Source organism: Meleagris gallopavo, chromosome 2 (assembly GCF_905368555.1).
Source record: "Meleagris gallopavo chromosome 2, MGAL_WU_HG_1.1, whole genome shotgun sequence".
Classification (NCBI taxonomy): Eukaryota; Metazoa; Chordata; class Aves; order Galliformes; family Phasianidae; genus Meleagris; species Meleagris gallopavo.
This window is the reverse complement of record NC_139405.1, coordinates 81,481,886-81,626,064: the sequence shown is the minus strand read 5'-3', so window position 1 is coordinate 81,626,064 and position 144,179 is coordinate 81,481,886. Positions and strand designations below refer to the sequence as shown.

General features: G+C 41.5%; 2 protein-coding genes and 2 long non-coding RNA genes across 11 annotated transcripts; 1 reads left to right on the top strand and 3 right to left on the bottom strand.

The window, feature by feature from the left end:
• Window positions 1-16,935: 16,935 nt before the first annotated feature.
• OGFRL1 (opioid growth factor receptor like 1) lies at window positions 16,936-32,510 on the bottom strand. 2 transcript variants are annotated; one of them, XM_085217813.1, is made up of 7 exons: window positions 32,084-32,510; window positions 30,373-30,459; window positions 29,739-29,817; window positions 26,583-26,661; window positions 26,404-26,470; window positions 26,119-26,264; window positions 16,936-24,413 (listed from the first exon to the last, which is right to left on the bottom strand). In XM_085217813.1, the coding sequence occupies exons 1-7, from the start codon at window positions 32,348-32,350 to the stop codon at window positions 23,660-23,662; spliced, it is 1,479 nt and encodes a 492-aa protein (XP_085073939.1). In that variant the 5' UTR covers window positions 32,351-32,510; the 3' UTR covers window positions 16,936-23,659. The 2 variants fall into 2 exon arrangements, with proteins under 2 accessions (XP_085073939.1, XP_085073938.1); XM_085217812.1 differs by having other exon boundaries at window positions 29,739-29,820; window positions 32,084-32,509.
• Window positions 32,511-36,072: 3,562 nt separating this feature from the next.
• Window positions 36,073-106,421, bottom strand: LOC104909928 (uncharacterized). 2 transcript variants are annotated; one of them, XR_014881550.1, is made up of 6 exons: window positions 106,180-106,417; window positions 92,033-92,143; window positions 51,646-62,464; window positions 49,681-49,760; window positions 46,832-47,415; window positions 36,073-38,203 (listed from the first exon to the last, which is right to left on the bottom strand). It is a non-coding gene; the product is annotated as an uncharacterized LOC104909928 (long non-coding RNA). The 2 variants fall into 2 exon arrangements; XR_014881549.1 differs by having other exon boundaries at window positions 46,832-49,760; window positions 106,180-106,421.
• On the top strand, window positions 106,263-122,494 carry LOC146545066 (uncharacterized). The gene is made up of 2 exons (XR_014881551.1): window positions 106,263-115,591; window positions 117,943-122,494. It is a non-coding gene; the product is annotated as an uncharacterized LOC146545066 (long non-coding RNA).
• Window positions 121,598-143,747, bottom strand: ASRGL1 (asparaginase and isoaspartyl peptidase 1). 6 transcript variants are annotated; one of them, XM_085217814.1, is made up of 7 exons: window positions 143,538-143,747; window positions 142,322-142,554; window positions 138,139-138,281; window positions 134,306-134,460; window positions 127,033-127,151; window positions 125,044-125,154; window positions 121,598-122,535 (listed from the first exon to the last, which is right to left on the bottom strand). In XM_085217814.1, exons 2-7 carry the CDS (start codon window positions 142,506-142,508, stop codon window positions 122,300-122,302), a joined length of 951 nt encoding a protein of 316 aa, XP_085073940.1. In that variant the 5' UTR covers window positions 142,509-142,554; window positions 143,538-143,747; the 3' UTR covers window positions 121,598-122,299. The 6 variants fall into 6 exon arrangements, with proteins under 6 accessions (XP_085073940.1, XP_085073942.1, XP_085073941.1 ...); XM_085217816.1 differs by having other exon boundaries at window positions 121,800-122,535; window positions 143,437-143,569; XM_085217815.1 differs by lacking the exon at window positions 143,538-143,747 and adding an exon at window positions 143,358-143,531 and having other exon boundaries at window positions 121,800-122,535.
• Window positions 143,748-144,179: the final 432 nt, after the last annotated feature.

Below are 144,179 nucleotides of genomic sequence, written 5' to 3'. Positions count from 1 at the left end.
TAGCCTGTGATTTAATCTGTGAACAGACGGGTTAGAATAAAAGAAAGCTTTGAGAGGGACCAAATGAGCCAGCTTTCTGTCACTCTTTTCAGGCTGATTACAAGTCTCACACTGTGCTGTACCCCTTTGGAGTATTTTACAAAAGACTTAAAATCTGTTGAAAAGGTAAATGAAATTCATCTAGGAAAAAATGAAAAGGTTTTTCTTTCTTTTGTTCTACCCAGATAAGGGCTGCTTCTGTATTATTTACAGTCTTTATGCACAGCAAAGCCTGTTGACATTCAGAGTGCTGTAACAGTGTCACTGTACTTGGGAGACATCCCAGCCTGCTCTACGCTCTTGTCATAACCAAGTTGCCCTCCTCTCCAAATGAATGTTTAGTGAAAAGAAAATGCATTTTTACAGCCTTTCCACAAACCATGTACATTATTTTCTGAGCAGTCTCATTAAAATAGGAATGTAACCATCTTTTACTTGCTAGAATTTCTGACTAGGAAATAACAGGAGTGATACAAACTGTGTTAATATTATTTTAATCACTCACATCTTTTAATCTTCCACCCATAAGAGGTGGAATGACTTTTCTTGAAGAGAAAAGCATTCAAATACATATTTTGTATTTTCCCCCACTGCGTTAATGACATCAGGCAGGTTTGAGGGAAATCAAATCAGTTTCTCCTTTAAATATTCATTAATTTTAACAGGATGGCTGGAAAATTGGTCACTAGCTATTTGGTAAATAGCACTCACAAATTGGCTATGTTCTTATGATTGCTATGATCTTTTTTAAATACATCGATTTATTTATGTAGTGAAACATCACGTTGCTACAGTCACACTTGGGGCCATTAGTACAGTCATTGTTCAGCTGTTTTCTGCAGGGCTCCAGCTTAAAAACTGATACTTTGGTATGACCTTGTACGTGCTTTGTGAAGGCAGTATGTTATATCACACCAATGACTGTGCTCAGGAAGCACAGTCATAAACACTGTAAAAACCACAGAACAACAACAACAAAAAATGTAAGCGCTTTGGAAAATGTGTGCCAAATCCCATTTTTGATAAAACAGACTCCTGAATGCGTGAGTCCTCAACAGGGGTTTTTACACTGTTATTTAGTTGCTTTTGACATTTACTTTGTGTATACCTATATTATAAGCTTGCCATACTTCTGTTCCAGATTTCAGAGTTAAAGGTTCATGAAGAATCCCAGCAAGCTGGCCACAGCTTGGTCTGCTGCACATCTGTTGCTCAAGTGACAGATACTTGTTGAGTGAACCAGAAGTGTCTTACATGAGATGGACTTGCTGAGGAAGCAATGATTCTCTGCCTCAAGCACAGGCTGATATATCCTATAAGTGTGCTCATCAGACCTGAGCTGTGCATCTGTAAATGATGTTGATCAGGGCTTCAGACAGGTTCTGTCTTTAGCTGACCACTAAAGAGCTGGAAATCTAGGACTGGTGTCTCTCTTCCCATCCATACAAAATTTTCTGGTTGGCAAAAGCAAGCATTGTGGAGAACCTTGATTACAGCACTTTTACATGTTGTAGATAAATTCAAAGGGACATTTGTGCTTAGAATGCAGGATAAACACACGTACATACTATGAAGTCCTATAGTTATAGCTCAGGATGATATTTTGAAGTCTTATTTACAAACTAATTCTTGATGTAGATGTGTACAGCAAGGCCCATCTGACTGTGGTGTCCACAGCAATTAGAGTGAGTGGGAAGGCAAGGGCAGAAACAAGAAATGGGAAACAGAAAATGTAAAACCCAAATTCCCCACAAACTACAAATCAACAGCATGTTGTATAATCAGAGAATGTTTCCCAGAGTATTATGTGGTCATGTAGGGTTTCTCTGAATCATTTCCAGTTTTTCAACATCCCGTAAGAAGAGTTTCTACAAGGTTTGCTGCTGATTTAAGTGTTTCAGTTAGGCTATGGGTTTCCCAGTCACCTATAAACAGATGTTATCTGTTCTGGGATTGCTGCTTCCTTCAGCTACATTTCATAAAAACTCAGGATGGCTGAGATTGTCAGGGACCTCTGGAGGTCATCTGGTCCAACTCGATGGTCAAACAGGACCCCTAGAGTAGGTTGCCCTGTACTATGTGTCCTCTTAGCGCATGTAGAAATATTTCATGAACTATCTTATTATTCTGTCCCAAAACTGAGTTTAAATTAGCTTTTACTTGGATTCTAAAAATCCTTTCAAACTTGCACTGTCTCAAATACAGCTCCTCCACCCTTTCACTGCGGCAGAAATCATACATTTTCACCCTCATGTCATAGAGAGACCAGACAGGGAAGATGCTGAGAAATAGCAGGAATCCCATTCTCAATTTGCAATTACTTTGTGCAATTTATCACTTAGCCATTTCTTCATTTGGTCAGTGGCTGCTTTTGTGTGATGATGAATGCAACTGCCAGTATATTAAAAGGAAATTTCAAAGTACAAGAGAGAAACACAGACATAAATCACAGAAATAATTCTACTTTCTACTCTTTACAGGAAAACAATTATTTACTAGTAAAAAGAAAGGAAATGATCATAGAATCATAGAACCCTTAGAGTTGGAAGAGACCTTTAGAGGTCACCTAATCCAACACCCCTGCAATGAACAGAGATATCCACAACTACATCAGGATGTCCAGGACCTGGTCCAGCCTCAACTTGAAAGTCTTCAGAGATGGGGAATCCACATCTCTGGGCAAAATCTTCCAGTGCCTCGCCACCCTCACCTGTAAAAGACTTTTTCCTTGTATCTAAACTAAATCAATCAGCTTTAACCTTGAAACCATTTCCCCTCTTTCTATCACCAGAGACCCTGCTAAAGAGTCTGTCCCCTTCTTTCCTTTAGCTCCCCTCCTCAAAGGCTTCTATGAGGTCATCAAGGAGTGTTCTCTTCTCCATGCTGAACAGCCCCAGCTCTCAGCCTGTCCTTGTAGAAGAGGTGCCCCATCCCTTGGATCATTTTTGTGGCCCTCTTCTTGGCACACTCCAACAGGTCCACATCTCTCCTGTACTGAGGAGACCACATCTGGATGCAGTACTCCAGGTGAGAGCTCACCAGCACAGAGAAGAGGGGCAGGATCACCTCCTTCAACCTACTGGCCATGCTTCTTTTGATACAATTGGCTTTCTAGGTTGTGAGGACACACTGCTGGCTCATGCCCAACTTCCCATCCACCAGTACCCCAACATCCTTTTTGGCAGGGCTGTGCTGAATCCTGTCATCCCTTAGCTCATACTGGTAGTGAATGTTACCTGGGCCCAGGTGCAAGACCTTGCACTTGGATTTGTTGAACCTTGTGAGGTTCACCTGGGCCCACAGCTCAAGCCTGTCTAGGGCCTTCTGTATGGCATCTCATCCTACTGGTGTGTTGGTTGCACCCCACAGCTTGGTGTCATCAGCAGATTTGCTGAGGGTACACTCAAACCCACTGTCAATGTCATTGATGGATATTTTAAGGAGTATTGGTTCCCAGCGTTGACCTTTGAGGGATACCACATCACTGATCTCCATCCAGACATTGAGCCATTGACTGATACTCTCTGAACTTGATCCTGCAGCTGTTCTTCATTCATTGAACAATCCATCCATCAAATCCATATCCCTCCAACATGGAGAGGATGTTGTGGGATATTGTGCCAAAGGCCTTACAGAAGTTGAGATAGATGACATTAGTGGCTCTTCCCTTGTCCACTGATGCAGAGACACCATCATAGAAGGCCACTAGTTTGGTCAAGCAGGACTTGTCCTCAGTAAAGGCATGCTGGCTCTCCTGTTTCACCTCCCTGTCTTCAGTGTGCCTAAGCATAGCTTCCAGGAGGGTCTGCACAATTGAGAGTGGCTTGGCAACTGCAACGCTAAAATGTAATGGAAAACACAGCAATGACAGTGGGGTAGCTGTAGTAAATAAGGATAAGCCCAAGTGCAACAGCCACAGATGCAGAAACAAAAAGCAACTCACCTTCAGAAGACCTCAGATAGGCAAAGATTTGCCAACCCTCAAATGATGTCTGGGAAGGGGTGGATCCTGGCTCCATTCCTTCCAGTCACTCAGGTGCATTGCATGCACCTGAGCTCCTTTGAGTTGGCCCTGCCTTCCCACCAGGTGCTCAATCACTGTTTCAGGCCATGACTTCACATTTCCCTACAGCAACTATACCAGTTAATTCCCTCAGGACTCTGCGATGGATCTCATCAGGACCCATAGACTTGTGGATGTTCAGGTTCCTCAGGTGGTCATGAACTTCACTTACAGTGGGAGATACGTTGTTTCTCCAGTCTCTTGCTACTGAACCAAACATTTGAGGGCTATGTGATGAGCAGTTATTAGAGAAGACAGAGGCAAAAAAGTTGTTAAGTACCTCAGCCTTCTCCTTGTCTGTTGTTACAAGCTTGCCTGTGCCACACAGTTGGGGTATGCCCTCCTGAACTTTTCTTTTCTGGTTGAGGTATCTGTAGAAGCCTTTCTGTTCTTCCTGGCATCCCTTGCCAAGTTCAGTTCAAGCTGGGCTTTGGCTTTTCTGATCCCATCCGTACGCAGCCTTGCAGCTTCATTATACTCTTCCCATAGTACCTATCCCCCTTTCCAGTGCCTGTGCATTTTTTTCTTGCCCTTTGGTTTGACCAGCAGATCCCAGTTCAGCCATGCCAGTCTCATGCTTTTATTTCCTGGATTGCTATGCGTGGCAATGGAGAGCTCTTGCTCCCTGAGGAAATCTTCCTTAAAGATCTGCCAGTTTTACTCTGCAGCCTTGCCCATGAGGGCAGCTCCCCAGGGTATAAATATATCAGAAATTATGTATACGATGCATCAGAAATAATATATATGATAGAAATATATCACTTCCATTATGACAATGTTTTCCATTCAGTTTAGTGTACATGTTATAGTCAATTGCATCAAAGGTACAAAGGTACATCTGCTTTCTGGAGCCTAATGCATAGGAATTCAAAATTTCTTCAACGACTTTCAACTTTGAAAAAAAAATTGTGCTCCTAAAAGTCAAAAATACTGATAAAATAATAAAATTATTCTTCCTCAAGTTGAGCCTGTTTTGCTCAAGACAGTAATTGGTGAGCGATCTTCCTGTCCTTGTCTTGACCCGTGAGGTTTTTCATCCTATTTTCTTCCCATCTTCTTGAGAAAGGGGAGTGAGAGAGCAGGGGTCTGGGCATCTGACAGCCAGCCAAGGTCAGCCTACCAGAGGGGAATGTAGAAAAAATACAGCATCTTTCACTCAACCGAGTGTTTACTCCAAGAAAAAAATAAAATATACACTTCTTTGAATCTAATGCTACTAATCCTTTGCTTTACATTTTCTACATGATTTTTAGAGAGGCAGTGGGTCTATGCATATTAATTTTCTTCCTCCCTAATGTTATTTGTGCTTACAGCTTTATTGTTGAACATCCAGAGCCTTGATCCTCTGCCCCAGACAAAGACTACTGTGGCAAAGTGATGGGGAACTTGAAAGGAAATGAAAGCTTCCCAGGGATCTGTGGAAACAGGCAAACCAGGTGGACACTTCCTTGCCACAAGCAAAAAGCAATTATCCAGGCTGGAATTCAGGTCAGTGTAGCAGGTTATGGCATTTTTGTTCATTTTGCTTCAGCAAATAGAAACACAATAAAAAATCTCTTCTTTGTACAAGGGGTTTTCCATGTGTCAGGCTGTAGATAATATTCTGATTCCTTAGGAGTTTATGGAGATTTTGGATGTTGTATTGCTGCCAGACCCAACACAAACATAATCTAGGTGACTTCTTTCCTTTGTTCAATATTTTTCACAGGTCATACATTTAAGCCATCTTAACACTCTTGTTGCTCTGTACCTTCTGTAAAGTATGAGGATTGAGACCTCTAAGTTACACTTTATAATGCCGAATTAACATAGCTGTACAAATCTAGTCATGCTAACTATCACCATGACTGGATTATCTGTGTTGAGTTTCCTTCATGCTCCCACTAAAGAAGATCTGCTTACGTTTATTTGTCCTCATATCACAGAACCATAGAATAATTCTTTCACATAAAGGTCAACTCAATTGAGCTCATTTCACAAAAATGGAACAAGAACTTCTCCCATCATGCTGTCATGTTGGGTCTCCCTTATACGTTCATATCCTTAGGATGGATGCTTTTCTGCCTTGTTATGTAGATCATGAGGTCTCTTTATGTAGGTTGTGAGATCTCTTGTTGACACCATCTCATACCCTTTACTTGCAACTACTTCCTCAGCTGATTGTATGTCATCATCACTGTCTCCTATGAGTCCAAATTTAAAACTTCTCCTTGCTGGGTTGACCAGTATTGGCAAAAGCATTTTTGCCCCACTTGAGCTTGTGGATCCCATCTCTTCCAAGGAATTGTTGATTCCCAGAGAGACTACCAAGGTCTTGAAGCTGAATCCTGTTGTTGGTAACAGTTATGCAAACTGTCATTGACCTGAAGGATCCATCCACTCTGCCTGAAGTCTCTCCCCTCACTAATAGGACTGAGGAGACATCACCTGTATGCCAAGACCTTGGTCAGCACCCTTGGAGTCATTAAGTCAGTCTTGATATGTTTCATGTTACCTCTGGCACCAGCAGTGCACCTGTGGAAGGGCAGCAGGGTGTCACAGCCCCAGAGCTGCCAGGCCTTGCAGCTTCTCCACTGCACCTAGTTCTTAGTCTCCAGCAGGCATCAAGCCCCAAAGCAAACCTACTTGCCTAAAGAGAAAAGATACACTGAGGGGGACAGAAGCAGCTTCAATGACAAGCTCAAGCATCATCACACTCAGCATGGATCTTCATCTTGTCCAAATGTTGGTAAGAAGATGTTGCCTTTGAAGTCTGATTGAAATCAGACAAGAAAACCAACAAACTGTGAGAATTGTGACCTTTCTCCATGACAGAATTGAAAGGACAGTAGGAAAAACAAACAAAAGAAAAAAAAAACACACAGAGAATAGTTCAGAGTTCTGAAAAGAAGGAAACGAATCAGAATAGTGTGGAGGAGAAAGTTCTGGACTCACAGCACTTAAGTACAGGCTCAATTTTGTATGTGTCAGTATCCTGCTGATCTCAGATGGTCTTATTTGTGAGCTGAAATGCATGCATTCAAGGGCTTGGCATAGCCTGTGTGCTTCTCAAAACAACAGGAGACATCTCAAGCAAACAGAAATTTACTCAGTGGCGTTCTTACAGCCCATACCAGGGTTTTTAAAAGGTAATGATTTTGAAAGTCTAGATGCAGAAGGCCCCAGGCTGATAGAGAAGAGTGAATTGCTGTTTTGTGAATGAGGTATCGTGGTGTCTCATGATTCAGACATAAGCAGCTGAAGAGATGACCTTATTTTTATGTTGAAGAAACGTTATCAGATGTGACTAATTGGAGGCTGGTGGCAGGGGAAAGCTTCGATGCACAATAATTGCTTTTGTCTGATCTGAAGGATCAAGAGAGAATCCCTTAGAGAGCCAAATTCAAAAATGAGATTTCTGTGGTATGTAGATCATAAGATTGATTTTTTCTGGACATGCCTGGACAAGGAGAAAAGAGCTGAATATGAATAAATGCAATCTTGCTGCCAAGGAGCTGAAGAAGTTGTTCTCATTATATGCTTTGTTCTATATAGTGCTCACATTTCCATTTGTCTTCTTTACAGTTACACCTTGAAAAGATACGACTCTTCTGCAGAAATGGAGAGCATCCTAGCTGGCAGTGAATTTTCTGTATGTCAAGAATTTCAGTGTTAGGGGCATATGTGAATGATTTCTAACAATGATTTTCAGCCAAAGAATTTTGTTTCAAGGTCATGCTGACCCTTTGTCTCATGGCATAAAGATCATTCACTTAAATGAGAGCCTCCTGTGGCACTCTGGCACCCATGCAGCATGCCCAGGGTACTAATGTTGGAGAGCAGGAGACCTGCTGGGAAGCCTGCCACAGCCAGTGCCACCTCCAGCCTGTCCCTGTGTCCTCTGATGCCTGTCATCAGCCTGGCTGTGAGCCAGGGCATGGCTGAGCTGCTGCAACAGTCATCACCTGGGTGAGCACTTCTGACTGGGAGCAGACAGAGGATGCTGCTGTTCCTGTTCTTGTTATGCTCACTCCTGACTGCACACACTGGCATTTCCAAAGTAGTACTTTTTTTTTTTTTTCTGAATAGTTCAAATCATAATGTCACCAAAGTCAATACAAAGTAAGGGAATTTACAGTTTTGTGATGCACCACTGTACAAGTTGCCCTTGAGAAACTCACTGTAAGGAAGCTTCTTTAGTATTATATTGACTCATGGAGGAAAAGGGCCAGGGAGGACAGATCCTGGTGCACATACATGGGGCACTCAGCACAATGCCCAGCAAGCACAGCTGAGATTCACATCCTTATGTTGTTTTTCAGGGTCTCCTATTTTTTTCCCACCAGAGTGAGGTCCCACCAGGCAGGGAAAAAACAGGCAAAATGGGTGAAGCCAATGTTGGGCTGAGAAAATGCTGATCCTCTCTCTTGAACACTAATATCATTCGATAATGAAGAACAGAGATCTGAAAGGGCCTTACTAGGTTCTCCCCCAGTGTCCCTGCACTACCAGCTTTCTTCCCTCACTTTGGGAAAGGCATGCTGAACGCATACCTGCATGGAACGCATATTCAACAGAGCATATTTGAAACCTACTAACATGAGGGCAGTTGCTCTAAGCAGCTGAACCCCCATGAACCTCACTCAGGACTTCACAAGGGCACAGACCCTCTGCAGCTTATCTGGGATGCACCATCCCAAGTACATGTGTGCTTTGCTCTTGATCTGTTTGCAGAAATGAGCATGCTTCTCACAGGCTATTTCATTTGTCCAGCTGTTGTTTCTCTATTTGAATCCTTCCCTTTCAGTGGGTGCATAATCAGCTCACAACATACTACTGAAAGGAAATGCTGATCTTCTGTCATTATTTCTTACTTATCTCCAGCACAGAATATGATACACGTCTATCTACATAAGAAAGTCTCCTTCTCAATAAGCTGAACTCCTCTTGGCATGCTATTTACAGGGATAGACTTCAATGTCTGAGGTATTTCCATCATCATTGCAGGCCTTCTTCAGGGATATCTTATTAATGCCAGTGCCACACCTTTGCATTCTTCTCTGCTGCTGCTTTTATTATCCATTTCTGCCAGCAAAGAACAGAAGAGCCAGAACCATTCTCTCAGCTGCCCTTTCCTTTTTGAGACACTGTGCACTGCACAAGCCTGACATAAGATGCATTTTTGTGTGCTGCTTAGCCAGGCACTTTATCTTCTCTGGCACTCAATGCCTTGCTGCATTTTTCTTCAGCTGAACTAACAGGTTTTGTAAATTGATGAACTACAAATGCTGTTTTTTTCAGCTGTGGATTGAATCCCAGAATATAGAACTGGTATTTTTCCATTTAAAAATAAATAATTAAAACCTGAATCTCAAAGATGAATAAAAGATTTAGAAAATATAGTGATTTGTTAGAATAAAATGCTAGGGTTTTTTTTTTCATATCCTATGGCATGTGGTTCTCTGTTTCAATCAATGGCCAAAAATTGATCAGGTTCCAAACCACATAAGGCTTTGAAATAAGAAAGAAAGAGGGAGGGAAGGGAAAGGGAAAGGAGTTTGTCTTCCTTATTAAGTTTATTGTTTGTCTTCCTTATTAAGTCTGTTTTGACTAAATTCAGACTAAAAGGTTTAAGTGTTCCTAATGCTCCAGAGGCTGAACTTTATACAATTACCAGGTCACAGGAGCCATTAAATCAGAAGGTGAAGAATCTATCCTTCAGTTGACCTGCAGGAAGGAAGAAGAGGTTATCCCGTTTCACAGATGAAGAACAGAAATGCAGTAGCCTAAACTTTGCCTCATCTCATGGCAAGCCTCCAACCATGACAGCAGTGCTAGGCACAGCACTATTCCTTTTAGCATTAGCAGAAAGGACATCTCCAGAGAACAGCTTCCTAAGCAGAAATCACACTACATACATGAATACGCTCAGCACTAACAACTCCAGTTCTTCCACAATTACCTATGGAAAAAGACCCATAAAATGACTTAAGTCAGAAGATTTAAAAGAATGAACTCAGGAGCTGTTCTGTTTTCTGTTGTTAGGTGGAGGTGGGTCGCATAAGTTTCTGAACCATTGGACACCAATAGACTTGTTTTAGCACAATTTTAATATCCTTGAGTAGTCTCACATCCCTTCATGCTTTTGTTTTGTTTTTTTTTAAAGGAAAAGGCACTGCTCACAAGACTCAGGCCTAAAGACAGGGAGTTGGCAAATGCAGATGGAGAACTGGCAACCCTGTACCTCTGCTCTCCAAGTGATAGATCTGAAATGCCACTCTCTGCAGCAGGGCTTTCCTTGCCTGACTGAAACATTTCCTGTTGTTGTTTCATGTGCTCAGCCCGACCAGTGAAGTGGTAATTCACAGCTGGTATCAGATGCTCGCCCTGCCACATCTCCCTGCCAAAGCTCCTCACACAATTCGCTCCATTGAAAAGCCAGCTCATTTCCACTTGCAGCCAGTTCTATTCATATTCCCCCCAGAGTTAGTGACAATAAATATTATAAAATCACACAAATCCAGATGGCGTGGGTTGGAGTTGCCAGCTGTTCTAGCACTTGTGAATTGCCTCTCTTGTCCTGTCGCTTGGCTTTCACAGAAAGCATATCATCAGTTTCCTATGGTCTCACCGCATTTCTTTACAACCCATCCATCACCCACTCATCCTCAGTTATTTTCAACTATTACTGTAGATATATAAGACAGAGGAAAAGCAAATTGGGGGCAGAAAATCAAAGGATTTTTTTGTCACAGAAAATGAGAAGTATTTTTCAAATAGTGTCCTCTCATCAGCTGGGAGCATTGCAGTTTTCACCTGTGAAAAGAGGTGAACCCCCAGGGGTTCAGCTGATTTTTACTAACTGTCTTTTAAAGGAGACACAGCTTAAAGAGAAGCAAAGGTTCTCTAATCTTTCTGGTACTTACCACTGCAAAGTCAGAATCATAGAATCGTAGAATGGCCTGACTTGAAGATCAGACATGTACAAGATCATGTAGTTTCAACCCCCTGTCACGAGCAGAATCGCCAACCACCAGACCAGGCTGCCCGGAGCCACATCCAGCATGGCCTTGTGTGCCTCCAGGGATGGGGAATCCATAACCTCTTTGGGCAACCTGTTCCAGTGTGTCACCGCCCTCTGTGTGGAAAAACTTCCTCCTAATAACTAACCTAAACTTCCTCTGTCTTAGTCTAAAACCTTTCCCCCTGGTCCTATCACTATCCACCCTTGTAAACAGCTGTTCCCCCTCCTGTTTATATGCTCTGAGTACTGGAAGGCCACAGTGAAGTCTCTCTGGAGCCTTCTCCAAGCTAAACAAGCCCAGTTCCCCCAACCTTTCTTCATAGGAGAGGTGGTCCAGCCCTCTGATCATCTTAGTGGTCAAGAAGGGTCAAATTAACACAGAAACTGAAATAACACCATGATTTGTGCAAATAGCATTGTGTAAATCCCAAGCATTCTGGTGATTATATTGCTTTAGATTTCAGTGTTTTCTATATACCTGAGCCTGGCGTGGTACGTGCAGGCTGGGGGCAGCTTCAAACCCACTGAGGTTACCCTCCAGAGAAAGGCAACAACCTCACTATGGTTGGCAGTGCTGTCATTAACACAAATGTGAACATGGATACAATTAATAAACATGTAACTGCCATTGGTTTTGGTCCTGAGTTTTCTTATTGAAAAGTGATGCAAACAATGACTAGTGGGAAGAGGTAAGATGGGAAATGGCACCATGCCAAAGTCAGGACCAGTGGGAGGGTGGTGAGGAGAAAGTCTGAGCCCACAAATGCCGGTAAAGCCACCAGCTATGGGAGATACGGACAGCTAGCAGGCCCTGGAGCTGTGGCACCACCGGGATCAGACAACAGCAGCACTGCAATGCTCACAGCTGCTGCTAGTTGAAAAATAACAATGGTGTTTTTTATTGCAAGGCTGGCCAAACCGTATGAGACAGGTCACCCAGCTCAGCCAGGAACAAGGCCATTTCTTTATTATGAGAGTGGTGAGGTGCTGGAACAGGCTGCCCAGAGAGGTTGTGGATGCCCCGTCCCTGGAGGTGTTCAAGTCCAGGTTGGATGGGGCCCTGGGCAGCCTGGTCCAGTATTAAATAGGGAGGTTGGTGGCCCTGCATGTGGTAGGGGGGTTGGAGATTCATGATCTTTGAGGTCCCTTTCAACCTGGGACATTCTGTGATTCTGTGTGATTCTCTGTAGGCATGGCTGCAGCAGAACTCAGGCAAGGACCAGTTGAGCATAACCACAGCTCCTGAGTGAAGCAGGAGGAGCCCAAAGAGGCACCTCACAGCTTTTTCTCCCATTGCTCTTTTCATAGCAGTCTGATCCCAGGATACAGAGCTGCCATATATTGGAGCTGCCCTTGAGCACAGGCACCTATCGATCTGGTGCAAAACCTGTTGGTGTGTCCAGGATCCTGTGCTCAGACGAAAAATTCAACAACTGTGAGTAGCAGCAGTAGCTCCACTGGAATTTACAGGAGGAAATACCATTCAAGATAGGCATAGCTATTTAATAAAGATTTTAGCTCCCATTACTGGAAAGTGAAATTAGATTCACAGAGCCGTAAATGTATCAGGATTTGGAATGTAACATAAGCCTCTCCTGAAACATTCATCATTTCTACTCATCTTCAAGTCAATGACATTCAGTTTGGCAGAAGAAGAAGAGTAGAGTGGGCAGAAGAGAGCAGAGCATTTTTTCTAGTCTGGAGGAAGTCTTCCACCGTGGCCTGAAAGCTCCTTTTTTCATCTCTAAGTCATCTGAGCAGCATCGTTGGGTCAGAACCCTCATACTCAACAGACTCCTTCCTGTGCCTTTTCTCTTAGCATCAACCCATGCAGATCACTGTAACATTTCACTAGTTTTCATCTGCCTCCTGACACTGAAATTTTACCACCGAAGACCCAGAAATGGAGCATCAGGCATACAGAAGATATTTGACCTAAGTGGTAAGACTATAAGGGTTAGACAGATCCAGGACTGGAGTTATCTTCATCTCAGATTTTGCTCTTGTCACAACATTTTTTTTTTTATTTAATATTTTTGATTTCATAGCAAAACAGCGAGGTAGCATTCAGACACCAAAGTCCTACCTTTACTTTTGTTCTTAGACTTCAGTCTTTCAAGACTGATTTATATAAGCTCCCAAATTATTTCTGACAAAGTGAATGATGGTCACTGGGACTTATTCAGGTGTGAACGTAAGAGTCTCTGGCATAGCATTTGCCCCTTTTCTGATTTCAGCAAAGAGTTCCCAGAGGATTCAGCTTCTTCCCAGCAATATTCCTGAACTACAGTGTGACTTTTATTATATAAACTTATCACCATCCCGACTTTATAAGAAAAGCTCTTTGCAAAGTCCTGGCCAAACTCTGCCCTGAATTTACTTGGTAGGATGCCTGTTATCTCAGTAGCAGTGCAGCAAATGAGTCAGCAGAGAATGTGCCACTGGGCATGTTACTTAATCATTCACATCTGCTGCATTTGGGGACACATCCGAAATAGGCACTGGTGTTCCCAGCCATGCCCCCAGGGGGCATTTACCCTCCACAAATGTGACTCAGCAACATTTCTTCGTTATCTCATAGTTGCAGGAGATTTCAAGATTGAAATTTTGTCAGCGGCATTTCATCCAAAGTGGTGAAAAGCTTCTAAAAAGCACTACTGGGACATATTGCTGCTAGCTTTATGGCACTGGGTCTTATTATTGCAAACAAACTCTGATACCTGTATAATCTTCTGGAGAACTACATGTAAAGCCAAGGGAGTGCTCACTGCAATCACCTACCTGTGTCCTTAAAGCAAAGGCACTTCCCACATAGTCTTGATCTGAGCTGGGCTCTGTGTGTCCCAAGAGAGGATAGCCCTTCCCTGTTGCTCCTCACTGCCAGAGAGACTGTATGGCCTTATTGTGGAGGTCACAGGTTTGTCAACAGTTCAGTGGGGGAGAATAGCTTGGTGCCAGGTGTCTGCACAGTTTAAGGGTGGGATAACAACAAAAGGCTTGAAAATATTGGTGCCAGTTCAGGACAGAGGCCCCAGGACAGGTAACAATGCACCAATGGGCCATTAGCCATCACTGAAAAAGTGCAGCCTAGAGAGCTGGGAAAAGTCTGCTTTTGCTTTTAGGAAAGGCAGTAGCAACTGAGCAAGAAAAGAAATTGTGAGCAACAGGGTGAGGTCCCTTATGTAGCCTGTAGAATTAATGTCCCCCTTTCCCTCTCAGTGTCTAGATCTAGATGGAGATTGGGGGCTGAAAAATGTCTCAACATTTCTACTATATATTCTGCATTTTTAGTTAACTAAGTAAGACATATTTGCCTCAAAGTAATTGAGGGTCCATGCAGGATTGAAGGTCTCCAGGCCTAGTTCTCAGGAATAATTTAAGGCTCTAATTTCAGATGCCAGTTTTGAAGCTGAAAGTCTGAAGCTTCCTTGTTTAGGCTTTCAAAAGAAACTGGAGGAAGGAAAGTGTGAGGGTTGGCGGATTTTTTTGTGTTTTTTTTTTTTTTTTCTCCCCTATTTCTATTCTGAAATTTGAAACAGCTGCCACAAAACGATTATAACCATACATACTGTTCAATAAATGTCTAAACCTGGAAGGAGCTATGCATGAATTATGTCTGATTTATACATTAAATAAAAATAGAACGAACCAGTTGAATTTTAAATGCTCTTCTTACTCAGTAAGTCTTGAAATTATGATGTCTATAGAATATTGCCTGCAAAAATGTCCAGTGTTTGCATACACTATATCAACCTTTTTGAAAGCATTCCAAGGGTTTATCAGATAAGGCAAATGGGTGGGTGTAATTAAACCTTCATAAATTGGCTTTTCATAGGGAGAACTCTTGGAAAATCATCCTGTTTTTAAATTCCTCCCATTGCAATGTGGATGAAGATTAACCTTAAAGAAAGTTCTGAGCTGCAAGTAATTGCTGCAGGTCATTGCACTTGTGGAGGCAGCCACACTCCGTGAGGACACAGAGCATAACTGAGCCCACAGGCACCAGGTCTCTGCCTAGTCCTAACCTTGGCTGCTGAAGATGCCATGATAGTGCAGAGAAGGCCAATATCTGCAGGCCCTCTCCCCAAGTGAAAATGAAACATGATTGATTACAGTGCCATTGGAGAGGTGGGAGCAGAGGCCTTGCTTGCTGGCCTTTCAACACGGGGATGACGCTAGGGACTACTTGTAATCATCCCTCAGTGGAGCGAAAGTACAACTTTCGTATAGGATGCAAGTAAGTCAACAAAGTCATACCAAAGCTTTGATTTCTACCACTAATTAGAATACTTATGTGAAGCTTGTGTTCAAAAAGCTGTGTCATTATATATCTTTATAGCCACAAAACACTCTGGTAAATATTTCTGCTGCATCTTTGGAGGATTAACTTCAAACTGCAGCTGCTTTCCCATCACTCCCACTGGTTTCACTTGGAAATGATAATGCTTGGCCTGTGTGATCTCAGGGAATGAAGACATTTAATACTTTGTCTTCCAGTTTATCACTCAGCCCAGATAAACAAAGTGTAATAAATTCATTAAAATGTAATTCTGAGAACTCCCTGGTTTTGTTAGCTAAATCACATTTTTGCAATGAACGTGATCATTATAAACACTTTAGGCCTTGCTTTAGCCCGTCTGCATTCACAAAAATAAACTAACCTCATCTCCATTTTATGGCACAGCTCTGCCAGACAAAAAAGAATCCCAACAAAACAACAAAAGCAGAACAGAGCCCTGTCGCTTCGCTCTCTGCCCAACAGATGCAGCTCTCCAGAGGCACTGAAGGCATGGTTTGGGTGCGTGTCCCTGGGCCTGGGCAGGTAGCAGGGAAGGTGCAGGCCCAGCTCCCACTTTGCTACCCCTTCCAGAACTGGTCTGTCTGAATTTACCTATTCAGGACCAGGCAGCTGTGACATATTAGTCTATGCTCTCACCCTTGTAACATCCTCCAAAAAACTTCCCAGAAGTAGCTCTGGCATCTGGGAGGGTCAGTGCTCACGTAGGACCGATCTTTATGCTGCAGATGTGCTCAGAAGCCCAAGTTGCTGGTAAAACAAGCAGCAATGTAATAGCAGTGTCCACACACAGATCATAAGCCTTGGTTGTAAAGTTTATGTTTCAAGGTTAGAGAAGGTAACTGCCTGCTGTCTTTGCAAAGGAGCAATGAACCATCCAAGTTACCTCGACCTTTCAGCCTGCTTTCAGGGAACTGTGACTGAATTTCCTATGGAAACCAACACACCAGCACATGGTGGTATTGCCTTCCTACTCCTTCACTGGGTGACACGTCAACACAGAAGTCAGTCAGCATATCTATCCATCTTGACTCCAAGCTTCATTAGCGAGACAGACCACACACAAAACACTCCTTCCACACAAGGAGCACTTGCCCTCTTTTTGCAAGATGAGAATCTTGGTCTCCAACATCTGGGGATTCAGAGCACCCACAGAATCCCCCTCCAGCAGGAAAAAGGCTCCCGAAGGACAACCCGTGTATGAGCTGGTCCCAACGCAATTTTGTGTTGGGGTGAAGCCGGGATGAAGCTGCCACACAAAAGGGCAGCAATTTGGAGGTAAGTTGAAAGCTCCCTGCTCTGTAGGGTTTCTGTGTATTTTACCTTTTAACCTTGCGATAACGCATATCTCATAAGGTTGTCTGAGCACGTCTGTTTCTTTTGTATTGTCCTTCTCCCTCCCCTCCCTCCTCTTCCAGTTAAACAAAAGACATATCAAAACCCCTCAACACATTTTAGTAAAGCACACTCTGCACCTTTTCTCAATGCTCTGCTGTCCATGGTGGTTTTACCGCTGACAAAAAAAAAAAAAAAAAAGGAGGACCAGAGCCTTTAATTCCCTACTTTCAGGTGTTGGTACATTTATACAAGACTATACAAACAAGCGCTGAACAGCAGTTACACAGTATTAGATGTACACAGTATTGGTACATGTTGTTAAAACAATGCTGCTAAATGAAGAAGCTTTATTAATTTAGAGATTTTTGGCTGCTGTTATTAAAAATATATTTACCTGAAAGGAAATCCAAGTATTTCATTTTACAAACAAATGACTGAAAATACAGCAGTAAGCAACGTAAACTATTGCTTTTTATGTTTGTACAATTTTTTGGCATAACACTGCCATACAGTTACAGAATTATAAAATATATCTTTAGAGTGCGTTACAAACCCAGAAACTGGTTACCACTCCTACCACATACATATGGTATTGGTGCTACCAAGCATGCACAGCATTCTGTAATTAAACACTGCAAAGGAACACAGAAGAGAGCAGAATAGTTCATAAAAATGGACATGTAGCTGTTTCAGTTCTCAAGGAAAAATCGTTGGGTCTCCTTTCTCTTTCCTTTTTTTTTTTACAGTTACCACACCTTCTTTTATTAGAGTAAGTTTTAACAGTGAAGTGTACAATAGGTCCAATTTGGATCAGTGCAAAACTATACCTCATTATCTGTCACTCAACTCAAACTGCTTAAAGGGCAAACAACAAAGGAATAGGTTAAGACAGAAAAGGAGCAACTAATAACCAGCAAGCATGCTTCAGCAGGTCCCAAAAATATAAATGCCATAACCCATTTTACTGCAAACAATAAATTTCACGCTGCTAGCCACAGTAGTAAATACATTCAGTATATTTCACAATAAACCTTAGCTGATGAATATACCACTAGACTTGTAAGCAAGGTAGAACTAAGAAGTGCCAAGTTCCTAAGAAGAAAGAGTCTTCTTTCAGAACAATTTGCCAATTCTCACATTTGTCATTTTATAGCAAACAGCTTTATGCTTTCGAAAACAAATATAAAAGTGATTAGAAGTGCAAAGCCACAGGAGGTCTCCCTTCACTTGATCTCCATAGCTCCTGAACTATCTTTTAAGAGCCCACTACACGTGGCACGTATTAAATATATTCTTTAAAATAAACTTTCAATTTCAATTATAGTCTTAAGAGTAAGTATATTAAAAATGTGGGCTATAAGAGGAATAGATTTCAGGAAAATAAATGGCTCACAGATGTTACAGACAATTTACATTCCCCTTGGAGGACTGCATTTAAATACTTCTGAGCAGTGACTCTACTATTATGGTCCAAATTGCAACATGAAAGGCGAGGAGAGAGTCCATCTGTAGGCCTTTTTGACTCTTCCGTTTTCAAGTTCCCTTTGACAATGAGAATACTATTTGAGCAGTAACTATATTTAAATCACAATTGGAAACGGAGACATGCATCAAAGTTAGTTTTTGAAATACGGAATGATGAGTATGGTTCTCAGCACATCCCAGACAGGATTTTTGTCTTCTACATAATCACACTACACCATTTATGCTCACCCAAATACATGCTTTTATTACTTGCGTTCAGATCCAGCACCACCTTGCTCAGACATCGGCTAGGAAAAGATTTCTCCACTGACTGATCTTGCTTTCACACCAGTAGGAACGCAATTCACTTCTGCATTTGGAATCTGACTTCTAGTACTTTATACAGGAGGATTTATATGTAAACATTTATTCTGGAGGGACAAGTAAGATAATATCATCAGTAGCGTTGGATAAGTGACATCTTCTGCCTAAACAGGTATCTTATTATAATTTCCAAAGGCTTTTAGAAACAGCAGGAAATGTACTACTGTTCATCTTACAGTACTCTCAGTAATTGTGTTCAAACATGCTAGCAACTCCTGAATAAACAGATTTGAGACGAACAATAGATTACTTTTGCCAAACAAAACAAAATTAAAATATGGAGCTCAATGCCAAAAGGGATTGTCAAGGCTGAAAGAATCACGGGAGGATAAAATTAAAATGTATGGAGGAAAAGAAAAAAAAACCCTTTATCTTTTCTTTCACACCACAAACTGTTGGTGGCCATCGCTGCTCACAGGATACAAGGCTCAATATATCTTTGCTTATAATCTAATGTACATCATTAACATGATTTTGTCAATTTTGTTATTGGATAAATTTCATTCACACTTTTGCATCCTACCCATGGGTATGGGTATCCTACCCTACTACTTTTGTCACAAATACGTGATGTATATTTTACCATAATTTGTGATTAGTTTTGCATTAACATATTTATGATCACTTGCTTTTTAATAAGAATGAGCAATACTGCATCTCCTAAAAGGAAAATACTTTCCAGTTCTATGAAATTATTTTTTCCTAAATACCGCAGTATCTCCTTGGGCGAAATCACATCTAAAAAGACTTGCCTCTTAGCCATGATCAGCCATAAGCATAGTTAGAAACCATCTACAGCAATTCAGTTTGCATCACAAATACTATCACAAAAGACTGTTACCAAGCAGCCTCTTCACAACAGGTGAACCAGTATCTTTTTATTCTCCTGCTTGCTCCTCAGGCACTAGACAAATCATTACTCTCATAACTTTCAGGCAAAGAAAGGGGCACAAAATAATTCAATTAAACAGGCATAAATAAATTTTATTTTTAAAAAAGGGAAAAAAAAAAAAAAAAAAAAAGCTGTTTTCAATTTAAAACTCCCTTGACTTACCTTACAGGTAATTTTGACGCCCATCAAAATTATAAAAAGCTTATAAGGTCTGTAAACTTTTTGAGTTTAGTAGATATATGCAGATATATGTAACTGCAGATTGTTAGTATTTTCCTGGAACAATTTGCAGAGGTTTACACAGAATCACACAGAATTGTAGGGGTTGGAAGGGACCTCTAGAGATCATCGAGACCAACCCCCCTGCCAAAGCAGGTTCCCTACACCAGGTCGCACAGGTAGGCGTCCAGGCGAGACCCTATATTGGGTTACTAACTGTCTATACTAACTATCGTTATACAAATACTTAATACGTTAGACTGCTGTTAACTTAGAGCAGGAAACTGAGGAGCTGAGCAATCCACAGAACAGCTCTCAAAGGCTTACCGCAAATATATTTCCTATCCTTCAGGATCATACCTTTAAATACAGGCAGTAGACACCAATAACTCAGTCCTGCCCCTGGACATGCACAAGTGTGTGAGTGCTCTTCTTATTTGAATGGCTGGTGGTGCATGCCTTGTGAATGCAAGCTTTCAGCCTGTATGCTACACCACCCTCAGGTACTGAGATACAGTCATGTACCAGCAAGTAGGGAACAGAGATGGAACTAATCTTAAAGTGCTGTATTTTTGCATGCTTTGTACGATTGCCTTCACTCACATGTATGCACTCCTTAGCATTTTGTCAAGTCATACATTCATGTACCCTCACCAGAGGATACACAGAATCAAATTCACAGACCTCACACACTTCTCCCTCAGAAGCAAAGGCTGCTCAGATGTAAGAAGCCCTATATGGGCGGTTCCATTCAATTAATATGTGAATAGTTCAGATCCTAATAAAACACTGGGCCAACACATTATGATAGAAGTACATAGAAATCCCTGAATATTTAAGTGCACAGCAAGATTAAAAAAAATAATAATAATAATAATCAGTTTAATAGTGAGCAAGTGTCCTGACTTTGTTTGCACATACTCAGTGGCTGGAGTAATAGTTAAATAATGAAGTATTGGCATTTATGTGAATTCTTGAAAACCTTACAAACAAGCACAGGGTGCTTCTAGCTGCCAAGGACACAAGTTTGTAATAAAATGCATCGCACCCATTTAGTCCTCAAAAATCTCAGTGGGATGCTACACATTGCTCTGCAATGAATCCCTTATTCAAGCACTTGCAAAATCAGAAGAAACAACTCCTCTATGAAAATAATGATACACCATCACATTTTACACAGAGCAAATTTGTCACTTAAAGTTGAAGAGTCTCATGGGAGACACTTCAGTCTGCTGACACGGATATAAGACACAGTTTACAGAATGAAGGAGGCCATCTGACATAGAAAACTTCTCATGTTAAAGTTCTTCACAGTTAGTTGACATGTCACTACTCTTCTCACTTCTCTCTTTAATAACAATGATAGAAATATACTGAGACGGGGATTTAAAAAAAAAAAGTTAATATGGGTACAAGTTGCAAAGTTCTCAATTCTATTTTCAGACACCCTGGGTCCTTAATGCAACAACTGCCAATTAAAAAAAAAAAAAAAAAAAAATCAACTTTTACAGTAAGTACTTAATTAAGAGTGGACAACCAGCAAGCACATGCAGGGTAGCTGCAAGTCACGTTGCAATAACAGAATAACATATTGTAGTGAAGTTTTTTGGGTGTGCATCCCACAGAAAGCTACAACCAGCTTTCTGGTTAAGAGCTAGATTTCTTTCTATTGTTGTTCAGAAGTCAAATGAAGGAAAATCTCCTGAGATCATGTACAATCAAATTACAATATAAATATAATAAGACCCCTACTGATTCTTATCCTACTTGAACACTATGCAATTAAAAAAAAAATGTTTAACATCAATACTGAAGTCTAGAACTGAAGGTTCTGTGTAACTAGCTTATACTTCTGTTCTTCATACACAGTGTAAATTTTCCCTATGCCATTCAAGTAATAACTATGTTAAAACAACGCTATTAAGTTGGCATGGTTAGGCACTCAAGATTTAAAAAGTCAGAGGCAGAACACAGAACTGTCCTCTCTGAGTGTATGCGTAAGGTTGGAGTCTTTAACTATATGGACTAATTTTATCTAAGCATTTCCTGCCTTCTGCTCAGAAGGTCAGTGACAAACATGAAAAAGGGGACTCTGGTTCAAGACCAGGGCAATTGGAAGGTCATTCTCAGCACCAGCTGAGTAGTCATCTTTCATGAAGCATTGACTGTGAGGGAATTCTCTTGCACATTTCCATTCAGACAGACTCAATGCCTGTTGAGCAACCTGGGCTACCCTTGAAAAAAAAAAAAACAAACAAACAACCACAACTGAAAACAAAGATTTACATACAATCCTTTCCTTACAAAAAAGCACAGAAAAAGTAGAAATATAGCTTCCCTCTGTTTCTTTTGGATGGAAAGAGCTTAATCTTTCTCCATAGGTGCCAAGATCTCTAATCACAACTCTGTTTGATCCCAAGAAAAAAAGCTACCTGGAGAAAGAAAGAGATGATGCACTGCCATAAAGGAAATTAGAGAAAAATACAAGACATTTTGTCTATGTTTTTAAACCCGTGAAGACCATCATTTTAAGTTACAAGACTCGAATGAAGTCTTGCAGCACTCTGACACTCAAACCATAGTCAGGTACTTGCTTTATAATATTTCATCAAAAATACATCAAAGGCAGTGGATAATATATACATTTTAAAATAGAAAATACATATAGTAGACTATTTTAGGACTGTAGAAAGCATGAGTTCTACCTACACTACATTTTAATCCATATGGTATACAATTAACTTGCTGGGTAGCATCTTGCTTGACTGAATGGCATGAAGTTAGAAAAAGATGCTCAGGAAAATCACGTGGTCATTAAGTAAACAAAACCAAAATTCCTATCTGCTCTAGTCAGGCTGGCAGACAGGCTTCTTTCAGTTCTCAGCCTACTGAATAACATGAAAAAGTGAAAAACCTCTGACAGAGAGAAAAGATTTGAAACTCCTTTCACTCATAGACCAGCAGGACTGGCTTTCTACCACAGGCCAGCATCAGGAGATTCTGCATTGTACAGACCTCACTCAAATTTAGTTCAGATTCAGCTGGACAGGCCAGGTGACATTTCCTCCAGTGGCTCTGATGGTTAAGTAGTGTTTTCCTGTGGGGAAAAACAAAACAAAACAAACAAAAAAATAGAACTGCTTTTGAGGCTGCTGGCGGTTGATCCCTGGGGAAAGGGGCTTTCCAGCTGCTAAAGCCAGCTGTTGAGAGACAGAGAGCTAGAAAACTTTCATACTGAGACCAAACCTAAGAATGACTCCACCTCACAACCCTAATCAGCAGAAGCAGCAAATGAGGCATGAGGAAACCTTAAAGAGACTAAAATATAAAGTGCAACTTTCCTTGTACCCAAAAGCTGTGTATACAGTTCCACTGTAACTGAACATTTATTTGATGTATCGGCTATTCAGCTGCATAGGATGTTTCAAGATCTGTTGTCTCAGACAAGGGTGCTAATCTAAGGTAAAAGATGCTGTGCAAATGCTGCCATTAGACATAAACACAGTTCCTAAGGGAAAAACCACTTGTGAAAAATTTTGCTTTTGAAATAATTTCTAGTCATTTCACAAAAAGAAATCAACACTGAAAGAAACTTCAATTCGGATGTTCTAAGACTTAGTAGAAAATTACATTTAAAATAAATAAATAAATAAATACTGGATGAATTTAATGGGAAAAAGTGCTATTTCTTTTCCTGCTATGCAATATGCCCGGAAAACATAATGAATTCCCAGGCTTTGAATTTACACAATAATTTTAAATAACTACACTTGATTCTCATCTGATAAACCGAGATTAAAAAAAGCAAAATTCATTAGTGTAACAGAAGCCTAATCTGATGCATTCCCAACAAGTTTCAACATTTTATACTAGATTAGATGTAAATTTCACAAAGAATGAAGAAGTGATGAATAATTTGCTTCATTCATTATGAAACAAAGACTTTTAACCTCAGACTCATCATTTGATCTCATCCTTGGTTTTTGTGGTGATTCCTCCTGCAGGTGCATCCTCATCAAGGTTATCTTGTAGATCTGACGACACATTATTTGAACAATTCTCACTGTCACATAAAGATTTATCTATAACGCCTGAATGATTTCCACAGTCATTGTTCATATTTTCATCATCCTTTTTGGAATGAGAAGTGTCCTCTTTTTTGTCCGAAGGATCATGAATTGCTTCTGATTTTGAAAGCTGACCGCTATCAGTACCGCTGTTCTTTTCACTGCTCTGCTTAACAGCATCACAGTTCATTTCTTGTTCATCCTGATCATTTTCTTCTCCATTTTTTGTGAGTTCTACTTTTCTCTCTTCAGTTGCTTTACTAACTGAGGTTCCACTCGTGGATGTACTCTTAGGCTCCTTCAGTTTCTTATGCTTAGAAATATAACTACCGTGCACAGAAATTGGAGATGCTGGCTTTTTATTTGTTTTGCTTCCCTCTGACTTCTGTTTTCTTGGGGGTCCCCAGATAAAATGCTCTGATGGTGTATAATGCTGCTGAGCAAATCTCAGGAGCTTTCTCCTTTCTCTTCGGTCTCTAATAGTATACACAAAATACTCTAGAGCACTTTGCTTAATATTGGGAATGGTATCTTCCACAAGAGCTTCATGGAGAATAAATTTTACCAGGGGAGATTTGAAACTCTCATATCCAAGTTCACCAAGACTTTTCAGAATTCGAGTGATTCTCAAGTAGTTGTGTTGAGACCTTTGGAAGAAAAGGTTAAAAAAAAAAAATCCATTGAATCAGAAAAGAAAAGCCTTATAGAAGCAGAACTGGAAATACAATTTCTCATTCATTTTTAATCACTCAAGATATATGCTTCAAACTTTCTGTAGTTTTATTTCTCACAGCTGATGAAGCCTGCCAGTATCTCCTTTGCAAGGATGTTGGGACTGAAAATTAATGTCTACAAAAGGTACTGAGGCAGTAGATGAAATAAATTTATCTTCTGAAATTTCTTCTGAAGTGTGAAGTCCCTCATAAACACATATAAGTAAACAATATAACTTAAACACCTAAAATTCACACAGCAGAAGTTAGGTTAAAAGAATCACAACTCCTGATTTAAAGTAGCATAGCTGCTCTCTAGTATTATAATGAGTAGCTACATGATAGTGTGTACACAAATAAATGCTCATATAATTACTTTGTATTATAACAACATAGTAATTACAATGTATGAATGTGCAGTGAGTGACATTTGGGTCTCCTGAAACCTCATTTTATCTTTGGCCTGACTCTGAGCATGTCCCTATTAGTTGGCTCATAAAATTTGAGTGAAATTAGTGAAAATTATCCCTATTATTCAGATTTAACCACCAGCAATCCTACCTTAAGAAACAAGTTTTCATTTAGACAGGAGAACAAAATACTGCAAGAAAACTCCCTGGCCTTAGAGCTAAAACTAAAGCAATCACAAGATGTGAAAAGAAATTTTAAAAACATTGCACTGGACAAAAGTCAGTGCAAACTTACTCTCCCTGTAATGATGAAGTAAGGTGACAAATGGTCTGCTGCTGAAAGCTGAAGGTAAGGCTTGACTCAATACAAGTCTAAGCACTGTAGTTAATAAATATCAAATTCAAAATAGAACGTGTTTTGAGGACGGAGGAATATTTCTATTAGTCAGTTTCCATACAGGTGTGGAGAATTTGATTTTCCTCAAGAAAAAATGTCAGTACAAAGACAAGCAGCCCATTCCCTATAACTGAGAAGCTGAGCCTTACAATCAAGTGACAGCATTCTGTAGCAAGATAGACAAATTTCTTTGGAACTGTGATCTTCTTCAACACCATCTCAAGCTGTGTACAGAATGCAAGGATGTCAGCTCCTTAACAGGCAAGAAGCACAACCAAAAGAGAGGACTTTGGAACCTTCCAGGTCTCTGGGAAGACCTGACAGTGGCCTTTCAAAACCTAAAGAGTCTATAAGAAAAAAGGAGACAGACTCTTCAGCAATAGCACAAGAGGAAATAGTTTCAAGCTAAAAGAGGGGAGATTTAGACTGGATAGGAGGAAAAACTTGGATTTTTTTGTAATAATAAGCAGAGCGAGGCACTGGAACAGGTTGCCCAGAGAAGTGGTGGATGCCCCATCCCTGGAGAGATTCAAGGTCAAGTTGAAAAAGTCTCTGGGCAACCTGATCTAGCTGTGGATGTCCTGCTTCATTGCAGGGGAGTTGGACTGGATGACCTTTAAGATCCAACTCAAATGATTCTATGATATCATTTTATGATTCAAAGAAAGGAGGAGTAAGAACGCACAACAGACACAAACTAGACATTGAGTATTTTTTTTAATCTTTTTTCCTGGTGACTTTCAGAAAAATATATCTTCCCTTTCTGTAGGAAACAGCAGACTAAAGAGATTCCACAGCAATTCTACAGAGTCCAATGCATGTCATTACTTACTCATTCAAATGCTGAAATCTTTCTTGCCAGTTAGCAGCTCGTGCTACGTTTCCAGTTTTATCAATTAGTTTTATTCCAAAAAATTCCAGCATCATTTTGTAAGCCAAAAGGAATCTTCTAATTGCTTCTTTTGTTTTCTTGAACTCCTAATAAAGAAAACATCCAAAATTCAAAGTGTCATTAAAGCAAGTACTTCTGCATTGTATAAAAACGACTCCGCATAATGAGAAGTAGTTATGTATCAATAGTAATGTGATGGTTTGTTTTAAGCTCAACTTGTATTACCTCAATTTCATACGTAGTTAATTCTTTCGCATAGAAGTTCAGACCTTGTTCCCTCAGTGGGAAAAGCCTGTTAAAAGAAACAATGAATTACAGGCCTCGTTAATGCCTACTACAACACAGTACGTAAACACTTAGCCCATTTAATCCTTGGAAATAGAAATAGGTAGTAAGTGACCAACCACTGTATGTATGTGTGGTTATGTTCCAGTTTTTCATAATCTCCTTTCCATTTGTTTAGGACTTCTTCAATATAAACTCCTGCATAAAAATAATTAGAAAAAATCGTTAGGTAGCCACCAAAACCAGCTTTCAGCTACATAAAGAAAGTACATGGCAAGTGCATCATACTGACAGAACACATGCTTTAATTTTCTTTCACGTACTGTGTAAAATAAGGTCTATTAAAAAAACTAATTTATTCAGTTGCTGAAACTTAATTAAAAATAAGAGTTTTATCAAATTTTAATTCAAAGAAAAAAATATCAATTGACTTAAAACACCTAAGGGTACATGACAATAACTTAAAGAAATAGAATTTTCAAAATATTCTCATTTTCTAGTTTTCTTTATCACACTGACTGGTAATTGACAAACCACTTAAGTATATTATTGAAATATGAGTCAACTGCCATTGCTTTAACACAGGAAAGCTCTGTGTATTTATCATCTCTACGAAATAGGCCTCAACACTTCAATAAATCTTTCATTCTAGGAATCTCTCCAGCTGCAAGTAACGTTAAGATTTGAAAATCTTTGGCAATTTTCTGTGGCTAAGAGTATCGATGCCATCGCTATCAGTTGGAACTTGGAATTTCAGGTCAAGCTCATCAAATGGAAAGTTCAGCTTTTAGTAGTCTGAAAACAGCTGTGGCATTTAATCAGTTCCTCTTGCAATGACAGAGTGACAGAAAAAGGAGACAAAGTACACCTAAAAAAAATTAATCATTCTTCACATCAAGACAACGGACATGAAATTCAGTTACAGACCAGTGTGTCTTTTCACTGTACACATGCATATAAGGATATTACTTGTTCCAAAATCTATGCTCTCTTCCCATGAACAGCCAGTATTAGCATATTTTTAGTCTGAAACCAGTAGTTCAATCATGGCAGCATGGCCTCTCCCAAATTCAAATAGCACAGGAGTGACCTAAAAAGCCCAAAGCCTCAATTGAATGGTCTCCTATTACACATGGGATACCTCTGCCTGGTGAAATTTTCCATGTCAGTCCCAATAACAACTGAAAACTCCCTTTGTACTTAAAAAAAAAAAAAAAAAAAGTAGCCAAAGAGATAAGAACACAAAGTTTACATTGCAAGCAAGGCCGGAAGGCTGGGAAAGGATCTGACTAAGAGGCTCTCCTGCCCTCATAACACTCCACAGAACTTGTAAAGTAATTATGTTTCAAGTATCAGAAAGCTTCCCACTGAATTCCAAGGTCTAGAGACAGTGTAACTCAAGAGTCTGTAGATTGTGGAATTTAACTTCAGACCTAGGAGTGCTCTACAAACATCCTTTCTTTCCCTCAGTAACATTCCCCACTACTTCAGCCCATAATGCAGTCCCTCCAAATATTCTCATGGACCCAGGGCTAAGTTAAGGTGGTAACAATTCTTTCCCTTTCTCAAAAATACCATCACAGTCAGAGCTCTGTCATCATGACTTCAGCTTTCATGGCCTTTCAGCTAACTCTTGACACCACCACTCATGATTTTCTCCTGAAAGAGAAAATTTAAAACTTGCAAAAACCAGGAGGCAAGGTGTCCTCTAGCTTCCAAGACTCTTCTCCTGGCTAATCCTCTAGAATACCTCCTTCCTTTTCCAGCCTTTAAAGGATCACCCAAAACCTTTTCTGTTTTGGGCTCACATGGCCCTCTGAACCTTTCCCTTTCTTTCTTGATCTACTCTCTGCAAGTGAATTTGCTGGTAATTCACAGACCTAAGTTTTCATCTAGCCAAGCTGAAAATGCAGTCTTCAGCATTAGCCTGCATATATCTAGATCAAAAATTCAGGATTATTATCTTTCTTTTGCGTTACCTGACTTATCTTCTCACTTGCTGAGGTTATTATCACTCTATTTTTTGCCTATCAACAGCTGTCATTTTCAACCTTCCAGGCTATCCTGACATTTTTACATCCTTCTTGATAACATTCCAGCTTTCCATCAGAATTTAGATATTTCATCTCAACGTTGTTTTTCTTGACCTTGAAAAGCGCATTGTTGCCAACTGTACATCTACTTTGAATGCTGCTGAGAACACATTTTTTTTATTAAAAAAAAAAAGCTGCTATTTCTAGAAACTTTACATTGATTTTTTTTTTTTTTTGCTTCATGTTCTTCCATTGTGGAGTCTGTGAAGTCCCTTTCTGTAACATCAGGAAATATATATATATATATATATAAACCTTCACTTTCAGTCTTTTGTGATCTGTCCAATCCCACAGTGTCAGAACCTGTTTGCTGCTAAGAGATTGATTCCTGCCTCTGACCAGCCCTCAAAAGCAGCCTCCACTTCTCACTCCTTATGTATTCAAATACACACTTCTGTATTTCAGCTCCTCTCACGCTGAGAAAATCTCTCTGCATATACCTTCAAAACAACCTTCTCATTCTTTCAAAACTCTGCTGCTTGAAGTTTTCTTTCTTTTTTTTTTTTTTCTCTCCAATGGCTGAGCTCTCGTGTCAAGACTCCTGCTTATCGTTCTAACCAGCACTGTTTTACTGTCTCCTTCTGCTTTCCCCATCTGTCTGCAACTAAAGTATGAGAGACAAAAGGATAGCAAACTCTCTAGAGCAGGACTTGTCATTTTCCAGCTTGCTCTATGTTTGCACAGTACCTTGCATGTGAGAGCCCTGCCTCATTACCAGAACCACCAGGGACTCTGATTATTATACTACTGATAACAAAACAATTTCTCACACATGAGGAAGTGACAACATATTCATTTTCCCCTCACATAGTGCTAGGAATAACACCCTAAGCCCTGTCACTCTTTTTCAAGCAGTAAGAGTTTGTTAAACATGGTGGAACAGCATTATCTTTGTTTAACAAAAGGCAGTGGCACTAGTGTAAATGTGTTGTGCTAACAACATCTCATCGCATTTTTCAGCACAAGAAAAGCATGACCTGTCTAGAGGAGAAGCAAACTTTGGTTTAAGCATTATCAACCTCTGTGTAAACTATATGCTAGTCCAAGACAGGAAGTTCAAATCATACAATATATAGCTGTACACTTCTAATTTATCAGCACTGTAAAAATAACAGTTTCACTTTGTTATTGTTATGGGTGAACATTCTACTGTTATCATTATTACTGTCACAGATTACTCACCATCAGGTTTAAAAGGGATTTTATTTTTGTAAAAGCGGAGATTGCACAAGTCATTTTGGTATCGAAGATCTTTAAAGTTCTGCTGAAAGACAGAAAATAGGACATTATCAGCCTACAAAACATAACCCACTACTGAGAACACCCACAAAGTGACATTCTGCTCTTTGAATAATTTGAGGACAATAAAGGTTCAGCATTTTAGAAAAACTGAAAGAACTTCAAGATTCAGCTCAGGTAAGCAGTTTAGAGATTTGCCGGTTCCTTCTGACCACCTCCTTCTCCTACTGAGGAGAAACAGCAAGCATAGCAGCACCTGGCCTTCTTGGCTTCAAGAGACCAATAATACATTATCCAGACTCTGTGTACCCTCTTCAGTTTTCAATGCATACATCTCTTTCTGGGATTCTGTCACTATTCCCAGGCTTACACACCTCATGTGTTTGCACATACATCTAGGATGAAAAGATGCTGCCCTTGTTTCATCCACCTCTCACCAGTATACACTGGGCCTTTCCAGCAGCTTTATGACTATTCTTATTTCTCATATTTATTAAGCATCATTACATTCAGGATCTTCCAGGTTGTATGCTGCTCTCTACTAAAAAGAGAATTTTAAACCGTAAAATATTCTTACTGGATACTGATGTCGGTACTTGTATAAATCCCTTGCTGCATAGAAGCTTCTCTTTGGCTTGGCTGTCAGCTCTGTTCCATCACCGCTCTGAAACATTTAAAAAGTAAATAATAATGGTACACAAACACACCAAATACTGAGCGCAAGTAATAGTAATTATTTTTCACAGTATTTCAGCAATGTAAACATACACAAGTACACACATTTGCCTACTGTCTGGTCAAACACCAAACATCTTTCTGCTGAATACATACACATACTTACTCCCAAATTTAAAAGGTAAGACTTTGAAGCAACCAAGATGATGCTAATAGAAGATTAAATAAGTAACTGAATGTGAAAATTTTGAACAGGAAGCCACACTATTTGCAAATAGTATTTGCCATGTGTATCTTGACTTAACTGCTCTCCCTGCATTCTGTGGAAGAAGACAGTCACAGAAAAGCCAATCTGTAGTTCAAATGCCTTCATGAACCATTCTGTATTATTCTTTCCTTAGAACTTAAGTTATAATCCTCGTAAGAAATACCCCGAAACTCCCAAAGGAAAATCTGCAAAGGGAAAATGCACTTGTACAAGGCCTTGCCTTGTATAGCATACAAGGCAATAGCAGCTGTTTGCTACAACCTGAAACAACCAGAGCACATCAAGGTCAATGGAAGTCATTCCATTGACTAGTGAGAACACTGGAAAAACCACCATGAAAAAAGAAGAAAAAGTATTGCTCTACAGAGCAATTCAACTTGCTGCCAACACTTTATTTTCTACATTATTTCTTTACAACTATACCGTAACAAAGAGATTTGGATTGTTTAATTTGCTAAACTAAGCTTCTGCGCTAAGACTAATGGCCAAGTAAGGGTGAAAAAAATACAGTAATTCCACACCTTGCCACAGGCAAGCAATAGATTAAAGTCACATCTAAAAAGGGAAACTCCTGAGATCACAGTTTGTTATCGTACACTCATTGCTTGTCAGTATAACACTACTGACAGGCATTTGTTTCCATGCAGCCCAACTCGGACTGCAGGCAAAACGCGCTTACCTGAGCAAGCAATAGCCCCTGATACAGGCATCAGCAAGCCACCAGCACGGTGTATCAAGTAGAAATGAAAACAATAAATGCGTATACTTGTTTAATTTTGCACAGCGGCGGTTCGTAAGCCAAAAACCCAGACCCAGTCGGTGCACCTTGCGTCCGGGGCAAACCCCAGCGACACCGACGGCCAAGCAGAGGCTGCGGAGGGACCTCCGCTCAGAGCCGGTGGGTGCCACGCCTCCCTGCCACGCCTGCCCCAACGCCCCGGCTCTTCAACCATTCAGTCCCGAGGCCAAGTTCCAGACTAAAAGCAATGCAACGCGGAACCTCCGCTGGAAGCGGGAGAAGCGTTCTCGAGGCCTCGTTTCTCTCAGCGGGGCCGTTCCGGTGCCGCACCGAGCTCCCGCAGCCGCGAGCGGCCAGGCCCGACGGATGGAGGCGGGCCGACGGCGGCCTCTTCCCCGCCCGAGCACCCGCGCCGTTCCTTCCGATGGAGATGCGGAGGTCCGCACCCCGACGCGACGCCTCCGGGTGTCGGAAGCCGCCCGACCTCCCCCTGGTCTCCCCGCCAGCGGTTCCGCAGATCGGGCGGCGCACCGCCTCGCTCCCTCCCTCCTTCCGCCCCGCCGCAGCGCGATGCCCGACCCGGGCTGTCCCGGCGCGGGGCGGTACCTGCTCGGGGCCGCCGGCGTCCCCCTCCGCTCGTTCCCCTTGCTCCGGCGGCCGCGGAGGCTCCTCGGGCCGGTCGTCAGCGGCGGGCGGCTCTTCCCCGCCTCCCGCGGCGGTGCACACCTCCTCCTGCTGCTGCTGCTGCTGCTGGCGCCGAGGCTCCCCACCGGGTTCCGGCGCCTCGGGCTCCGAGTCGGTCTCCCAGGTGGAGTCACAGTCCTCCACCGTGGTGGGCTCCTTGAAGCTGACGCCGCTCAGCAGGCCGCCCATCGGGCAGCGCCGGGCCGCCGCCGCGCCTCCCGGAGGCCGCGGAGGCCGAGGGCTGGGAGCGGCCGCCGGCTGCCTACGGCTGCGGCATGGCGGGGCGGGGCCGGGGCCGCCGGGGCCGCTCCCCCGCCCGGCCCCAGCCCACAGCCGGGCGCGGGGCGGAGCTGCGGGTCCGGGGCTTCCGCGGGAGGCGCCCGGGCGGCGGGGGTAGAGCGGGGCTCGGCCCGGCCTCGGGCCGCGGGGTGGTGCTGCGGGGCTGAAGCGGCGTCGGGAGCGTCCTGGGAGCCGGTGCCGTGCTGAAGTTCTCCTCTCTGAGGAGAGCTCGGCGCCCACCGGGACCGAACCGAGAGGAGCGAGCCGAGCCGAGCCGGGTGCGTGTCGAGAAGATGGCAGCTCCTTCTGCGGAGCCGCTCGTGTTGTGAGCGGCAGCGTGCGGACACGGGTCGCACAGCACACGGGAAGGGTTCCTGTGAGGAGGGCTCGGGGAGGGTGCGGGAGGCAGGGCTGAGGGACTGCGGCGAGCTGCCCAGGCGTCTTCAGCTCTTCCTGAAGTCCCTCGGGTTTTGGGGATAAAACTGATATGGCAGTGCAGAGCGGGTTTGGCTGGGTAAGGCAGAGAGCTTTGTACTTGGCTAGAGCATGCGTTTTGGACAGAAGCGTTGCCTGGAGAGAAGAGCTGGTGAGATGGAGGCTTATCCTGTTGTTGCAGTGGCTGTGCTCAACTCGGGATTAAAAATGTGCTCTTTGCTTCTAACCAGAATTGTCAGGCCAACCACCTCTGCCTTCTTCCTTGCAGGCTGCTTGTTGGTATCTATTGTATGGAGCACTGGTTAGTGCTGACCAGCTCAGCTTGCCCTCCTGTTACAGTTTTTATCTATGCTTCCCACACTGACTGTGTTTACATTAGGGACAGCAGAACCTCACAAGCGTACCTTGCACGTGAATCCAAAAACAAGTGAAGATTTTGTTAATCTTTAACTTGTATGGCAATTGACTTCACACACAAATCTTCCTGTAAGAAAGCTCTCCTACAAATAATTGCACCTTATTATAGAAAGCTCAGTTATACCCGAAGAGCAAACTCCTGTCAGCTTTGCTTTGTCAACTCATCACAGAGTTTTAGGAGGCCTTTTTAATGATCTAGATCTCAGGCCACTGATAAGAACTGGGAGTCAAATTAATTGACTTGGTTTCATCATTGGGCAGTGCCAAGAGCAGAGGATTGCTTTGATTTGCTTTTGGTAATCCAAGTAATTGAAGTGATGTGATGGAGTTTCTTGAACCACTGGGAAGTATTTTTGGAGTTTCTTAAGAGTTGATAGCTGATAGCCATAGACCATATTGCTTGCAATCCATGCGAGAGATGATATAAGTGAGGCTTGCTGAAGTCTGGGTCAGCAGGGTAGTACGTGTTTTGTTAGCCAACCAGATATGTTGTAAGGCATTAGTCATTGCCATGAAGGAACAGAAAACAGGCTAAAAGAACTCTCACATTAGAAACCGAATTGAGTGATTGTTGGTATGGCACTCCAAAAAACAAACAAACAAACAAAAAAACAAATCAAAAAAACACCCAACCCCTTCAAATACTCATCAAACAAAATTATTTATGTTTTAGCTGTAGTCAACTCTCATGCAATCAGTTTTCATCCTTTAGCTTACCATTGGACTAGTGGCTAGTTTCTGAGTGAATCTGATGAAGAAAAAGAGGATTGAACACCTCTTTTGTAGATTAACATCCAGAAGGAACCACTAGTTATGAAGAGATGGCGTGCCTGGTTTAGGACCTGTCTGCATTGTCATGCAGCTGAAAAAAAGGCCTCTTTCCCTGAATGAGTCATTTCCTATTTTTGTCATCAGTTACTTGCAACTATGCCTCAGCTGCCCAGAGGGATGTAGTTTGGAGTCTTTGAGATGACAATAAGCTCTGGATGTGGCGGGGCAGATCTGTACTTTGCCAGGCTTGTACGTTTTTCCCATGAACAATGTCTTCTTTCATAGATGCAGTTTATTGCTGGTTCCAGTTCTGAATAAGAGGTTGCCAGAATTCATGAAGACTTTTCAGCACCTTACTTGGTTTCATAGGGTGGTATGTGGGAGTTTAAACAGATTTCTGCAAAAAATCCTTAATAATAATAAAAAATAATTTTCAATCATCTCAGAGTGTAATTGGTGCTCACATTTAGAAACTGGTGAACTTCTGGTACTTCAGTTTACCCAATTATTCCAGTACAAGAGATTACTAAAGCCAGGAAGATCTATTTCAATCAAATACTCTGACTTCTACATAACACAGGTCAGAGAAGTTCTTATCTCAGCCATCTTCAAAAAAAGACAGAAGATCTTAAGAACTGCAGGCTGCTATTACATCAGTTACTGACTTTTTAAACATCATGTGAGAGTGCAGTCAGTTTCTCAAGAGGAATTAATCCATTTGTGGGATGCAGCAAGGCCTAAATAAGCTGCTCAGCACTAACCTCTAATTTATATTAGGGTCCTCCACAACTCCCATAATGGACTGAAGCCAGCTGCCTGGGCCAGCGCTCAGCTTTCCTACAGCAGGGCTTCTGAACTGCAGTAGGAAAGCCATTATACTTGGCTGTAGATCCTAGAAAGGAACTCTTTGAGAGAAATACCAGGAGAGTGCTTTGCATGGCCAGATGTGGGCATCCAGGTGTCCTTAGAGATTGCCTGCTGTATCCAACTGCTGCTGCGGAAAGAGCTCCTGAGCTCCACAGGTTACATGGTGTACTTGTGAAATCCATGCAGATGCATGCGCTAGAACATCTTAAATACGTGATAGGCCTACTTAGGAACTATGCCTGTATATGCCTGGTTGGTTGGCTGAATCACTTTGAGCTGCACTGAATAGGGCTTCATTGATTCTAGTAAGAGGACTATCAAGAAAGTTGCCTTTTCTGTGGTCATTAAATGCCATTAAATAGCCATTCTCGTGCTCCATGAATAATAGATAATTATAGAACAGTAGAAGGAGGTGATGGTGTCACACATTGCTGATACATCACTACAGCATGTGTTATTTCATCACCTACAGCCTGTTCCCACCCGTCACGAGGAGACAATAATAAATTCCACTCTGCTTGAGTTAAAGGACTTGACTTTTAGTCCACTTAAAGCAGGGGCATCTGCTTCAAGGGCAGTCCAGCAATAGCAACATGCAGACATGCCATGGCCAGCTGAAAATGAAGCAGACACAACCAGTGGCACCTTTGTTAGTCTAGATTAGGATCTCGCTATGGCCCTGTAAAGGATATTGTCAGCAAATGTTTTGTCTGTTTTCAAGACAGCCAACTCTGATCTTTCTTAACTGAGTTTTTGTATGTGACGGAGTGAATTTCTGTAGTCAGGATGGTGCAGTGCAGCTATTTCAAAAATCTAATTGACGTCAAGCTTGACATGACTCATGGAACTCATTGAATTCCTCCAAATTAAAAAAATGTCAATGTTAAATGATAGGCATTTGTGCAGTTCTGTACTTTGCTCTCAGAAGGACAGTTGTGGATCTCATGTGCTTTGCCATGGACAGTTTGGAGATGGCTGCCATCATTACCTCTGACAGACTCCGCAGCAATCAGTCCCTTCTGGAGGGGGCACAAGGTCATTCAATGTGGGCGGGACTGCTACCACCTGCTTTCCATCCTAGCCTTTATCATGCTTTGTATATCACCTGTGTAAACCTCTATAAATAAAAAAAGCTGGTGAAATCAATCAGAAATGCAGTTTTTATTTAGGTTGCTGATACTTCACAGATTAAGGCAGATATACAGAGAGTGAAATACAACAGCAAACAAACAAAACCAGAAACCATCAACAATACTGTCTTTCATTTTCTTATCATGGGCCCAGTGATTTTTACAGCTGTGTGGGCTAATTCACATATTTAAACTCTTGTGCATAGCACTAAAACACTAGCCCAGGCCTTGGCTGCATAGGGCAGGGCTGTTTTCTGTGTTGGCCCTTTCTGGCATTCTTTGATGTCCCTTCAGTGTCTCTTGGATGTCCCCTTCTCCCCATCCCTGCCAATTTCTTGTTTATTCTCAGTGGGAAGGCTGGAGGGAGCAGACTGCACAGCTGAAGAGTTCAGTGGCTTTGGAGTGATGAGCAATAAATGGCCCACAGTTTGTGGCATAAAACCATTTAAGATGGAGCTGAAGCATGCAACACTTCACAAACATGAGCTTGTGAGAAAACTCTGTAAGCAGTTGGTATACACAGATACACAGTTTCTGGAATGAAAGATTTTTTTTTACCTTATTGCTCCTATTATATTCCTTATCACAGGCTTCCTTAGATCAGCACAGGACAGCCTTATCACCATGGTACTGTGCACTTCTAGTCTGAAGAAAGCACTTTAGTAGAGCCTGTAAAAACCCTCCAGCCCTTTATCTGCTCAGTGCCACCCATGCATTAAGTGTTCTTGTCACCTGAATGGAGCATGCAAGGTGGCAAGTTGAAGAGCTGTAATGCAGGTGAACACTGAAGAGTGAACAAAGTATAGAAAACTCTTCTGATATGGACAAGCTGAGCTATGCTTTATCAAGTAATCCTAAGGAATATTCATTTAAGAAGTCAGGTGCAGTAACTAATATCATCTGAATATAGTAAGTGTGTGCAATATTCCAAAATTAGCTTGCTTAGCTTTGTAACATCCCATAGTACAGCCGGAACCCACGTTGCAGCCTCAGTGCAGTACAGGCAGCCTCTGATGTGCTTGGGAAAGACATCACTGTTTTTTAAATCAGTGTTTGGCCGGGCTGAATGGACCATTGGCAACCAAGTGAGTTCCCTCTGTTCAGAATAAAGAGATGAGTCAATAAGCACATCATTGTCCTTCTGCATGTGGCAAAGTGGGCCAGCAATATATTGGTGGTATTGTGCTCAAAATGCATTGAGTATTTTGATTGAATTCAGTACAGTACAGTTTACTTGTAGCACACTTGCAGAACATTAAAATGGTGGCAACTTTGTTTGTGGTGTTTTATGGTAACATTTCTTTGTAATGGGAAGCTACAGGTTAAGATCAGGAGATAAAGTAAACACTGGAATGAACACATGTTAAAAGAACATGCTACATGTTTGTATGCATTAGTAAATTCTTCAAATGAAACAGAATGAAAATGAAATAAAGGTTTCCGGACATACAAGAGCCGTAATTTTGAGTTTGTTGATTGCAAAAAACATCCATTGTGCTGGATGTTTTGTAAGGGAGCTGGCTTGACACGAGCAGTTCACTCTCATGCAGTTCAGTCTCATGCAGGTATCTGCAGTTGCTAGAAATGTGAGAGATCTCCTGTTTCTGCTCCTGATGAGAATTATTATTATTTGCATTAAATTTCCATGAAATGTGTCACCCTGTAGCACAACTCATAGCTGGCCTTCAGCTGCAAAATAATCTGTAGTTCTGAGAGCATGCAAAAAGCAAACAAACACACAAATCGAAAACAAATCCCACAGCATAGTTTTAGGACTAAAAATGTAGAGTAGAAGAAATCATCCTCAGCACTGTTTTTTGAGCAGACACAGCTCCAGTATCATGGCTTTGGTTTGTTCTTACATCTACATTACAAAGGGATGCTTGTTACAGATAGTGCGAGCAGTATTCATTAGTTCTTTAAGGAGCTTGATAATTTGGTATGTTCATAGACCACAAGTTCTCAGTGCCGTCAGTTATCCACCAATATATGACTTAAACCTTCTTTCAGTATCAGTATTCCTTTATGCAGTCCTGAGATTTAATGAGGTTGGTGCTCAGATGGTGGGGTGAAAGCTAGTGATGGTTGATGTGTTTGTGTGACATTTTGAGCCAGGAAGAAAACATCAGGAAATGAATAAAACCTGTGAAAGAAATCATGATTAGCATACTGGGTATGAAAATGATGGAAAATGAGAAGTGATTCAATTTAACTAAAAAACAAACAAACAAACAAAAAAAAAACAACCACCACCAACAAAAAAAAACAACAGCAAAAAGCACGACAAGTACATTTCTGTCATCTGTCTGAGATACAGAAAGACGTCAACTTCCCATGCAACATCAGACGTCTTCAGCATGTGTGCCTCTAACTACTTGCTTAGAGTCCCCTGGAGAACTGTTAGGTCATGATTCACTTAATCCTAATATAAACATTTAAACTTAGGCCTGAAGAAGTGTCTCTTTCTTCAAGGGTGTGTCTCTATTAGTGTGTTAGTCTGGATCAGAAGAGTGCTTTTACCACTAACTTCCCAGTCCTTCCACCTACTGGGCTTTGGTTCACATTATGATTCACACAGTCTCAAAGCACATTAGCTTAATTTTTTTAGGTAAAACGACCTGGAAGATAAAGTACAGGAGTACACATAATGCACTCCAGGTGCAATGGGCATTCAGTCCATAGGAGTAGACTAGGGCTAGTCTCAAGAAGAAAAAGATCTCCAAAATGTTCATGTTGAAAGGGCCAGGTCCTCAACACTGACTGTTTGGCTGTACAAGTCTGCTGTCAGTTCTCACTATCCTCTAATATAAGATAAAGTGAAGAAGTGAAAAATGATCAAGAAAAGGTCCTTGCTTCTTTAACCACTGGAGAAGTTTAGGAAAACAAAATGCCTAAGCTAGCTAGCTTAAAAGTGAATGAAATGAATTGCTGCCAGATGGACTCTATACTAGTTTTACAAAATGCATTGTTAAAAAAAAAAGGAAGCATCGTTTAAACAAGCCCTTCATAGGACCTGCAGTAGTGAATTAATTGAGAATGTAATGTATTTGCTGATTACTGATTACTCTTCCAGGCTTCCAGAGTTAGTATATCTATCTGAGATGGCTAATAAATTCAAAATCAGCTAACTGTGGGATTTTGTTTATAGCAGTACAGCTTCAGGGCTTCATCCGAGCATAAATTATTGTAAGCTAACTATGATATTATTACCTACAGGTTTATATGGCTGCAAAAGAACAGCACAAACTGCAAAACAAAGCATAAAGACCATTTCTAACACTAGTGACCCAAGTGCACCAGTTTCTTAAGTAAGAAGTTATATTACACACCTGATAATAAAGTATTAGCACCACTACTGGAATCCCAGTGCAAAAGAGAACTCTTTAGGTTAAATCTGTAAATTGCAAGATGGCACAAGAAGCCAATGAAAAATATCACTAAACAGGGCCCTACCAGGAGCCTGGAAAACACTGATATATGCTTAAAGATGGTTCTGAATTTCCATTGGTTTTGGTTCAGTCCTTTGGAGATAGTTCTTTGGAGACTTGATGGCACTTTGATGTCAAACTGTATTGGCATACCAGCTGCTGTACGGTTTTGGTACGCTACCAGCACTGCTTTAATCACAGATCCAGAGCGCTGCACCACATTGGCTGCTATGAAGAAAATTAACTCCATCCCAGTCGGATCCAGGACAGAGTACAGATTGTCCTTCCCTCTTTGTCACCCAGGCTGCCTCAGAGCAGATTCCTGTGCCATATCCCCTGCTAGTTGATTATCCTTAAGGAAAGACAAAGTCATATTCATGGCCTACACTGGTATGACAGCCCTTGTTGTGCAGGGATGCCCAAGAACCTAAAGAGCAATTGCGCAAGACTGGCAACTTCTGTCCCAGAGGAGAAGGAGAGGGTGCCATTCAATCAAATCTCTCCTTGTCTTGAACCTCTCAAGTCCGATGCTGGGCACCAAAAAGGACCATGGTGGGCTGCTTGCTCATTCCTCTCCTCTAGTAGGATGGAAGGAGAACGTAGGAAGAATAAAAGTGACAGAGCCTATGGGTTCAGATAAAGACAATCTAATAGGTAAAGGAAGAGAATAAAGAAAGTGAAACAAGGGAGATTGCACAGGCAGACCAATGTCCTGCCAGTCTCTGAACATTGGCCCACTCCTTCTTCTCCTACCTCAGCTTTTCTTGCTGAGCATGATGCCTTATAGTGTGGCATATCACTTTGGTCCATTTGGGTCTGCTGTCCTAGCTGTGTTGCCCTCCCACTCTCCTGCCCACTTGGGGGCTGAGTAGAAAAAAGAGAGAGCTTTGATGCTGTGCAAGCACTGCTTAGCAGCAGCCCATTGGTGTGTTTCAGCTACAAATTCAAAACACAACACAATTCAGGGCCTTTGTGAAGAAGCTCAACTTCATCCCAACCAGTTTGCTCCACCTTGGAGCAATCACTCCGAGTGGTCATTTACAAGAAGTGCCAGGTATGGCATAGTCTAAGAGTGCTGCCTTTGCTTCACAAACTTTAAGGTCTTCCTCATGCAGTGTACTTGTATACTTTCAGGGAAGTTTCATAACCATTTACCCTTCCTGTAAATAAACGGACATTGATTCTTCGGAAGAAAATGACATACTGTTTTCTGTAATATCTCCAATTAAAAAAACTAAATTTGGCATGTTTCTGTAGTTTCTTTCACTTAGGATTAGTAAGCTCTTTCAACCTTTCACGTGGTTAAAATTACGCTTTCCTGAGAACACAATTCTGAGTAAATTTTAGTAAAGCTGCTACATAAATAGTATCAAAATCTTTTTTTTTTTTCCCCCGTGAATTACGTATATGTTGGAAACCTTACAAGTTGTCTGCTCTGTAAAATAGGTGTAGTATGGAAAGGAATGCATGTAGAATCACTGCAGCTCTGCAGTTTAAAAAAAATCAAAGTTTTGTACTGATTTTCTGAGTGAGCACAAAACCACCACAAATTCTAAATACAGCCTGCCAGGAGGAGCCATTACATTTTTATTTTTGCATACTATATTCAAAACTAAGGGGACAGTAGCCAATACATCTCTTAATAGCTAATATCCTTTAAAAACTGACATTTAAAAGCAATCTTTGTAATCCTTGGTTCAAAAGTATTCCTATTTCCCTTTGGTAAAATAACAGATTAATATAATTGCGGCTTCTCTGCGTGGCAACAAACCAACACAGACAGTTGTGGTCCTCTGTGGATGTCTCTGTATGTAATGCAGTTTCATATGCTGATGCAGTGCTGCTTCTTCATTCTCTAACACTTCCTTTCATTTGTAAAAGAGGTGTATGCTGAAATAACCAATAATTCTTCTATTGCAAGCATTTATCTCCTTCGAGAATGGAGAAGGCTAGCTAATCAATATAACAATATAGAGAAAATCATACAGTTTAGACGTGAACAAAAATTTACATCCTTCCTTATGCCTGCTTTTCATAACAGCAGCATCAGTCTTGCTCTCCTTGCAAATGAATGTCTTTTTTTCTTGTATTAAAGCAAGTTGCTTTTCCCAGTCAAAGACTTGCTGTACAGCCCCATGTGCAAAACCATAGGAAGCAAGCTATATCCTTGACCTTGAGTAATTCACTTCAGATCAGCTTGTGTTTGCACTGGTGCAAGTCAGATAGTGTGCATGAGTCCAGCACCATTGTTTATCCACAAAACTAAATGCAAAATGCAACAAAATAAAGTGGAAAGTCAGCATAGAGAGTGAAGAAGGGTAGATGAGATTGGTAACACTGAGAAAATGGTGTGTTTTCACTTCAGTGGGCTGTACGCACAAGATGCAGGACCAAAGCATGAGTCTGTTAGTTTTCTGGCCCTAAGGTTGGCCTTGTGTGCTTGTTAGACATCTCCATAGATCTGTGAGGTGCCATCACCTGGCCTGTGCAGTACTACAGCAAGTGAAAGGCACATCAACACCACAGCCCTGTCATGAGGGCACAAACCACAGAGTCTGACAGCTCGTGGGTTTGCCTGGTGTCAGGGGAAGTTTGCATCCAGTCTACAGAAAGCCCACTGCATCCCTGTATCAGTGATGCCACATCACTGTTACCTGATGGGTACTCCTGCTGTATCTGTTCCCTGCTGAGCTGAGTCACTGGTACAAAGTGCAGAGACAGCGATCAGTTCATGTGATGTGCATGACAAGACATTCAAAATAAGAATACAGCATTGACAGTGTATTGTAGTAAAAGCCATGGCAACCTAAAGCGTTTAACTGAGAACATGCTGTGTAGGATCTCTGCCTACTAGCTTTCTTTCACTCCCACATCAAATTCTTTGTCCCTAGTGGGATGCTACCTCTGCATAGATCTAGGCTGAGCATTCCTCCAACACTAGGAAAGAGATAGCTACCAAGTTATCCTTTAGCCACTGCTCATATACCAGCTTTTGAGATTACCAACATGAAGACGTACATCATGTTGGCAGGATCTGAGCAGGCTTCTTAAGCATTAAAGGGCAAGGACAATTGAATTAGTCACCCAAACTCTGATGTCTGGTGATGCCTGAGGTATTCAGAGGAATCAGAGATGTTCAGCATAGCAAGATATGAACTAGTCTTACGGTAAACCTACATTTAAAAAGCATAATCTATTGGCCAAGCTAGAGACTTCTGGTTAAGCAGATTTATTTGAGCAAAGTACCTAAAAGGATGGAACAGGTTGGAAATTTAGGCTGTGTCTCCAAGCCCCAAGAACTTAGTGGGAAATCTAACCAACAAGCTCTGTAATAGTCAGTGACAACCCAACCAATGCAGCTCAGGGAGCCTAAGAATGATTGGACTCACTGCAGAGCAGACAGCTGATGGCTGTTTAGCTGAGGCCCTCTATGCTCACTGAAATGGGAGTTTGTAGCAGTAGGAAGAGCTATAGTCACCTGCACGAAGGCATCAATCTTAAACTGGATTCTGCTCACCTAGCCAGAACATTTTTGACAGCTATGTTCTATATCAAAATTAATAATAATAATAATAATAAAGCGTTGTGGTCTAGCTTTTGTTTTTATGGCAGTGCATTGGTTTGGATTGTGACAACTACAGCAGTGATTTATTCATGTAGAAGTCCACAGTGTAAACAGGTATCACACAAAAAAGGAATGACTTTCCTTAGTTATTAGAAATATTACAAAATGTTCCTCCTTTTCTTTTATGATAGCACAATAACAGTCATCTTTATGTTGTATCTCTCCTTTGAAATGCTCCAGTCATAAAGCCTCAAAAATTCAACTGCAGTTAGACAGGCATCATCCTGACCCAGACCGACTGTATTCCCCCATGCATTTACATCCATCTGCTATTTTCCTTCTTCTATGCCAAGATTATCTATCATCTGAGGCAAAGGAATGCCTTTTATTTTGTAGCTGTTCAGGTCTATGGAATAGGGGCTACAAGAATACAAATCATCAACATCACAGTGTCTGTGATGATTTATGCTCCCCTGCTAGCCAAAGACCTGAAATCCTTGCATACTTTTTATGAAGAGAGGCACTGCAAGTATATATTTAAAAAAAATACTAGCAGCTCTGGTAGCTGGTGAAAATGATTCAGGATAATCAATCTTCTAAGCTTTACTGCTGAGCATCACCATACTCAGCAGGAGCCAGGAGCACTAGTTATTTTCTTTAGATTAGACACAGGTGGCATCAGGTCCTCTCGTCAGCCAAAAGGAGTACAGTAAATTGGTGACTAACCAATTTTGTTTGGTGGGAAACCAATCACAAAGCAAACTGGGGCAGGTTTTATTTACGGGTGGAGCAGTTAGGCCAGGAAAGGGATCGGGGCCAGAAGAAGAGATGGGGTGTGGGGGCTTTCTGCTGGAACTTGTAAGAAATTACACCAGTCACTGTAAAAGAAGGAATCTCAGAGAAATAAGCTCGCAGTAATTAAGGTGCAGTAGCTATGGTTACTGAGGAAACGGTGAGAAAGCAAAGCTGAACCACAGCTCAGGGCACTGTATACAGTTTTAACACTAAAAGCCTAATTTTAGCTTTCTGAAATATAACGAGGAGCACAGCCCATCCACATTCCCAATTACAGTATGTATGTGTGTGTGTGTATATGTCTACACACACATATATATAGCTATCATAGGATGAGGTGAAGACAAAGGGAATAGAAAAATGAGTCAGCTTGTAGAACATCACACAACTACGAAGTTCATCACGTCCACAGAGGAAGCAGTGCTGTGTTTTTAGTTTGACAGTTCAGGGCCAATGCCCTGGGACTTTCCCTGGGGAACTTCTATTGCCACAAAGAGGAAATGAGTGTCTTCAATTTGACCTGAGGATTTCTAAAGAGACACGAATAGCTCCCCAAGAAGGAAGTATATCTATTGCAGGCTTAGCACAACTTCCCCAGAAAAGGACACGTTAACTTTAGAGCTAATGATCATAAATACTCCTAAAGTCCAGCAGGAACATGGAACTTGGCAAGTCCCACCAAAACAAAACAAAGCAAACAGAAAAACACCTGAGAAAAAGGGTAAATATTTAAGCAAATCCACATTGAACTTAATAATTTTTTTACACAGCCACTGAGCTAATTAGTGTGCGTTTTTGAAACAAGATGGGATAGTTTGGTGATCCATAGCCCAGTCCATATGGTGAGTGTTGCATTGGAGTTTACCTGCTGCACTGTTTTCCAAGTGCTGTATGCCCTACAGCCCACAGCCTAGCCACAGTCACCCCAAGGCATGGCTTTGGACCTGAATACAGCAGCAAAGCTGCATTCCCATTTTCAGTGGTAGTGTACTAAAGCCATAGCTGGCTGTGCTCTCCAGCAGGCTCATTATGGTTTCCTTGACACCCAGTGTAGATATACCCTCTAAGGCTGCAATGTGAATTAGTCACCTAGGTTTCTTCTTCAATCACAAGAAGCAGGTAGCAGTACCTCACTCATCCTACGCAGCTCCTCATCACAAAACCCATTTCAAAGTGCTTATATTTCTAAGCTAGGAATCTGGACTCCCACTGTAAACTGGTTAAGACTGTAGTTTCTCTACAGTTAGGTGAAATGAGTCCCATCCCTTACCAGATACAATTCTCTGAAGGTGGAATGGACTGCTACCAGCTTGTCCCTACAAACTTGTTCTTCAAAAGGACAAGAGGAGAGTAAAGGCTATTGAGTAACTCAAGGTTGAGCAGAGTCCTCTTCTCTGACTCCAGCTTCAAGGTGAAGTAGCTTCTAATGCCACTGAGATTCTCTGAAATATCTCAGATGTCCTGGCACAACATTTTTTGTGAGACTCTCATCCTTTCAGAGTTGTATCTGGGAGCCAGAAGAACTGCATGAGGATATCTTCGCTATCACTAGACACCAAACTGCTTCTGTCTGATGGCTGAGTGGGCAACCTTCCCCCAAAGCCAGGACACAGACAAAAGAGCCTGTAGATAGATTCAGCTTGACAAAGGACAGGCATTTATGCAACCAGAATATGTTTACAAGGTTAGCAGATAGGATAGAGGAGGTCAGGCAGGATTGCTAGTAAATAACTGAACACCTGTGCTTATGGATCTGAACTGAGCCCATAGATTCATGTTGCCTCTGTAAGCTGTTACTGGAAATTCAAAATATCTTACAAGAAAATAAAAAATTTGATGAGTTTTCACCCTGCCGTTTCCAAGAAATGGCAAAGTTTAGTTTTCTACTTTATTTTTCTGCAAGGCCCTCCTAGGCATTAGAGGTGTAGTTTGATATAGTTATATCTATGCAGGTCTGGCTGGTGTGACACTGGAGTTATGAGTCACTGCTGCCCTTTTGGACCAAAGCAAGAATCCAGACAGACCAAGAGCAGTAACACTTATACTGGGCAAGTGAGTCAAGTCCAAAACTTGTCCATTTGACTCATGGCTAAGATGGATAAAGTTTTAATATTTATTTAAAAATAAGACAAATAATTTTCATCATGAAAATGAAGATAACATAATATATTTAGTTTTGGGGCAGTAGGTTTCCAAAGATGACTTCAGTTTCTACATTCTTTCAGCACAATCACAGTCTGAACTCAGCTGTAATACAAGCAAAATTATATGACTTCAGCTCCATTTCTTTCCAATAATGAAAAGAATAATACTTCCTTTATTCACACTAGGATACAGACCCCTGGTCTCAAACATAAAGGATTTTTTCTCTATATAATAAATAATATTAAAAAAACCTGAAGATCTGAAGATATAAGAAAAGAATTCAGAGTGAGTAAAAAACAACACTTCCTACAGACACTGGTAAGGAGCTTCATCTTAAACACTGGAGCCCTGGAATGAATCACAGGAACTCTCTCATTGTCAAAAATTTATGCGTCCTATAATCCCTAAAGGAAAAAATCACATCTGATAAAAATCTTTAGACCAAAATTAGAAAGTAACAATAAAGCTGACAGAACCGTCTGAAGTACATATTTTAGCAGAGAATTATTAGAAAGTCAGCATAAAGTGCCTCTTAATCATACTCATCATGCATCTCTTGGCAGTAAATCCAAGCAACTCTGGTTTTATATATCCTCTATGGACCTTATTTTATTGCTTACTTGCTTATAAATTTAAACTAAGTATATAGGCAAAAAGTGTCTAGAATGTCACCTGGAAAAGGTAACTTCCTATCACTCATTAGGAGCCTGCTTTAAAATGTCCAGTGCTTAGAGCCAAGAGCGTGAGTTCGCAAAGCTCAAATGACTGGTCAAACCATTGGAAATATTAGTCAGTGTCAGTGTAATCATCTCAATAAAGCTGCCCGAAGTTCACTTACAAGTTTTAACCAGTGGCAGTCAAGATCTTCACAAAGGAAAACTGGTGATAAACCTCCAGTGTTCGTTGCATCCACTTATCATTTCAAGAATATCTGCAAAGAGAAGCTAACAGAACGCCTGTATGCACTACCAGGCAATGACTTTGCAATACAGTGCATACATCAGATAGCAATTGACATACTATAATTGTACAGGAGCCAATTTCTGTCAAATTCTTGGAATTCCATCTTCTTTAACTTCTACACTATTTTTTCAGGTGAGCCAGCTAAAAAGCCTACTACAGGTGCACAAACTGTAAGCAAGAGTCTTTGAAAATATATGTGGCACACTGAATTTCTCAGTTACGAGCAGTTCAAGCAAATGGCTCAGAAGTTAAGAATCTCTAAATCCCATAATTTCCTGAACCTTCCAGTTCCCCCAGGAAAGAGTGATAAACCTGGACTTCCTCCCAGCCCCACTTGCTGGAGGATGAATGGCATTACTGTCGCCAGAGCAGGATGTGAGGGAGCATGCAACACGTTCCATCAGGCGCTGTGAAGTCCCTTGTCACATGTCACAAGAGTTTCCAAGCTACTGCGCGGTGCTTAAACAAGAAAAAAGAAAAATTAATTCAGTGTTTAGAAATTAAATATCCAAATTCTCACTGTAATTATTGTTAAAATAGGTTGAAGAATCTACATACAATCCCAAAAATAGGTTTTTACACCACACACATGCATCAATTATTTTTAAAAACAGTTATTATTTCAAATGCTTAAAAACTCCTTACAAGGGACTAATTCATAACGTGGTATTGCTGGTCTTAGTAAAATGGACACTATTGTCTCCAAAAGCCTGAATTATTGTGAAATCTTAGGTGCATTATGTTGTCTGTTTCCAACTACATTTAACATTGCTTTTTACTTAAAAATATAGCCTTGAAAGTAAGATGACAAGAACTAAATTTATTTGGTCTAAAGGAATACAAATTAAAGGAAACAAGCAAGATAACTGTATAAATATTTGCACAGAAAGTAATGAAAGGAAAAGAAATATTTCCACTGGGGATTAGTTGTAATAGCGTAAGGGCTGAAGTTGAAACAGAACCAGTTCAAGCTCTGTCTCAGGAAGAAGTGTTTTTGAAGACACTACGGATGACAGGACAGAAAGGAAACTTTGTGATGCTTTTGTAGTGAATACATTGATCCTCTTCCTTTCCTCCCTCCCAGGCAACTAAAGAGAGGTTTTTCACTTCTTTCAGGCCTAATTTTTTGGGTTTTGCCATCTGATTTGCACAGTCAGAAAAAAAGGTGGCCTATGTGTCTCCTTATGAGTCACCAAAATCATTTAAGTTGTCAGACCACCACACAATTAGAAAATCTCGGGAGGTTCTGTCCTCTATTTTAGCCCATGTCAAGAACACCAGTAGAGAAGACAGCTTCCATATAACTTAAGGGAGGACATGCAGACAGATGAGGAAGGTCATGAAAACCCCATGGTACCCAGCACACTAATTGGGCAGCTTGAGACACCACGAGCCTACATGGGAAAAGGCATCCTGCAAGTCAGATGTGCTGAGGTGCTTTTAGAAAGGTGGGGTTGAGAACAAACATCAGGTGTGAAGACCCACTCGGTTCCCGGGTGAGGTATGGGGTGACGTCCTATGAAGTTAAGCTGTAGCTCATACAGAAACTCCTGCAGTTAGCCCTCAGAGCATTTATTTGCGTTTTGTGAAATGAACAGGATTCTGCCTGCATGTACAACTAAAAATTAATAATTGAGTTACTTTCTCAGAAGAGCAATACAACAAAAATCAGACCTGTTATTAACCTTAGGAAGAGCAATATGTTGCCTATACATAAACTGCAAGACTGCAGAAGTCCCCTAACACCTACCCCACCCACAATTAGCATTTATAGATCAGTCATACTGAAAGATATCCAGAAATGAACTGTAAACACAAAGGATAAGCTCCTCTAGTTAGACAAAGCCATCCATTCAGCTCCCTCCAAAACAGAATGAGATTAATTCTGCCCTGTAAAAGGCAGTGAGAAGCCCAATGCAATTCTCATTGAAAAGTATAGAAAAATGATCAGGCTCATGAAGGAAAATGAAAGACAGCTTATATTTAATGGAGAGAAATAAAACCTGTATACATAAAAAAGTACAAGTACCTTAAGTTGTAGACACATCACCAAGCTTTAAAGTTTGCTTCTTACAGATAGAACTCATGTTTGCTTTGACTGAGTGCCATACTACTGGAAGTCCCATGGGAAAACCAGAATACTGTGCAGTTGGGTTGTCTGACCTTTTCTGAGAGGCTCCTGACTCCCAGAACCATTCTCCTCACTCTCAGAAAGTTGGGAGGATTTAAGTATGAATTGAAGATGAAAAAAGTAACAGAAAGATCTAGGAAAAAGGAAGAGGGGAAGAAAAAGGAAAAGAGAAAAGGAAACCGACTGCCATGGAAACATTTCTTCTAACTTGTTCCCTCTGGCATCACTTTGTTAAATTGATGTTAGCTCTTACAGAAACACTGCCTTGCTTTAAATGTGGCTATGGTCAGATGACTGCTGCAGACCACTTGGTACATACTCTGTTGTTATCACTAATAATGGTGGTTCTTTGTTTCCTAGATGCACGTATATTAAAAAAATAATGTTGAAGTCTTGCACTCCACTAGGGCTGGAGTTTCTGCCCAGCACCAGTGACCCAGCAGAATGCAGCACTCCTCATACTCCTCTCACTGCCTCACACAAGCACCCAAACCATAGGAGCACCACCAAGGGCTGCTGAGGAGGGAGAGCTCATGCAGCTTGCTGTACTATGCAGCTCTGTGCTGGGAGGCAGGCAGCAGGCTGGTACCAACCAACACGTAGTAAGGCGCATCTCAGCATCATAGCAATTTCTGTGCCGACTGGGATCAGTGCAGTCACAGCATCCAGAGGTCTGCAAGAGAGTCAGAAAACAGACTTGGAGCCACTTGCAATTAATTAGTCAAGCTCCTATACACAGATAGAGATCAAATCAACAGCAAGCGCCTGGGGATTTTATGCTCCTTTTCTCCTGCTTCCTTAACTACTCTGAGCATGACATTCTGCTTGTTTTGTTGGTTTGGGTTTGTTTTTGTTGTTGTTTTTCATTATTATTTTTGCTTTTTTCTTAATGAATTTCTGCTTCCCGGTAAGCAGAGATGAGGACTGTGTGGCAAGTCATTGCCTATTCACAGGAGAGAAAAGGAGGTCTCATTCAGTTAAAATAATAATAATAAAATTAAAGCCCAGCTGTGTTTCTCTACCTACATTATTTAATAAAATATTTGTTCTGAGCTGCAACCTTCAGACAAGGAAAAAAAAGCTCCTTGTTTTTCAAAGAGAGACAAAGCAGTTAAATGGTGGCTTCAATGGAGCAATGAAGTTATATTAAAGCAGAACGTCAACTGATATTCAAACTCCATCCCAGCTTTCTGTTTTGTCCTTTAAAGTGATTGCACCACAATGACACATTGAGACCGGTGGACAAAGCTAGAGTTATATATACCCTCCAGAGGCTTTGGAGGCCAAAAATCTAAGCATCACTCAGCTTCCTTCACACTGAATGTTTATTTTTGGCATGATCAGAAGCTCATTAGAATTACCAGGACCTCACTAATTACATGGGCTGAGGCTCCCGGCCAGGCTGTGGCACTGTGGCCTTGGCACCCCATGCAGCTTGCAGTGAGCCCCAGAAGCGAGGCCTTGCATCTAAACCACACAGGTTTCTGCAGCACACGGTCTGAATTGTTCCCACAGGAAGATGCTACTTCCAAGTTGTGTTACCAAGGAATATTCTCTGCCTTCTGTGTAATTGTTCAGTAACATGCATCTTGTGTATGAAATACAACAGAAATGCTGACAGGCCAGCTTTTATGGTTGCTGACACCAACTTTCTGAGCAGGGCTATGCACGTTGTGCTGACACAACCCTTCTCCAGAACAGCTGCAATCACTTGCTGCTTTGGTGAGGGAACGGGGGTGTTTCTTTTCTTTCTTTCTTTGCCTCCCATGAAGGGTTCGGAAGCACCAGGTGTGCCATAGGGCTGAGGCATCCATCAATGCTTACGCTACAGATGTGAGCGTATGAAAGGGAAAGCCATTTCCCCTTCTAGCTTCATTCTTCATTTTTCTTTCAGACGATTTAATAATCTCCCACTTGGCAGTATTTGGGTAAGATGGACAGTGCTCCAGTTAAAGCTGAATAAGGCATAATGTCTATTCTTCTAAGCTGATAAGCACTCAGGACAAGCAAAATTCCTACAGAGAGCCAGATATCAACCCCATTTACTTGAAGGTTAGTGAGCGCATTCACAGAATGCAAATGCAGCCGGAGGGTAAAGCACTGGCTTCTTGGGCTCAGCCTTTTGGGGCAGAGCTAGAGTATGAGTGTTTGAAAAGATATTCAAGTAGCCTCTCAAATTATTATTCAGCACAGATAATTAAGAGTTCATGTCTCCCTTCATCAACAAAGTGCTTAAGGACACGCTTAAAAGTGTTCTGCTGATTTTGGCCTCGGGTACTTCTCTGCAAGGAACCAAATACCTACAGCTCCCCTTGGAAAGGGAAAGTGCATTTGGACCCTGGAGGAACTGACGTGCTTTGCGAAGTCTTTTCCAAGAGCCATTACACCAGGAACCTCACTGCTTGATTTGAATACCCTATAGCAATGACTGACAAACTGTCTAGTTCAATGCAGCCGGTTTATTTGAAATTCCAGATTTTCCTAAATTGTGAACACTTATTTTGTTGTTCCTACAGTTGCTTTAGTATAGTGCAATGTTAATCTGTCTCTCTACTCACCCTATTACTCACAGAAGGAAGGAGTCTTTCCACAGGGCAATCTTGTTCCTCAGAGTGACTCCACTTGGGTGTGAAGGCTCCAAGCACAGTACTCAGCAGCACAGTGGTTGTTTATCCTGAGCAAGGGCTCAGAGGTTCTGAAAGAGAAATTGAAAAACAAAACAAAACAAAAAAAACAGCAGAACTGCACAATACAAAATACCTGCCCAGTGCAATCCTCTCTGATGCAGACAGAAATCAACAGTCACGTTGCTTATCTGAGCTGAACACAGAAATCCTGGGCAGATGGATGGAATATTGAAGTGCCAGATAAGCCAGGACTTCCCTGTACTGCCAGCTACCAAGTCTTGCCTCTTCCTGACTCTTCATTGTAAGAATCTCAGAAAGTGAAGTGATCTGCATCTCCTCAGCATATCGATCTGCATCTCCTCAGCATATCGAATTCATTGCCTAAACATAAACATTCTGCCAGAAAAACGAACAATTCTAAATTTAATCAAAATGAAAACACGAAATAGACTCTCCCAAAGCTCTAGCATTTAAAATTCTCTGCAGCCTTACTCAATTAAAAAATTTCCCTTTCCTGTACCAAAGGGACATGGGGTCCCAATGCTTTCCACAGAAAGCCACCTAAGATGGTCTGATATCATTTTGTCCTTTGGTGCTGCTTTTCTAACATGCCCTCAGGAATACAGTGGGGCAAAGAGAGTATTCAGAGGGTGACAAAAATAACTTGAAAAGTGCCAGCAAAATGCAAGTTGCAAACATAGCAGGCCTCTGTCAGCTGTACTGCTTGGGGCCAGAGAGCTCAAAAAAAAAAAAAAAAAAAAAAAAGCAAACAGTAACCTTGTGCTACTGCCACGTTTGAAGACCTCACCTCTCCCCACCTCCAAAAACAGGGAACATGACAAAAAACAGGCAAAAAATAAAATAAAATAAATAAAAGGAAAGTTTCTGAAACTTACAGGCTGATTAGCAGTGAGATTGCTGTAACCAGATGCTGGCACACGAGGAGGATTTTACAAAAGAAGTCCTGTCCATTATGCAACTGTCGAAAACATCTCTGCTTCAAAAATACTTCCAAAAATAGGCCAAATGTGCTGCACTTCATGGACTAGCTAGCTGCAAAAACATTTCAAACCGCCTTAACTATGGCCTGAATCCTAAACGAACAGGGAGATTAAGCAGAATACAGCATTCACATTGATCTAAAGCAGAAAAATCACTTGTTTTTCAGCAACATGGTCCTGAATTAGAAAACAGGGCAACTTGTTCCAGCATCTCACTATCCTTGCAGTAAAGGAATTTCTTCCTGATATCTAGCCTAAATCTACCCTCTTCCAGTCTAAAACCATTTTCCCTTGTCCAATAACTACACGCCCTTATAAAAATTCATCCTCAACTTTCCTGTAGGCTCCCTTCAGGTTCCAGAAGGCTGCTATAACATTTCCCCAGAGCTTTCTTTTCTCCAGGCTGAAGAACCCCCATCTTTCAGCCTGCCCTTGTAGGAGAGGTGCTCCAGCCCTCTGATCACCTTCATGGCCCTCCTCTGGACCTGCTCCAACAGCTCCATATCCTTTTTGTGCTGGGGGCCCTAGAACTGGATGCAGAACTCCAGGTGGGGTCTCACAAGAGCAGAGGGGCAGAATCCCCTCCCTTGACCTGCTGTCATACTTCTCTTGACACAACCCAGGATATGGTTGGCCTTCTGGGCTGCAAGTGCACACTGCCAGCTCACCTTGAAGCTTTCAACCGACACTCCCAAATCCTTCTCAGGGCTGCTCTCAAGCTATTTTCCACCCAACCTGTATCTGTGCTTGGGATTGCAGAAAGATTTAGCTGTTACTACTATATCATTATCTCCTATCATTTTCAGTTTTACCTGGAGGCAGTGTACTGCACTGGAACCAAAGGACACACCCTGCACTGACACAAGGCCACAGGGCAGGCAGAAGGGGTGGCATGAGGTGCTAGACCACAAGTACTCCCTCTGATGGGCCCTGCAGAAAACTGAAGAAAACAACTGATTTCTTTTAATTCTCTGGGTGAGGATCTTAGATTGCTTTCTCTGGACAGAGTACCGAAGTAGAAAAGCAAACTTTTGCTGTACCAGAACGGCGACAGCACCAAAGTCTTTTTGCACAGGCACTGTAGGGACTCCTCACTGAGGGAGCCGCAGATACAAGCTCCTCCTGCTCTTCCTGTCGGAGAATGTTTTCTTCATTTCCCAAGCCTTCTCTCTACTCAAGCCATTCTCAGATTGCTTCTGATAAGTCTTTCCATGGGCCTGTTTCTAAAAGTGGCTGTCTGGACACCCACATCCTTCACCCTATTCTTTTGTGTCATTGAGTATCACGGCTACTGTCTTGGCTTCAGCTGGCTGACTTTTCATCCACACTGTCTGATATCATACTACATTTTGACTTTAGGATAAATACAGTGTTGGTAACACACTAATGTTTTAGTTGTTGCTGTATGGAGCCAAGGACATCTCAGGTTCTCATACTGTCCTGCCAGCAAGGGAGGCTGCAGGGCTTTGGGATACAAGGAGCTGGAAGGGGACAGAGGCAGAAGAGCTGACCTAAACTAGCCAAAGGAAAATTTCATACTTTGTGACACTGTGGAGAGAGGAGTTGGCCAGGGGAGCCAGACGCTGCTCAGGTCATCAGTCAACAATTGTACAGTGCATCACTTATTTTAGAAATATATGTTATTATCATTACTATTTTCCTTTTCTCTTCCTTTTTGGTCTTACTAAGTATATACATATATTTTAATCTGAACACAAGTAAGCGCATACCTGTGTAGTGCTCAGCTGTTGGCAGGTTTCAGCCACCACAGCTACAAAACCCAAGGCATGGAACATCAGCTGAGTTGGTACTCAACTCCTCCCAGTGGGATCAGACAAGCTCCTCAGAGCAGGAGCTGCAGAGCAATGTCAGTACACAACCACAGATCAGGGCAGCCCTGGCTGTTGAATGTTGATCTCCATAGGACTGCCAGCTCAGCTGGGATTAAGTTGGTTCCTTCAGCTTTCTGAAAAAAATTCTCCTCTACTTTCTACTTTCCTACTTTCTACCCTCCTTTGCACTTCCCCTCTTCTCCACCACATCCTTTTGCACAAAAAAAAAAAAAAAGAAAAAGAAAAAAGCATCCCAAGCATAACTGGATGCTTCTACTTCAGAAATGAGAGACTCAGATGATTTAGTTTAGTTTCAAGAAGGCTGTATGTCAAGGTCTTCCAAGTATAACACTATTGTCTTGTCTATGAACAAGCAGTGGAGCGAAGTCTGTCAGAATAAAAGGATACGCGAAGTTAGGTATGTGCCGCCCATCTTATAGGTTGGTTGTTGTCTTTTTTTTTTTCTCGTTTGTTTAAAGATATCAAGATCTCCAGAACTGCTTGCCTTGTGGAAGCAGGTAGAAGAGACATATACCTCAGCCTCCTAAGTCCCTCCTAAGTTCCTGAACCTGTGCTGCAGACTCACCTCCACTGTCCATGGGCAAATCCCAGTCTGGATCCAATCGCAGTTCTTAACAGCTCATTCAAGTAGAGAACATTTCCACAAAAAGGACTTGATTTTCAGTAAAATGTCAAGTACTTGTCTATGCCTAAAATCTGTATGTTACTATCAAAACTGGCTGTAAACTTGATTTTGGATTTTTTATTGTATTTTAAATGATTTTTGGAAAACTCTTGTTCTATTTGAGCATGTTTCCCAGAATGAGGTCATATATAGGTTAAGTCCTAGAAAACAATTAACAAAAAAGTCAATGGTTCTGCCTGAAATAAAATAAAGCTTTCTTCCCCTGCACATATCTTTTGGTGTCTTGGTCCAAATTCAGACATTAAAAACCACCCTAGAAAGCTAAGGCAGATGACCTCACCCTGCTGGTTATGGCCACATACATTCACCTTTCTTTCAGGATAATTTGAGGTGGATCAGACTTGTGGAGGTCCTTAGAAGTTCAGGAAGGAATGCAGCAGGAGGGAAGCACTTGAAGGACACACAAGTCCAGCCCTAACACCAAGCCTACCAGAATATGTTCTCTGAGGTTTACAAAGAGCAAAAATCTGTGACTCAAAAGTTAAATGACAGACTGCAACCTGAAGTGCAAGCAATGTATTTGGGATATTTTCAGACATTGTTCCAACCTAAAAATGTACTCAAAAAATCTAAATGCAGGTATATATATTTTAAAGCCCTAACTAATACACTTCATTTCCCATGTCAGCATTTCCACAAATGCGTTCTATTCTATGTATCCAAACCATTAGATTTGTCCCTTAAAGGCTTTAAATCAGCTCCAGTCTCTGAGCTGGACCAACTATTTTTTTTTTTTTTCACTGTCAAGAATCTGAAGTTTCTTTTCTGGCTGCCAGTAATTACTCCGTTCCGGTACACAAAGATGTAAATCCTTGCTGTTCTCCATTCAGATTTGTCTTTAAAAATTCTTTACGGACTTCAGTGGAAAACTTACAATTCAGTTTGTATCCGGAGTTTCCTGGACTGGTAGTTCAAACATCAGCTTCAATTTGTCTTTAATATTCCTCACTTCTAATCCTTTTCCTCCCCGACTTGGAAGAGCTCAACAGCTCACAGAAAAACCTTACTATATACTTTCCATTCATTTTCTTTTGTCCTCGGAGTTTAGCTTTGCTGTGCTCCCTTCCTACCACAATACAGGGCCAGGCTGCAGTTAGTTCCCATAGCTCTAACAGCTCTGAGCTGGAGAACAACAAAGCCTGAGGAGCATTTAAACTAACAGGCACACAGCTCTGCAGGAAAGACAAACATTGGGTAAACCAGAGGTAAGAACAATTGTCAGAAAGCTTGCCACTGGACAGAGCAGAAAAGAGATTTGCATCAGCAATAGGGTTCAGCTCCCACCAAGTAGCCTCAGTTTGGATACCTGCCAAGACTTTCAGATAGTTCTTGCTGAAGTTTGCACACTATCACAAGATAAAGCTGATGTTTAAACAGCAAAACAAGAGCTGAGCACCCCTCAGGAAAGCCATTTTCTGGGGCCGGGGAGCACTATAACGGGAATCAGAAGGGCCACGGTCCCTAGAAGTCAGCTTGACAGGATTCTGGACACAAACACGGCGAGCATGAGCACAAACAGTTCAGACTGTTTGTCAAGGAGCAGACAGGCCTGGTCACCCCTGCTTTCACAGACCTGTGCCCTGTGACCCACAGCTGCTCTGAGTGACAACGGAGACAACTGCTTTTGTCACATCTAATTTCAACGGCTGCACGCTACATGCAATTACCCCAAGGTGATAAAACCTTCTGTTTCCATTTAGATTTGATCTGCCCTTCTACGCAATCTGCACATAGAGCATATTGGAGCATTTCATCAATTGCATGAATTGAAACTGCGAAATCTTAATTAGAAGCTCCATTAACGTCAAAGCAGTAAGTATGGAAAGCACCAAGGAGGAGGAAAATCTATCACTGTGTGCATTTCACCTGTATTGCATCAGCTAAGCATGAGATTATGGCGTTTCAACATCCCCAGCAAAAATATCTGCAAGCTGGACAAGTTGCACAAAGCTCAACTATTCATGGAGTTTATAGTTACACTGAGGCATCTAAAGAACAGGAATTTTGCAGATCCTTATTTCATTTATCTATATCAACACCAGTGCCCCACTGGTGCAGAGTTGTTTTAGCAGCATTTCTTCAGTGGTGCTTTAGGATACTGAGAAACAACTTGAGGAAGGCCTCAGACGACATAAAATCCAGAAGTCCTCAGCTGGTAATTGTGCTGAGTTTAGTCCTGCTGACCTCAATAATGCAGCAGGGTGGCCTGAACCCTACCCCAGTCTAAGAGCATGCCTGGGGTATCAGCAAGTGGGGTGAGGCTAGCTTGGAGCTGACATCTATGCTGCAGTTGATGGGGCACAACCCCAGTAACCTAGGTATGACAAACTCAGCTGCCCTGTATGTACACACTCAGAACTATCACTAGAAGAGGAGCTGCATGCCAACATAGACCTGGTGAGAGGTCAACATGGCAGCAGCACAAGGAGCCTTTAGCAACTCATATGATAACCCTGTGTCAGGTCCTTTGCTTTTTCCCCAGTAATACAATCAAGCATTGCATTCTCTCTAGACCACAGTGAAAGGCTGGAACATAACAAGACAAACTAGGACACGACGATACAATTTTAGGCAAGATGTTTCAGCACAAAAAGATTTCTGTTTCTTTGTTTACCATACCCACCTTGTGAGAAAGCATCATTATCTTTCACAAAAGAGAAAAATGAAGTGCAAAGGTTCTCTCCAAAGCCAGGATCAAAGTCCCTCGCTCTGCCGTATTATTTCAGCACCTCAAGAACAGGATGGAGGCAGCAACAAGGACTTCCTATTAACTGCAGCAGGAACAGAACTATTTCCTCCTGCGGAGGGGAGTTAAGTGTTGCAAAAGTAAGGCTAAGGCAACACAGCCTCACTCTACTCTCCCACTTGGAGAATTAGATAAGATGCAATTAGCCATCATAACACACTATTTAAAATAAGTGAGCCCTAAGCTTCTCTTCTGAGACACTTCATAGCCATAGACTGCAGTGATTAGTTTAACAGTGCTCGTTACATCAAGTGATTGCTATAAAAGCTTATTTCCATTTAATTCACACTAACATCCTCAAAACGAAAGCAAAATAAGGGAACAAAAGCCTAACTGTAGTTGAGTGGGTCTTGGATAGAGCCCAAAGCTGACAAGAATCAAAGTTCCACACAAGAATAAAAGAAGCTTCAGCATTCTGTTAAGTAAAGTGCTTTTTTAAGAGGAAAAAAGTGTCCAGAAAGGTGTACAAAAGAGGAAACCTAAGTTTGAAGAAAGCATTAACTGAAGCCAAGGTGTTTGGTCTGTTTTTAAAGTTAACTAAGTTGATCTCTCTTAAGCTTTAATTGGAATGCTTTAACACATCATAAACATATTATAATGTTACACCTGTTTACCTTTTGTAGACGGAGAGTTGCTTCTATATATTTATCTCCATCACAGCACAGAGAATATTCAAGTCTAGAATCCACTAATTTCAGGGGCAGTTATAACTGAAGCCCACATAATGCCTTATTCTTCCACTCTTTCATTCAAAGCGATTTTCTTTCTTTGATTTTAGAATAGAGGTCTTCAAAGTACAATAGCTTGTCACGGACCTCTCAATTCTCACACACTGAATTAGAGTCCTTGACAGTCAAATTTACTGCATAAAAGAAATCCTCAGCTTTCGTATAAGCATCAAGGACAATTGCTGCTCTTTCGCTGTATTATCAAGAAATCGTTTGCACTGAAAATGAGCACGATATTATTCGTCCCCACCTCCTTTCCCCCCTCCCCCTTTGTATGACAAGTAACCCACATCTCTTCCTCTTTCTCCTTCACCTCCTTTTTCCCCCATTGACAGCTCTCTGAAACTCCTAATGCAATGTTTCTCTAATATTTCACTCGTAAAACTCAAGGTCAGGCTATAACCTTCAAACAAGAGACAGCTTTGCCCAAGGACTCCCAAGCACTTTCTTCCCACAGTCACTCCCTACACTACCAAAACTGGATATTAGGCAATTAGATATTAGGCTACATAATCAAAAATGTAGCCTAGAAGAAAAATATATGCTTCATGTGTGTTAAATTTGGGTACTGCAATTTTCACCCTCTACACTCTAATGTTTAGCAGTAACGAAATAGGGTAATAAGTAAGATCTCTTCTTCCCCATTTAAAAGTCAATCGACCAATCTAAGGAACATGTTGAGCTTAGCATGCAAGAATGATATCGTCCTGAGCAGTGCCAAGAATCACACAGAGCAAGTCACTTTTGAATCTTGGCAGAACACTGATTAAGAAAAAAACAAAACAAAACAGCAAAAGGCCCATGTCTCCAATCACAGATTTCCCACAGACAATTTGCTGTGGTAGCTCTCCAGATTACCTCTCTAAGGACCCAATCCAAAACTCATTACTGGCAATAGAGTTTTGAAAAAGCCATGTATGTTCTTTCACAATAGGAAAGTTCTATATTTAGTTGATTGGAAAGAATCTTAAACTCCTTGAAATCTGAGTTTCGTGCTAGAAAAGAATATTTAGCTTGCCTTTGGCTTGGCAAGTGGTACCTGTGGGGAAAACAAAACAAAACAAAACAAAACGTGATCTACAAATAATGCAATTTACACAATGCTTTGTCTGGTGCAAATATATCCAAGGATACCTTTACAATTAAAGATCTGGAGGCAGCAAAATTACTGGTAGCTCCTCATTACCAACACAATTTGTTTATTACACTTTATAAACAAATCTTTCAAAGACACAGAAGCATAAATAGCTCTCAAGAAATCAAAAGCTTTAATCATGATAATTTAATCTTAATTTATTTCAGCACTATGCTGGCAATTACTTTCAAACAGCATCAATAGAACAATCTACTGCCAAATACAAAAACATGCAAAATCCTTTATTTTCACCCGCTTACTGCATTAGCATTTGATGGTCTTATTTACAGTAAAAGCTGTTCTGGCCCTTTAGAAAGGTGGACATGTTTGAAGGTATTAGCATTTTGGCCACAGCATCACAATAGCGCAGTAAGCTATTAACTCATCTGGTCCAGATAAAAGCTGGTTTGCTTGTTCAATTTTCAGCTGAGTCAAGCCACTGAACTAAGCTCGCTGTTTAAACAAACATTAATACCAGCACAAGCGAAGCCACAGGAAAGAATGGCCAAGGAAAAATGTATGAGAAAAGCTTCAACAGTCCCACCTTACACAGATAAAATCAAAGATGGAATTTCACCATTAGACAACAAGTAGATAATGCTAAACATAGTTTTTTCTATTTGACAGAAAATAACAGTTCCTGGCCTAAAGTAAATTTAAATTAAAAATAAAAAGCAGTAAAACACATTAAAGCTGATGGCTCCTTTCAAGAAACTAACTGATCTCAACAGCACAGCCTACAATCAGAATTATTGATTACGATGGAGGATATAATTCTGTGCTCCATCACTCTTGGAGATCTCTCTCTGTCAAGGGAACCATGTCTGTTAGGAAATGCTACCCTCTATCGTTTCACTAGTCTGAACAGCTCATGTCTCCACAAAACCGTATTTTAATAAGACTAACCTCACTTCTAGTATCACTATACATATCAAGAGTCAAAATCTCAAAACCTGAAGAACTGCTGTTTATGTATAGTCAGACATCATCTCATCATCTTAAATCCTGTCTGTAGTACTTTGCTGGACCCCAGGACTTTTTTCCCCCCTCCATTTCCTTTTCCTAAATAATTACCGCTTCAAAACATGGATTTTTCCCCCCTTTTTTTCTTTAGAGATCTGCCTGTTCGAATTCCTTTTTTTTTTTAACCACTTTGTAGAAGTACTATTTCAAAACCTTACAAGATCTACCATTTTGCTGTTCTCTCTACACTTCCATCCCTTCCCAAATTATTTAAAATCTTTAGGACATCTCATATCAGAGCTTTTTCTTTAAATACCTTTACTAAAAATCTAAAGCAGCAGATATTTAAATATGACAGTAGAGCACAAAAGGTTATCTTTGAATTTAACTGCATTATGAAAAACTTCTTCAAAAGCACAAAAGATGGCCCCCTCCAATAAATTTAAAAAAGAAAGTGCACGAATAATTGCATTTCTGCCAACATCACTGCTTAAGAATAGCTGTAAAAGTATGAGGCTATAGACCACGCCAGTAGGATTTCAGATTTAAAATGCAAGAAAAAAATTATTCTACATTTAAAATGAGAAGTCCTACTTAATTAATGGGAAATAGAAAGAAACAAGAGAAGAAAGAAAGATTGCCAAGAAAAGTACAAAGAATAATTCAGTCCGGATGGCAAGCAGCACAGAAGAACCAGTATAAAACCCAAGCTAGACACTTTTGCATCTTTAATTAAGTTTATTTCTAAACACAGCTGATTGGGGTTGATATCTCAATTTCTTCAAATAGGAACAGAAACCTGAAGTCCCCTAGAACTCTTTTTTTGCCTTCAGTCATCTGTTTCTATTCCTTCTAGGTGGGAAAACAAATTGAGTGAAAACAAGACCCAAACATTTAAGGAAGACTTTAACAAAATACACCATTGATGTGTGAACCTGAAAACATGCACACTAACTTATGAAAAAACAGTAAAATAGGTCTGCTTTACCCAGTATTTAAAGACGAAGGGCTTGTTCTGTGTTACTGCTATCATTTATGTTTCCATCAAGCCAGGACTGCAGGTAAGTATATTGTAAAGAAGGCCCTTTTTTAAATTATTATGAGTTCAAGCCTTAGTCAGAACGCAAGAGCCTGATGGCATGATTTGATGCTATTTGTTTACTGACACCAAACGTAAAATAAGAAATACAGGCTGTCAGAAATACAATGAACACAGAGCTCACAACGTTCCATCCTCACCCTCCAGATGATTTCCAAGGCAGGGAGAGTAAACAGCCTTCTCCCAGCTTTCTTAGTTTCCACAGCTGAGAGTGTAGGATGTTTACAGTACCTGTCACTCAGAGCTCTTGAAAGCAGACCAAATGTCAGCAGACCTTGTACAGACTTCATCACTGACTGCAGGAAACGTACAGATTTAAGTGAAAGGAGGAAGAAACCCATACAGCCATGACTCTTTTGTACCATATGAATCCCAAACAAAATTAAGTCCTTTGTGCACATGTTGAGAGGCAAAAGATAAGTTCACGATAAAGCTGAGCTTCAGCATCTCCCAAGGACAGCCACTCTTATTGACACAACTGTAGTTCAAGTCTTCCTCCTGGTTCACTCCAGAGTGCTTCTGTATCTCCTGAAGTTGTTTCTGCAGAAGAGAGAATTCATCATTTTAATGAGTGCACATAAATACACACTAATTAAAAAAAATGGTCAGGTAGAAAAGGCTTCATTTATATTCCACAAGTAAAAGCCATCATGTAATTTTCCCAAAGCTTTTAATGCTATTTAAGAGCAAATCCTACAGTGCTGGCTTCGAGGAACACGTACAATATCTGTCACATTTTAAGTTATTAGAGGAATCTTTGGATACTGTGAGGAAAAAGATACATTTAAAGAGTAGGCTTGATAAACTTAGGACTCTAGTTATACAGCAACAGATGATTATCACAGTAGTCTAATTGTGTTTGAAATGATAGACTTCTCTCCAAAACTTACCAAATATTCACAGTTTCCTCAGATATATTACCTCTAAAGGACAGAAAATTGAGGAAAAAAACAATAAAATACCAAGATAATCTAATCAGACACATGGACATAGCTAAAAGGTTTGCTCATGTACAACAGCCATAATCCTCAGGAGTAAAAATTCCACTGAAAAAAGTTTTGGTAGCTTTGAGATGAGATTATTAATAGTTTTGTACTTAAAAAAAAATGCGTGCACAGGTGCTTTTACACAAGTAATTGAAGACCTGAATCACAGCAACCTGTGTTAAGAAAAGTTCATTTGCTATTGAAAAGGCAGAGAAGCTTTATGCGTGCTTTACCCACAGGAGGTTGCCCCAACACCAGTACTGTTCTCATTAAACCCTTTCTTTTATAGCCCAATATATTGGACACGTCTGAAGAAAGCTTAACTTTGGTCTCAACATCTGTTTTGTTCAGTTGGGCTGCCCTTACTGTTCATGCACAGTAACAATTTCTCCTCTACCACTTCAGGAAATAAAGGCATGTAGCTACAAGCCCAGTTCTTGCAGTCACAGACCTTCCCCCCCCACTGGTTTTGGTCAAGAGAAAGAACTACAGCAGCAGGATAAAAGAAAAGAAGGACAACATAATTGCATGCCCTGCTTTTTAATTCACAGGGAGGTCCGCAGATGCACAGGAACCTGAAAAGTTGAAATAAATTTGAAGGTACGGATCACCTCTGGTCTGCTACAAAGTTATGGAAACTGCAAGGGCAAAGAAGGCTGAAGCTTTCTGACCAGGGAATTTGGGGAATTTCAAGAATTAAAAAGGTCTCCTCAAGTTTTATCAAGTCATCAAGTCCATGATGAATAAATGTGTTCTCTGGTCGACAGCTAAATAACCCACACAAGTTCTACACTCAGAAGATGCTGCTTTCCCTAAAAACTCCACTCAACATTTTAAGTGCTGAGCGGGGCCTGCCCATACATTTCTTACTCAAGATTTTCCAGTTTAAGTACGATATACAAGAGGAACTCCAACCTTTGGTGAGAGAGGATGAAAAAATAATACTGTTTTGGTTTCTGTCTGAAATTTCTACAATGCTCTCATCCTTTGCAGCCAGGCATCTGATATTTCTATTGTTAACAGATCCTTTAAGGGCCATGATGCAGTTTTTATTTATATATTACTCAAGTGATGAACTTCTACTTACTAGTGTTTTCTTTTCCTGTACAATTCAAAATCCGGAGCTTAAAAATCAGACCACTTTGAAAATATTAACCTGTGTTACAACCAAAACAAAACATTTTTCAAACTTTAACGAACTGAAAATTCAAGGAAATGTAAAAGAAATCTCTCCCAGTCATCTACTGTGTCCCTAAGGCCACCCGAACATACACAATCCCTGTTGTCCGTGTTTCACATTTGCTAAAGAATTCATAGTGGATAAAAAATGCTTTTTTTTTTTTCCCCCCTACAGCAATGAATTTTGTTTTCAAAACATGCCTGTGTAGCTGTTAGCCTCATATCTAAGAAAATTTGTGACAGCCAGCTCAATAGCTGGGAACACACTGGCAGCACACAATGAAAATTTATCAAGGCAGACGATACAGCGGCAACGAAATAGATAGATGAAGGAAAAATAACCATGAAATTCAGAACAAGAAACATCAGAATAAAAACCAAGGAATGTATTATTGTTCCATGCTCTTATGGAATTCCACGACGCTTTCTGAGGCTTAACAACATGTTCTTCTTGAACTTCTGATTAAAATGAATGATACAAGTGACTTAGGACTTTAGTCAGTTTTGCATACGCATTTCAGATACACTGCCCACCAAATATGCTTAACTTGAAACAAGTGAAGGAAAGCTTTTAACAAGAACTGCATTTACACTCAACACATTGCAGTGCTACTCTGAAAGGCTTATATTCAAAATAAGCAATAGGAGAACATGACAGCAATTAAATGCTTACAGTAAGCGCAGGCTCAGTATTTCTGCAGTTCCCCTATTGATTGCTTCTCGCTTCCAAGTCATTTCAGGTATCTATGTTATTTTAATCACTACTAATGAAGTCTGAATAATGCTTCTAAAGTAAGAGAGCTGGGGAAGGGCAGCGAGTACATCACATCCCTTTGCCAAAGGGGTAGAAGCCTACTACATATAACGCATAGTTCCTCATCCGTGTCTAGATATTCAGATAGCAGCAAAGAAAACCAGCTTTCATTGCAATGTATGGCCTTCTATAGGTCTCTGAGAAGGAATAAAACTGGCAATTTGCCAGCAAGTCCTGCACAAAGCTGTGCTGGAATTGAGCAGCTATGGGAGCTAAGGGAAGGCACTACCACTACAGTCAGCCACATGGATGACTGTTGGCTCAGCAAAGCTATCACAACACTGAGAACCAATTGCTGCAGGGCCTTCTCTCTTCCCCAGATCTTGAAGAGGCAAGAGGTTCAAGGCAACCCTTGATATTCTAGGACTGTAAAAGGTAATACAGAGTTACAACTGAAGCAGCTGCTAGAATGTAGTGTAGCAAAACAAAACAAAACAAAAACAACAACAAGAACAAAAACAACAACAACAACAAAAACCCAAACAACAATCCCCAAAACAAACGAGGAATGTACTGCTATCACTTGGAAGTTATCCTGAGCTACACACTACAGGCTGCACTATGAAGAAATTATTGTCCACACATTTTGATTTCCCCAGTAAAGCACAAAAGGGAAGATCTGAAAAGCAAATCTATTCTATTTCCTCTTTATTAAGTTAAACATTTAATCGCTTGCAATAAGAATGATCTGGGGGCCAACACACATGAATTACTCACCGTCCACTTCACAGAATACCTGTTATAGTCAAGCACCATCACCTGACTATATAACCCAACAGCAGATGATGTGGAAAAAAAAAAAAAGAACTATGATCCTCAGTTTGTAGAGGGAGAAAGATTTTCTTTTTGTACAGTATAACACTTTTACAGCCTATCAAATGAGTTGACATCTGCCAGTTTCCACGAGCCTGTAATCACTGAAATGGGGAAGAGTCAATGAACATTAGAGACACAATAGCTCTCTCGTAGCTTATTTCACAAACGAAAGCTCAAATTAGTGCCCAAAATCATTCTCAAAATTCATCTGTAATGCACACAGAGAAAGCTTAATTGACTATATCATACAAAGAAGCGCATTTGAAGAGCAAAATTCTTGTGCTGTATTCCCATCCTGAATATGGAGAGCATATAAAGCAGCAGTCCCAAGGGAAAGCTTCAAGGTATTTAAAAATCCTCCCTCTTTTCGGTTCTGCTAACTCAAATTTGTTGCTTTCTTTATAAACAGACAAATACACACTTGGTATTTTTATTCAATAGCTTCAAGATCACCTCAACGAGTTCTTGTTTTTTCCCTGTTCAAAGCATTTTCCATTACATTTTGGAACTGTGCACTTAGATACCTGAAGAGCTCAGTATTTCAACTCACTGAAATAATAATAAAAAAGCAGCCTGTAAATAGGTAATTGCCCCATCTCTGAATAAAAGTTTCAAATACAACTTTAAGATACAAACTGCCAGCAGATGTCAGTACAACCTAGAGAATTGCTCAACACCAATTTAATACAGATATTTACTCAAAACCCCAACCGTTAGGGTCCATGCTTTTACCCAGGAAGTTCAACAAAAAAGCAAATCTCACACAGAGAAACAGCCCCTGGGGCTTGCCATATAGGCTTACCTGCACGTTCTTGAGACAGACAAAAACCGAAATAGAAAGCTGTAAGGACAGTTGCAGGACATCAAGAAGCAGCTCCATATTCAGCTCCCTCTAATTAAGGTTCCATCCCCTCCTCCCTCACTCTCCTCACACACCATGGTCACAGCATGCATCTCCGCCCCCCACCTTTCCAATTCAGTCTGTTCCCAAATAGCTTGTCTTCTGAGATGCTGCTGCTACAGGTTGGTGAATATTTAGCAACAAGGTTGCTAAGCTAAATAAAGCTGTTCTGTGAATCAAGCATTATCAGGAGTGTCCTTGAGCTACAGCAGAAGCTCCCTCTGCCTTCCCTGTTGACAAGAGTTGTAAGGAAAGTGCTCCTAAATGCATCTGGTTGAGATGGCTTTAGTCAGAAATTTCCACTAGCACAGTTTACCTCATTTCTTCATGCAAATAAGTACCAAAGTTTAAATTTCTTGCTGATTTCAGCAAGATAGACATGTCAGAGAAACATTTTTAGCTGCACTATGTCCAAACACGATTACACACTTTGCTATTGATGCCAACTAGGAAAGTTTCACATGCTTCTTGCACAAAGGGCGGGACGTGTTCCAAATCATTATTGCAAAGACTGAAAACAATTAAAAAAAAGAAAAATCAGCCATCCCAAACATGTAAAATTATCTAGTCTTAGTAAGAATTAGCAGCTTTGCTAGTTATAGACTGAACCTTCTGTCACACTAAAATTAGTAAGTTTTACTCTAAAGGAAAAACATTTACAAAGAGAACAGCAGAACTCATAGGAACCAAGAGAAGAAAACTGTCAAATGATAAAGAAATCTAAACAAGGCCATTTTTGCTCAACACAAAACTATTGGATGTTGGTGAGATCTTTGATTTATTGGTATTTTGTAAGAAATAAGCTGGAATTTTACATTAGAACAAATTAGTGTCCAATTTATTTCTTAGGAATAATGTAAGGAACAGGGTTCATATTTTTAATAGTCTTATTGCACCACCTTACAAAAACATCTTGATTTTTCTTACCAAATGCAATCAACTCAGTACACATAAGAGGCAGTCCACTGTAAAAGACTTTGAAAAAAATTAAAGAAAACTACGTCAGAAAAAAGAAGCCCACAGACTATGAACACTTCAGACTGATGGCCAGGATGAGTGTTTAGTCAAAAATCTGTCATGTTTTAACATGGCTCTCAGGTTTCAAATTCAAGTTTTAAGTCTATCTTCCTCCTTTCCTTTGTATGACTTCATAAACTGAACGAAGCTGTAAGAGCTGCAGAAACACAGATACAGCAAGGCCGTTTTGGAAGCAATTTTCTTAATATAGATGCTGTGCAATTTAGACATCAATAAGGAAAGGAGGAATAAAATTCAGAGGCAGATAGCATCCTGAAAGATTTACCTCATAATTCTTTGGGAAGGTGAAGGGCTTGTCTAGAAGTGGAGTGGCAAATGAATTTGAAGTAAATCGGTTCAAAGAAAGCTCCCAAATCATTTGACATAATATCAAAACTAGGTTTGAAGAAAGAACACCTCTATTCTCATGCCTAAACTAAGCTTTGGAACCTCGCCCTGATTAAGATGAGCTCTGTAGTCACAGAGGTTTCTCTCTGAGGAGTCTGATCACAAACTCAAGAAGGGAAGCAAGTTCTGTTACAAACCTGACTAAATGCTTAATTAAACATAAAACCTACAAGCAAGTTTCACCTTGCTTTTGAGTTTCATCAGCAAACCTTTGCACAATTCCTATTTTGTTCCATAAAACTGCAAGCCTTTGTCAGGTTAAAACAAGAGGTAATTTACGTACACTCTCTAAACTGGAATATTTAATTTTCTAGTCTTGGCTCTAACTGTAACAAAGACCCTCCAGGCTCATAGTTTCTCTGTGTTAACCTCTCTCCCTCAAATTCTCTACATGTAAACACTTGTTCTTCTTTAAGTCATCCCCCCCACATCCTCCATTAAATAAAAACGTGCAAAGAACACCCCCAAAAGCATTGGTGCTGCTTGCCCATTCAGCGTTCAAAATGCCCAGATGACGAAAGCTGTTGCAGTCACACAAATATTGAGAGCACTGCCAGCACAAAGAGCACATGACCCAACAGTCAGCCTGCACACTGTGCCAGGAAACAGAATAGCTGGCCCTCATCCCTCAAAGGTCTCACATCTCTACAGATCAAAGTTTTACGATAGTAAAAAGGATTTTCAGCTTGTGCAGCAGCAAAATTTGGATGGAAAGGAACTTACAGGCTATTTATACAGCTTTTAAGAAATTAAGTTGCACTATTAAATTTTATCTTTAAAGTAGAAGTTCCCCTTTGAGCAAAGGTGTCTTTCTCTAGACTACCTAAACTATGCTCAGCTAGCCTCTAACATTTCCCTCCACCCACAAGGCAGCCAGCTCTGCTATTGAATAAACTGCAGCAAATGGCATTCAATCTGTGAGGCTTTGAGACAGGCTGGCCTTTCAGTAGTGACAAGGCACTATTTGCATGACAGAGCAGATGGAGTATGATGGATGCATTTTTTTCCTCTACTGAAAAAAGTTCTAGATAAAGATGCTTTTGAGAAAGGGATATTGCCAATGTGAAATTTTGCCATTTTTATGTGGTTGAGTAGATTCACAAAACCCAGAAGCGAGGTTTAGCACAAGGCTTGAAAAACACCAGTTGGGCAAGAAAATGACCCCACAAATGATGCTAATAAGTGCAAGAGCTGGAAAAAAAAAAAAACAAAAAACACCACAGTGAACATTTCCTATTATTAACAGTTATGGTAACCACGTAAAACCAATTTTTTTGTTTATTTCTTATTACATCCCTTTTTGAAGAATTCACAAGCAAGTTTTATGGGAAAGTATGCAGTTGTCATTAGCAGAGTTTTCACACATTAGCTATTTTTCCCCGCCTTAAATACTTTGGTCTCCTCACCTCTTCATTCACTTCCCAGATTGGCATTTTACCTCTAAGCACAGTAGTTGCATCTAGTTCCACTCTTCCACTTCCATCATAAACCTTCAGGTTAGTTAACAGGGTTCTTGCTAAAGTCTGACAATATCGGCATTGTTCCAACCCATGCATTTTGAGTTCAGTCACCCCTTGTGACGACGTAGACAGAGCTCTGTTTTTTTTTTTTTTTTTTTTAATTATTATTTTTTTCCCTACCAGAAGATCTTCCATTGATTTTTAATGTGGAAATCCTTTACCAGTCTCTGGGTAACATACTTTGCCATCAAAAACAATTTGATTGCCACTGTTGTTGAATACAAAAACTGCCTCTACTCCATACCCACACCCTTCTGTACACAGGAATTTCTTACAGAAAAAAATCTCTTCATTGCTGCTCGAGAAAAATAGGCCTACCAACTTAAGCTTGCAGCTCCACAGTTGCAGCCAGCCATCCAGTCCAGCAAATGCCTTATGCATAAGAACTAAATGGCAGCCTTCTCAACTGCTCCTTGTATCTTTTTCATCCAGAGTCTCTTCCAAATTTCACTTTACCACAATATTCACTAAATTAAGGAAAAACAAAGCCTTGCTGTGGCTAACACATTCTGAGAGCTTCTGCCAGAAAAAAAAAAAACAGCCTGAGAAGTCAACCCTTTATATGCCTTTATAGTTCTACCCTCTTAGTTCAATCAAACAGCAGCTACTGCCATAGTCTGGGCTGATCAAGGCCAACACTCACCTTTCCACAACCTTATTAATTATTCTTCTCTACCTCCAGTTATCACACAGTGTCAGCCTCTACCACATTTCAGGGGCCTCCGAAAGCTGGTCAGCTCTTCCAAGCTCAGGATCGGTGCGTCCCTGTTAGCAAGAAATCGGGAAAAGGTGGCAGGAGACCTGTGTGGATGAGCAAGGAGCTCATGCGCAACATGCGCAAGCTCAAAGGAAAGAAGAAGGTCCATGAAATGTGGAAAAAGGGTCTGACCACTTGGGAAGAATATAGGAATGTAGTCAGGGCCTGCGGGGATGCAACGAGGAAGGCTAAAGCCCGCCTGGAATTGAATCTGGCTAAAGTGATAAAGGATAATAAAAAAGGCTTCTTCAAGTATGTTAACAGCAAAAGGAAAACTAGAGAGAATGTGGGCCCCTTACTAAGTGAGGGGGGGGTTCTGGTAACAGGGGATGCTGAGAAGGCAGAGATACTGAATGCCTTCTTTACTTCTGTCTTCAGTGAAAAGGCTCTCCCGCAGGAATCCCACACCCTGGAGGTTAGTGAGAGGGTCTGGGGAATGGGAGACTTCCCTTTAGTCAGGAAAGAGGACGTGCGTGAGCGCCTAGGCAGTACTAAGGTCCACAAGTCCATGGGACCTGATGGGGTGCATCCACGTGTGCTGAGAGAGCTGGCGGAGGTCATTGCCGAACCGCTCTCCATCATTTTTGAGAGGTCTTGGACAACAGGGGAGGTCCCTGAAGACTGGAGGATAGCCAGTGTCACTCCGGTCTTCAAAAAGGGCAAGAAGGAAGACCCGGGTAATTATAGGCCTGTCAGCCTCACCTCTGTCCCTGGAAAGGTGATGGAACAGCTTGTGCTGGATACCATCTCCAGACAACTGGGAGAAAAGGAGGTTATCAGGAGTAGTCAGCATGGGTTCACCAAGGGGAGGTCGTGCTCGACCAACCTGGAGGCCTTCTATGATGCTGTCACATGCTGGGTGGATGGTGGAAGAGCAGTGGATGTAGTCTACCTTGATTTTAGAAAGGCATTTGATACTGTCTCCCACGACATCCTTATAACAAAGCTGAGGAAGTGTGGGATAGACGAGTGGACAGTGAGGTGGGTTGAGAACTGGCTGACTGGCAGAGCGCAGAGGGTCGTCGTTGGTGGTGCAGAGTCTGGTTGGAGACCTGTAACCAGTGGTGTCCCCCAGGGGTCTGTGCTGGGTCCGGTCTTGTTCAACATCTTCATCAATGACCTTGATGAGGGGATAGTGGCCACCCTCAGCAAGTTTGCTGATGATAAGAAGTTGGGAGGATTGGCTGACACGCCTGAAGGCTGTGCTGCCATTCAGCGAGACCTGGACAGGCTGGAGAGCTGGGCAGTAAGAAACCAGATGGGGTTCAACAAAAGCAAGTGTAGGGTCTTACACCTAGGGAGGAATAATTGCATGCACCAATACAGGCTGGGGGATGAGCTGCTGGAGAGGAGCTCTGCAGAGAGGGACCTGGGCGTCCTGGTGGACGACAGGTTGGCCATGAGCCAGCAGTGTGCCCTCGTGGCCAAAAAGGCCAATGGCATTCTGGGGTGCATTAAGAAGAGCGTGTCCAGCAGGTCGAGGGAGGTGATCCTCCCCCTCTACTCTGCCCTGGTAAGGCCTCATCTGGAGTACTGTGTCCAGTTCTGGGCTCCCCAGTTCAAAAGAGACAGGGATCTCTTGGAAAGAGTCCAGCGGAGGGCCACAAAGATGGTGAAGGGCCTGGAGCATCTCCCCTATGAAGAAAGGCTAAGTGAACTGGGTCTGTTTAGCCTTGAGAAAAGAAGACTGAGAGGGGACCTGATCCAGGTTTATAAATATCTGAGGTGTGGCGGCCATAGCGGTGAGGCCAGTCTCTTTTCAGTGGTACGTGGAGACAGGACGAGGGGAAACGGACATAAGCTGCAGCATAGGAAGTTTCGCACGAATGTGCGTAAGAACTTCTTCACGGTGAGGGTGACGGAGCACTGGAACAGGCTGCCCAGGGAGGTTGTGGAGTCTCCTTCTCTGGAGATATTCAAGTCTCGCCTGGACGCCTACCTGTGTGACCTGGTGTAGGGAACCTGCTTTGGCAGGGGGGTTGGTCTCGATGATCTCTAGAGGTCCCTTCCAACCCCTACAATTCTGTGATTCTGTGATTACAGTTTCTATAAAAAGCTGCATTGTACTTTTCCTCAATTGCATCTCAACAGAAAGGCAACCTACAACTAAGAGCCCTCTACAAGAGGATTAGGGTAGTAAGCTGGCATGGCTGTGAGCTAGGCCCATGCCTCAGCCCTGTTCCATCCAAGCTGCTGCAATCCAGACCTGTAGTAGGCAGCTCACAGCAATCACTGGACATTCCAAATGCAGACTATGTGTTGCAGTCACATTTAACACCAAACTGACCACTTATACAATCCTTAACTAGTCATTAAAAACAGAACATGTCTTAGGCTTGGGCTGCCTGAGTGGAGAGGCCAAAGAAAACTAAGCACAGTAATAGGTATTACTTGAAGCTGCAACCTTTACATGGAGAAAAAGATTTAAACTCACACCCTAGCAGAAAGACTGCAGCAAAACTCACCTGGACTTACTCTGTGTTCTCCTAAATGGGTAGTATATTTCAAACTTCTTTACTAGTATTTCAGTGAGGCTCATCGCTATGGTATGTCAGCAACCAGAGGAGATCAAGTTGCTTATCTTTATTAAACAACAGTTGCTGTGAGATGAAAACAAGCAGAGCTTCAGTTTTACAGAAACTCAGCTGAGATTTCTGTTTGGCAAACAATATATTTGTGATGAGGCTTGGATCCAGATCCCATTTGATCTGGTTCTTTCTAATGTATAAATTTCAGGTACATTCAACAGCTTCCCTCACCCCATGGCCTGCAACACAGCGTTCATCACTCCACGTGCAATTAGAGTAGGATTAAGTGTCACATTTAAATTTCATCTCAACCCCATTTTGTTTTCTCACTCCTTCCGTGAATTAGCAGATAACTGCTGCAGCAGCAATGAACACATGGCTTCTCCCACTCATTAACATCACGGACAGATCGTGGCAAGAGTCCAAGTTCTCTTTTCCTGCAGAGGATACGGCTTCTGTGGATGTGAACAATCTCTAGCAAGAGCTCATACAGAACAGCCCATTTCCTCTGCTGGAAGGGAGTCTCCCAACTAACTCTGAACAAACAGAGTCCTGCAGCCAGCCCTGGGGTGGTGTTTACAGAAACAGCACTGCCACAGATAGGACAGTTTCTGATACTGCGTAGCAAAAAGGTCTGACCAAAAAAAAAAAAAAAAATTCAATGAAATAGTAGTAAATTATGCATTAGTCAAATAGTAGTACATTTTTAGTTATTTCAAATAGCGGCTTCTTTAAAAACCACATCTATTTTACTGTGGTTAAAGTAAATCTTATGCTGAACAAAGGAACTGAAAGGTACCAATTTAGCTACAGCTTTCTATTTCAATCTCCTCCTCTCGCTGCCCAACTTACACACTGCTCATATAAAATAAAGGAATGCTACATTGCTGTGGGTTTTTGGTTTTGTTTTTTATTATTTATTAATAAACACTGAAATGATATTTCCACAAAGGTTGGGCAATCTGGAGGCAGCAGTAGCTGAAATATTTAGAAAGATTCTGTCCTTTGTAATTCTTCATGTATATACTTTGCTAATTGAGTATGACTGTCATTGACCTTTCCCTGCTTGACATACTGCTAAATATTAGTCTATTTTCATTTCATTTATTTTAAGGAAGTGGAACAATACAGCAATCACCAAAAATAGTACATGCTGTACCCGATACTTAAACAAATAAATGCAGACAACTATAATCCAAGAGTAGGATATATAAATATAAACTTCAAGCTTCACAAAGTTCAAGTCAATTATAACTTTTGAAAAACCCATTCCACTTGGTAATTGAAGTGTTTTCAGTCTCTTAGTTACTAACTTAGGAAAGAACGAGGAAGCTGTTCTCAGCATGCCATTGGCCCACAACTCCAACTTTTAACATCATACAGTCAACTTATGGTATGAAGCAAGGAGGCAGAAAAGGGCATCACAGTCATTCTTGTTTCTGCCTTTCTTCCAATTCCACAGCCCAGTTGAGGACTAATGACTGCCACAGCTGACAGGAAGGAGGAGGCAAGGCAGTGCCAGAGGTGAGGATACCCACCCTGCATCCAAGCAGCAGGAAGGCAGAAACTCAAGGGTCAGCAGCAGAAGGCAAGGACAGACAAAGGCAGGCTCTGGCATAGGAATTTTCATAAATATACAATCCGGTAGTAGAAACAAAATTTAAAAAATAGTAATCATTTAAAAAAATTAAAATCTACGCCTCCTTCTCCCCCCAGGAGGCTGCTAAATTGCATCCCCTTTCCCCGCTTTGAGTTGCGATTCACTGTATCAACCTGGACTGTTGCCACTCACCTCCAGAGCCCAGCTTTTCGCTTGTAAAATTAGCAGGCTACTTCTCAGAAAAAAGTAACTTGCGAGAAATCCCTTCTAGATCCAGCCACCCAACAGTGGAAAGAAGCTTAATTTGCCTTTCCAAGCACCAGGAAATCTCAAAGTACCAAAGGGAAAAAAAATTAAACATAAAACTCCAGTGACTGCTTATGGTCCTGCCTATGGCCTTCCTGGCCCAAGATGAGAGCAGGCAGCTAGTATTTCAGATTGCTCGATGGAAGTGACCTCTCCAACTACCACACCATATTCATTTCCTGACCAAGCTAAGTGAAAGCCTGCCAAGTATTAAAGGGAGAAGAAAGGGATGTAAGCAGCTCAGGCACTTCCTTTTCGGAGATATTTTTGACCAGCGCTGCAAATCTATGGGTTTTATCTGAACAACTGGCTTCAGCAACATCTAAGTTTTAGCCTGTGCACTAAAAACAAAACCAAAGAGAGGAATGACAGCAGGGCCATGCAGGGTGCTTGCTTGGAAGTTACACAAAATAACCAGAGAGCCTGTATTTGCCTTGTGATGAGACAAACAAGCAATGGTGTTTATTTCCTTGCCTATACTGCCATAAATTTCTGGCTAGAAATACTCTTCTCTTTCTTTTAAGTTGCAGCTGCCAACACTTGTCCACTCACAGCCCAAGCGGCACTGAAGCCGCTGCAGGAGGCCTTCAGAAACAATTCTGTCATCACCGCTAGCCATTCCACAGAGATTAAAACCCACATTTAAGAAGCATGGTAACATATATGCCCTCTTCAAAATATAAAATCTTCCTGGTGTTGCCCATTACAGTGCCAGAAAATTGCTTGAGAGCCCAGCAACGCAACACCTCCCACCAATACGACAGTCATGCCAACAGATGCTTTAACAGGAACTGCACGAGGTTAAAAGTTAAATTAAGTTCAGATTTTCATTTCTAAAAACAATAAAATCCTCAGTTTTGAAATGACAAGTTTGAAACAAGATTAGATGACATTCAGTTTTACATCACACATTTTCAGATTCTTTAGAGAGTGTGTAAATTCAGCAACATTTACTGCAACAATATAATTTCTCAGACTGAATTTGAAAGCATATAACTTGTTTACCAAGATAGTTACATTTTATTAATTTTAATGTGACTGGAAACAAGTGTTGAAATAGATCACAGTTGAAAAAACCAACATAATGTATAGTAACTTCGAAAAATTACTGCATTAGTGGAAGATGAGTTACTTTTTTGGTCAGCTCAGAGGAACTTCCACCAGCTGACAGTTCTCTCCTAAGAGCAGAATAATGGCTCCAAAGTAAAAGTGATAGCAACAAAAGGCAAAATGTTGGCAAACTGTAACTAAGTCAGTGAGCTGATTTATTGCTTACAATGAAATCCACACTATTTATATCTTCAGACATTCTTTACAGTAAGCAATTGGAATTCAGTGCAAACTATTTCTTAATATATGATGTACATCACAACCCTAATTTAGTTTACAAAGCAGTTTTTAGCATGTTTCCACTCATATACTTCACACAACAGAACAGATTTGCTGCCACCATGCAACATCTTCAGAAAGTTAAAAATTACTCATTTTTAAAGCAAAAACACTCTACCCATGCTTTAGAAGTTGAACTATACAAGTTTTATTACTCCCTGAGAGTAAAGATACTCTACTACCTTCAGAAACAGACAGATATCTGCAGATGCAGTTAGGAGCAATTCTTTTTTTCTACAGCTTCCATGGAGAAGAAAACATCTCTGTGTATAACTGCCTTGTAACTCAATACACCTAGCAAGCACAGCCTGCCACTAGTTTAGAAAGCTTCCTTCCACCAGAAAAGCACTGACAACATAAGATGCAGTACAGGCACCTACATCCAAGACATCAGACAGCAAGTGCCAAGTCAGAGGAACTTAAAGCACTTCTCCTATTGACACTTTAAAACTATTTTAACTGAAATGAATGGGTACACTTACTTAAGTACAGAAGTTGAGAGGAGAGAGACAACAGCTCTTCTGAAGCTGAAGGTGAGTACCCAGACAGGAATATGTGAGCTTCAGACCATGCAAGCACAGTCTCACACAGCTGGCAATATAAAACAACATGTAGGACCACAAAAAAAAAAATAGCACATAGGATTAGATCTGGGTCCAGCTGACACTACTGCTAGAAAGATGCTTTCCATACTTTTTTTTTTTAACGATTACAGTACAGCTTTTTGTGTCTATCCTAAAGAGAAACAATTGTCTCCTCTTCTCTCCATCCCCAACACAGTTCTGCTTGCTATATTGGGGCCAAAATAATTTTAAACTGGCAATACTGACAAAACATATTTTTTGAGGTTGCATCACCCTCACAAAAAACAACTGCAAAATGTCAAAGGATAAAATGTTTTCCATTCCATATCTTAATTATTCAGATTCTGTACAGAGACGTTTATGTTCTCCTTTCTTAGGGCTACCAATTTCCTTCCATTTAACCAAGATGTGGAAAACTTGCACCAATTTGAGTTGAGGAGAAAAAATCCTCAGACCAGAAAATCTGCACGTAATTTTCAGTAGAAGTTTACAGATCCTTTACAACAACATTTTCAACTCTATGCACCGATAGGGAAAAGGAAAAAAATAAATCTTTTAACTAAGCTGGTATCTGCAATTGGTGCGTTCCATGAATGAAACATCCAACTTTCCAAGCCAGCACAAGATATGTTCACATGATACAAAAGAACAAGACTTCTTCACAAGTTTCCTTTTTCCACAGAAATTGTTCAGCATAAACAGTCACTATGAGTGCAGATTTAAGGGGAAAAAAGAGAGGAGATCAGTCTTCTTGTTTACAGGTTTCCAATATGCTCCACTAGATCCATCTTGAAACTGAAACCCTTCAGGTTGTCAGGTGGCAGAGGACAAACACAGCATCTGCAACTTTACAGAGCTCCCACATGTCCTGCCTTGATCTTGAGAAACACATCCACATAGATCAGATGACAGACAGGAGAAGTTTTGTGCAACAGGAGAAAACTTATTCCATTCACTTTTTGCATCACTCAGTAGAGTACGAGTGGAATGCATCCTTCATTCTTTTGTCAACTGACAAATTATTACTTATACAGCAGTCTATTCACTAATGGGGCATTTTTTTAAACATCTAATGAATTCCAATCTATTTTGGCCTTTGCAGACACTCCTTGAGGATCCAGTCATCTGAAGAAGCAGCCACATGTACTTTCTTGACTAGATTCATTACTCACTATGCCAAATGATTAGACTACAACCTGTTGGCCAAAAGCTTCTAACGTTCTAACACAGCTTGCCTACATCAATTTCCTTAATCAATCTTTCTTTACTGTGGTACTTAAAAGCTATTCTTACAGAACTGGATTAGTTCTCCTATTCAGCCAGTGACTGGGCTGGCTTTGCCATACATACTGCTTTTACTGAACATGCAGGGCGATGACAAAGTCACTACAGCATCCAGGACAAATCCAAGGTTTAGGTGCTTAGCAATGCCACATTTCTAAAATAAGTACCAATTTTCCTGCACAGACAGAGATGCTTTTGAAGACCTCCAGAGGGAGATGCCGCCTAATTTTTGGCATTTGAATCTTGTACATAGTTTTTTTGTACATACTTTTGAAGAGTATCCATCTTACCCATCATTACTGGCCACACCAATGCCTTGCTGCAGCCTGCATATTATACTTTGTGCCAAGTCAAGGATACAAAATTAATAAATAGAAAAATAAATAGGATCTAAAATAGATTTCAAAGTCCATGGCAGTCTTTTTTTTTTAAAATACACTCTTTGCATTGCAATTTACTCATCTCCCCTCCCATCCCTAACTCTATTTTTTGCCATCATCTGTTACCACCTTCCTTCACCTATTTATTGTTTGAACAACGTGCCATTTTCCAGTTGTCTTAAGTTTAATAATACAGCAAATACCTGGGAAATTTAATCAGTCCCCCTATCCATTTGCACTGTACTACGAGCAAACTGCTGAAACTGAACAGTAGCATCTCATCTGTATTGTGCTAGCATCAGTGCTCCAGGAAATTTGAAGAAAAAACATACATTGGCTGTTATTAATACAGACTTTGCATTATTCTTTCATCTCCTGGGATTTGTTTTCAAGAGAAGATGATTCATCTCCTGGCTGTTAATCCAGAAGCTCCTCTGACTACATTCAGATCTTCACCAAGGCCAGACTTTTTAACAACAGACTTCTAAGCAGTGAAGAAAGTACTGTCTCATAAATGTAAAGTTTACAAGCACATGTGGCTGTTCTTTCCCATTTATTTAACAAGCACATGAACGATCCTACTTTTGTAGCAATAACCCAGTTCTCACAGTTCAAAGACTAGAATGGGGTGCAAAGAAACCAGCATCCAGCATTTCTACAGCTACGTTCTCTGCACACAATTCACCCAGTAGTAGCAATATTTAAGACAATCACCAGGCTTCCATGAAGAGAGAATTGAGATCTTGTCTGATTTCATTTCATATCTACTGAAAACAGAGGAGAGTTTTGCCAAGGCAATTTTGGCAAGCGTTTCCAACAGTATTCTGGCTTGCCAAATTGCATTTGGGTTTTGCTGTACTTATTTACTTGTTCAGTAAGCTCAGAGAAGTAGAAAAATTTGTTGCTGTAGAGAATCCAGCTAACTTTGAAGAGCTGGAACAACACTTAAAAGAAGAATCAGACAATTTGACTTAGGAATTTGATCTATTAACCTCAGTTCATAATTGTGTTGCATCTTGATGCATTAGAAGTAATCTACAGCTCAGCTACTTGAGTTGTGAGACCAGATAACTTTGAGCTCCGAAATAATACTTCTACTATGCTATTTTTAATATAGCCAAATTTTATGCCTTGCAAAAATACCATTCAATGCAAGCTGTATGATGACCCTGAATATCCTCTTTAGAAATCAAAGAGCACAACTACACTTTACAGGACAAATATCCTAAGGATTTGATTTTCAAAAGACATTAAAGTCTACCAAAAAAAATTAAGTTACATTCCTTCAGGACACTTTTAGTTAAAGGCCATTCTTTTGATAACATTGTCCCCACTGTCAATCCCCAGAGCCTTGGTCAATACCCTATTTCTGCCCTGTCACTCAAGCATGCAAAAACACTTTTGATCAGACGCTTCAGAGGTACAGTGGTGACATTTTGCCTGGCAGAACAATGCTCAACTCAAAATCCTGAGAAAAAAAATCTGAATATTTCAGAAGCATTACCTACAGCACCCATTTTCAAGTTTTTGGCACCATTTTGCCCATGTTTGTCTATTACGTGTTTTCAGTTTTCCTTTCCTCAGTTTTACTTTCTTTGCTGACCAAAACATTCCTTTTTCACATCTCCCTCTATTCCTCTAACTACTAACACTGCACACTATCTTGCAATCTACACCAGCAATCTTGTCTTCTTTCCAGCACATAAACTACACACTAAGTCACAGTCATGATCCAGCTATTCTCAAAGCATATTGGAGAAAAGTATTATTGTGTACCAAGGTTACACAATGTCATTTTCCCCTTCTACATTATAACAGGATCTAAAGTCATCTTGGAATCAGAACACAATCTAGTTCTCTCACCTGACCTTAAAAAGCACATTCTAACATTCTTAGAACGTCAACTCATTATCTAGTAGACATCTACATGGCATTTTTCAAAACAGAAATAAAGTGTAAGTTCATTCTAGTTCTTTGATTTCTAAATATACACACATTTCAGCTGTATTCAAGACAAATGTTACCAGCTTGCTTCCTAGGAGACACACACAACCTGTTACATGATCTTTTCCCATCTTCATTATACCTTCCCAACATTAGTTCATCTGCAAGCTAACAAGAATACCTCTGGTCTCCTCCAGGTAAACCAACTACTAAACAAACAATACCTCCCAGTCTTCCTCACCCTTCTCCCTTCCCGCCCCCACAAAAAAAAAAACCTAATAAAAATCAACAGAAATATCATAAGCGATCATTAAAATACATCTATTAAAAAAAAAACAAAAACAAAAAACAATGTCTAGCTCTCTCCTTCTCTGGGAAACATTCCACACAATGATAATACTCCACTGACAGTTACAGTTTTAAATCTGTTGAGCAACTTTTAATCCCACTGATACATGGTTTCTACACTTCTTACTATTTCAATTTTTTTCCATCAGGATGTTGGAGTTGCTAAATCAAATACCTTGAATTACAACACAGACATCTTATTATGACATCTCTAAATCTGCCTGATTTCAGAAGAAATAAAATAAAAAGACAAGATGGTAGGTGAGTTCAATTTCCTGGAATTTCACAATCATCTGCCATACTTACCTGCTTTGATCTAAACCCTATTTCTGTTGTTTTGACCAAAATGCCCATCAAGCTGATATCCTATAAAGCAATTACACACTCTACTTACACAGTTAAGCACTGACACAAGCTAGTTTCAATCTATGGTCTGGAGTACTCAATCTTAGATTAGCATTTCATGGAGTTTCTCATATTAGTCTCCTCTAGCTCACTGATACAAATTATTTGCATATTCTAATTTATATCACATTTTAAAAGCTGTGGTTAAGCATCCCCCTAGCTTAAAATTACATCAACATTAATCTGTCCGACATATGGCTTTTCAAGCACATACCTGACAAATCTATCAAGTATTTTTGTTTCTCAGCACTGCTCCCTGACTTCTACCTGGTCATGAAGCACCAGGATTAAAACTATTTTTCTTACTAACATAATCTTACTTTCTTTAACTGTCCAGCTATCCCCCTTCCACTCATGTCATTTTCTTACTATTTTTATGCAATGCTTAATTACCTGCTAATTTATATTCACGAAATAAATGCTGTCAGCTATCTATTTAGGGATTTCTGGTGGTAGGAGGAAGGAAAAGACAGTATTTTTGATAGCAGTTTCTATCTCTATTCTTGGCCTTTTTTATCTTTGTTATTTCCCTTGCCTTTTGATTCTCCAGCATCTAGTAAGATTTTCGTGGGCTATTCCAAACTGCTCCACTTTTTCCTGCTCACATTTCATCTCTCACTTTGTGTGGTTCAAAGTTTTCTATCTTCTGAATATCCTCCTTTAAGAGCAAAAGATTACATTCATCTGACCACATACAGACTTCTAAGCCAAGATACCCACATCTGAGCTAGTTATCCTACAGTGATACTACTAGAGATAAAGAAGAATAAGCACAACAGCTGGGGAAAATTCACCCCTTTCCTAAATACATATCTAAAAATTAACCATACAAATTGCCTCATGAAAGCACCTCTCCTTCTTCATTAAGATAAGTCTAAGGTGAACCAGCTCAGAAACAACCAACTACACCACAGTTGTAGAAAGCTCAGCACGTGAACCCTTCCCACAAGTATTTCTCACCAGCTTTCATGAACAATGGTATATATGATGTATACATGTTATGATAACACCACAAACACAAACTCTATAGGACAGAGAAACTGCATTTCCTGCATTTTTTCCCATTAAGTCAACACCACATTTCTATTCAGACTGTTAATTCCCATTTGTTTAGTTGCTTAATTGCTCAGAAAATAAAAAAGTCACTTTTTTTTTTTTTGAGGTACTTCACCAATCCACAGATTCCTGTATTTACGTGGCCTCCTAAATGGCTGCCATATATTTCCAAGGCCATCACAGAACAGAAAACCACACACCTGCAGCGTTAGAGCCCCAGGCCCAGAGTAACAAGGCCTGCAGATACATGCATCCATATCAAACATGTCTGGCCTGTGCCTGGAAATGTTTGGCAAGATGCTGCTGTACATGCCAAGCAGCTCCAGAAAGCGCTAAAGAAGGTTTAGCTGGCTTATCAGGCAGGACTTTGTGCCAGCCTCAGAGGGCCAGTGGAGTCACCCCGTAGCCCACAGTCCCAGGCTGCAGGAGGTCTAGCACCGTGAGCACAGGGCCTGAGCTAGTTTCGAGAGCGTTCATGAGATAGTGTTGGTGCTACCTGCTATACATTTCCCCACTCCTCTCAGCAGAGCTGGCTAGACTTCCGCAATCCATCTTCCTTTCATTGCCTCCCTTGCATTACACAGAAGTTGTAATTACTGGCTGCAGTCTCCTGAAGGACATCACTATTTGTACAAAAGACTAAGAACTCTCTCGGCAGGTACAATTTCAAAGAGATAGTAAGAACTGTTGCAAATACATCTTGCGTAGGTTTTCATCTGTTTCACTGCTGTTTAGGTTAAGCTGTTAAAAACCCCTCCATATGTTTTGAAAACATTTCAGTGTGTTGATGATGAGCATTTATAGCTATAGTATTAATCACCACTGCGAATCTCAGAGACTTTAAGACTGTATAGCTTTCAGCAATCAAAACAGAATAACTCCAAAGTTCATTCTAGCCTTTATACATTAAACTGACAGCATACTAATAAGATCCTTGCTCTAAATGAACAGTAGCATTTGGTCTTCATATAAACATACTAGATATTCCACTGCTTGTGTTGAGAGTTGTTTCTGATTGTTCGTTTTTTTTTTTGTTGCTGTTTGTTTGTTTGTTTGTTTTAAATTGTCGAGCAAGAGTTTCAGATGAGCATATACTCCATGGAATAATGCTGTAAATAAAAACAGCTACAGTGCTTGAAACTAATTGTATTAAAGAAACTCTAGAATGCAGGGCTGATTGCTCTGCTTTGCTTTCCATCCAGGCAACTGATGGAAAAAGAACTGAATCATTTTCACAGCCTCCTGTGCTTTTCTCCCCTCTTCCCTGATTCATATCATATTATTTTGAGCTTGGCTAGTGCACGTATACATGGACACCTGTACACAGACAAATGAAAGAATACGAAGTAGAATAATTCAGCCTTATATTGTAGAGTTGGTTAATACAACTAGTTTTGAGAAAATATGTATAATACAAAAATATAAATAAACAAGCGATATACACGTTCTTATGCTGAATGGCAAAAAGGTTTCTCAAGGATAAGAAAAAGAATTTGCCACTCTGCACAGTTTCCCCAGAAGTGGCAGCACACATCAGAAGTGCAGCTATCAACTCTGCAAACTCAATCTGATAAGGAAATATTTACTCTCCTCTCAAAGTACAAAGGTGGTGATGAGGGCAAAGGAAGAAAAGTAATATAAAAATGACTGTAAGAAGATGCCTAACAGCTCGTAGCCTTCAGAAGACCACACAAACTCTTCCAAGGCATTTACTACATTGAAGTACTTATAAAGGAGTTGATTGATTAGCTTTTTACTTGTGAAATCAAAAATTTGAAAAAAGAAGGTGAAGGCAGTAATGGAGAACAGCATTATAAGACAATTCCATGTAGGACTATAGGTTGTAAGGGTCTTGAAGACAAAAGAAAGCAGGTTAAGTTGCATCTATTGAATAGTGGCGAGTCCATCAAGGAAGGCAAAGAGATGAGTGATCTGGTCAAAGCAAAGCAACAAAAGATCTCAGCGCAGCATTTTGTAGAGATAAGATGGAATTCTCAGCCTTTACACAATGCAAGAATGAAGAAGGAGCTAAGGACAAGCAAGCAAAACAGCTATCAACTGAAGTACACCTGGATGCCCAGAAGAGACAGCAAAAAACTCCTGAGCAATATCCTTCATTTCAAATGGTATTCTTGCCTCACTAGGCAGAAGTGCTGGAGCTCATTTGCATTGCTCTGCATTAGCAGAGGAGGTATGCATTTAATTAAATGACATACAAGGAGGTGGAAAAAAATAAAACCTTCAGCAGCAACATAAGACAAAAGCTACTGAAAACATCTCCAACTTACTGACAAGAAAGAAAGCAAGCACCAGTGACAGGAAGGTTGAACTGGGTCAAAAGGTTGGTTACCCATATTAAATCAAGAGAAGTATTGTGAAATAAAAGAAGTTACATTTACATGCATTGCTACAAAAAAAAAAAAAAAAAAGCCTTGAGGCATCATCTGGAAAAACACTACTCCACTGCACTGCACGTGCCTTCCTTCCCATATCCTTTGTTCATTTATTTGTTTCATAACAACTGTATGAAGCTTTTGGGGAATAAAAAAGAACAGTCTGCACAAAGTTTTACTATATATCAGTACCAAAAAGTAAAAAGGAGTGATTTCATGCATCTTGGTCAATAAATCCTTACTTATGAGGGGAAAAAAAAGTTATATACTCAATTCAACTTATAAGTAATCCTTTCCAATTCAGATTTCTTACAGAGTGGCAGGATTAATTCATTTTCCTTGGTGTATCTTTAAACAAAAGAAGCACATTGAGCACAAATGTATTAGGTCTATTCCACTTACCAATAATAAAGAAGCTCCATAAGAAGTGAGGCTATTAAACACTCACTTTTCAAGCAAAGAGTTAAAGTGCATATTTGAACAATTTATGGTTTCAAATGTGGCTTGAGTAGGAATAGCAGCTCAGTACTGAAAGCTTTCCATTCATATCATCAGCTGTATTCTGTTTGTAACAAGTGCATATGTAGGCAGATGGATTGTGCCTTTTCCAGCAGCTGTCCCATCATTTTCAAGATGATTTCCATAAATGTATGTATGGGTGTGGTGTTTTGTTTGTTTTTTTTTTTTAAATGAAACTTTGTCATCTTCCCTCCTTTCTCAAAGGCAGAGAGGACTTCTGAAACACTCAGAAGAGCTGCTCTCTGCTTTTAAACAAATTCAGACAACGAAGCAGCTTTTTTTAAAGGATGCACCTTTTAAATCAAAAAGGGAGTGAAGAGGACTTGAATCTCCTCCCCCGAAAGCAAGTCCCCTCCAAGTGAGATAGTAACCTCAATCAGTACAGGGCACGGCCTCATGAACAGCATAAAGGGTAAAATAAAACCAACAGCCTGCTTCCTCTGCAGACAGAAATTAAGGACCACCACTCTAACATTCTTCTGAAGCTTAATCCTGGCAGGTTTTAAGAGGTCGCAGGCAGAAGGCAACTTGTCTGAAGCTGTTTTTCTGGAAGAAAGCTCCTCATGTGCATGCAATGAGATTAGAGGCTGAAGAAATCAGTCCCAATGTACTTCTACATTCCCCCAAGAGGAAACACACTGAGCTTTGAGACAATACGTAATTCAGGAAGAAGAATAATAGAATGGGTATTGAAAGAATTTCCTGCCAAAGCACAAATACTATCAATATGTAAATCTTCAAAGTAGATACTAAATGCTTTTGATATTAAATACTCTGCCTATGCACGTTCTCTCCTCTTGCTTAACCTCTTCCTCAAATATACAGAAGAGCTTTCCAGATGACGAGATTGTTAAGAATGCTCTGCCTGGATAGTGTTTCACAACTGTATCCTGCTTCCATGAATTTCATTACAAGGTCACTTGGAAAATTCTCTGGGTTAGCAAAAAAGATAGATTTAAACCTAGAAATGCTGCAGAAGCACCCACCTAAAAACTTAGCATTCATTCATCTCTCTCAACTACTGCTCTGTGATGTCAACACCCATCCCCATCACTCAGGTATAACCTGAGTATTGTGAGTATTTTTCATTTCTTCTTCATCATTGATACTGTGAAATTTCAGTAAAGCCTTAGTAAATTTATCCCTTAATCCTGTTTCCTCCAGGGTCATGGTCCCAAGTCACGTTTGCAACAATGCTTATAGAAGATCTCGTTACTTTTATGACAGATGTAATCCCCATTTCCGATATCTATCTCAGCCCCTGATCTCACTATGTTGTTAAGACAGTGTAGCAATTGGACAGAACAACACAATGGAAAAGGCATTACAACAGAGGTGTGATGACAGAAGGACAGGCACAATAGAAAGGTGCTATAAAGGAAGGGAAGAAGACTGCTTAGCTGTATCATTAGATTCCAGTTCGCAGGGGAAAGCTTCACCAAGGAGGGATTTCCAACCAGAGATCCTTTCCCAGCGGCAGTCAGCCCTTAAATGGGATCTAAGAGAGGTGCAGCCAGGCTCCACCCCTTCCTGTCACACAGCTGAATTGCCTTCACCTGTGCTCCCAGGGCTGACCAGGTCCTTTCCCTGGGTGATCAATCAGTGGTTCAGGCTGTGACTGAGCAGTTCCCATACAGATAGCAATACCTATAAGTCAAATGTGGATTTATGACACTCTTCTTCCTCTGAGTTAACTACAAGTTTTTCCTAGTTTTGTGAGAAAAGACTTCTAGAAACCTCTGCCCATTTAACCTGCTCCCTCTGCACTTACAAAAAAAAAATAGTCAACCAAAAAACACCCCTTCATCTGTGTCTGTCCTAACTTCACTCCCATATACCATCCTACTAATCACAGAATGGCTTGGGTTAGAAGAGACCTCAAGGATCATCAAGCTCCAATTCCCCCACCACAGGCAGGACCACCAACCTCCCCATTTAATACTAGACCAGGCTGCCCAGGGTCCCATCCAATCTGGCCTTGAATGCCTCCAGGGACTGGGCATCCACAACCTCTCTGGGCAGCCTGTTCCAGCACCTCACCACTCTCACAGTAAAGAACTTCCCCCTGACATCCAACCTGAATCTTTCTTCCTTCAACTTAAACCATTTCCCCTGCTATTATCTACCCCTCCTGTTTATAGGCTCCCTTTAGGTACCAAACTCGTCTTCTTTCAGGATATATATAGTCAGTATAACTAAGAAGCTGCCACTTCTGTCTTACTCTATTTCCAATCAGAAAACAGCTCACCACCACCTACATACAGATAGCCACTCTGTATAGCCACGACATAAGCTGCTCCCTTTATCCTCCTGGTTTTCCACTTTTCCCATTTGTCCTCTGTCTGTGTTATCTAGTTTCCACTTTCATAGCTGGTCTTGAATTAGATTGTAATTCCTTGTCAAGATGGCAAACCATACAAGATGTTCAGTACTAATCCTAGCAGGAGCCATCAAGCACTACTGAAATGCAATAGAACCTGAACTTATGGCAAGTCCACAAAGCTCCACTAAAAGCAGTACGCAAAACATGGATTAACTAAGTTCCCTCAAACAGAGTATGTTTTCTTGATCCTCTACATACAGCTTTAAGTAGACATGTCAGTAAAGTTTTACGAGAGTCTTGAGGGGACAATAGCTCATTTAAAGAACAAAAATCAGCACGTTCAGATAGTCTTAGGTTATTTGTATCTTGTATGAAATTTAAGGGATGTGTTAGAGTACGCATTACAAACCTCTGTATTTTTGTACATACACATATTTGAAAAAGAAGGATACTGAGAATAATAAATAACAAGTTGGCAACAAAGCTTTCTCTACCAAAGGTATAGATATTTAAAACACATACCAACAAGATGCCTATCTTCTTTCAAAATCGAACACACAAGTGCTTTCAGTGTCAGCTTGACACAGCTACGTGCTATAGCCTTGCTGCTCTTTTTCTGATATGGCAGCAGTCATTGTTAGACCAAAGGCAGGCGAGTACCATCCCAATCCCACAAGCTATTCTCTCCAGCTAGAATTCTGGGGTCAAATTTAACTACTGGAGTCCATCCACACACAAAACTAGTTGGCTGGAGTCTTCAAATCATCTCAGCTGACCTCTAGAAACATCTGAGCCAGCCTTCAGTATTTCCTACACTTTTGCAAGGGGGAAGAGGGAAGGTGAATAAATGAAAAGAGAGAAGGGGGGGAACTGCTGAGACACTGTGTCAGACATAAACCCAATCAAATAAAGCTTCCCTGTCCTCCCCATCATTTTTCAGGGTTGGCCTCTTCCAGGAAAAAATATTTTTTGTCTTTATTTTTTTTTCCCCACTGTCACAGTAATTGGTGTATTTCCAGCTTCCAAAAGCCCTGTAAGTGATTGTTTCCTACAAGGCTTCAGATTTCAAATTCTAAATGAACTATTACAGAGATGCTGCATGTGTTGTACTAATCTTTTAATCTCGTAACTTCAGCAAAGCCTAGAAACCAAGCCAAACAACATGTACAGCCAAGCAAGCTGCATGGCAACTTGCTTCTGGAAACACAATTGAAAGTTTGTAGTTCAAGATATAGCCTAATTTATTTCTTGTTTTACTTTGTATTCAGTTGTTTTTTTTTAAAAAGCTTTTCACAGCTCTTACGAGAAACTGGGTGGTTTCTAGACACAGGCATCACATGTAATACGTAGAAAGGTTTGGCCTAAACTCGTATGTCTGTGATTAACCAAATAGAAGAGAAGTTTTAAACAGACAACTATGCTTTAGGTGTCAAACATTTCTTGACGTCTGTGGCAGTTGGCAGCTGCAAACATCCGACTGAAAGCCCCATCTGCTGCTTCACAGCTTCCAGTCGAGGATGTTTACAGTCGCTCACTGTCAACAGCAATACACATTCCTCAGCTGTTTACTTTACATTATGAACATGCAGAGGCCTCCAAGCAGGTTAGTTTAGATTGCTACAACTTCTGTTGCTGCGTTGTTACATGCAGAGGTGCACGGGGCAGTTTTATGAGTCCTTACTGAATGAAGTAAAGGAAGTCTGACTTCCAGAAAAATACGTTCAAGCAGCCAGGCGTATTTACTGCTCAAGGATTACATTTAGAGAATTATGTTGGCTATTTTACATCCGGTAAAAATTAAAAAAAGATGTATGAAATAAAGCAACCTGTTTCCATTGTTGCATTTGTTTTGTTCTCTGAGACACTAGAGCAACCCTATCACGCTTCTTGCAGAAACTGCATGACTGCACCACTGAGTATGTTAACTAATCAGTGAAATGACTAAAGATAGCAGGCGGTGCTAAAATAGCACCAAACCCACTTTAGGAACATTTCACTACAGTGTTTGAGATGGCTTTCTTCCCTGAGGAAAAGTGGATGCGAGGGAATTATGAGATATTAGTTAATTTATGCAACATTTGCTTCCAAATAAAATCGCAGAAGGAAAAAAAAAAAAAAAAAAAGCAACCCAGAGGAGATTGTGAGGAAGAGGGAGGAAACTCTGCAAAGGCTTCAATAAAGTTCAAACACGTTTGAAAAATTCTACAAATCATCTGAGGTAAGCAGTCGCTGCCACAATTCACATAGTTCACAGAATGGCATCTCTTACCAAACGAAAAAGCCAAAAGGACTTGGCACAATAACACTTCGGTTGTACAGTTCTGCTGTTTGTTTTTCATCCTGTCTCCAGTTTCCTTATTAAGTTAATGATGGGTAAAATTAAAGATTAATCACTCAACTATTTTTCTGAAGTCATATGAAACCACAGCACGCAAGCAGGGCGATTATATCACTCTAATTAGACGGTGTTTTTCTTTGAAACTTTCTTGCCCCCAAATGAAACTACTGTGCTGTAAACCTAGCAGGTTATGAAAAGACCACAGTTGTTTGTGACACAGAAGCCTGTGGTGTATTTACTCAAACTGATAAGTGTGAAGGATGTCTATAAATCCCTTTCAAAACTCAGGGTTGTATTTTCTATTCCTAGGTTAAGAAAACTAATCTTTTAGGCAGCAGGTGAAAACAAGCAGAATTATGCTGGGGCCTTCCCCTTTATTCAATACCAATGTGGAGCTATTAAAGCTTCCTAGGGAACCACATTTTCTCAATGGATCAAGTCACTAAGGAAACAAAGCAAACTTTATCAGTGCTGCACAACTCTACATTCCAGGAATTCTTAGCACTTGGCATCCATATACCACTCCAGAGGCACGAGATCAACTCTCCCTCTGTCTTGCAGAGCTACCAAGGAAAGCTATGAAATTCTCAGTGAGGTTCCACAAAGTTACCAAGGTGAGGAGGTACTCAGTGCCCTGTGGGAGGTCTCCCAAAGGGCACACGAGAAAGAAAGTGTATTTCCTATAATGACATTTCTGAATAAAGAACAAAAAAATAGCTCCTACTCTGGCAAGTTCCATCTTGTCTGTCACAAGCCAGTTAAGAAATATATGAAGTCACCTTGCTAGACAATCTACATGGGCTGTAAAAGCAAACAAAAAAAGTTCCTGGATTCAAATCAGCAATTGCAGAATGAAAATATTTGAGTTTAATTACAGCTGGTCATAAAACAGAGATTAGCCTCTCGTTTGTAAATGTACTGATCTAATATCTACAACTTAAAAGGGGAGGGGAGTAGAGATACTACTAAATCCTACTACTTTGAATGAATTAAATGAAGGACATTATGTCAGCAACAACGTGCAATGTCACTCCATGCATGAATTCCTTTCAGCTTTTAAAAGACATCAAACAGATTGTATCTGTATGAAAGTCAAGGCAAGGTCAATCTAAAACCGAGAGGCATTTTATCACACAGTATGGACTGTTAGGCAAGAGAATGCTATCAGCTATCTCTATGGCACTATTTAATTTGTACTTTTCTTGTATTTGAAGGAAGTCATATATCCTTAACAAGTGTTTAAGTTGAAAGTGTCCAAGACTCAAACACCAATTAGCAGGATTCAATAACTACTGATTTTGATAAAGCTTTCAACAAACAGAGGATTTAAAAGAATTTTATTTTATTTTTTTTTTTTTAAAGGGAAAAGGAAGGAACACGGTAATGGCAGAGACACTTTTCAACATCTTTCCACTTTATGTCATAGAAGCAGAAAGGTGCATACCAGTGGAACCCTAGGCATTCTTTAGCAAAAACAAAAAAATCCAGCTGTTTTTCCCTAACTCTCCTGAAACTTCCAAGCAAGATGAAATGAATCATCGATGAAAAATGAGAAAAGAATACCCAAACAGCAACAACAAAAAGAACTCCAACTGAAACAAGAATTTTGAAGTGCTGTTTGTATTCAAATTTAAAAATAGTGCCTTTTATCCATCACCTTCCGTGCAGATGAGGTGATCTGCAAATTCAGACAGGTAAATTAGTTTTTAATCCTATTTGAATAAACACTGAAATACCAACAGATGAAAATTCAAATTCAAAGAAAGCCAGATAAAACTTCAAAATAACTTCACTCACAAACAATTGTCCTCTTAGTTTGCTTCATAATAAACATTTTCCAAATCTGCCTGTCAAAAACCTTAAGATATTCATTAAATATGAAAAAAAAAATTCCTTCTCTTTCTGTCTCTGACAGGACAGGACTAACACACATTACTTATATGAACTCAAGTTCACAGCTGTTAGATACACCATGAGTATCTCCAACTGTTGCTGATGAATCTACTTCTTCCAACTGCATTTGAACTCACTGTGAAATGCCAAAAGAAGCTCCCCCTGCACTCAGCAATGCAAAAGCAGCAGTTGCAGACAAGCAGCCAAAATGAGACGCAGGACATTCAAACATTTGGAAAAGAGATGTCAAAACTAGAGTTTGGTAGAAGTATCAACAACATGAAGTGCATCTTCTTGGACCTCATCAACATCAACTTTTAATCCAGCACATCTAGGTGAAGGATCATGACTGCGTATTACACATCTTGGAACAACAAGTACCTCAGCAGCAACAAGTCTGGAGAAAGAACAAGAACTTACTTCCTGGACACCAGCTGATCCTGCTTCTGTTCCCCTTAATGTAGGATACACACATCCGGTGAGAACTGCATTCTTCAGGCACTGAAGATTGCTCCTCAAGTTTCCAGGAACCTGCAGCACACATATAAACAGAAGTTATTGTAATTCCAGAAATTCAGATCACAGAATTCTCATTATTAAGACTGTCTGCAAGAAGTTAGATAGCTTTTAACAACAATTATTTAAGCAGTGTCCTTTTTTGGTACATTCATTTAAAACCTAAAATGTGCTCAATGTGACATACTATCTTTGATTATAACTCTGTCTTTATTAGAGGAGATAAACATTAACTGCCTAGGTAGTATAAGTATGCAGAAACTATACTGAAGAAGTTAACTTTCTCATCACAGAGGGGCATAATAAACTTCCCTATTTATTATTTAAAGAAATAAACAGATTGTATAACCCAAACCACAATAAATCTGTGACTAAGCATCATCTCAGAAAAGCAAAAATCCCCAGATTCCTTTTAGTTAAGTCTCCGACGCAGAGAAGGAATTAATTCACACATTCATTTCTGGAGGAAAAGGGACGTACAGAACCCCTCTGCAGATGGATGGATGAACGCACAGGACAGAATCAGATTATTAGGAGAATAACAACAAAAGAGAGAAAGACATTCAGATGAGAAGAGCATGAAAATAATACAATAATGGGAACGAAAATAACCCAGTCTGCAGAAGGAAAAAGATATGCATTCAACAGTTCTGAAACCTTAGTGTCATGGTTTCATGATTTTTTCATTATCGGTATTCCACATCATAACATCATGCAATGTACTGGGGGTTTGACTGCTGATGCTCAAGTTCCGGGTGCCTGTCCAGCGGAGAAGAGCAGCTACGTTTCCCCAGGGGGCTTTGCGGTCAGCGAGGAGATATAACTCCCGGCAAGGTCACCTGATGCTCTCTTCTCTGCCTGCGCTGCTTCGCTTGCGCTTCTCTGCCTGCGCTGCTTCGCTTGCGCTTCTCTGCCTGCGCTTCTCGCCTGCGCTTCTCTGCCTGCGCTTCTCATCTCAGCGTTGTGGTAAGGCCGATCCACCATCAATTTCACATTCTCTCTCCTTATAAAATTCTGTTGATACCATATTTAGTAAATTACTTTGTTTTACCTCAGATTGTTGCCACTGTTTTCAATTATTTCGGGGTCCCTTATTTTCTTTTTTTTCCGGGGGCGCGGATCCGCGGATCCCTCCGCCCTTCTAGTCACGGAACCGGGCCGAACCAGCCCGTAAACCGTTGACATTCTTGGTGGAGAATGCGGGCAACAGTTGCTTTTTAGCTTTTTGAACAAATCTCTCTCTCCGCTCTCAGACAGCTTCATTGGGAAAGTTTATCTGTTTCACCAGTACTGTCTGAAAGCGTGACCTTGAAAAGTCCAGGCGGACGGCCAATACTCTAGGATATTTGTAAACTTTGAGCCTTGCTATCTTGTTTCTGTAAAAGAAAAAAAAAAAAAAAAGAGAAAAAATGCTTTCTCTACTGAAACTGCCTTTTAAGGGGCTGCATGCCACTGTCTCTTCTTTCTTAATGCTAAAAACATACTGGGCCTTAATTAAGTTCACCACTTTGCTCTATGGAGCAATAGGTATATATAGCCAATTGAAAACATGGATGGAAATAACTATGTGGCATCTGCATATTATGTGGCATACCATTCCAGAGGGAGCTGCTAATTTTACAGGGTTGGGGATTTTTAAGCAGGTTTCCAGCCTCTCCTTTGAATTCTTTATGTGGATTTTCAATGCTCACCTGATCACGTTATTAATCTCCGTGAATGTACTGCTCACCATTTCACTTATTATTAGTATTTATTATATTTTGAGGAAGTCTGCCCCAAAACCAGTAAATACTGAGTGGCAGGGAATGTGGAGAGGCCTGGGTGAGACTTTAGAGAGATGGAAATCTTCGGTGTCATGGAACTTTACTCCAGAACACCTGAAAGACCCTGAAAATTTAAACAGATATTTGAGACAGGAATGTCGCGGCTCAGGAAGATCTGAGGAGGCCCAAATTATTTGGGGCCTGGCTAATGCTTACCGGGCCTTATTCAATACTATCCTGGAGAGGGAGAGAGTTTGTGAAATTGAAAAGGAGAGTCTCAGGGAAACAGTGCAAAATGAGCGAGAGAGTCTCCTGGTCGAGAGAAACAGCCTCCAATCTGAGAGAGATGCCCTCCGAATTGAGAGAGACTCCCTGCAATCCAAACTCAACAGTCTTCAATCTCAACAAGACACCCTCCAATCTGAGCTAGATACTCTCATAATCGAACGAGACAGGCTCCGAGCTGAACTGGAGGATGAGAGCATTGGAACTGACCAACCTGATCAACTACAAGAAGCACCACAATTGATGTCACTTGCCCCTGTAAGAGGACGGAAAATGAAACGAATCTCGACTCAGTTAGAAGAGAAGAAAGAAGAGGAGAGAGGTCCAGAGGAGTGGCTCCAAGATCCACAAGAAGCACCCCTAAGTCCAGGGGAGGGGCCCTCAGTAAGACCACGGTCACCAGCGCCAATGAGGGCAACAAGAAGTCCCGAAAGAGTAAGAGGTGAGCAAGATATCGTTACTATTGTTGATCGATCTCTGAAAATGAATGAAATTCGAAGTCTGAGAAAAGACTTTTCACGTCACCCAAATGAGCCTATTGCCACTTGGTTACTTCGATGTTGGGACAATGGGGCCAACAGTGTGTGGCTGGATAGTAGAGAAGCTCGCCAACTGGGTGGCATTGCCAGGGACTCAGCCATTGACAGAGGTATTAGTACATGCCAGAACCAGGCCTTTACCCTCTGGAAGCGGATGTTGTTAGCTGTAAAAGAAAGATACCCCTTCAAAGATGATCTGATGCCTGAGAAAAAGAAATGGGCTGATATGGAAGAAGGCATCTGTTATTTAAGAGAATATGCTGTGGTGGAAATGCTACATAGCCCCGATTTCATTCCTGACGAGCCAGACCAAGAGCATGATCCCGAGAGAGTCAGGTGTACACCAAACATGTGGCGTACATTCACAAAGACCGCACCAGAAAGGTACGCCAGCACATTTGCAGCAATGTATGGCAGAGGGGAAAGAAGACCCCTTATAAGTGAATTGGTTAATAAACTTCAAGACTTTGAGTTACATTTAAGCCCTCTGCGAGCTTGTGTTTCAGCCATTACAAAGGTAGCTGAAAAGCTGGACAGAATGGAAAACAAACAAGAAGATATAATAGACAAACTATCAACCGTGCCTGAAGCTGATAAATCCATGGAGGTAACGGATACATCAAATGGGGACCAGAATTCCCAAAACAGCCTATTGGAGGGGCTCATCAACTTGATTTCCTCCCAGCCGGTGGCATCTAATGTCTCAGCCATCAAAAGAAGACGTTCTCCTGCTCGAGCAAGTGACAACAGTAAGACCACATCACGTTTTGCCTTGTGGCATTACCTACGTGACCATGGAGAAGATATGAAGGAGTGGCATAAACAACCTACTCCTGTACTTCAAGCACGGGTAAGAGAGTTACAAGACAAATCAACCACCAAGGTGAACTTCTCCAAAAAGGTGATTGCTCCAGTTGCTGCAGACAATGAAGGTAACAAATAGAGGGGCCCTGCCCCCAGCCAGGGGGGGGAAAGGGATAATAGAGTTTATTGGACTGTGTGGATTAGATGGCCTGGCACATCAGAATCACGAAAATATAAGGCCCTGGTGGATACTGGTGCACAGTGCACTCTAATGCCCTCAAGTCACCAAGGGACAAAATCAATTTATATTCATGGGGTGACTGGAGGTTCCCAAGAGCTAACTATGTTGGAGGCCGAAATCAGCCTCACTGGTAAAGACTGGCAAAAGCACCCTATTGTGACTGGCCCAGGGGCTCCATGCATACTTGGTATTGATTACCTCAGAAGGGGATATTTTAAGGATCCCAAAGGGTATCGATGGGCCTTTGGAATAGCTGCTGTAGACACAGAAGGTGTTAAGCAGTTGTCTATTTTGCCTGGCCTGTCAGAAGATCCATCTGCCGTGGGGTTGCTACGAGTGAAAGAGCAACAAGTACCGATTGCTACAAAAACGGTGCACAGACGGCAGTACCGCACCAACAGGGATTCCTTGCTCCCCATTCAGAAGCTGATTCACCAACTAGAGAATCAGGGAGTGATTAGCAAGACTCACTCACCTTTTAACAGCCCCATATGGCCAGTGCGTAAAGCCAGTGGAGAATGGAGGCTGACGGTGGACTACCGTGGCCTGAATGAAGTCACACCCCCATTGAGTGCTGCTGTGCCAGATATGTTAGAACTCCAATATGAATTGGAGTCAAAGGCAGCCAAATGGTACGCCACCATTGATATTGCTAACGCCTTTTTCTCCATTCCTTTGACCAAAGAATCTAGGCCACAGTTTGCTTTCACCTGGAGGGGCATTCAGTATACCTGGAATCGTTTGCCCCAGGGGTGGAAACATAGCCCAACCATTTGCCATGGGTTGATCCAAGCTGCACTGGAACAGGGAGGTGCTCCTGAGCACTTACAGTATATTGATGACATCATCGTGTGGGGCAACACAGCAAAGGAAGTTTTTGAGAAAGGAGAGCAAATAATCCAGATCCTTCTGCGTGCTGGTTTCGCTATTAAGCGAAGCAAAGTGAAAGGGCCTGCCCAGGAAATTCAGTTCCTAGGTATAAAGTGGCAAGATGGCCGTCGTCACATCCCAACAGATGTGATCAACAAAATCAGTGCCATGTCTCCACCCACTAATAAGAAAGAGACACAATCGTTCCTGGGTGTAGTGGGTTTTTGGAGAATGCATGTTCCAAACTACAGCCTCATTGTAAGCCCCCTTTATCAGGTGACACGGAAGAAGAATGATTTTATGTGGGGTCCTGAGCAGCAGCAGGCTTTTGAGCAGATTAAACAAGAGATAGCCCGTGCCGTGGCCCTGGGGCCAGTACGGATGGAACAGGATGCGAAGAACATCCTCTACACTGCTGCTGGAGAGAAAGGTCCCACTTGGAGTTTGTGGCAAAGAGCCTCAGGAGAGACCCGAGGCCGACCCCTGGGATTCTGGAGTCGGGCGTACAGAGGGTCTGAAGAGTGCTACACTCCAACTGAGAAGGAGATCTTAGCCGCGTATGAGGGGGTTCGGGCTGCTTCCGAAGTAATCGGTACAGAAACACAGCTCCTTCTGGCACCTCGACTGCCAGTGCTGAACTGGATGTTCAAGGGAAAGGGTCCCTCCACCCATCATGCTACTGATGCCACTTGGAGTAAGTGGATTGCGCTGATTACGCAGCGAGCGCGGATCGGGAATCTCAACCGTCCAGGAATCCTAGAGGTGATCATGGACTGGCCTGAAGGCAAAAAGTTTGGAACACCGCCAGCAGAAGAGATATCACGTGCTAAAGAGGCCCCACCATATAATGAACTACCCGAAAATGAGAAGACATATGCCCTATTCACAGATGGATCGTGTTGTATTGTGGGGAAACACCGCAGATGGAAAGCCGCTGTGTGGAGCCCCACACGACAAGTTGCAGAGGCCACTGAAGGAAAAGGAGAATCGAGCCAATTTGCAGAGGTAAAGGCTGTCCAACTGGCCTTGGATGTTGCTGAACGGGAGAGGTGGCCAATGCTTTATGTTTACACTGACTCGTGGATGGTGGCAAATGCTCTATGGGGGTGGTTACAGCAGTGGGAGCAAAACAACTGGCAAAGAAAGGGTAAACCTATTTGGGCTGCTGACCTGTGGAAAGATATTGCTGCCCGAATAAAGAATATGGTTATAAAGGTGCGTCACGTAGATGCCCATGTGCCCAAGAATAGGGCTACTGAAGAGCAGCAAAATAACCATCAGGTAGACAGAGCTGCCAGAATTGAGGTGGCCCAAATAGATCTGGACTGGCAGAACAAGGGTGAATTATTTCTAGCCCGATGGGCCCATGAGACCTCAGGCCATCAAGGGAGAGATGCGACATATAAGTGGGCTAGAGACCGAGGGGTGGATTTAACTATGGATGCTATTGCGCAAATCATTCACGACTGTGACACGTGTGCCACAATTAAACAAGCCAAGAGAATGAAACCTCTCTGGGAGGAAGGGCGATGGCAAAAGTACAAATATGGGGAGGCATGGCAGGTTGACTATATCACCTTGCCACGATCTCGTAATGGTAAGCGTTATGTGCTCACCATGGTGGAGGCAACAACTGGGTGGCTTGAAACCTATGCAGTACCCCACGCTACCGCCCGAAATACCATACTAGGTCTTGAGACACAAGTCCTGTGGCGACATGGTACCCCAGAAAGAATTGAGTCAGATAATGGGACTCATTTTAAAAATTCTCTTGTAGGTACCTGGGCTAAAGGTCATGGTATTGAGTGGATTTACCATATTCCCTACCATGCACCGGCCTCAGGTAAGATTGAACGATACAATGGGTTGTTAAAAACTATGCTGAAAGCAATGGGAGGCGGTACATTTAAGCACTGGGAGAAGCATTTGGCAGAAGCCACCTGGTTAGTCAATACCAGAGGATCTATCAATCGTGGTGGTCCAACCCAGTCCAGCTCCCTACATACCGTAGAGGGAGATAAAGTCCCTGTTGTACATGTAAAGAATATGTTGGGAAAGGCAGTTTGGGTTATTCCAGCCTCTGAGAAGGACAAACCTCTTCGTGGAACTGTTTTTGCCCAGGGACCTGGGTCCACTTGGTGGGTGATGCAGGAAAACGGGGATGTTCAATGTGTACCGCAAGGGAACTTGATGTTGAGGGAGTGCAGTCAGTAATTCCTAGTGCGTGTGTTTATATTTTGTTTGTCTATATTAAGCATGATGTAGTGATGTGGAATAAGGGGTGGAATGTCATGGTTTCATGATTTTTCATTATCGGTATTCCACATCATAACATCATGCAATGTACTGGGGGTTTGACTGCTGATGCTCAAGTTCCGGGTGCCTGTCCAGCGGAGAAGAGCAGCTACGTTTCCCCAGGGGGCTTTGCGGTCAGCGAGGAGATATAACTCCCGGCAAGGTCACCTGATGCTCTCTTCTCTGCCTGCGCTGCTTCGCTTGCGCTTCTCTGCCTGCGCTGCTTCGCTTGCGCTTCTCTGCCTGCGCTTCTCGCCTGCGCTTCTCTGCCTGCGCTTCTCATCTCAGCGTTGTGGTAAGGCCGATCCACCATCAATTTCACATTCTCTCTCCTTATAAAATTCTGTTGATACCATATTTAGTAAATTACTTTGTTTTACCTCAGATTGTTGCCACTGTTTTCAATTATTTCGGGGTCCCTTATTTTCTTTTTTTTCCGGGGGCGCGGATCCGCGGATCCCTCCGCCCTTCTAGTCACGGAACCGGGCCGAACCAGCCCGTAAACCGTTGACACTTAGTTAGGAGTGTATAATAAAATTGAAAGAAATACAGTAAGTAGAGCTCATTAACTGAAATATATATATATAATCAAAATACAGCATTTATCAATTTGCACTCCTTACACCTTTTGAAGGTGCTGAAAGCAATTTTTTTTATGTGGCCACATCAAAGGACTATGCTTTTGATAACAGTATTTTTTCTGTCAACCAGCTCCAGCAAGGAGTAAAGATTAAGTTGAGATATCAGCAACATTTATACTCAGTATACAATGGTTGAACTCAGAGTCTTGAGAGCACTTCTGCATAACCCAAAAGCATTGGTCCCTGAGGTACCAACAATGGAAGGGAAGGTGAAGTATGCTCACCATTCCCTTAACACCAACTGGCAGAAGTGAATTGCACCCAGGTGGCTCAGAGCATTAAACCACAGGATCAAACATCAGAGACACATGCAAGTCATGGTGCCACCACAGAGCAAGGGACCAGCTGAGGTTATACAAAGTTTGCTCCTCTGTACCAGTTTCCACAGTAGCACACTCTAGGCAATGGTTTTCTATTTCAGAGGAATGGAATGTAGATAAACAGAAAGGTTATTTATTTGAATAAAGAGCATACAATAGACAAGAAAACAGTCCTCACTGGCAATAACATCTTCCCATGAGTATCTGGGAGGAGCATTTCCCAATAGTCCCAAACACAACATTTCCCAAGTTCAGTAAGAACCATTTACTGAGATGTAACAATTTAGTTGTAACACAACACAGCAGACCTCACTATCTGTACTTAAAGAAAAAGCAAGATGACCACATAGGGGATATTGTGCTGAAGACAACGCTATCCTGCTGAAACAACAAGCCTCCTGCACAGGGGACACTGCAGGAAGAGAGGGGCCAAATGAGAGAAATTCATCTTTGGGGTTCCTCATCACCCCTGTGTCCAGTCCTGGGCTCCAGTTAAAAAAAAAAATAAAAAAAATAGAAATAAAAAAAAAGGATCTCCTAGAACAAGTCCAGCAGAGGGCCACAAAGATGATAAAGGGCCTGGAGCATCTCCCATATGAGGAAAGGCTGAGTAACCTGGGCCTGTTCAGTCTGGGGAAAAGAGACTGAGGGGAAACCTGATAAATGTCCATCAATATCTACAGGGAGGTGGAAGGCAAACAGACGAGGCCAGGCTCTCCTCAGTGGTGTGCAGCAATAGGACAAGGTGTAATGGCTAAAACTTGAACACAGTAAGTTCCGTACTAATATCAGAATAACTTCTTTACAGTAAGGTGACTGAGCCCTGGAACAGGTTGCCCAGAGAGGCTGTGGGGTCTCCTATCTGTGGAGATACTCAAAACGCATCTGGACACCTACCCGTGTGACCTAATGCAGGGTACCTGCTTTAGCAGGGTGGTTAGACTCAAAGACCTCTTGAGGTCCCTTCCAACCCCTGCGATTCTGTGATTGAGCCAACCACAACAATTTTCAAACAAAACTCACACTAGCATCCCACAGGAATATCTAGGACGCTTTCATCCTGTGATTTGGAAACAGCCTCCCAATCCATGTTTCTCACATCCCTCATTTACAAAATGTGGTTTTGAAGAAATGCAGAAACTTAGCTCTTATTGTTGTGAAGTGACCCATATCACACCATGTTTACCCTCATATTTCTGGTTCCTGGGGCAGAAACTGGCTCTGCTTCCCCTTAACCAGGGTCAAAGCACTAATTTGGAAAGGATGGAAGAGGAGGGAAGCTTCCATTGCAGAAACAGGGAAGGGCACTTCTCTGTTCCTGTCATCACCACTCTCCTACAGAGCTCAGATGCAGTTAGGACATAAGGAATCCCAAAACAATTAGCATAATCTGAATGTTTCCCATTCATCTCCAGTACACCAACATGAATACAATCTCTGATCACGGAGCCATTTTTACTCCATGTACTACAGAGAGAACTGCAAAGCCCCACACTCTGCAGAAGAGTCTGCCACTCTTCAGCTTACACTTACAGTTGTGCAGTGTTTGCCCTGAAGGTACCTGAACATTGCCAGAAATTTATACTGGATGCAAGATGACTTCTGGATACTATGTTAAGCAATGCTTCCAGAAAGCAACCCTGTTAACAACACCATAAGCAATAGTGCCTTAGAAAAAGCTTGCTTATTCATAGCATTATGCAGGTAAAATATGTAAAAAAAGTAACATGTAAGGAACAAAACTGTACTTTATATGCAGCACATGCATTAACCTTTGCACACAATAGATCAGGTGCAATACAGCTACTGAAATCCAGCCCTTCACTTATTCTCAGCAGCCTCCCCTCACCCTGGCTATGACCAGGCTTACAGCACGAGGCCAAGCATCACCGTCGAGGTAGCAAAATGCTTGCTGTTCCCACGATCGTTAAGTACTCCACTTTATTGGCGAAATGCTGACATCACGCTGACAGGGTCACGAACCTGAAACTGTTAATCTTACACTTTTAGATTCCTCTTAACCTCAATGTGAAAAGTTCTTTCCTCCCAGCTCTCCAGAAGCCAAGCAGAGTGATGCACGCTGACAAAATGGTCCTCCAAGCTAAAAAGACACGGTTCAGCATTAGGAAGAGATGAGAATGCATTAACTGACCACTTAAGGCAGTGAATGGGGGTTTACCAACACAAATGTCCCTGCTAAGTCCCCATGACTAACCTGCAGAGGAATACACTGCACAGAAACCAGCAGTGCCATGACCAAGAGTGCACACACTAAAAGTTGCATGGAGGGGAGAAGCAGAGCCAGCCCCAGTTTGCTGCAGCCACAACAGAGCTGTGGGACAGGGAGGAAGAGATGAACGTGCTGAGAAAAGCCCCCTATCAGTTTCAGTCCAAGGGAGAATCTCCATCAAGGGGGGAAAAAAAAAAAACAAAAAAACAGCAGAATAGCAATCAGTGATGTTCACTAAATGTTATCCCTGCACAGCTTCCTACAGATGCAAACAAGGGGTTTAAACACATCTTGCTTTTGATCATTAGAAATAATTGCCCAGAAGTTATAGAAAAGGGGACAGGAGGCCAGCTGCAAAAAGGTCTTTAACCAAAATTTTTCTGATGTTTATTAGCACAGAAAGTCCCTGGTGAATAAATATAGCTTTGTAGCCAGCTAAAAATTAGAGCTATTAGAATGTATCTTGACAGCTCCAAGAAAAGGACTGCTGCGTAGACACAGAGAAAGTTTATAATCAACTTCCCAAAAAAGCTTTAATTTAGCACGTGTGTCACTGGACAGAAACACTGAGGCAAGAACAGACTTCTTTTCTTCCCCCTCAAATGTATTAATAACTAATCCCCTTAGGATTATGTCAGGCAAGTCATATTAGGATGGCTTGGGCTCACCTTTACCAGCAGGTATGTTAAAATGCAACTATACTCATCTACAACAGCACTTCATCTCATGCAGTGTTACAGGAGAAAGGCATCCGTTGGGCTAACACTCATCAAGGCCACACAACTGCTCTGCTTTACTCAACATGAAGCAAGACAGGCAAAAACAGCTTTAGAGAATAATGCAAAACCTTATTTTTCCACACACCTAAAATTAAAAGTGAACACTTTTCTTTGCACACAACCTTCACAAAACGTAAGTGGCAGGGCAGGTTCTGTTGTTACAAAAGGTACATTTCTGCACTACAAGTGCTTGGTGTAAATGGGTCACATGCAAACTACTGCACAAACGAGCAGGAGCTGAGAATGAGCTTTCCTGGTTTCTGTTAATTTATGGCCCAATGTTACATTCCTTTCATGTAATGCCATAATCTTCAGTGAATGACTTCACATTACCCTTCTCAGAGTAATCTAGGAATGCAGATAAAAAGAACATCAACCTTGCCTTCATAAGACTCTCTCTTAACCCTGAGGGGTTTAGGTGCCTGATAGAGTTTTAGATAGGAATAGAACTCCAAGCATGCCTGCTTGGCTGCCGTGTAACCCTGTAGTGCCTACAGCTCTCAGAGCACACAGCCTGCTGCCCAGGGCACGTGCACCAACAGAACTGTCCTAATCACCAATGTGTGTCCAAAGCTCTGTTCAGTTCTCAGCATCCTTACTGTCACTCCCATCTGCTGAAATGAAAATGTGTTATGAGGCACGACTTCCTTCCACGATCTAACCTTAATCCTGACATTACAACCATGAGTTTGGGAAGGGTCTGGCTATACCAGAAGCCTTTTAGCACAGCACAAGCACCGGGACAGGAAGCATCCAGATTCACATCTCATCAGCTCTCCCTCAGGCCTCACTCCACAGCTGAAGATATCTCTGTTGTGAGGACTCCACACTCGGCCCTGCAATGTCAGTAGGTGAGGTTCAGCCTGGGATTCCTGCCCCCAGAGGGCACCTCATCTGAAACTCTGCCCCAAACTGCAGAAAGATCCTCAGGTACAAGCTTCTGGCCTGGCCTTGGGGTGGGGGAAGCAATGAAAAGTGACTACTCAGGCACCTAACTGCAGGACAGAGCTTGCAGCTGCAAATGGGAACAGCTGTACACTTTCATCCAGCTAGAGCAAAGGGCTGAGCTTCTAAAGAGGCCAACCTGCAGGTCAGACCTCCCAGATCTCCTGCCGGCTGCTCCAGGCCCTCTGCCCATGGCTGTCCCTGGTCGCTGCCTTTCAGCTTCTCCCACAGAAGGTGCAGGTGCCTGCCATGAGCTTGCAGGCATTGGGGCAGCTGCCAGCCAGGCAACCACGTGTATGAGTCCTCGCACTGCCCAGGGTTCCTCACTGCCTTCTCCCATCAGTCGCAACAGAGGAATGTGTTTGAAGTATTTACTCGCACTCCGCTTTCTAAAGATTCAGTATAACTAATCACATGCAACACTTGTGTCTATTGTACTTAAGCAAACAGCACTCTACCACTAGAGCAGCTCTCTCAATACTCACAGCATAGGTTGCTGCTAGGAGAAGCACCTGGAACAAGTCCCATGCCCCCCCCCCAACACACACAGCACCAGGAGAGCTGCCAGGCAGTGCAAGCATCACCTCTACTCCAGAGCTGTGCGGGGAGTTCCAGGTACAGCAGTACGAGGAACAGCTGAGGGAACTGCAGCAGGAGCACCTTCAGAGCTGTCAGGCTTTATAATAAGATCACAGAATGGCTTAGGTTGGAAGGGACATTAAAGCCCATCTAGTTCCAACCCCTGCTGCGGACAGGGTTGCTCTCCAACAGACCAGGCTACCCAGGGCCCCATCCAGCCCAGCTTTGAGCAGCTTCAGGAACGGGGCAAAAACTTTTAATCAGTTTTAAGTGTAACAGCAAAGAGCTAGCGATCTGTTAGGAAGCACAGATATTACATTACATTAAGTTCTTGTGTTTCCCCCACCTTCCATGAAAAACAGACTTATAAATACAACATACGGCACAAGAGGTCTCCAGCCATGCAAAGCACCACCATTGGCACCAGCCTCGCTGGGAAACATACCCTTCAGAAAGCAAACAGAGCAAACCGATGTCTACTCAGACCTCTCAGCTGTAACACTTTTCAGTATGCACAAACACAGCTCAGAACAAAGTTAGGGCCGCCAGCCGTGACACAGGCAGCACACAGCTTACACCGTTCACTTCTGGAGTTTTTTGTTTTGCTTTTGGGACCTCTTCTGACTCGGGCTTCTGCATCCAAACAGCAGGAGAGAAGAAAGGCTTTGGAGAAACACGTGCACACAGAAGAAAAAAGAAGAGGGAACCACTGTGCTTTGATTCACAGAGGACACAGAAGTAACCTTCAAGGTTACCTTGCCCTGTTTGAGGCCTCAGGAAGGAGAAAAACACAGCTTCAGTAATGGAATTTCTCTCTAACCCCAGGTCCCACCCTGCACAAGAACTAACGACAGGAAAGCATTTGATTCGGTGCTCTACAAGTAGCACTCAGCCAGAAACACCGCAAAACTCGCTCATTTTCAGGAGAAGAAAAGAACTTCTTGCTCAATAAGTAGCAATTATGCCGCAGAATTTACATGCCGAGCACGGCCGAGCGCGAGAACACCGGATCAGTCAACCATAGCGCCGGCGCTTTGAGTATGATTAACAGAATGAACTTCCAAAGGTCAATTAAATGTCAACACGTTTTAAAGAGATATTCTTCTTCGGTGCGGTCAGCGGTGCCCAACAGAACCGGCGCCGCTTCACTCCCGACACGGGCAGAGATGACAACGACCCGCCCCGACGCGGCTGCCCGCACGGCTCAGCCGTCCTCCCGTTCCGCTCGGCCAAGCGCGGAGGCGCCGCTCGGCCCTGCCCGGCACAGCCCGGACTGCGGGCCGGCAGCGGGAGCGCCCCGACTGAGCGCTTTCCTACAGAAGAACGCGGAGGGGCTTTGATCCGCGCGGCGCTGCCCGGATGTACATCCCGGCGGGGGAGGCGGGATTTCCAACCTCCGTCAGAATTAATTCCGAGCGCGTTAATCACGGTTCGGCAGCCAGAGCTCCGCGCTACGAGCCGGCCCCGAGGTACGCAGCGGTGCCGGCGCATCCGCACGCAGGCCCGGCCGATCGGTGCTCTCAGAAATGATAATAAAGAAAAGTTTGCGTTCCAGCACGAGCCCAGGGCTCCCAGCCCTGCTGAGCGGCGGGGCTGCACCGCGTCCCCAAGGCTGCAGCCCGTATGACAGCCGCGCTCGCCGTGCAAAATTTCAAGTTTCGGGAAGAAGAAACAATAATAATAATACCAAAAAATAAAAGTTGTCCCGCCCCTCGGCGCCCCTCTTGCCCCCACTCGCCGCCCACCCTCCCGCTGCTCACCTGAGCTGAGCCTAACTTTGCCACTCCGGGCAAAACTTGCGGCACGCAGCTCCCCGCTCCCGGCAGCCCCACCCAGCCCCGCCCCGTCCCGCCCCGCCCCGCCGGCCTCCCCCGGACCCCACCAAGGAGGCGGGGAAGGGGCGGAGGAGGCGAGGCGCGGCCGGGCCGCGCGTTGTCCTCCCCCGGCGCGTGCTTCCCGGCGAGGCCGGCCCAGCTCCTCCTTCACCCGCCATGTTCTTTGTTCCCCCCGCCGCCGAACCCCCGCCGCGCCCGGGCCGCCCCGGCCGCAGGTGCCCGCCCCCGCCCGGAGATCGAGCACCGCCTCCCCGCTCCGGAGGGGATTCCGTCCCGCTCCGCCAATTGGCTCGGGGGAAAGGGGCAACCCGGCCAATGGAGCGCCGGGAAACGGCGAGAAGTCCCGCGGGGAGAGCCAATGGGGCAGGCGGGAACGCCTTCGCTTCGGCCCGCGGTGCCTGGGGGCAGCGGTGCAGCCCTCGGTTAGCGTGGGCTCATAGATAGCACGGGGGAGTTGTGTTCCTGCGTAGCGTACTGGCTTCGTGTGCGCCCCGTACCTCCTTCGCTGGGCTCTCACACGCTGTGCTGCTTCCCATAAGTTGCTTCCCATGAGACAGGATAGGAAACAGGTGAGCAGAACGGGAATCAGGAGAAAAACAGGGTGACAGCTGTGCTGAGGAGAGAGAAGTTGGTACGGATCGGAGTAGCCTGACAAACTGAGGAGGTCTGTGTAATCGTTGTCTCTGCCACTGATAAAAGCTGCCTTGAATGGGTCTTTACCACGGCTTTGGAGTGTGAGGGATACTAAGATTCTGCTCACATAATCATGAGTTGGAAGAGACGTGAAGGATCATGAATCTCCAACCTCCATGCTACAGGCAGGACTGCCAACCTTCACATTTAATGGGGCTTCTTTCTCTGAGGGAACTTCCCTGTGTGACATTGTCCTTCAGCCAGTTTCTTGTTGCATTTTATCCCACTTCCCGCTAACTTCCACATGTGTAATTACACCTTCCTTATAAATTTGCTCTAAATCCTCGGTGACTGGCAGTGGCAGAAACTCTGTTTCTACTTAGTTGTGTACTCCCCAAATCCCTCCTGCAACAGTTAGGTCCAGCTTCCCGATGTCTGGATGAAAGATGTCCACCCATCACAGCAGACCCACAGGTGACATGCAGCAGCAGTATGAGCTGCCACAGACTGAGTGCTGGTAGTTCCTGGTTGCTCACAAACTATTCCCGCTGTAAGAGCAACGTTTTGTATCCCTCTTGCACAGGGAGGAGGTTTCTGTAGACTCAGAGCAAGAATGGCACTGCTGCTCGGCCACAGATGGTGGCACCCAGCTGGGTCCCTCAGGTGCTGCGTGAGCACTGTTTCACACTCTGCATAGCTTGGTAAATGTATGAGGTTCAGTTACATATGTAATTTGTGCAGGGTTATATTTACTGAATGCTTTCAGTCTCACTTTATTATTGTAATATCTATGAGGGAAAGCCATTACAGTCTGCAAATGAAATGCCCTCTGAGTTAGAAAAAAAAAGAAGTGTCTACTTTGTTATGGCATGTTTCTCACAAATGTGGTAAGTAAATGGTGTCCTTGTAGTGATTAATAGAGGAGCCATTCAGACCTTTGTGGGGGCTGGGCTTTTTTTTAATTATGAAGATAATCTCCTCATCCAACCCATTGCTCAGAGACATAACAACTGTGTTTTACTCACTTTCATTGCTGTACTGAGATGAAAAACTGTTGATATATTCTCCCCAGAGGTCATCAGAAATACAAACAACGTTCTGGACCTAATGTATACATGCAGACTGGTAGATGAAATCTCGGGTTTATTGTACTGTAAGGAAAGCTGAACAGAAGGGAAGGAGGAGATTAAACAAGACATTTGGAAATCAGAGTAACTGACCCTACATGGCATCTGATTTGTGGCATAGCTGTTGTGTGGGAGACTGGGAAAAAGAAAAAGCAGTCTTTTATTGTGTTTTTTGTTGTTGTTGTTATTGTTTTTAAATGAAGGAAATACACACTGGAACGTTAAGGGCAAAACCAGTGATACCTTATTGCCTCTTTTGATCCAAGTTCATGAAATATGGCTCAAATCTCTTTTCAGCGAGTACTCATGACCTTAAGGGTTATTTCCATCAGAAAGCCAAGTTAAGGGTTGTGTTGGGAATGTCACTGACAGAGTCCTTGTTTCCTTCCAGTTTCCTTGTAGAAGAATACACCTTCTTCAACACTCATTCCCAGCTTCCTCCCAGCTTGTTTTCTACCAGCAGGGTTCCTCAAGTTTCTCTCAGGCCAGTGTTTCCCATCCTTCCCTTGCAAGTGTGACTGCTCTTCTCTGCCTTGTCTCTGGCTGTTCCCATCTCAAACCAATCCCTTTTGATTGTGTTTTTTTTTTTGCCCAATGTTCTGCTTTGGAGCAGCATGGCTATATAGCCTGGACTTTTGGGAGGAATTGTTACAGTGTCTTTCTTACTCCAGAAGGGAATGTGTATGCTAAGTGATACACAGGTAAGCACTCCACCAAGCAATGCGTTTTGGCAATACAACATACTGCATATTCCAGCTTTGAGAACAGCTCCAGTTTCTCGGTCTCATAAGTCTATCCTGAGAGGAACTGGTGTAGGTTGGTCAAGAGCCGTAATGAATCTGCAAAGTGAATAACACTATGATTGGGCAGTTCTGCAGTTTCATTTCTGATGGAAACAGTAATTCAAAAAAAGAACATGCCATTCCAAACTTCATTTTCTTCTCCATGTAAGAGATGGCTTCTCATCTGCAGGAGATGTAATGCGAATATGTATGTTTTGGGCGAGAGGGGTTAGGTCTTTTTCTTCCTCTGTTGTCTGTAGTGCTGGACGGGTTTCTTCAAAAACATCAGTTTTCTCAAGTGTCCTCACTGATAAACAGGGCAGCAGCAGATGTCCAATTCTGTACTTCTGTCATGCTCATGATGAGTTATAATAAGGGAGCAGTATACCATGCACTGTATAGCCTTCAAAAAAGATCGGAGTAACAGGAGTGTTGTCTTGCATTTTTGTTACTGTTACTCAAAGTAAAATTAAAATCACTTAAAAAATGCTACTTAGCAATTTAATCAAAAGTGAGTTTTTAGCTCCAGGTCTCAATTAAAAAAATATTTCTCTTCGTGTATTCACAAAGATTCAATTTGATGCCCCACTGGATGCCTATAATATCCCCAGTTATCCTATTCTCTCTATGTAATTATGAATAGTACAGTTTAACTCCATACAATGCTGTATTAGAATTTATGCTAGCAAAAAAAAAAAAAAAAAAAGAGCAAGTTCCCTAACAAAATGTCTAGATATGATGTACTGACTGCAAAGGTAAATGCTTGCTACCACTGGTAGGCTTAGCTGAACACTGCAACAATCTTCTTAAGGAGCAGAATCAAACTTTTGGTCTGCTCAGAGCCATGTATACTCGACAGATCTCACATTAATGAGGTACAGAATCACAGAATATTGCAAGCTGGATTGTCTCTAGTCCCAAAAGTCTATGATCTAAATTGCAGAGGAGGACAGCTGAACAACAGACAAGGATTGAGGAAAGAACACAAGAACACTGAGACTGTTAGGAATGCAATCAGTAGAGCCATCACCCATCAGCTGTCTAGCTGCTGATGCTTGTTTTGTCCTGTGCATGCTTCCCATTTCCTCTGCTCTGAATAATCAGAAATCTCTGCTCTGGTGAATCACAGAATCACAGAATGGCCAGGGTTGGAAGGGACCTGAAGGATCATGAATCTCCAACCCCCCTGCCACATGCAGGACCACCAATCTTCACATTTAATACTAGACCAGGCTGCCCAGGGCCCCATCCAACCTGGCCTTGAACACTTCACCACTCTCATAGTAAAGAACTTCCCCCTGACATCCAACCTAAATCTCCCCTCCCTCAACTTAAAACCATTTCCCCTTGTCCTGCAATTGTCAACCCTTTCAAAGACTTGATTCCCCTCCTGTTTGTAGGCTCCCTTTAGGTACAAAAGGTTGCAATGAGGTCACCCCAGAGTCTTCTTTTCTCCAGGCTGAACAAGCCCAGCTCCCTCAGCCTGTCTTCGTAGGGGAGGTGCTCCAGTCCTCTGATCATCTTTGTGGCCCTCCTCTGGACCCTCTCCAACAGCTCCCTGTCTTTCTTGTACTGGGGGCTCCAGACCTGAACACAGTACTCCAGATGGGTGGATTCAGGAATGATAATACTTTTTCCCATTTGAGGAAAGAAATTTAAGAAAACAGTTGTTCTTTTTCTAAGAATAAACCTTAATAAGAATGATGCTGATAGGTTATATCAGCAACTGTATGAAGTTAAACCATAATATTCATAATTACAGAGAAAGAAGGAAGTTACTGGGGATATTACAGGCATCCCCATGGGACATCAACTTGAATCTTGATGGATACATCAAGATGATGTTCCACCATCCTTTTCTCCAAATAAAAATTCAATTGTAAAATGGTAATTTTCTGTTTCCCTTCCCAACTCAAATTTTACTGTTTACATAGAGAGTAACTAGATCTTCTGAGACATCTTTTCACTCCTTTTCCTTCTCCATTTTTTTCTCCCCAAAAAATCCAGGCTTGCAAGGCTGATGGACACCTTTCTAACTAAGATAGAGAGGGGCCATTGCAGCAAGCATTCAGTGCTCAGTCTGGATACAAGTTTGGTGACTTAAGTGTCTGAAAGTTGGCATGAGCTGAATTTACTAAGACCAAGAAGAAAAAAGAAGTGTTCTGACATAGCTGGTGTGCTGTATAGTAAGGGATCGCCTTCAATTCCTGAGAAATGCTGTGGTTGAAAAAGCTGGGGGAAAAAAAAGTAAAAAAAAAAAAAAAAAGCTTATAGTGAATTCTCAAAAGATGTAGAAGCTCTGTATGTTTTCTAGTTGTGTTATAAACTCTTTGCAATCCTTTTTTGAAAGAACAAAAACTAAGTGCACAATGAGCAAACGCACATACAGCTCTAGGCCTGAGAGCCTCAGTGGCTCTGCTCACTGCACAGTAAGTACTGCAGCTCTGCTTTTGTCCCAGCTTGGCAGCTCTGGAACAGGGTAAAGATTTTCCAGCAGTTGTTTTGAATTGTGTTCTGCTATTGTCTGATAGCATCGTTAGCTGAAACCTTAGCCATGAAGTCAAAGGGAAGCCAGGCATGAGGGAAACCTTGAGTACTGAAGGCCAACAATAAGGGCAGCATGACTTTGAGTTGTTGTTTGAAGAGCGAAGGGCCTAGCTGGGCTGCTCCTATACCTGAGACTGTGGTCCTTGTGCCACTAACATGGGTTTAAAATAGCAGCAGCAGCTTGGGTGTGACTTCTTACGTTGTATTGCCGAAGGCAACAGGACAGTTCAGTTACTGCCGCTTGGTTTTAGTAAAGAGCAAGAGAATGTAGCACTCAAAAGCAAACAATTACATTATGACTAGAACAAATGTCTCTGAAGACATAGAAACATTCTCCTGATACAAGATCTTATGTATTTCAATTCAATAGAAACTGTATTTGTAATATAAGAGAACAGTAAAAGCCTATAGCTCTTTGCACATTTTGCCAGAAGCAAAAAAAAAAAAAAAAAAAAGAGAGAACATGAAACACTGTAGACAAGAACTGGGATTTACTCAATTTTAGACTGCCTTAAACATGCTTAGCTTTGCTGAGTTGAGACTCAGATGGTGTCAGGGACAGTTAGAGGCAGCAGCAAGCGGATATGCTCAGAGCGTTGCCCTTTCCCTGCTATGCACTTCTCTCACATGTGTAATTTTAGCATATGCGCTATGCACAAGCTTTGAGGGGTCAGTGCCCTCTGTATGTTGGGGAGGTGCCACTGAACATCAAACAGCACAAACTGATAATTCTGCATTGCAATGCAAGCTGCTCAGTTCTCACTTACTTATCAAACGAGTTTCATAAAACTTCTCTAGCTGAATGTCCGGGACAAGAAAGCAAAGTAATCAGTCTGCAGCCTTTGCCTTTGCCTGAGACTGCTTTTCTCGTGGACAAGGCATCTTTTTTTTTTTGCCAAAATGTGCTTTCAAGCTCCTTCTATGCTGTTCATTAAAACGTTCTTACAGTAAACACAGAATGAGGAGCGAACAAGAAACACGACAGTATCTTATTGCATTATTGCTTTGGTAATATTAAATCACTGAATATGTCATTTGTGTTCAGCATGTTATTTCCTGCAGTAAGTTACCAGTAAAAGCTGGCATTAACATTTTTCTTACAGTGTAGCTGGTAGAATGAAATTAAGGATTGTATCGTGTGATGACAAAAAAGAGTTGAATTAGAGGCCATACCTGTAATTCTCACATTTCATAAAATGTGAGTGCTTGATGTTACGGTTTTCTTTCAATGTAGCTTTCATAAATAATTTTCTTCAAAAACTAGAGCAGAAAAGCCCCAAGTACTCGTGGTGATGCTTGTATGATATTGGTGCATAAGAGGTGAAGCCTTTAGGTTCTCCAGAGAAACTGCAGCCACTTGAAGCAGCGTGCTTGCTTACAGCAGCAACTCATTCTCCATATGTGGACCAGCACAAGAAAAGCTCTGTCTTGATATGGAATACTGATAAAACCAGGACACTGTGCTGTGGGTCGCAGCAGTAATGGCAGCCACACAGGGTTTAGAAAGTTTGGGTATCGCTCCAGGATCCGCCACACTATTTCACACGGTGCCTCTCCCACACATTCTCTGCAGTGTGACCTATTTAGCCACTGCACTGGCCACCCACCCTGCCTGCTGCCCCACATCCGCCTCACTCCTTCCATTTCCTCTCTTTCTATAAAATTCTGTGAGATCTGCTGATGCAAGATGATATTGCAGGGGTAGGTGTTCTTCCCGAAGACTGTCTACGGGAGGGAATGAGCCAGGGACAAGGAACAAATCTGCCTTGTGGAGAGACCAGCACCAAGAATGAGCGAAACCAAAGATGCAAGATCCATATCCACACGTATACCTGCAGAACTGGTAATGAACCAGTTCTTCAGGTCTCAGTAGCAGCAATGGCAGAGGCGCTGAATTTCTGTGCGCCTTTAAGCCGTCCACAAGAGAAGATAAGCAATCTTCTATGGGCAATTGCATGCTTTCAAGTTAATCATTAGAAAGAAAAGTTCTGGTACTTTTCACTCATGTCAGCTCGCTAGGTGTGTCTGGTGGCTCTCAGACACTAAAGGACCCAAAAGGGGAGAGGTTGTGTGCCTGTGCTGCGAGGAAGGCTGCAACCAGTGCTGCTCAGCGCTTATCCCAGCTCTTCCCCACATCCCATCCTCATCCCTACTTTCTACTCCTTTCTCTGTGTCCTGTCTTCGTATGTGGTTGCTGGAGGAGCCCTTCTGCTGGTATTTCAGCCAGAGCAACTCTTCCAATCTAGAAAAATAGGGCTGATTATCACAACTTTCATAGTCATTTCTGGGCACATTTCACAAGTGTGCTAAGCTGGATGCAGTGTAACAGCTGGGTGACTCCTGTGGCATGTAGTGCTGCCTGAGCTTGGACTCCAATCTCCTAGATACCAGAGTAGTGTTAAAATGTACTCCTCAAAAAATGAAGCCTAGGAACTTTGAAATACACGGATTCAGATGTGAACTGTATTTCTTTTTCCATCAGCTGAATAATTTAATACCTATGTTTATTCCGCAATGCTGTGAATGGGCTGAGGTGGAAGGAACTCGTGGTGACATATGCATCGGGTCATCGTGCTCCTCACTGCTTGGGACCAGCACTGGACTCCTGGGTGGATATCACAAAAGCAGAACAGCATGTTGAAAGGCAGTGCTGACAAAATGACTCTATGCTAAACAGTTTCTAGCAGCTACAGAATCTGAAATCTGTTTCATTAAATTGTTTCAGCAAGTGCTCCAATGGCTGAAATGTGTCTCTCTTAAGTGAGATTAAAAAGAACATGACAAAAGTTAGTCTAGCATGCCTCAACCCAAATTTCCTGTAAAGGATACAGCTTGTTATTTTTCAAAAGACATCAAATATATTTTCTTTATAGCTTGACTTATTATGGCCTATAGGAACAATTTTAAAACTGAAACATGTAAGAAGAAAGGGGGAAAAGTAACAGGACTACACAGGAGGTGCTTGCATATCCTGAATGTGTTATCTGTCCTTTGAAAGAAGAGATCAGAAGGCATTTGGACAGATTTTCCCCAAAAGGAACATACTTATAAAGAATATTTACTTAGAAAACATTTGTCATTTTTTGAAGATATTTATCAAGCTAAATGACACACAAAAAAAGAAATAAAGCCTGCCTTAACATGTCCAAAGCAAAACGGAATTAAAAGAAAGCAACACAGGGATGTCTACCCATGGAACAAATCCAGCTCAGCCACTGGCAACAAATAAAATCGGCATGGTTTATTGTTTGGAGCCTGGGTACTGCTGCCAGGGTACAGCACGTGGCTTTGACCCACTCTCCTTATCCTTTCCCGTAGAGTTTTTGGTGGACAACTCGTGGGCAGCCCACTGCTGTCCTTCCTCTGCTGAACAGCATTTTCCACGCTGTTCCTAAACCTTTATTCCACCTCTTTTTTGAGACAGAGCACCTTTCTTGGGTGCCTCCTTGACAGCACGCTTTCAGCAGCCACAGGAGCATCATTTACTGTTTGTGCAGCACCTGGCACTAGGCATGGCCATGTTCACTGTGACAGCTTGCCAAGGCAGGCCTGGCAATTCAGTGACAGCTCAGTGCAGGTAAGCGCACACTGCAGGACACAGATGCTTGGCTGGGCAGCGAGTTGTGCCTTGGTGCAGCCAGCACACAGCAGAAATGCACCAGACCCCGTTAGAGCAGACAGATCGCCTATTTTCTTTCAGACATTCAGGCTCCAAATCTGTGCTATGTCCCTGCCCCAGCTTCACAGACACCTTCAGATGAAGTCTCAGATTTCTTCTCCTGCTTAGCGGGACCAGCTCCTAACTCAGCTATCCACATTTCAATTCCTGAAAAAAAATCACGTCATCTGGAGTTTAAGACTAAATCCCGAAATTGAGGGGAAAAAAATCCCGAACAACAAAAGCCCAGCAGGTGTGGCTAAAGCAAGATGGAGATCCGCAGGCTCTGGGAACTGGAGCATATCTCTCTGCCAGTTGCTAGGGGCATGCTCTCAGCTGCTGGAGGGCTCTCTCCATTAAACTTCCCATCAATTCTGGAATAGCAACAGAGGATTGATAGCGCGGCAGTGTGCGGGATGGGTGAGGTGAATGCCATCTCTCGTTGGTTTGCCTTCATAAATAGCCTCCCTCTCTACTTTCTTTTTACAGGCTTTCAGAAGGAATACTGATTTTTACCACATATAAAGTAGGTGAACTATCTTCTGTAACTGGTGCTGCATCCAGGGAGGTCCAGCTGTTAAAACCAACTGGTAAGAGTTTTCAGGCCATCATTTCCTCTCAATAGAAAGGACTTCAGTGTCACACATAAGTTTCAATCCACGTTGGCAAAAAAATTGCTAAGCAACTTTCTATGTATTTGTTTCTACGGCTTTAGGAAATTTTTATTTCAGGAAAATCAACATCGTGCACATGAGTGCACAAAATGCCTAGTGGAGTTCAGCTAAAGAAAAATATAATTATACCTTATTAAAAAGGTAAGATAACTTTGCTGTTCGGCAGATCACTGGCAATGCAGGAACACTGTGGGTGCCTGGAATTCACTTCCATTGTCTTCAACATGAATTGCTTTGAAAAAGGTCACATGAGGAGGAAAGGAAGTTTTGATTTTCACATGCCTGTTATTGCTAAGGAAACCACTTCCTTGGTATTCACATATTCAGCATGTCTCCAGTTCTGGCTCTCTGACAAATGACATTGTGCTACTTCATCAAGGAACAAAGAGGGGCGGGGAATGCTGTTAAATAACTTGACGTGTTCTGAACTGGACTGCTGAACTTCAAGGACACTCCATAAGAGCATGCAGGGGCCTCTGATAGCTGCAAACGAGATTCCTGATGTTCAGAAACATAAAAAAGGTTCTAGTCTACATCTAACCATGCTCAGTTATTTCTGAGGTTTACTGGGTTGTAGCAATGGCAATGACCTTAGACTATTGCAGATGCTCAGAAACCAGTTTTCTAGCACAAAACTCTCTAAATTATTTTCTTGGCAGAATTTATTCTAGCCTTCAGACATACCTTTGCATATTTTTTTTTTTTACACATTCAGATATCAGAATCTGATTATGAAAAGATGTTACCTGGTAATTTCATTGAAAGCAATTGTACTTGAACTGTAATCCATGGGACTTTTCCCATTTTTTTTTTAATTCTAAATCAAACAAGCTTGGAGAAAAAGGCTACAGTTGGTGAGGATGGAGATTTTTTTTTTTAAGAGGAATGAAGCAAATTTTCTTTGCTATTTGATATTTGCAGATCTCAATCTAACAAGAAGAAAATGTATGTTAAGTAGGCTTATTTCTGCTTTACATGAAGTCTAGCATGCTTCAGGCTGTGAGTTCCACAGTAAATACACAATAGTTACTGAGATTACTGGGAGCAAGCACAAGGCAGACACAAATCACAGGAATTGAACAACCCTGCTCAATTTACTGAGAGGCTACTATGCTTCTATGCTTCTTTATGTCAAGATCTATTTGTCTAAGTGTTATCGGGAAAACCAACATAATGCAGTGCATTGAGCCTGGGATGCAAGGCCAGGAATCAGAATTTCTGGATCTGATAAATGTTTAGAAATATCTAAAGGGAGGTGGGAGGCAAATGGATAAGGCCAGGCTTTTCTTGGTGGTCTGTTGTGACCGGACAAGGAGTAATGGCATAAAATTTGAACAGGAAATTCTGTAATAACATGTGGAATAACTTCTTTATGGATGGAGCATGAGGTTGCCCAGAGAGATTGTGGAGTCTCCTACTAAGGAGACATTCAAGACCCATCTGGATGCCTACCTGTGCAACCTATTGCAGGGTACTTGCTTTAGCAAAGGAGTTGGACTCAATGATCTCTTGAGGTCCCTTCCAACTTCTGTGATTCTGATCTCAGCCCTGCCTCAGATGTATGTGGTGGCCCTGGAGCAGCAGTCTCACTCCCTGCACACTTACCAGAGCAGCATCGTCAGTTCCCAGCTTCTGCATGCTTGTCTGACAATGTGAATGGCACCATAAATATTACTGTTACATGTGAGACCTCTCCATGTTTGTCCCCCAGAAAACATCACCGTGTACCTCAGATCTGAGGCAACAGACTTGTGCTCTAGCACTGGGCCTGAGGCCCAGCCCCATGGGGACTGCAGCAGCAGCTGCAGTACAGAAGCTACCAAGGTGCTCACTATGAAGGCCTTGCTTTAATCCTTCTTCAATATGTTAAAACTAAGGTGTTTAAGAAATGGACTGGCTCTCCTCTCAGAGAATGGCTTCATTACCATTCTGCCAGTTGCAGGGACATACCCCACTTTCTCAAAAGTTACTGGCCTAATGCGGGAATAAGAGAGAGAAGGATCTATGGCCTGTTTATTTAGGAAGAAAAATTAGATGGCTAAAAATGTTTAAACACATGCTGGAGTTCATCTCCTACTGAATTTCCCTAAATCTTCATCTCTGAACCATTAACTTACTGGGGGCTTTGCTGGGCCATACTCATTCCAAGGAGATCTAAGGGGTCACCTGAGGTGAGACACAAGAGGCAAAACCCCCCGAGTAAAGCCAAAAGAATGGTTTTTAGTTTGTTTGCTTTTAAACAGAATAAATTATCTCCTGTAATACAGGGACTGGGAGAAGTACTGGCCACATCCCTCTTCCATGAAGTAAATGAGTTCCAGGCACAGAGGACGTGAGAGTACTCATGACCCAGGAACTGCACTCTTCTGCTCAGAGGAGCAGCAACTTCTTATTATTCCAGAAACTGCTTGTGAGTGAATATTTTGAAATTGCTGAGAAAAAGCAAGCGCTAAAACTGTAAGGTCTACATTTTGTGCTGCATATAGTTTTGCACTCATTACTACTTGTAGGAATTAGTCCAACCAGCATCTCTTGTGTCTCTGGCATCCCCACCATCAGCCAGCCTCACGGTTCTGTTGCAGTACCAGTTGTTATTGCAAGCTGGTTGGCTGGTGACCTAAACCTATACAAGCTTTGCAAATCATCAGAAAAATCATCAAATCCTCGCTGTGGTCCATGGGGAGGAAGATAGTGCTCCTGGCTGATGCTGGGTTGCTAAGCAAAGGGGCTGCTATGCCAGGGAGGCAGGACAGGGCTGGGTCATCAGGCTGGGAGCATAAGAACCCTCAATGAGCTGCATGCTGCTGTGCATTTACATAGCTTATGTACATTTACATAGCTTACACTGAAGAAAGCACTGGCAAGGAAGGGTCAAAAGTGCAAAGCTTGAGAGCTAAAGCCTACACTGACTGCACAGTAGCTGATAATGTCCGCAGCAGAAAAGCACTTAGAGGAGGAACTGCAAGAAAACCAGGATCACACTGCTAAGGAGAATTTCAAAGGCCAAAAGGCAAAAATGTTAAAAATATCTCCAAATAAAACCCACGTGACCTGGTCCAGTAAAGCTCCTTTGCACAAAGGCTGTGGGGTACGGATGCGCCCCCAGTAAGCTGTGAGCAAGGAGCACAGTGGACAAAGGAGATTCCCCTCAATCTTAGTTTATGCGTCTAAAACAAAATGAGCTTTTGCTCACCCTTATCTGCATGATCTTAGATTTCTTCATGTGACTCACTTGACACCTACTTATTTCCCAGTGCACATATTTAACAGTTTCCCTGGGCATCTTTCTCACTTAGATGGTGCCTGAGGCCAGAGCTCTGTCATTCCCCAGTCACTACCCGCACCACACTCTGTCCCATGTACTTCCTTCTCCCTAGAGAAGGCAGAGTACTCACAGAGATGCTGGCTGCAGCCAGGCCAGCCCATGTCTGCTTTCACTTCCTCCAGTACAGTCACAGACCTCAGTATCGATGCTTTAATTCAGACTGATGTAACCAAGATTGAAATCTATCCTATAGCAGATATTTCTCAAAGCTTATCAAAGAACCATACCAGAAGAGAAGCAAGAAAAACAGAGGGGTTTCAAAGTCAGTGAAAACCATCTGAGGCAGAATTAAAACATACAACAAAGAAGCACCTTGAAAAAAAACCAAAACTTTCCAAGCAGCGATGTCCTACAGATCCCACAGAACATTTGTAATTACTTATAACTAGCAATGACTAAGGAGGAAGGCCTGCACAGAACTAACAACATACAAGTAAAGTCAGTGCTCACTGCTGGGTTGCTTTAGCCAACACCTTCACTGTGGTATGCACACCCATCACAGCTCCCTGCTTGGGCCAGGAGCTGTGTCTGCACAGCAGGAAGGAGGAAAAAGAACAACACATGCAACTGGCTTTATGGACGATATAAAATAACAGGGCACCACACTTTAATGAGATAATTAAAACTCTGTTGCTGCTTTGCTACATGCCAAGGACACTCAGTTTCTTGGCAACAGGCCTCTAATTTTCCTTCTTTGATATCCAGGTCACAGCCATTTGAATTAGAGGCTCATTTCCAGCAGCAGAGCACAACAATGGCACACAGCTCTCTGTCCTAGTGGAAGCTTTACCCCAAAGTTCAGTGCCTTTCAACTACATACTGACTGTAACTGCAATTATAAAAACTGTGAAAGCCCCTATGATGGGGAATATCACAATATTCGCAAGGGGGAGGTGAGATTTTCATGTTCAAAAACTGGATAGCCTTGTGCACTAAGGCTAAGCAACTTCTCACATCAGCAGCAGTTAAGCCTGTGTTGTTCGAGCTAAAGAATGTGACTGAAAGTGTAAAGAGGAAGAGAAAGAAAACACCTGTTCCATCCCCAGCTGTCCAGTTTCTTCAAAAATTAGGTCTACCCAATCCCTAATCATCTGCTATCACCCCACCTTTTCAAGAGGAAGGGGAGTGCTGTGTGCTGGGCAGATTACATGCGGAAATCACATAAATTTCTGCTGGGCTTTGGCTGAGGCAGTCAACTGGAAGGGAAGCCCGCAGCCCTCACCAGAGCTCATGGAGCAAGCTGGACAAAGCCTAGGGGTGACCAAATGTCTCCAGGCGATTCACAAGGCCTCCTCATTCCTAACTATGCCTAACAGCTGAAAGGCAAGAGGACACACCTCTTTTTGAAAAGCAGATGCTTTTTCACAAAGGAATACAGAGCATACAACCAAAGAGCTGGTAAGAGAACAGATCATACAGCCCAGATGGCAGTCACACTGCTTAATGCACTGCTGGAAGGTGCCCAGCTAGCCTGGTGATGAGTGACAGAAGAACGTATAGAGAATAATGTTCTTTGTTAAGTGCCAGCTATTTATTACATTATATTCTGAGAACAGCTGAGGCGAATTAACCACAGTAACCATTTGCTATTCTCTCAGACAGCCCTGAGATAGTATCTGTACTACTCCTGTGGCTGATGGTAGCTTCTGGGCAGATGTGAGCTTGTTCAAAACAAACCTAAAGCCAACTGCCCAGGTTAGCATACTGCCAAACCCTCATCAACAAACCACTCCACAGGTATACGAGCTTATACCTGCTCCTACGCCAACAATCACTTGGGTTTTGGTCAACTGGGAGTCTGACCAGAATAGGCCTGCATCCACTCAGATTGCACAATAAGAACAGAGCTGGCTGTCCTGCTATTACTTAATAGGTGAAGTGCTCATTGATCCAGCTACAGAAAGTAAAGGGTGACTGGGAACACGTTCTTAAATCTGTCTCTTAAATCAGTCTTAAGTCTGATCAAAAGCAAGCATAAGACAAGATTTCTGTACTCTTCATAACATCATCCATGCTAGAAACATCCAAGTTGCTTTTTTTCCATTAAAAAGTCACTATTTTCATCAAAACAATATTATTGCAAAGAGATATTTGGCAGAATACTGAGAGATTGTATTTTCTCCTACCTGTTCTAAATTTGATCTTGCAATAGGGACAGGTGAGTTAAACAAAGTAGAATCCTGACCACAAAATCTGGACTGCTTTGATATTCTGGCAGTGAAGCTAAGACAATACAGCTTTGCTCCAGAGAACAGCTTGGCCCTGTAGATGCACGAAAGCAGAAACAAATTTTTACTGAGATGGCTATTCTCTGAATATGAGCACATTTTAAATACTGCTATTGTTTCACAAACAGTTAACAAGAGTAGCCATCTTCTACATTACCTCCTGAGGAGCAAGGTATGCAAGAAATCCATGGTTGTTTTGCACAAGCTGTCTATGCTTGAGCCATCAATGTCTACATTCACTCATCTGCAACATCCAATAAAACACAGATTAAAGTAGAAGGCGAGTTACACAGTCTTGGCAAACTTACTGTTCTGTATAAGCCAACTCAATAACACAGCCTATTGAAGTTAGGATACAGGTAGAAGTAGTTTTAAAATCTAATTTAAGATTTTTGCTATGTTTATTTGGCTTATCTTATAAGAACATTCCACTGTATGATGACATGCAATACATACATACCTGGCCCCAAAGGAAACCCATGACACAGCATCTGCTAAAATCCATTAAACTGTAACACAGTTTAAAAAAAAAATCTAGTTAAGTCAGGAAACAGCATACAGTACACCCTACTGCATGTGATGATAAATTAGTCTCAACTTTTTATTGCTGTTTAATGATTTTTCACTGACAGTAAGAACTTTGCTATCGAGGTATGACTGCTCAAGATACATTGGAGAGCTACGTGAGTTTCAGAATTCAGTTTTTAGATAGTAAAAATTTATCTCTTTAATCATCCTGGAAAAAGCATCTGAGAACATGCATGACAAGGAGCTTTTCTATTCCTGAAATTTAGGTTCCCTTTAATGTAGGATTAAAGAATGCAAACACATAAACCTACAGCCCTCAAACTGTACGTTCTCCTGGAAGATCGGACTGTCCAAAGGCACCGGTAAGCACTATACATATATCCATGATCACGATGTCCAGGTTTCATTTTGGGTCAAAGCATAGCAATGTCTGTGAATCAATCAATAATGTACAGATCTCTCGAGAAAGATTAAATCAATTGTTACTGTCCTCCAAAAAAGAATGGAGATTTTCATTCGACCATAGTCAATGGTTCTTCAATCTCAGAACCCCTCACTTTCAGATGCGAGTGCTTCATCAAGAGATTTTGTATGCCTCTCCCCAGTGTAAATCCCATAATGTAGTTTGTCATCCTTTACAGTAGCCCAGGACATCTGCTTGGTGGAGAACCTTGCTGCCCACTCTCCTGAACTGCTTACAACAATGACACCTCCCAAGCCCCCAACTCGAGTCTTCATGTATTCTAATGCAGTGTCAGCAGCCATCTCTGGTGACATTCCTGAAAAGAAGAACAAGATAACTTCACAATATCTGCCTTGAAATGAATTTTAAAATTCTCTTCAAGATTCACATCCTCCCCTTGCTTCCGCATTAGAGCCAGCCAAATCTAATTCTTCCTTCAACTAAATTGGCAAAAAACTTCTAATGCAGGAACTGAATTGCTTTATAGGAAGGCACTGGACAGTTGCAAATAGCTTCCACAGTATGGTTCTGCTGCAAAGACTGGGTTTGAATAGCTTCAGATTATACTCAGTTTCAGCATTTGATACAGACTAACTCATCAACTCTATGTTCAAGACACAATATTTTCTGTGCCATCATTTGAGGGAAAAATGCCAGTCTGCAAGCTTTCTCTCATACGTATGCCATTAGCTACATTTATACTTTGGGAAAAGATATTAAAACAACAAAAAATGCCAATTGTCATCTGCGTTTAAAGTCCACGGCCATAACAGAGCCCAAAGCATATTATTTCACATCTCCAAAATTTACTGAACACAGAGATCCTTCTTAAAACTTCTGATAGTATCAAGAAAGATGAAGACAGGGACACCAGAAAGTACCAGCAAAACTCTATTTGTTCCTTACACTTAATTCCTCATAACAGATTTATGTGAATTCTTAAGTTACTGTGCACATTATCCTCACACACCTCTAATAGCTGCAGAGTATTTCTTCATTGCAAGTCTGAATACAGATACTATCAGTAATGTTATGCAGCTCATGATGCAGAATAAAAAATGACCTTCATGTATTCTTTGCAAATTTCAAGTTAAAACCAAACAAAACCAGCAGAATCAGAATTATTCACAGCACTGGTGACTGACAGGATAGAGCACCATTCCATGTCATTATGGGTGACACTGACTATTCAAGTCAGCAGCACTGACTTCAAAGGGTCAGCATTTCACTGTTTGATTTTTCATCAAGACAACAGCTGCTGCCATAAGGCAGAGATTCCAATAGTCCTTAAGACTGGCAAAGCAAATCCCTCATAAAACAGCAAACTGAATTTTCTTACATTGGCTGCAAAATAAGGTATTTGCTGTGTAAGTTACTGAATAGCAAAACAGAATTACAGAAGAGCTTTATTGTTGTTTTTAAACATGCTCAAAAAGTTGTAAGAACTTGGGGGATTCTTTTCAGCATCTTCGTGGAAATGTGGGGGAAAAACAAAAGGAAAGCTACTGTTGATGTATTTATCTGGCATCCAAGTTACATTTCTGGGCAGATGAATGAAAGTAGAAAAGGCTAAATAAGTGCAAATAAGTATTCTTTTTAAGCATGCACACATGTGGACTGACTATTCTATTAGTACTTTTGTTTTAATCTGAGCTCCATTTGCCTGGTGTATCATGAGCCAGACACCTATCAGTGCAGAGGTCTTGCAGTGGAGTGAACTTCCATTTAGAGAAAAAACTGGTTTGCAACTGAGCTTGAAAGTCATTCACAAACTGAATGGCTAGGGACATAATATAAAGAGTAAGGGGAGACCATGATGTGACAGAGCTTTGGAAAAGAATCTGTAGGTTATATTTTACGCTGAAACTGTAACACGACCAAAGAGATTTACATTGTGAAGTGCACCCATTATATGCAAACAGCAAAGCAAAAAGCATAACAAAAATATTCTCAGCTGTTATGTCTTTCTACTTACTGCTTCTCTAACAAAAAAGTAAATGGAAAGTTTTCCAACTATTTCTAGTTCATCTGATCTCAAAGTGAGCTACACTGTAGAGTCCTAGAGCTATGGCTAAAAATAATATCTATATTAATGGTTCTTCAATTGCATGCAATACAAGTATGTTGTCTGGCAATGTTTACTGGCTGTAACATAATGAAGGGTTTAAATGAGAGGCTAAATCATGAAGGTAAAGCTTCACAGGGTCATCCCACAGTCAGATGATATTACAGACATCAGACATACTGTGTCAGCTGTTTGCCACATACCCACCCAGTCAGTTCAGTAGATTTTCCAAAACAAAATGAAACTGTAAATCATAGTCAAAATGTCTTAAAAATATTTCTGTTACTATAATCAGAGTTGTTAAAACAAAAATCATCATTGCTTATTAGACAGGTGATATTCCGAGCTTTCTTATTTCAGCTCTGATACTTTTACCTCCAACTCTTTCTATTGTTTCATTAAAAGTGTTTTGGTTTTGGTTTTTATCTTTGTTCAAAAAAATTATTTAAAAATTAAATAGGCTTTATAAAAACAAACTTCAGTTAAACAGTACAAAGTAGACAATCACATATTTTAATATACATTCATCTAAAAATGATTTAACATCAAGAAGCCCAAATATTTCTGTCCACTTAGAGGGATGCTAACTTTATTAACACTTCCGTTCTTTGTTTTTTTAAAGAGGTGATCAATCCACATACACCACAGTAGCAACTTTTTTGACAGCTGCACTGAGGTGACAGTACATATGCTGCCATCTGTCATTAGGCAACATTTCCCATCCTCCCTATTTCAGCTTATAAAAAGTTTGGAAGATACCTTGCTCCATGTGATAGAGGATCAGTCGGGCTAAGACTACTTTCATAATGCTCTCTCCATGTCCTGTGGTTGAAGTGGCACCAGAAGAGTTATCAGCATAACCTCCGCTTCCTTTTCAGAGAGAAAAAAAAAAAAGCAGTATTTTGGATAATACAATTTACAAGCTCTGCAATCTTTATAGTAACACACTCTTCCTAAGGGTCCAGGAGTTCTGTGCACTTTCGAGAGCAAAGTGTCAGTAAGTTGCATGTTTCCCATTCCTGCCTCTATTTCAACACTGACAGACATCAGCAACAGCTAGATGAAGTCAACTGCCAAGTTACAAGAACTAGAAGACCAGTGAGCTGATTGTGCCACAAAAGCCAGGAAAAGGGGAAAATATTTTCCAGAACGGTGAGGAGACAGTATACTGAGGATCATCAGGATCCAACAGGATCCAGTAGAATGCAAAATGCCAGGTCACACAATATTACAGAGAGACGGAATGACAAAAGACCTTGTGAGGACAAGATGAAGTGACCAAAATTTGTGGGGGATTTGACTGCAAGAGCAAAATTAGAGCAGAGATTTGAAAAGCTGGAGTCTGGTGAATCATGAAGCACCCTAAAGAATCTCTCAAGTCCTCACCACAAGCAGAGTATTTCTTTTGTTTGAACTCTCACTCCTTTTTTTTTTTCCCCTCATCCTTGTTTGACTGGCACATTCCACACCCTGTTCTACACCAAGCTTTGGCTTGCTCAACACCCATATTTCTAACACATCTTCTATGAAAAACATTTTCCAATTGCTGGGGAGGTGCATACTACAGAGTTACATGGATAAGCAAGGTACTTGTGTTGGGGCTGGGGAACAAAAGAGGTGCAGGAGAGCTGTGAAAGTTTCTTCCATTTCCTACTTTTCTGATCAGATCTGTCTGTTTCAACAGACTATGATTTACATGTGGAAAAATGCTGCCACAATCGATCTGTCAACTTCCCTTTCAATAATCTCATATCTTTAACAAGACAACTGTCACTTCAGTGTCCAGTTCTGCAGACCTCCAGTAAGAACAGAAGTTGAAAGCAGTATACTGAACGGTGCCATTTTCACTTCTTCCCCACAAACGTTTTCCATACTATGAATGCCATGAACACGACCCACCTAAGAAAAGGGTATTTGCAGTCAGAAGGCAGCAATAAGCAACAAAGCTGAAAATCATACTCAAACCAGGGGGTATCAGAACATTAGTAACTCAGGGTGTGAGAAAAAGTTAGTTCTGTAAAATAATCATGTACTGCCAACAGCAGTGCTATCTGAGTTTGAAACATGCTTTACTAAAAATAATTATTTTTCAAATCCCAACTCAGTAATATAATCCTGAAGTAATCAAATGGCAAGTTTGTCCCACAAGAGAAATAAGTCTGGGGAAGGGATTTCAAGTGTCTCTTTATATTCTGATAAGAGACATCTTAAAATATTTCCTTTATTCTACACCGCATCTATTAGGCTCTAAGGCAGCCTTATCTGGGCTCTCTAAGAACAGGAATTTACTCCAAGTTGCCAATTGTTTGGCAATTCTGGCTCACTGATCTGACAAACAGTCATTACAATTACACATACCTTAAGTATGAAGAAAACAGCACAGAACTGACTATACTTTTTACTTGGCTATGAGCATAGATGTACATACTGATAGTTTTATTAGAATGAATGAACAGAAGACACACAGAAAAACAAACTAGTAGTCAGAAAAGGACAAAAATTCAAATTCCCATTCCCATTTTCCAAACAGAAAAGTGGGATGATGATGACAGCACCACATATCTACTTCTAATCCCTATTTGCAAACTCAGGTTTGTATCGAGGAGCTTCAGTTTTCATACAGACCTTAGTTTCAGATGTATCACTTTTTCTTTCATTCCACTAATAGAAAGGAGAATGTGTGACAAACACTAAAATTTTTAATGAGATACCTCCAAAAAACAAGAGGCAAGTCCCCACAGCCCATACCTATGCATGCTGTGTCACCAACACGGCCGACCAATTTATTAGAGAGTCCTCCAGTGGATGTTGCACAAGCTACATTTCCTTCACTGTCTACAGCAACAGCACCAACTGTTCCCAGGTCTCTGCCAAGAAAAACAGTTCACAAAATTAGGTAGAATTAAAACATACCTGCCAAAGCATGCTGTATTTATCTTCTAGGTTGCTTTAAAAAAAAAAATCAAAAAAGATTACTGCAAAAAAAATACTGCTCATCAGAAGGCCATTTTTTATCATGCTTCTCATTACAACAATAACCAATAAAAAGCAATTCTCACAGCTTTTGTTTTCTTTGCAAATAAATAGCTCTTTTTTTTTTAAACAGTCTGATTTCCCCCGTGACTTATTTACTATAGCAGACCTGGAGCAGTTTTTTGGCTATGGCACACCTAACGTACAGCTTTCCCCTAGAGGCAACTCAGAGACACAAGAATCATCTCCCACTGTCTTAATGAGCAGTTAACTCAAATTATTTATGACAATGAACGTAAACAAGTAAATACATAAAAGGAGAGCATTGTTAGAATGCATTGAATCATTTCCTTCCTGTTCCTCCTCTTTCCTTTTCCTTATTCCCCTAAATGTTTGAATGCCACACAAACAAAAAAAAATTTAAAAAAAAAAAAGGTTATTTATGTGGCTTTCAATTAGTATTGTTCATAATGCATCACTAACACATACTTGTATCTCTGTACTTGGCAATCTTGAGGTTTAATCACTTGGTCAGGAGAATGTTGAAACTGCAAACCATTTTGAAAACCTCCATTCACTGAAGAAAATACAAGTTTCAACTCCTGCCTGATTTCTTCAGCAGTCATATTTAATGCTGCTTAAAATATGTAAGTTCATTCTGGTAGGAAAAAAAGGCTACTCAGCTTACCATAACAGTTGCTGGACTGAGAAGCAAAACAGTACTGAGAAGCAACAGTTTGAGGGTCCAACCTTGGCAATTCACGTAAGTACATAAAACCACATTTGGTTGGGAAAGGTATATCCAGAAAGTCTCAGTCCTTCCACAAAGGAAAATAATTTGTGCCAATCCTTCAGTGAACTGCACAACTACTTTTGGATGTTGTCTGAGCACTGGTGAGGGTCTCTATATAACCTCCAAAATCAAAGCTAAGTTCATTTTGGTCATAACAACCCCACGCACTGCTACAGGCTTGGGGCAGACTGGCCAGAATGCTGTGCAGAGGAAAAGGATTTGGGGGTGCTGGCTGATATTTGGCTGAGCACGAGCCAGCAGTGTGCCCACGTAGTCAAGAAGGCAAATGGCATCCTTGTGCTAGTGCAGTCAGTAGGGAGGTGATCGTCCCTCTGTACTCAGCTCTGGTGAGATCACAGCTTGAGAACTGTGTTCAGTTTTTGGCCTCTCACTACAAGAAAGACATCAAGGCCCTGGAGAGTGTCCAGAGAAGGGCAACAAAGCTGTGAAGAGCCTGGAGCACAAGTTTTATGGAGGACGGCTGAGGGAGCTGGAACTGTTCAGTCTAGTGAAGAGGAGGCTCAGGGGAGACATTATAGTTCTCTACAACTACCTGAAAGGAGGCTGTGGCAAGGTGGAGGTCAGCCTGTTCTCCCAGGTAACTATTGACAGGACAAGAGTGAATGGCCTCAAGTTATGCCATGTGAGGTTCAGGTCAAGTATTAGGATAAATTTCTTCTCCAAAAAGAATGGTTGGGCACTGGAACAGGCTGCCCTGGCAAGTGGTGTAGTCACTGTCCCTTGAGTTGATCAAGAAATGTGCAGATGTGGATGGTTTAGTGGGTAATATTGGTGGCAGGCAGACAGTTAGACTAGATGATCATGGAAGTCTTTCTCAACTTGATATCATGATTCTGTGATATCCAATTTCTCACAGAACCAACTCCCAGTTCCTTCCTGTTTATGTAAAATATCTTACTGTCAGCCCCTACACTACATTCACAGCAATTCAAAGTTGACTAATGACTCAGAGGACTTACAGACTGCTCTGACATTTATGTGGAGACAAACCTAATCTCAAACTGGTATGCTGGTGCAGATGGGCTTCCCACCCATCCATCTGTTACAAATGATTTGCTAAAGAGGATATTAGGAAATTCAGTGCTCTCTTGCATAGACATATAGTGCCTTTCAACTAACTAAAGTTAGATCCTCCTGAGAAATTAAGAAACGCATGTTCAGATCTACATTTTCCAAGGTATGTATTTAGAATCACAGAATTGTCTGAGTTGGAATAGACCTTAAATAGGGTCTAATTTATATATAATTTATATATATATATTATGTAGTATATATATATATATATATATATATATATATATATATATATAATAGTCCATGTCCTCTGCAAAGAACAGGGACACCTACAGCTACATCCGATTGCTCAGAACCCCATCCAGCCTGACCTTGAATGTCAGAGAGGGAGCATCTACCACCAATCTGGGCAATCTGTTCCAATAAAAAACTTTTTCCTTATATCCAATCTAATTCTCCCCTCTTTTAGTTTAGAAACCATTTCCCCATGTCCTATCACAACAGATCCTGCCAAAGAGCCCGTCCCCTTCTTAGCAGCAGCCCCTCTTTAGATACTGAAAGGCTGCTATCAGGTCTCCTTGGAGCCTTCTCTTCTCCAGACTGAACAGCCCCAGCTCCCTCAGCCTGTCCCTTGGATCAGTTCTGTGGCCCTTCTCTGGAAGTATGGCAGCAGGTCCATGTCTGTCCTGAGGAGTCCGTGCCTGGATGCATTGCTCCAAGTGAGGCCTCACCAGCACAGAATAGAGGGGCAGGATCATTCCCCTCAACCTGCTGCCCATGTTTCTTCTGGTGCAGCTAGCTCAGCATACAGTTGGCTTTCTAGGCTGCCATGAGAATAATGCAAGTACAAAGATTACACATGCAGCAGTTATCTACTTTGGTACAAGAGCACAAATGGCAATAAATAATAAAGTGAGTGTGTCCAAAACATCTTAGCTGTTGTGGAGCAAACACAAAACTAGACTCTAATTACTCTTCTTTTAAACTTTTGATTACTTCAGTGTCATGTTTTCTTTGTTCAACTTCAGAAGGCAGATATGCATCAACTCATTGCATAGTCCACTGACTCAGAAACACTAACAAGGCAGCCAAAACTGTCTAAGTAGGAATACTGTGTTATAGCCATAGGTCCAATGTTAGCGTCCGTAGGAATAACTCCACAAGTACCTGTGCTACACACTAGAGCACGGCTGACCAACCTTTTGGCTTGCCTAGGCTGCACTGAGCAAACAGGAATTGCCTTGGGACACATATAAAATATACAATAAATTTAATGAATTTAAATGACAAAGCTTATTTTTTTTAATGGATTTTTTTTTTTTTAACATAGAAAACAGAGCAACAAAAACAAAACTAGCGGGACGTCTGACCTTGTTTTTGGGAACCTGATGCATCAGTCTGGTTCAATGGCAGTGGCTGCCATTCTTACTGAATTCTAAAGGCGTCTGTCAGATTTTTGATGAAATATTACTCTTCCCATGCTTCATCCTTGATAGTAACTATTCACAAATATACATACTGCCAAAAAGCAATGACATGAATAAGGCATGGCTGTGAAACAAGGGATATTCTTCTATGATAAGAGATCTTCCTAGTGAAGAGACGTAACCAAATTTTTCTTCGAGCTGAATGTCTGATTACAACTCCATACAATCCATGTGAAGATTTGTAAGTAATGTATTTACTTTAACTGAAAACCGAGTTGCAAATACATTAAAAAAATTTTTTTTTTTTGAAATCTTGAAATCTATTCTCAATTTTTTCTATCAAAATGGAAAGCAAAGCTGCCTATTTTTTGATGCACGTTTAACTCATTCAAATCTATAAAAAATGCTAAATATGTGAGTTAATTTTAATGTTCAGGTTCTGGCACAAGTTTTCCTTTCGATTCTATAAAGGACTCAATCCCACTTCGCAAATCATGAAGTCATTTTTAGTATTTTACCCCAGTGTAGCCACCTTCCTTCAGAAAAGTAAATGATGACCCCACAATCAGCATCCACACTTTTAAGGAACTCCTAGCATTGGTGATGATTCAATTCCTTGGACTTTAGGAAATTCACAGCTTTGATGACTATTTACATGACACTATCTATTTTTGAAGTTTATCCACAAGCATTTTCTTGTTGCCCAACACAGTCAAATTACATCAAATCTGAGTTATCAGTGGTAATGGCATCATCTCCTAGAGAATTTTCTCAGCCCCTCTTTTTTTTTTTTTTAACCAGTCATCATCATGGCATCATCAGTAGCTATACCAGATATGTTGATAAAGGTTAAATAAAATCCCTTTAATGTTTTTTTTTTTCTTTTTTACTGCTTCATACAAATCAAGAGATTTAGTTGTGTCTTTCAATGGCACCAAAGAAGCCATTTTTGTCAGTGACATTACATCAGTTATCAACATTTCTAATGAAAATGGCAAGTAGAGCCATATCTGTAGCATCAGTACTTTCATTTATTGCCAAAATATGAAATTTGAAATTAACAGCTTTACTCTCCAAATTTCTTTTTGATATACATTCCTGTTCCTTCATTTCACCTGGCTATATAGCCCAGTCACACAAACTGATTTTACATTTTTTTTTATTTATTTATTTTAAATCAGAACACATTATATCTGTTGTGCTTTCCATTCATCGCTTAAAGTCACCATCAGGAAACAGTTTTGATTTTTTTTGTTATGAAATTTGCTATCACTTAACTAGCTTTATAACAGAGTCAGTTTAAGAAAATATTTTGTTGAAGTGACAGACTTTCTTCAGTTCCCCTATTTTGTCTTTGTAAAGCATTCAATGATCAGAGGGTTGGATCATCTCCCTGATGGGGACAGGCTGAGAGAGCTGGAGTTCTACAGCCTAAAGAGGAAAAGGCTTTGGGGGGGATCTTATAGCAGCCTTCCAGTACCTGAAAGGGCCCCACAGGAAAGCTGTGGAAGGACATTTTATAAGGGCATGTAGTGACAGGACGAGGGGAAACAGCCTTAAACTGGAAGAGTGCAGATTTATACTAGATAATAGAAAGAAATTTTTTACTATGTCGGTGGTGAGACACTGGAACAGGGTGCCCAGAGAGGCTGTGGATGCCTCTCCCTGGAAGCATTCAGTGCCAGGCTGGATGTGGCTTTGAGCAACCTGGTCTAGAGGGAGGTGTCCCAGCCTATAGCAGGGGGTTCTAAGATTCCTCGGTATGCAATGAATTTGGCAGCATGTTTCTGCATACAGTGTCTTTTCAAATTGCAGTATTTGAGAACGGAGAGTTTCCTAGCAAATCAAGCACAGTGCCATATTATATGTCAGCACTGCACAGTGCCCTCGCCGTGTCCCAGGGCCAGGTCAGGCTGCATTGTGAGCAGTGCTGGAATTCTCAGGGAATCTTCAGCAACTCTAGAAAGCATATGGTCAGAATCCCTGGATTGAGAGACAGAAGATAAAAAAAAAAAACTCCACACTTTATTGTTAGTAGAAGGGGTACAAGATATCAGACTGCACATGCAACAGAATCATAACTTCTGAATGTAAATGAATGCAAGCTTCTAATCAGCAAAAGAGAAAGCTCTCTCTTCTTCCAAGCTCCTTGCTTGGAAAGCTCTGAACATCTAAGACTTCTAGAACAGCCAATAAACTCTGAGAACCTGAGGACTAAAGGTTAAGTACAAGCCAACCTTCACATTCCCAGTATTAGCTGGTGTTAGGTTGCCTCCAACCAGTACTACTTCACCTCTGCCCGTTTGCTCCAGGCAAGTTTCTGCATAATCACTATGGACATAATGAGGAAAAAGAACATTCCACACACAGCACAGGAACAAACAGGTTGGCATAAAGAGATGTCTTTTCAGCTCTGTGAACTTCTGCCTCTGTTTGTGGGCAGTGCTTGTCAGGAAAAGTACAGTGTGGCCAAGACAAGAAAGTCTCAAACTTATCAGAAGTACACAAATCTTCAAGTATTGGGTACTCCAGAATAAGAGAAAGCCGAAATTAAAGATGCCTAACACTGTTAACTATAAGAAAAAAGAAACAACTGAGTAGTTATAAAGAATGATCAGAGACTCAGATGCCATGCTTCCAGCTCCCTTCTTCAGGAGGCCAGGGGACACTGGCAGCTACACCATTCTCAGAATTCTTGGCAATGAGCTGTAACACCACACAGTCCTTGCATACCACACAGATTAAAAAAACCTGAAACTTCTAGGGGAGACAAGATGAACTACGACGGATATCTCAGTCAAGGAATAGCTTCATTTTGTTTACAAGACTGTATTTATACCTGTATCAAGACTTTGTTTTTCCTTCTAGCAATTTAATGTAAGTAACATATAGCTTATATATATTATGGCCTAATTTCATTGATTTTAGTTAACATGCCCACAAAAGAAGCTTCTTCCTTTTTTCTGATCTACAAATTCTTCAGCTCTGCTTCACTTAGTACTACTACTTCACACAGCAGACTAGCAGCAGTATGTAATACAGTATTTTCCTATGCAGCAACTGTTGCCATATAAATGCAAACTCAAAACAATTTAGTACTTATGCCTATCTCATAGGCATAAAAGATATCTGACACCTCACGATTTTCATTCCTTTCTCAACAACCTTGTCTTCCTCTCTGGTTTGTTATGTGAAGCCTGCTTATTTTTCAGGTGACTTTCATTTTGCTGGCGTGTAACATCATCTGACAGCATCTCTTCTCACACCCACCACTACGTTGAACCTCCTGGTCAATTTTTTCTCCTTCTATCTACAGCAACCAATAGTCACAATCAGCACTCAGCACACTTGATCAAAATATGACACATTAACTACCTAAACCAGTTTAAAAACAAGTCAGATGGTCTGCTTCACCAAGACCAGTTTCACAATTTTATTTTTCACGTGGACTTGGTCATTTTAAACAGTGGACTGGAGAGTTCCTAACTCACAGTTCCTCCTTAGAAAACTTACACACTCACTAAAACTTTAGCAAATTCACTAGAAGCTGGATTTTGAGGGTTGTTTTTTGTTTATTTGTTTTTTGAGGACATATTGGGAAGATTATGGCAAACCACAGTTCACTCAGAACTGAAATATTATCAAGGCTGACAACAGGCCTTCAAGCTTTGGGATTTTTCTTCTTTTAGGTTTTTGGGGGGTCTTTTTGGAAGGAGAGTGGCAGGGGATGTGTGAACTGATTGCACCAAGATTGCACCTGAATTAAAAAAAAAAAAAAAAGACAAAAACCTACTTCTGGAACTCCACAGGGTTGGAATCTGGCTCAAGGTTCTTCTTCCATCTCTCCCGAGACCTCTCAGTTATGAGTTTCTCCCCCGGAATCTCAGGAACACCCATAGCCTGAGCAAAGAGCTGGGCACCATGGTCAGTTAGCAGCATGTGCTTTGTCTGCAGAAGACAGGCAAAAAATTACTGACACTTCCTGTTTTTCCTTACACAAACTGCTCGCTATAGTCACTATTTTTTAGAAGGATGGACACAAAGAAAATTCCAAATTTTCTTTTATTCTTAAACTTCCTGGTTTTCTGTGCCTATATCCAGAAAATTTTTTAATGTGATACACTCAAGTGTTTCTTAACAAAAGCTAAACCATTTTGCTTGTAATACTTCTTTCAACAAACTGCCATTCTCACAGACCCAGAATTTCCTATTTAGGAACTGAATATCATTCTAATAGATTTGATAAAAATTGTTTGCTCTCTTCAAACAACATTTGCACTTGCAGAATCTCTATATTTATTCTTCTGTTTAGCAAAGCACTTAAACCAGATTTTAAGTCAAACAACCTTGGTCAAATCCACACTTCCAAGTCCACATGGCTTGCTTACTTCCTATTTTTGATAAACTTACCCGTTAAGCTTGTTTCATTAATCACTATGCTTTAGCAGGATCTCCAGCATCTAATTTGTTTTTTTTTTTTTTTTTTTTTTTTTTTTTAAACCTGTGTCCAAAACGATGCATCAACTTTTTGGATCACTGCACAGCTGTTCATTGCTCAGCAGAGCCTAGGAAGGTTTTGCAGGAGCAATGGCCGGGCAATACAGGACTCACAACAGAACTGCTAACTTTAGGCAAGCTTGTACGTCCGTGAAACAACACATGGAGACCAGGCTAAGGTCCAAAAGCAAGTTCAGGAGATGCTGAAGGCAGCAGGCCTGCAGAGCCCAGCAAGGCATCCAATGGCTCTGCTTCTCAGCCTGCAGTGAGGATTCCCAAATCTGGTAATTATTTCTGTGACACACTGCATTGACACACTCCATAGCAAAAATATCTCAAAGCTTCAGACTTTAAGATGCTGCAGAACATCAACTTTTTCTGATTTCTAAAGCAATGATAAGCAATCATTACCATGAGGAAGCCAAAACACTGAATAGTATGAAGGATTTGAGCCCAAATTCTTCCCAAACCACAGACTCTTAACTCTGCTTCAGCCTGTTGCATCTCTGCACTAATCCTTCCGAATGCTTACACAAGCAGGAAGTGCCATGTCACATTAAAAACGTTCCTGGCTGGCCATTCACCAGGTGGTGGCCCTAACATCAAATATCTCTCATATTTAAGAAATTACTTCAGTTGATGACAGTACCACTCAAGAGAACAAGAGGAACAATTACAAGGAAGAAATGTGCTCCATATTTGAAAGAGTGGAGAACAGCCTTACACAAGTGCTGCTACCTGACAATGGAAGACCCTACCTATTTGTAACAAAGCTGAAGTGTTCTCAACTTAGAAGGAATTTCTCTGTGCAACACTGCCCCCCCTCTGCCACTGGAACTAAACCACCAAAGCATGATTCAATAATTCCAATTATGTTTATAGAAAATTCCATTCAATTTTTCTTTTGACTTTACCTGCATAAGAAGGTAGCCTCCTCCATCACTTGCTTTCTTCAAGAATGCAATTCCATTGCTTTCTAATATTTTTTGTTTGTTTTAGAAAATAAGGTTTTATTACATAAAAAATAATTTCTTAAAAATTTCTTAAAGGAGCATCCCATGTGCAGACTTTGATAACATACCACCTTCATGAGTTGCACACAAGCAAGAAATATTTGCACACAGAGGAATAAGCTCCTATGATAGCTTTTTGCAGTCATTGCTGAAAATAAAGTGTCCTAGGGAGAATTTAATATATTTTGTCCATCAAAAGAGCTTGTAGAGCACTGCCAAGCAATCAAAAGAACAGATTTTCCTGTCTCATTCTCCTTCTAGTTTCATGAATGTATTTGTTAACTTTCTTAGATGCCTCATTTTTCTGGGACACACTTAGAACAGAGTAATCCAAAAAGAAAAAAAAAATAAATAAATATTTAGAGTTCTCAATAACAAACAACAAATGTTGGAAAATTTCTGTTTAGTTCATCTTAACGGAAGCAAGAAGAAAATCCCCAATTTCAGTTGCTGGCCTGGAATTCAGATCAGCTCTTTATTTAAGAAGACCAGCAAAAAGCACAGCAGAAGTTTCCACCTTTTGCCTTGAGAAGTCTATGTCGTAGGTTAAATTTTCCTCTAATTTCAAGAGCTGGATGAGGATGATAGAAGAGAAAGTATACACCAACAGTTTATGGGTACCAGTGAATCAGCGCTGTAACGTTCATGTGACATCCATCTCATGAAGTGCTGGAGCTGAGGGGGATTACACGCCCCATTAAGAAAAACAAGTCATTTCAATGCATCATTCCACTGCTGTTCACTACAAACAGGAATAATTTTATGGGAATTTAACTGCTTTCTCAAGTATCCGTTTGATTAATTAGTTAATGTACTAAGCCTTCCATCTCTAGAGACTGATGTGCTCAGTATTACAGTAAGACTCGAACAGAAATTATTCTGGTGCTTTCCTTCTTCTGTACCATGAATTTGAGCAAATTGGAGCCCACTAAGAGCACGATAACGTACAAGATAAACGTGCACAACAGCAGCCTAAGGAGCTACTCTGACCACCAGATGGAGCCCATATTGTTCCAGAATAGGAATGGAAATACAATAAAATTACAAGCAGGTGGGGAACTCTGCCATTTCTTACTTGTTTTTTCTTTGGAGAACTTCATGTTCTCCTTGGGGCAGTAGTGTCTCTCGACATCATTGGGCAGTAAGCATCCTAAAATCCTTAGGACCAAGGAAACACCAGACTTATCACCCAGCCGTCACAGAGTTCAAAATATTTTTAATTATTTACAGTAAAATAAAACAAATAAAATACACTCTGAAAAGCATTGTGAAATAGCCTGGGTTAGTGTCCCCAAACTCCTTCCTAAGATGAACAGAAGAGTAACATTAGCTGGTTTGTATTCCACTTTGTAACATCTGCCAGAAAAACAGCAGAAGCTCACCTCAAGATATATCAAGCAATTTAGGTTAACATCTACATTTGAATGTTGTCATCCACACAGAATTTATTGCAGCTGGGCAAACAGAAATACACTGCACCACAAAATGGAAGTACTTCTCATTTTGTGGTATTAGCACCAAACCATTATACATGGCCTTATACAGTTGAATTTGTTATTTACTACTAAATTTAGCTCCAACATTTTTGAAGAGCTGAAGCACCACGCAATGACAAGAGACCTTACAGCAGATGAGAGACAGAGGGCAGATTTTTGGTTTTGTTTTTTTGTTGGAGATGGCTGGGATGCATTAGAAAGTTTTGTTGTCCAAAAAAATATTGTTGTAACTTTATCCTAAATGAGGTTTTGTCATAGAGGAGATACCGTCAGTGGTTTTTAACTGTCATTATAAGAAGCGATCTACAGAAAACGTGTACAACTTTTCCACCTCAAGTTACTAAAAGACATTCTACCCCTAGCCTTCCAACTACATAACGGAACTCATTTCCTCAGAGTGCTATCTTTTAATAATAGCACTCAAAAAAACCCAAATAACCCAAAAATGTTAAAATAAAAGTTCCCCATGGTCGCAATCATAGATTGTAAGCACTACCTTCTATTTCTCATCCTTTCATAGTTTAGGGGAGGATTCACAAACAACATCAATGAGGTGTTTCAACACACCAGATGAAGTACTAAGGAAAAAATGTTTCATATTCAAGTACGATTCAGCATACCTTTTCCATGACAAGTCGAGCTAGTTTTATTGGGTTTGCTATACATTTAACTGCAGATACTGCTCCAGAGGCCAGATTTTTTCCATCCATGATAATTGCATCCATTTCTACTTCACCTTCTTCATTAAGAACAGAACCACAGCCTAAAGACCAAAGAACAACAACAACAAAAATTAAAATTAAAAAGAGGAGTAAGGGAAAAAGAATTAAGTCATTAAGAGCTAACCAGCAGCTGATTCAATTTGTGGATCTCATCAAGCAAACTTTCTCTTTTCCAAATATGTGTCTGACTTACTGGAAGTACCTACCTCCTGCATACAAACAAAACAGCAGAAACGTTGCTGAGTATAACTGCAAAATCCAACCATAGACAGAAATCTGACAGGGTGCAATGGCTACTTAAAAAAAAAATTGAGTATTTTTATATATTATGAAAACTTTTTATATTATGAAAAATATATGATGAAAAACACACTTGAAACTCATACAATCATGGATTTGGTCATAAGATGGTATACAGAATGCCATCCAAAATTAAATACCTGCTATGAAAGCTAAAATGGCAATCATAAACAAGATTCTTTATCCCCCAGATCACACCACATGCACATAAAAATATCTATTTTACTTTTACAGTTCTTCCAACTGTAGGACACCCAACAATATCGTGTAGTGTTCGGTCCTATCAAAAAAATAATGCCACAGAGCATTCCAAGAAACTGTCAAAATTGACACAGCACAACAGAAGTGCTCATTCACAACTGCACCAAAACCTTGAAATAACACAGTCTTCAAATAACAGTTTATCAAGTAACAGTAGATGGAGGAATTTAGAATGAAGATAGAAATGAAATGCTGGGTAGTTATTCTCTCCAGCAATCATCAACGTGAACATCAACCTAATTGAAAATTAATGATACAAGATGAGACAATGCAAATAGGTGTTGTTGTGATTTGTTGTTTTTTGTTGTGTGGGTTTTTTTGGTTTTTGTTTGTTTGTTTTAAATAACGTAAGTAACTCTTTCCAGGGGAACACTAAGTTTTAAGTCAACACATGTACAAACTAACTAGGTTGGATAAGACTGAATTTAGAAAGAAATTTAGAAATTCGTAGTAGAACTACAGAGTAGCTCAGATAGAAATACTCAAACATTGTACAGAACTAAAACAGGTTTTGTTGTTTGCTTTTCCTGTTAAACCAACATTAAGGCAGGTCAGAAACTACTGTTGGTAACTGCTGACATAAGGCAACTATACCTATGCACTTCTGGCCTGAATATATGTGTACAACGTTAAACCCTCAGTTACAGGAGGCAACAAAATTCTGTATCTTCATCCTGTATTTCAAAACTCCACCTAACAGACATACATGCCTACACTCCACCACAAACAGTTACTTTTTGCTCCCCTCCAACCATATAAGCTATTTCTGAGCTCAGTACCACATCATTCAGAATAGGTTATTTCTATGCTACACTCATCTGTGGAGAGCTTACACATTCCTCCTTTCAGACATCTGTGCTAAAATCACTCTTCCAGAATTTCCCTTATTTTGATGTAAGGAATAGGTTCTTCCTTATTTCTTAGATAAGCCTTGCCATGTTCTTCTAGCTTCCTTTGTCAAGGTAGGCTCTTCTCACACCCATGTTCACAAAACTCCCTCTAGAACAAGGTGTACCTTTCTCAAACAGCAGCAATCAGAAGAACGACAGCCCCAAGGGATGCTCTACCAGCCTCCTGCATCACTCCATTAGAAGTCTCCTATGTCTGTTGGAGATCTCTAAGGATTTCCTAACTGTTCATCTGCAGAAAACTGCAGGACACAATTTGATTATTAAGCTCATTCCTCTCCATATTTTTTGTTACTGTTTAGCAATGTCTGTGTTTTCTAGGAAAATGTTACAACAAAACAGACATTTATTTTACAGAGATAAATACCACGAGTTTTAAAAAGCCACTCCAATCAGGGCCCTCTTCACATAACTGTCAGCTCATTCTGAGAGCAGCTGTATCTAATGAGCACTAACACAGCTGGATGTACATATAAGTGGTTAAGGACTTAGATCAGCATAGTCAGACTTGAACAAGAGCTCAGGGCTCAAGCCCAGTTCAAGCAAATTTTGCTAAAAATTCTTCATTTAATCTACTATAAACAACATATAAATATTATTAGGACAAGTTGAAGTAAACATCTTTAGACAAAACATTAGTTTAATACATATTTCAATAAGTGTACGTTGTCAGACCATGAGAAAGTCTGCCACAAACATTTTCTGCATGTCCGTTAAGAAATGTAAAGTTACAACTGTCTAGCAGGCCGCTGGCTATGGTAGGGTCTAAGATCCTGTCCTCAAATGGTGCAATCACTCTGAACTTTGAGCAGTGCGTGCTCCTTTAAGTGGGTGTATGCTGAGAGAGAGGCTGCAATTCTTACTCTGGGAAAAGAGCAGTAACTTTTAACTACAGCCCAAACTTCCTTTCTACAACTCTGGAAACAAGAAATACATGTAAAGCACAAGTCTGTGGAAACATCTCCATATGAAAAGCTACTTGGATATTCTGAGATAAGAGAAACATATTCTGTCCCATATCAGTTCACTTCATGTTATCCACTTCCCAAGCTCAGAATAGCAGTATTAGTGATAAGATTGCAAACAAAGGGTTAAAAAAGCTTGCATTAATACTGCCATTGTGATCCTACTTACTAAAATATGTGCCGAAATGACACAGACTGCTGCTTATCATTTAAATAAATAAGCCTAAATAGACTGCTATAAAGCAAGCTTTCGCCAGAGAATCCCACTCAATTAAAATATATTTCCCATTTACATAATTTTGATTTACAGAACCATCAAAATTAGCATATAAGAAACCAAGAAAGTATGGAATTGTTTACATGGAATGATTAAGAGATGTAAACAATCTTTTGGCTTAAATTTATACTGAAGTTGCTTCCATATTGACATTGGTCAACTAATGTTGGCTAGAAAATGATGCTCCTCGAGAATCAGGATTTTTTTCCTGCAATATAGGAAGCTGATGGCTTTGAAATAGCAAATGTAAACTGTTTGGTCAGAGATTTGTTTAGAGATAGAACCCAGAATTACAGAAAGCAGCAAAGGTCAAACAGTTACAGATTTACTGACCTGAGCGAAACACAGTCCTAAAGGTTGACTGATTTAGACAGCAAGTGAAGAAAAAGTTAATGAGGGAACACCAGCTTCATATTAATTATGCAACTGTCTCATGGTACACATCTCTTGTTTAAACCTCTAAAAAGCAGGAAGTTCAATCCAAGTCAGCAATGAATCACTTAAAACTTTCATATGGAAAAAAAAAACTTTCCATCTTTCTCAATTGCAAGGAGAGAAAGAAAAAGTGAATCTCTACACAATAAGCATCCACACAAGAAACAAGTATGCTATCCGAGACACTGAACTCTAACAGTCTTCTTTTCCATGTTCATTCCTGACATACCTTGCTGGAATATACTTGCTGGAAACAGTGAAAAATTTTCACTGAAATGCATCCAAATAGCAAATTTGAAGTTATACGAATAGGAGGAAAAATACTGGATTATTAACTATCATTAACATTAATTGACATTAATTGCTAGGAATTTCAGTTGTAAGCCTTTGCTGTATAAATTCATGACTCATATCATTAGTTGCATTATTTTTATAATATTATTTAAGAAGGCACTAATTGCAAGCATTAACTAAAGCATATACAATATCCCAAAATTTTCCTTTAGCAAGAGGTAAAGGTAAAGAATTAAGGCTTAAATATTGCCACAAGCTCTGTACAAGTGACCTAAATATGAATATTAACTGAACGTACACTCCATTAAGGAGTCCATGTCTTAAAACTTAAAGACTCAGCATGGGGACAGGGAAGATTTACGTAACAGTAAGACTGGAGAACAAGAATGAATCAGTAGGTACAGAATGCTGAGAAATAACAAAGACTAACCCGACTGCCTAAGTGTGCTCACAAGAAACGATGGTACATACCATGCTTTTTTATTACACCAATAAACAAATGATTCACATTTTGTGACACTCTTACTTCACTACAATATGCATAATTCAAGGCGAATGCAAGCCAGTATTTTCACAGTAATCAGAATCAAGCACTGAACATACATAATGATTATAGAGACATTTAATTCTTTAAAAATTACCTGCGTTAAAATGAGGGTCATCTTCCATTGACCGTACTGCCTCCTCAACTGCATCTAAGGCGCTGCCTCCTTGTTTCAGGACACCATAACCCTGCAGCGCTGCTCTGACAACACCAGCACGGCATCCCTCTTCTCGTTCTTTGAAGATCCGGCCAGCTCCACCGTGTACCACAATGACAGGCCTCATCTTGCCAAATTCCTCCAGCTGTGCCAACAGGTTGTTCTTAATTAGCCTGTTTTGGAAAGAACTGTGTTTAGTATTTGTTCCCTTCCACATGGAGACAGCCCTGAAGATAAATGAGCAGATAGGCTGTTTGACTCCCATGAGTTCACCTTTCAAGAAGCCGAACACTCCCTCTAAGGAGCTCCAACAGCAAGTTCCCCCTGTGCCAGGCACTGAGGAACCCGAACAGCCTGCGGCCAGCTGACAGCAGAGCATGGGGTGTGCTGACCTCTGCAGGGCCCGCTCAGCAGAACTATGCTATCTCACCACAGAGCCTGCCTGCCGATGGTTTTACCTTATAGATTATACAGAAACAAGCACTCGAGTTTCACTCCTGCAAACTGCTCATTAGATGAGTAACCTCACTCTCTGAGTACACTCACAGAAGCACAGATAAAGCCCAACCCCGAGTTAGCAGCTTAACCACGCTGCATGGATTTCAAACCTCCGACCTCTTAAAATCGTTGTACTTTGTTCGGAAAAACAAGGCATCAAAACCTGGCAGTTAACCGCCTTTACTGTTCACTGCCTCCTGTGAGCAAACCAGCGCTGCTGCACAGCTGTGGATGTGGAGGAACCTCGTCTCCCACTGACACCAGAAGATGAAGCCCAGTGAGGGCAGGAGGAACTGCAACAACGCTGCAGGCCCAGCCCGCGCTGCCCGGGGCAGAAACGTCTCGATTTTCACCGGGCTGCCGTAAGCGAGGCCGTTCTCCAGGAGGCCGCCTGAGCTTTTATTTCAACGGACAGCTGAGCTTTTCTTTCCCCTACGGTCACGTTCTCGCTGCCCTGGAAGGAGGAGCCCAGCACAACCTGTCCGCAGCGCCAGAACCGAGCCTTCAGGGTCCGCCCTCCGCGTTCCGAGTCGCTGCCGGCGTTCAGCCAGCCTCACCCGCCCTGCGGAGAGCGGAGCCAGACCCCGCTGCGGCCTCCCGACCCCACGGCAGCCGAGCGCGGCGCGGAACGGGACCGCACGGCCGGCGGTTCCCTCACCAGACATGGCGCTCCGGGGGATGCCCGCAGCTAAGATGGCCGCCGCCCCGCCCGGCCCTGCCTCGGAGGGGCGGCACCGCGGCCGGTAGAGGAGGGTGTGCTGATAGAGCGCGGCTGCGGTTGCGCTGGGGAAAGCGGTGTGGCTCTCAGCTCGGTCAGCTGGCGTGCCTGTAGCCCCTTGTATTACTCATGGTGGAAATAAGCCGTCCCTGCCTCAGCCCGTGTTGCGTGCGGGCAGAAATGCCTGCCCCGAGGCATGCGGAGGTGACAGCCCCACAAAAGCCAGGAGCGGTGCCCAGTAGCGCGGTTTCCTTCCCCGTGTGTTGCCGCCTGCCGCAGTGACGGCGCTCGGCGCGGTGCCGGGACGGCTTCGTTCCGTGATGCGGCGATAAGCGCCCTCATTTCTTCTCAGTGATGTACCCTTTCCTATCAGATGTTGCACCACCTTTAATTTCCTCGTCGCTCACCACCGCTTGGTTTCCCCTAGTGTTAAACGAGAAATATGACTCTTCTCCAAAGCCAAACCCGGCAATACAATACATGCCGTCCGCCCTTCCTTCTGCTTTCCTTTCAGCGAGCTGGGACTTCCAATGCTCCGACTGCGTAAATGCAGTGGGGTGCCCGCAGCATGGGCCTGGGAAG

Bases quoted from the DNA above. Each gene is read 5' to 3' on its own strand.
- ASRGL1 (XM_085217814.1), bottom strand. From the start codon at position 142,508: ATGAGGCCTGTCATTGTGGTACACGGTGGAGCTGGCCGGATCTTCAAA. The intron at 134,461-138,138 runs GTATGCTGAATC...TGTCTTCTGCAG, and splicing joins CTCGACTTGTCATGGAAAAG to ACAAAGCACATGCTGCTAAC. The intron at 122,536-125,043 runs GTATCTTCCAAA...TCTTCTTTTCAG, and splicing joins CCTCTATCACATGGAGCAAG to GAATGTCACCAGAGATGGCT.
- OGFRL1 (XM_085217812.1), bottom strand. From the start codon at position 32,350: ATGGGCGGCCTGCTGAGCGGCGTCAGCTTCAAGGAGCCCACCACGGTG. The intron at 30,460-32,083 runs GTACCGCCCCGC...TAAATGTTTCAG, and splicing joins ACGCCGGCGGCCCCGAGCAG to AGCGGTGATGGAACAGAGCT. The intron at 24,414-26,118 runs GTAAGTAATGAC...TTTCTTCCAAAG, and splicing joins AGATTTCAGCATTTGAATGA to GTCTCAACACAACTACTTGA.